This window comes from Megalobrama amblycephala, linkage group LG21 (assembly GCF_018812025.1).
Source record: "Megalobrama amblycephala isolate DHTTF-2021 linkage group LG21, ASM1881202v1, whole genome shotgun sequence".
Taxonomy (NCBI): Eukaryota; Metazoa; Chordata; class Actinopteri; order Cypriniformes; family Xenocyprididae; genus Megalobrama; species Megalobrama amblycephala.
Window position 1 is genome coordinate 27,633,295 of NC_063064.1, and position 106,738 is coordinate 27,740,032.

The window sequence follows — 106,738 nt, forward strand, 5'->3', positions numbered from 1 at the left end:
TCTTTATGACGAAGAAGGGGAGTGGCAAGGCGATGAACACCCTCTATCTCTTGGGTAATGGTCTTGAGGTCAAGCAGCTGAATGACTTCCTGGTCTTGCTTAGAACGAGTAACGTCTTTACCCTCACTGTTAGGAACTGTATCTAACTGCCACAACCTCTGAACATGATGGAGGAGCTCATCTTGAACAGGAACCAAAGAGGTAAGCAGACACTGACGAGGAGTAGAAGGACAACCCATGGAAGGAACAGGGCCTTGAAGTGTCCATCCCAAGCGGGTATGAACAGCTACTGGCGCTCCTGGGCCGCCCCATCGAACAGGCTCAGTAGGGGTTATAAGGTGGGGCTGATCGGAACCAATAAGGAGCAATGGTTGGACATCAGCAAGGGCACGGATGGGAAGGCCTCTCAAGTGTCTGTACTTCCGCCTTAACTGATCCACAGGATAGGACTGGCGTGACAGGTTAAGGCGATCAGCAGTAAAAGCATGACTGATCTGATAACTAATCTGTGGTCGATAGATGGGAGAAATCTGGAAAGATATGGAACGACCACGAATGACCTGAACATCGTCTCTGACGGTCCGTAACGGAAGATCTTCTGAAACACCCTGAATGCCCAGGGCTTCAACGGCAGTGGAAAGCAGGATTGTTCGCTCCGATCCATCATCCAAGAGGGCAAAGGTATCCAAGGTACGATCTTCATAACGCAGGTGTACTGGAACCACCTTAAGCATAACACGGCCGCTAATGGAAGGCTTATCCAAGAAGAGTCTATCTGAGGAGAAGCTCGTGAGGCAGCTCTTTTCCACAGTGGTGGAGTCTTCGATAGAGGAAGGACTGACGTTCACATCGTGAAGGGAGCGAAGATGTAAGCCACGGCAAAGACTGCAGGGCTTCTTCAGGTCACATCGGGCTGCATGATGGGATCTGGCACAACGCCAACAGCGATCATGATTACGGATCCAGGTCTTAACTTGATCAGGAGTAAGCTGAGCAAAATGAAGCACACTGACTCAGGTAATGCTCAGAGGCATCACAGAAAGGACAATAGCGCTTTGCTCTAGCAGGCTTTACTGGCTGAACGGAACCCCTACGAGGCATGGTAGATTCAGCTTGGGAAGGGGATGAGGATGGGGCTGAGGATGTTCCAACTCCATGCAGGATAGTAATGGATCTCCTGCCAGCATGTGAGCTCTTGGACATCAATTCTGTGTCGTAACTATGGCACCAGGTCTCGTAACGAAGCCAATTAGAGAAATCAACTAGGTTAGGGGTAGAACCAGGCTGACGAAACATGTGGCGACGAAACTCTGCTCTCTGCTCCGGGGGAAGCTTGCTTAGAAGGCGTACGACATGGGAACCACAACTCAACTCTAGCTTCCCATCATGTCCTAAAGTTCTCAACAGGCCGACTAGGGACTGGACTTGGAGAGCGAACCTCTGAAAGGCTGGGATATCACCTCGTCTAACATCAGGACTATCAAGAACACTAGCTATCTTCCGCAAAGCTAACTGATGTGGCTGACCGTACTTCTCATAAAGTGCTGTCATAGTATCTGTGAAGGGGGTCAGGGAATTTAAGTTAGCATCAGCTATCATCTTAGCTTCCTCAAGCTTAAGGTGATCCACTAGGATCTGGTACTTAAACAGCTCAGTACCATCTGGGGGGAGCAGGTTCTCTAAAGCTATGCGAAGGCGAGCGAATTCACTAGGATCTGGACGAGTAAACTTAGGAATGGTAGGAGGGGGACCACGATACACAACCTCAGAGGAAGGGACTACAGGGCGTACCCTAGGCTCCGCCTGAGGAAGAAAAGCTGGGAAACTAGAATAGGCAGGTGTCGACTGGCGGTGGGTAGGCAAGGGCATGGCACTAAGAGTGAGCAGCTCTCTAAGATCCTGAGGAGTAGGAGGCGGAGGAAACTCATCAGCATCTGGAACTACACTAGGCTGAGCGAGTGGGAGGGAGCACAAAAGGATACTGCTGAGACCCTGAGACCACAGGCCGATAGGAAGTAGCTGCGTCGGACAACTTTAAGTCACCTAACTTTCTAGCTAAAGCTGCATCAGGCTCAGGCCAAGGTGGCGGAGGAAGATCAGGGAAGGTACCACCATCTACTACAGGAGTGGACACACAGGGTTTCTCTGAATGATTGGACCACCGTAACGCAGAGGGCTGCACTAGCGAAATAGGTTGACCTCTGGCTTGGTTAAGGTCTGTTATTACCACGCTTGCTTGTACAGCTTATTTTTAACCATTTCTCTTTTTTCTGTGCTCCTAATATGTAAAGCTGCTTTGAAACAATTACAAATTGTAAAAAGCGCTATATAAATAAATTTGACTTGACTTGACTTGTTCTAAGGGACTGTGCTGCTAGAACTAACTGTCTAACTTCTGCATGAACTGCTCTCAACTCTTTCAGGTCTGCTTGAAAGGCTGCACGCTCGTGGCGCAAGTGCTGCAGCTCACTGAGGTGTGGAGAAGCAACTGAATCAGCCGCTGAGGGCGAGGAAGGGACTGGCTGAGGGCACACAGCAGGCTGAGTAGGCTGACGACTGAATGACAGGATCTGTGAACCATCTGGATGAGCTCGGTCGCCACTAGGGGGGGTAACACATGGCTGAAGAGACAGGGTCCAGGCTGGAACAGTAGTCTCCATGGTGCGGGAAACATCAGGCTCTGAGACAGGTCTGCCTCCGGGAAACTGCACCTCATAATGTTGAAGGTAGGCTGAAGGACGAATCAGGCGCTTTGGACGAGCTCCGCCAACAATCTCCTCATCAGAGTCCATCATATCAGAGAGGAACACTCACTCCGGCTCGAAGGACCACAATGTTGGAGAGACTTTTGACTGTCAGGATCTGATTTGTTATTATATGAGTGAACCTCTCTGGGTGCCGGTCAGAGCACAATAGATATAAGGACGAGGAGACAGGTGCTCAGGTTTAGCAGATGTATTGATAAAGATATAAGCCGCAGAGGTACAGGTAGGTATCAGTTACAGGCAGTAGAGGCATTAGTCTGGAACATAAGAAATACAATAAAGGATAATGAAAATCTACAAATAGTTTAACTAATATACAATAGTAAACATCCATTGGTACATAAAAGGCAGTCAAAGGATATTAAATCCTCATTAATAACATTTCTCCATGAAACATACAATCCAATAGGGAAAATTTACATGGTAAGCCATAAGCGATCATCTCACATAGTAAACATAACTCCATATATGGATATAATCGTGGATATAATTAGTGTGATCGCTCGTCTGGTATAAACAGCTCACAATATCAAATCACGTCACAAACTTATCATTGTAAACCAAAGCAGTGTTATACATATACAAACAGAAGAAATAAATCACATATGGAACAGCGTCATTAAGTTAGACTAACAGAAACAATGGCTACGGGCATGTCTCAACATGCGCGTGTGACGCAGTTATAAATAACTCAATAACGATCTCAATAGATACAAAATTAAGGCAAACAGGCTTACTTGCAGGTCAATGACTAACACCTTGAGGTAATTCTGCAGCAAATATCACCAATAAACAGCAATATGTGTCCTTTCAGCGATCGGCTATACAGAGCATAACAGTTCAGCAGACAACAGCAGATTAACTCGCGCACTACTCTGCTGGAAGATGAAGTGCGATGTCAAAATAAAAGCCCTCTTGTAAAGGAGCCTTTACAACAATTTCTTCTAAAAAGAAAGCGAATATTTTATTTCTGTTTTAAGTTTTAGAGCGTTTGTTTGGTAAAATTAATAATTTTCTTTGTTTGTTTCACTGTATATTTGCATTTAATAATTTGATTACAGTGTAGTTTATAAAGAAAACAGCCCATAACAAATAGATCCATTTTATTTAATCAGGAGAACAGTGTAGATAATCTATTTTCTTGGTGGATAGTTGACACACATTTTTGGAGGCACCGCCATCAGAGATTGTAATTTCTATAAGACATAACTTTCCAGAGATAACCCAGCTAACTCACCATCAATTGCTGAAACTCAGGTCTTAATTTACAGTAGTGTTACATTATGTATAAATAGCAACCCTTTGATTTGTGCCTTTCTAAGTATTGATTGTAATTATTTCTGTAAAGTATGTATTTTTTGAGGTCATGTCTGATAATAAAATAAAAACGGCAACTAACTTCTACAGAATGTGAAGTATTTACAAGCTATATATATATAATATATTTTCAAAAAAAAAAAAAAACATGCCTCAATATTGACTTTTGAGGAGTTCAAGAGATTCTGATTACAAATAAAGGGGAGTAGTCTATACCCTGGGGCATGTGTCAAAAAGTGATTTATGGCCCCTTTGATTGATGACTTGACAGGTGTGACCTTTTGTCCTTCCGTTTCCGGACTGTGTCAACACAACCTTTGACCCCGATGTCATTGACCTATGACCTCCGGATATTAGGATGAATGTAATGTTGTTTGTGTTTGTCCATCTGGATGTTGACCCGTGAGCTCCGGGAGTGAATGATCGTTTGACCCGGTTGTTTGAACAGATATTTCGGGGGTGTCGCATTCCGTCACAGGGGCTTTTGTATGTGGACATCCTCTTCGTCTCAATGAGAAAAAATAATATTTTACCAATAGGGTCAATGCAATATACGCGCTCTCTCTCTCTCTCTCTCTCTCTCTCTCTCTCTCTCTCTCTCTCTTTCTCTCTTTCTCGTCACACACGTAATACAGATCTATTTAAAATAAATGAAAATATATTTATATAATATATTAAACTGAATAATGAACAACATTGGAACAATCCAATCCCTCTCCCACTCTCTCTCGGTCTTTCCAAGTGAGCAGCTCACACCCAGCCAGGCAGTGACAACAATGGGCCAAGCTGCATTCTATGGGACACTTAGTCTGTTACCTTTTCCAGAGAAAATGTTCAAAATGTTTAAATATGTTCTTAAAAATCTTTAAAGTTTTAATAAATCTTCCTATAAGGGTGATGCTTAAAATAAATCTCTGTATGTTTAAAAATGAGCTAGGAATATTGAGTGATTTGATTTAAAATGATTCCAGATATAAAGTCTCTATGTGTTGGACATACCCTATTAGGGATGAACATTAGGGATGAGATTTACACACATTACACTGAATAATAATAATCAAACATCTTACTAAATAATATAGTTTTAGCTAGATGAAAATATAAAAAATATCTTACACATCTTACTAAATAATAATATAGTTTTAGCTGGATGAAAATAATAATATCTTACATTTCCAGGGATCAGGAAATGTAATTCCTTTAAACATCATGAAGTTTTAATACTTATAATCCGTCTCTCTCTCTCTCTCTCTCTCTCTCTCTCTCTCTTTCTCTCGCTCTCTCACACACACACACACACACACACACACACACACACACACACACACACACATCATGGTGTAAAAACCTTTTCACAGAACAGGATAACACATCGTTCCAATAGACCACCTCATATTAATCCCAATACAATTAGTGACTATTTAAGAATGCCCAAAATGTTTATGGCTTTTTAGAACAATAATCCCAATACAATGGTTGTCTGTTTAAGAATGCCCAAAATGTTTATGGTTTGTTACCACAAACATCACAATACAATGGTTGTCTGTTTAAGGATGCCGAAAATGTTTATGGTTTGTTACCACAAACATCCCAATACAACAGGCATTCTCTCTCTCTCTCGCTCTCTCACACACACACTCACACACACACACACACACACACACACACACACACACACACTCTTTTCAAAAGCTAAAAACTTTCTCTTCTTTGAATGAAGATGGTAATAAATAAAAGTATAACGATGTTAATAATAACAAACAGTTATCACTGTAAAGCTTCTTCGACACAATCTGCATTGTAAAAAGCAGTATATACAGTAAATAAAGGCGACTTGACTAAATTTAGTGACACCAATTATTATAGTTTTATAATAAAATAAAATTAAATGAAAATTCAAATAAATGAAAATAAAAATCTTACAGCTTTCAGTGAGCAGGGAAAAGTGTTCCTTCTTGATGTACTTAACACTAAATGGTTTTCTCATTGTCTCTCCAAGTGACTTGCAACAAAGCATGATAGTGTCAGTGACAGAGGGGGAGAGCAATGGTTAGTGGGGGGTGGATGAAACAATATTTTGTTCAAGCTAACTTTTATTTTCAAAGCGTAAATATAGAAGTTTAAATTACATCTTTTAAAATTAAACAACTGTTCAAATTAAATCATTTTAGTTTTTTAAATTACATTTTTAAAAGTCTTAATAAATCAAACATTTGACATTTTATTATCAGGGTATGAGTAAAAATATATGGGTCTCGCAAACCATCTCTCACATTGTGTAACATTTTCAATAATTCAATATGAAAATCACCCAGCATTTTCAGAGAGAAACAATTATTTCATTCAGACCCTGTGATGCCTCAGGTTAGTTCTATAAAAGTAACTTGTCTCTATTTTAATATAAAATTATTCTAAATATAAATAATATCAAATATGTTGCTAAAAATTAATAAATAATAATTAATAATTAACAATTAAACAATTGAAATATAGGCTAAATTAATAAATAAAATAAAAAAATAAATAAAAAAAAACTTACATTTTCAGAGTGCCAAAGTAGGTCCTTTTGCAATGAAAATAAATGAGTAAAAATAAAACAAAAAGCATTAATAAAATAAAATAATTCATAAAACACCCCCAGATCCTCCCAGGAACAAACTCCAGTGTGAATGAGAGATGGGAGGGTGGAGTCAGGCAGATGAGTCTCTGTCACAGTGTGTGTTAAGAGCGCTAACTCCATTCCTGAGTGAATGTTTTGCACTTAATTCAAAGTAGTCTTTTTAAATTAAAATATTGTTTAAATTAAATCTTTAAAGATTTAATAAATAATCAAATATTGTTCTTAAAAGTCTACAGTATCGGGATAACATCCGATGCCAATGGTAGAAATTATTTGCTTAAATTTAACCTAAAGTATACTTTTTATTAAACAACATCTGTACATAGTCATCTTAGATCTTATTTCTCAAAGATTCAATCAGAAGGGTTAGGGTTAAGTTTTTGAGGAAACAGCTTGTTAAAAACAGAGTGTTAACTAGAAATATTTAATTTGAATTGAATTAAAAAATACAAACATGAACGTCCCTGTACAAATGAGGACTCAACTTTGCTCTTATTTAGCTTAAGTTGCATCTTTAAGAAGATCACTATGCATTTTCAGAGAGGGATCCTCAACAATCATTAATGATGGCCTCAGGATATAGGCTGATGAGGTGATTTACAGATCAGTCACTTCTCTGTGCTGAGCCTGTATGTTACCACCTCTTGAGCATCCTTTGAGGGGAGATGACACTAGCAGGACACATGCCCCTTGACCCCCAACAATTTTGCATGGGTGTTAAACACCCTACAAGTAGTCATTTATTTCAACTGTGTTATTTACAAAACAGCATTTTTCAATGGAGTGAATCTACACATCTGAGGTCTTTCAGAGACATGACTTCAGGATCAGTGGGTCTCTTGAGAATATTTAATTGTGCTTAAAAACCAAAGATCAGGCCAAATCCCCTACATGACAATGTCCACATCAGACTCTGTACTTGAAAATATCTTTGCTGTTAAATATGTTTAAAAACCTCACATGTAAACTTATATTTTTTAAGCCTCTTCGATCTATATTATTTACTTTTCTTATTTCTATAAAGTTTCAATTCCTAGTAAATATCCAGTAAAAAGATTATAAAACAAAACAATAATGTTGACAAATATTTTTACTGCGATGTTTTTAACAAATAGGGATTACAAACAGTTCCTCACACAATGAAACCATTAAGGATAGCCAGAGGCTCATAACAAAGACACATTACTATGTAAGATATGTACGATAGTTTTACCAATAGTTTAAAAAAAAAAAGATAATATTGTTTTAAAGTTTAAATAAAAAGTTAAAAGCAAGCGTATCTTCATGTGTTCTGACACAATTTTTACTTTATAAAATTTGCGGTTGTTATTTCTAGGCTCATGATACTTTTTATTGGCCTGATAAATATAAAGTTAATCCATGATGAAACAAGAGAATCACACTACCAAATACGTTTGATACAATATTTTAAGAAAAAGGGGTGATTTTAAAATACAACTAAACCAGATTATTTTTTTCTTTTGACATGCATTTAGGCAAAAATGATTTTCCCCAGTGGTGTTGGAACAGGACTTATTTTTTAAAGTTTCAGACATGATAATCATGCGATACAAGCATTCGGATGAAGCTTCATATTAAACAAAAAAAGAATATGGCATTTTCACTTGTATTCAGCACGTATTTTTCAACATGTATTATTCAATATCTGCACACCATTTTCTGAAAAGGTTTTAGTAATGCTTTAGATCAGAATCTAGATTTTAGCAACCAACATGACATTAAATAGTTGTACCAGTGTACAAGGGTGTCTAAACTGTTTATAACAATTTGAATATTGAATATAGTTTACTGAATATAGCTTACTATTGAATATAGCTTACTGACATTGCCTATGCCCCTACAGATAAAAGCCAAAGACACAATGCAAAGACACAAATCAATGAGAATATTTTATACAGAAATGATATTTTCAGAAATTCAAAGGGCTCGGTTACAAAGAAAATAAATTGATAGATCTTGTAGCGCAATTATCCATCTCTTCTATGGGGGTTTGCGTGAAGCATTGACACGAAAAGTAAATCTGGCTGTTTGCGCTTGAAACGATTACGACTGAGACATATCTAACCATTGCACTGAAAGCTATGATTTCATCCAGTTTGAGATGGGTAAACAAAGTTACACACTGTAGTAAAAGTTATAGATACATCTCAAACAACATCTTTGTACAATTTTGTACAAATTGAGTGAACACAATAAATTAGCACATCTAAATTCAAGAGGCCTAGTAACTAAGAAAGCAGCGACATCATGTAAGAAAAGTGTCATACTGCATGCAGAAGTCCACTCTTGATTTATTGTGATAGGCATTTTTACCCCCTTCACTGGTCTTAGTCACATTATAAAGACTAACAAGATCGCTGATAGCATTTTATTCATCGGTCTGTATATGTTTTTAGCCGAATACTCCTCTCGGGCTGCTGTCAGTGTAAGTTTTTGCAATTCGTCACATGTGTGATGAACACAGGCCATTCATTTAAGCATCTTTTAGATGTATGACTGAACCTTTGACAAAACCAATTCTGTTTAAAGTGTTTAACGAATCATTTCTTTCAACACCCCAGCCTAACATTAAAGAATACGTGCAAATATTATAGTATAGATTTTTGTTAGAGTCTATGCCACGCTGTTGAAATGCAAGCTCATTTGAGAACTATAGCATTGCATACCCTTGTAAAGAAGAAATTCAAACAATCATTATACAGGTATTATATAATTTACCATGTGTGTACGACATATAAGATACAATTAGCTAATGTAAACATAATACAGAAAAGCTCTCTTCTGATCTATTGCAAAAGATTGTAAATGCCATTTTTTCCCACTCTCAGTCTATCACCCTGCTTCCAATTTTGGTTAATTTATCATTTGTTAATTTTGTTCAAATGCAGTCTTCATCTAAAACTGTTCTCTGAGTTTGGTCAAAAATGAACTTTCACTGTTTCACTCAAACCACCCTTGTTCACATTACTTAAAAAACTCATGTAACTACATGAACGTAATTTAACTGCGTTGTTTCTACTAAAATTGAGTATTGTCAGCTTTACTTAGTAAGTGTTTGTTCAGTCAACTTAACATTGCTGTGTGAAACGCACACATTATTGTTGACATAATTAACTGTGCAGTGGATTCGTAGTTCCCAAACAAAGCCTAACAACATACACACATGACTCTAACTCTTTCACAAACCAGACTGACCCCAGGTATGGATATCTCAAATACCCAACTCGCAATAGTTAGATATCTTGACTTTATCCGCATGTTTAGGGGCGCTACCGTTCTTGTCCTCATAAATTTTATGCTTCTTTCCCATTTTATTCACTTTTTTTTTTTAAATACAGTGTTTTAACATGTACATTCTTTTTGTCTGTAATTGTAATTTTAAACGTATTTGTTTTCCATTACCGTTTTACCCATTACTGTTTCACCCATTCCATCTTGTCCGAAAATCAGTGTTTTCTACACATTTAGGTGTAATGCGATGTTGAAATTGCACTCTCGCTGTTCTCTGCATCTCTTTTTTCGTACCATTTAATTGATTTAATAAAAAGGTGGTGTAACCACACTCTTACTCATTTTATGTAGTCTACTGTATTATATTTTACCGTATAGAATGCGGAGCAAAGATCTTTGAAACATTGTAGCCTGTAAAACATTTTAATGACTTTAAACGCCATATATAGACGTTTTACCCTCCAGGGGTTAGACACAGAGGGTGTTCACATTCTCTCTAGTTAAAACCTACAGGCCCTACCTACTGAATAAGCTTTAGGAAACAGTCTGCAAATCTAGAATGGTTACTCCACAAGTTCCTGAAACTTCTGTTGAAAGTTATATTAAAACGGCAAAAAATCTTCCTTACGCTCGGCAGAAAAAACACAGGATTCGTTTGACCAAGTTTTGTCATGAAGATGAAAATTTTGTGAAACAGGAATATCTGTTGGAACAAGACGATTCATGACCAACACCTCATTAAGTTGATGAAACCCCGTGAGGGATATGAAATGGACTTTTGGTCTAAAAGCAGCAACGTTTCGGACGATGAGTGGGACAGAGACTGCGCACTCCAGAGGACGACCCCTTCGAATGCTGCAAACAGTCTATATTTTCAGTGGAGCGACGTACCTGCGTTACATACCATCTTTTTAACAATAGACAAGTTGTTTAATTTGCGCTGAATTCATTTCAAGCGCTGCTAAATGTTTAATCAGTCATGGTGATGATATGTATTAAAATGGTAACGTGATATAGCAAAACCTGAACTGTGCAATGATATTGTAATGTATCATGTCCTTGCTTCTGTTTTGTGTAATTGTTTTTGTTTAATATACTGATTGGATCCAATTTCCCTCGCCTCTAAGAATCTCTATGTTACAGACATTATGGTTTATACTAATTGTAGAATTTGTTTAAAGTAAATTTTTGAACAACATTAAAATAAGACCCTTATTGAATATACAGTATGTGCATTACGCTTACATTTTTACTTGAGATCATTTAATACGATGGTGTCAATAAAAGTCTTTAATACACTGTAAAAAATGACCGTGATTTTAACAGTAAAAGACTATAAAAATGCTGCGGTGAAAAACTGTCAATTGGTCCGTACTATATACAGTGAATAACTGTAATAGATCTAACAGTACATTTAATGTAATTTTACGGTAAAATACCGTTAAATTCACAGTTTTTGGATGTGAAAAATAACAATTCATTGTAAAATTTACAGTGAAAAACCGTAAATTGACATTCCCACAATTCCCTGCGTGACACTTCACATTTGATATATTTTCGTTGGAATAACTCTGTTTCTTCTTAGTTTTTCTCATTTTTTTCTAATCAGTTATGTACATTAGGGTTTTACGTTACATCTAATGTTGTTAAATTAATGTTTATTGCATTTAAAATTTCATGCATGTTACCATGATGGTGTTTAGTGTGTGTGTGAATGACACTGTGTGCACCTTCTATATGTTAGTGTTGTCCTTCACAGCTTGTGGAAAACCTGCTTGTGATGAACTTTGATTCATCATGTGACTCTAATCACCACTGTGTTTGGTGATTGTCAGTGTATTATAAAGGTACAAAACAGATATTAGTACTTCATCAGGTTGGTAAATTAACATTATATCAGTTAATGAAATACGTTATTTTACCGTAAATTTAACAGATTTTTTTAACGTATTTTTTATGGTAAAATGAAATGTCTGCACAAAAAGAATCTGCATGTTATGAATCTTATTGTGAACCATTCATAAGTGCTTGTTTTTTATTTTGTTTGTTTTTGACCTTGTGACTTTTTAATCAAAATATCTGGATTGAGTGAAATGAGTGAGTAAACTTCTCTCTGGTGATATATGCAGGACTTTTACATATTGCTATTTCTGTTGCACATTGTGTCGTTAATTATATATCATTATTTATGACTTCCTGACGATAACCCCTGTACAACCCGCACACATGGGGCAAGGGCGGCCCCAATTGGCTGTCCAGATAAAAACCGTGCTGAGCTTCACGTATAGCAAGCATCCTGGGTTTCCTAACCGATCTGTGTGAGGGAGCTGGTGCCACAACCTATCGACAACTGTACCATAGCAGACTGCTGTTCTACTGCAACATCTCTTTGATTAAGGAGCATTGTCTGGTTGTTACATGGACCGCCAAAAATCAACTTTCCTGATTGTCTGAGCCTGAGACTTCTTTGACTCACATTTTGGGGGGATCAGACCCAAAAACCCAAACTTCAAACCATTAATAAACTGTGTAAACTGTTGGACAATCGTGTTTTAAGGACTCGCCCACGGGATATTGAAGAAAGTTTATATCAAAGACAAAGTTTATACCGTGCACCAAGTTGAGTTCTAAAAATCCATCTTCATTGCAGAGGATTTCTGAAATGTCTACACAAAATCTGAGGGAGAATGACCCGCCTTTGAGTTCTGATGAGGCCGTGCACCAACACCCCACGTGCCAGTGTGCCATGGGCAATGAGTGCCCTCTAAAAGGGATCTTGGACTGTATGTTTAAAGATTATTTCAGAGGACCGATGGTTGACCTGATGCACAGGATCATCGAAGACGTGTGCAATCAGGCTAACGATGATGATGATGATGATGATGATGATGATGATGATGATTGTACGGAGGAAACCAAACGTGTAACAAATCTCAAAAAAGAGATGGATGTCGTAAGAGACCTATCAAGTTCATGGAATTCTGATGTGACAAGCATGTGTGTTTACACCAAAGAACCAATCTGTGTAATAATAAGAAAAGTTCTGGATGTGATGTCTGAATGTACCGAAGAGTTAGGAGTTACTGACATCGTATGTATGTGTACAATTGTAACAGATGTTTGTGTCTCACTGCGTTCAAACAATGCTGATGATACCACCATCGGCGAAATTGTCAAAATGCTGGTCAATCATGTCCTAGACCGAAACATGATAGCATGCAGAGATTTTCTTTTATTAGACCACCTGTAATTTCATGATGACTGTTTTACTTATGTATGCATTTCTTCAATGTATGTTCAACAACTTTGAAATAAAAGTTTGAATCACTTGTTGTTATTTACGACCATGTCTGAGCTCATTAAAAATGGTAATACAAAGTCTCTAACCCCTGGAGGGTAAAACGTCTATATATGGCGTTTAAAGTCATTAAAATGTTTTACAGGCTACAATGTTTCAAAGATCTTTGCTCCGCATTCTATACGGTAAAATATAATACAGTAGACTACATAAAATGAGTAAGAGTGTGGTTACACCACCTTTTTATTAAATCAATTAAATGGTACGAAAAAAGAGATGCAGAGAACAGCGAGAGTGCAATTTCAACATCGCATTACACCTAAATGTGTAGAAAACACTGATTTTCGGACAAGATGGAATGGGTGAAACAGTAATGGGTAAAACGGTAATGGAAAACAAATACGTTTAAAATTACAATTACAGACAAAAAGAATGTACATGTTAAAACACTGTATTTAAAAAAAAAAGTGAATAAAATGGGAAAGAAGCATAAAATTTATGAGGACAAGAACGGTAGCGCCCCTAAACATGCGGATAAAGTCAAGATATCTAACTATTGCGAGTTGGGTATTTGAGATATCCATACCTGGGGTCAGTCTGGTTTGTGAAAGAGTTAGAGTCATGTGTGTATGTTGTTAGGCTTTGTTTGGGAACTACGAATCCACTGCACAGTTAATTATGTCAACAATAATGTGTGCGTTTCACACAGCAATGTTAAGTTGACTGAACAAACACTTACTAAGTAAAGCTGACAATACTCAATTTTAGTAGAAACAACGCAGTTAAATTACGTTCATGTAGTTACATGAGTTTTTTAAGTAATGTGAACAAGGGTGGTTTGAGTGAAACAGTGAAAGTTCATTTTTGACCAAACTCAGAGAACAGTTTTAGATGAAGACTGCATTTGAACAAAATTAACAAATGATAAATTAACCAAAATTGGAAGCAGGGTGATAGACTGAGAGTGGGAAAAAATGGCATTTACAATCTTTTGCAATAGATCAGAAGAGAGCTTTTCTGTATTATGTTTACATTAGCTAATTGTATCTTATATGTCGTACACACATGGTAAATTATATAATACCTGTATAATGATTGTTTGAATTTCTTCTTTACAAGGGTATGCAATGCTATAGTTCTCAAATGAGCTTGCATTTCAACAGCGTGGCATAGACTCTAACAAAAATCTATACTATAATATTTGCACGTATTCTTTAATGTTAGGCTGGGGTGTTGAAAGAAATGATTCGTTAAACACTTTAAACAGAATTGGTTTTGTCAAAGGTTCAGTCATACATCTAAAAGATGCTTAAATGAATGGCCTGTGTTCATCACACATGTGACGAATTGCAAAAACTTACACTGACAGCAGCCCGAGAGGAGTATTCGGCTAAAAACATATACAGACCGATGAATAAAATGCTATCAGCGATCTTGTTAGTCTTTATAATGTGACTAAGACCAGTGAAGGGGGTAAAAATGCCTATCACAATAAATCAAGAGTGGACTTCTGCATGCAGTATGACACTTTTCTTACATGATGTCGCTGCTTTCTTAGTTACTAGGCCTCTTGAATTTAGATGTGCTAATTTATTGTGTTCACTCAATTTGTACAAAATTGTACAAAGATGTTGTTTGAGATGTATCTATAACTTTTACTACAGTGTGTAACTTTGTTTACCCATCTCAAACTGGATGAAATCATAGCTTTCAGTGCAATGGTTAGATATGTCTCAGTCGTAATCGTTTCAAGCGCAAACAGCCAGATTTACTTTTCGTGTCAATGCTTCACGCAAACCCCCATAGAAGAGATGGATAATTGCGCTACAAGATCTATCAATTTATTTTCTTTGTAACCGAGCCCTTTGAATTTCTGAAAATATCATTTCTGTATAAAATATTCTCATTGATTTGTGTCTTTGCATTGTGTCTTTGGCTTTTATCTGTAGGGGCATAGGCAATGTCAGTAAGCTATATTCAATAGTAAGCTATATTCAGTAAACTATATTCAATATTCAAATTGTTATAAACAGTTTAGACACCCTTGTACACTGGTACAACTATTTAATGTCATGTTGGTTGCTAAAATCTAGATTCTGATCTAAAGCATTACTAAAACCTTTTCAGAAAATGGTGTGCAGATATTGAATAATACATGTTGAAAAATACGTGCTGAATACAAGTGAAAATGCCATATTCTTTTTTTGTTTAATATGAAGCTTCATCCGAATGCTTGTATCGCATGATTATCATGTCTGAAACTTTAAAAAATAAGTCCTGTTCCAACACCACTGGGGAAAATCATTTTTGCCTAAATGCATGTCAAAAGAAAAAAATAATCTGGTTTAGTTGTATTTTAAAATCACCCCTTTTTCTTAAAATATTGTATCAAACGTATTTGGTAGTGTGATTCTCTTGTTTCATCATGGATTAACTTTATATTTATCAGGCCAATAAAAAGTATCATGAGCCTAGAAATAACAACCGCAAATTTTATAAAGTAAAAATTGTGTCAGAACACATGAAGATACGCTTGCTTTTAACTTTTTATTTAAACTTTAAAACAATATTATCTTTTTTTTTTTAAACTATTGGTAAAACTATCGTACATATCTTACATAGTAATGTGTCTTTGTTATGAGCCTCTGGCTATCCTTAATGGTTTCATTGTGTGAGGAACTGTTTGTAATCCCTATTTGTTAAAAACATCGCAGTAAAAATATTTGTCAACATTATTGTTTTGTTTTATAATCTTTTTACTGGATATTTACTAGGAATTGAAACTTTATAGAAATAAGAAAAGTAAATAATATAGATCGAAGAGGCTTAAAAAATATAAGTTTACATGTGAGGTTTTTAAACATATTTAACAGCAAAGATATTTTCAAGTACAGAGTCTGATGTGGACATTGTCATGTAGGGGATTTGGCCTGATCTTTGGTTTTTAAGCACAATTAAATATTCTCAAGAGACCCACTGATCCTGAAGTCATGTCTCTGAAAGACCTCAGATGTGTAGATTCACTCCATTGAAAAATGCTGTTTTGTAAATAACACAGTTGAAATAAATGACTACTTGTAGGGTGTTTAACACCCATGCAAAATTGTTGGGGGTCAAGGGGCATGTGTCCTGCTAGTGTCATCTCCCCTCAAAGGATGCTCAAGAGGTGGTAACATACAGGCTCAGCACAGAGAAGTGACTGATCTGTAAATCACCTCATCAGCCTATATCCTGAGGCCATCATTAATGATTGTTGAGGATCCCTCTCTGAAAATGCATAGTGATCTTCTTAAAGATGCAACTTAAGCTAAATAAGAGCAAAGTTGAGTCCTCATTTGTACAGGGACGTTCATGTTTGTATTTTTTAATTCAATTCAAATTAAATATTTCTAGTTAACACTCTGTTTTTAACAAGCTGTTTCCTCAAAAACTTAACCCTAACCCTTCTGATTGAATCTTTGAGAAATAAGATCTAAGATGACTATGTACAGATGTTGTTTAATAAAAAGTATACTTTAGGTTAAATTTAAGCAAATAATTTCTACCATTGGCATCGGATGTTATCCCGATACTGTAGACTTTTAAGAACAATATTTGATTATTTATTAAATCTTTAAAGATTTAATTTAAACAATATTTTAATTTAAAAAGACTACTTTGAATTAAGTGCAAAACATTCACTCAGGAATGGAGTTAGCGCTCTTAACACACACTGTGACAGAGACTCATCTGCCTGACTCCACCCTCCCATCTCTCATTCACACTGGAGTTTGTTCCTGGGAGGATCTGGGGGTGTTTTATGAATTATTTTATTTTATTAATGCTTTTTGTTTTATTTTTACTCATTTATTTTCATTGCAAAAGGACCTACTTTGGCACTCTGAAAATGTAAGTTTTTTTTTATTTATTTTTTTATTTTATTTATTAATTTAGCCTATATTTCAATTGTTTAATTGTTAATTATTAATTATTATTTATTAATTTTTAGCAACATATTTGATATTATTTATATTTAGAATAATTTTATATTAAAATAGAGACAAGTTACTTTTATAGAACTAACCTGAGGCATCACAGGGTCTGAATGAAATAATTGTTTCTCTCTGAAAATGCTGGGTGATTTTCATATTGAATTATTGAAAATGTTACACAATGTGAGAGATGGTTTGCGAGACCCATATATTTTTACTCATACCCTGATAATAAAATGTCAAATGTTTGATTTATTAAGACTTTTAAAAATGTAATTTAAAAAACTAAAATGATTTAATTTGAACAGTTGTTTAATTTTAAAAGATGTAATTTAAACTTCTATATTTACGCTTTGAAAATAAAAGTTAGCTTGAACAAAATATTGTTTCATCCACCCCCCACTAACCATTGCTCTCCCCCTCTGTCACTGACACTATCATGCTTTGTTGCAAGTCACTTGGAGAGACAATGAGAAAACCATTTAGTGTTAAGTACATCAAGAAGGAACACTTTTCCCTGCTCACTGAAAGCTGTAAGATTTTTATTTTCATTTATTTGAATTTTCATTTAATTTTATTTTATTATAAAACTATAATAATTGGTGTCACTAAATTTAGTCAAGTCGCCTTTATTTACTGTATATAGTGCTTTTTACAATGCAGATTGTGTCGAAGAAGCTTTACAGTGATAACTGTTTGTTATTATTAACATCGTTATACTTTTATTTATTACCATCTTCATTCAAAGAAGAGAAAGTTTTTCGCTTTTGAAAAGAGTGTGTGTGTGTGTGTGTGTGTGTGTGTGTGTGTGTGTGAGTGTGTGTGTGAGAGAGCGAGAGAGAGAGAGAATGCCTGTTGTATTGGGATGTTTGTGGTAACAAACCATAAACATTTTCGGCATCCTTAAACAGACAACCATTGTATTGTGATGTTTGTGGTAACAAACCATAAACATTTTGGGCATTCTTAAACAGACAACCATTGTATTGGGATTATTGTTCTAAAAAGCCATAAACATTTTGGGCATTCTTAAATAGTCACTAATTGTATTGGGATTAATATGAGGTGGTCTATTGGAACGATGTGTTATCCTGTTCTGTGAAAAGGTTTTTACACCATGATGTGTGTGTGTGTGTGTGTGTGTGTGTGTGTGTGTGTGTGTGTGTGAGAGAGCGAGAGAAAGAGAGAGAGAGAGAGAGAGAGAGAGAGAGAGACGGATTATAAGTATTAAAACTTCATGATGTTTAAAGGAATTACATTTCCTGATCCCTGGAAATGTAAGATATTATTATTTTCATCCAGCTAAAACTATATTATTATTTAGTAAGATGTGTAAGATATTTTTTATATTTTCATCTAGCTAAAACTATATTATTTAGTAAGATGTTTGATTATTATTATTCAGTGTAATGTGTGTAAATCTCATCCCTAATGTTCATCCCTAATAGGGTATGTCCAACACATAGAGACTTTATATCTGGAATCATTTTAAATCAAATCACTCAATATTCCTAGCTCATTTTTAAACATACAGAGATTTATTTTAAGCATCACCCTTATAGGAAGATTTATTAAAACTTTAAAGATTTTTAAGAACATATTTAAACATTTTGAACATTTTCTCTGGAAAAGGTAACAGACTAAGTGTCCCATAGAATGCAGCTTGGCCCATTGTTGTCACTGCCTGGCTGGGTGTGAGCTGCTCACTTGGAAAGACCGAGAGAGAGTGGGAGAGGGATTGGATTGTTCCAATGTTGTTCATTATTCAGTTTAATATATTATATAAATATATTTTCATTTATTTTAAATAGATCTGTATTACGTGTGTGACGAGAAAGAGAGAAAGAGAGAGAGAGAGAGAGAGAGAGAGAGAGAGAGAGAGAGAGAGAGCGCGTATATTGCATTGACCCTATTGGTAAAATATTATTTTTTCTCATTGAGACGAAGAGGATGTCCACATACAAAAGCCCCTGTGACGGAATGCGACACCCCCGAAATATCTGTTCAAACAACCGGGTCAAACGATCATTCACTCCCGGAGCTCACGGGTCAACATCCAGATGGACAAACACAAACAACATTACATTCATCCTAATATCCGGAGGTCATAGGTCAATGACATCGGGGTCAAAGGTTGTGTTGACACAGTCCGGAAACGGAAGGACAAAAGGTCACACCTGTCAAGTCATCAATCAAAGGGGCCATAAATCACTTTTTGACACATGCCCCAGGGTATAGACTACTAAGGGGGTTGTTCCTGTTTCCTGAATCCGGTGAACAATAACCAATCGCATGATGTGGTCAGGAGTTTAAAGGAGTGTGTGTTTCGAGGTCTGTTTTCTGAGCAGGACATGATGGATCGAGCAGCTCTCAGACTGATTCTCTTGAGCGTCTTTCTCATCTCAGCCAGTTCACAACCTGTTAAGAAGGTGAGGGTCAAATCTCAGATTAAGATGAAGATGATGTGTCAAAATTCTACAACCAGATTCATTATTTGTATTTGAGATGAAGATCCAGACAAACTAGATCTGTTTCATACATGTTGAATATACATTGTTGAAAAGTTTGAGAAATTAATACTTTTCATCATTAAATTGATCAAACGTGACAGTCATTTATAATGTTACAAAAGATTTCTGTTTCATATAAAAGCTGTTGTTTTAAACTTTATTTATCAGTGAATCCTAAAAAAAAGTATCACGGTTTCCACTAAATTAATATTAGTGTTTATAACACTAACAAATGTTTCTTTAGCAGAAAATCAGCATATTAGAATGATTTCTGAAGGATGGAACTGAAGACTGGAGTAATGATGTGGAAAATTCAGCTTTGCATCACAGGAATAAACTACATTCTAAAATGTAATATCTTATTTTAAACTGTAAAAATATTTCACAAAATTACTGATTTAAGGGGTTTATTTAGATCAAATAAAAGCAGCATTGGTGAGCCTAAGAAACTTCTTTCAGAAATTAAAGATCGTACTGAAATTTGAACAGCAGTGTATCATTTAAAATGCAGTTTGAGTAAAGAGAACTATCTATTGCTCAATAGTTTACACTGAGATGTAGTCAGCAATGTATTTGTTGTTTAGGCCTTTTCTTCATGCCATTTTCGTGCAGTAAATATTTGAACAATCCCACAGAAAAAGGAGTAAATGTGCACCATCCAATTTGACTGAACTGTTTGATGTCTCAACAGAAACAAGATGTGGATATATACAGCTTCTACATTAACTCCACGGTCACCAGTCGCTACGCCACAACGGTCATCACAAGCCGTGTGGCGAACACACTGAATGAATCTCAAGAGATCCAGTTTGAGGTCAAGATACCCAAGACTGCCTTCATCAGCAAATTCAGAATGTAGGGAACATGAGTTGTGTTATATAAGTAGAGATAAAGTGGTAAAGAAGCCATTTATATGTTGGTCTCAGGTCATGTCCATTATAATCCTGCTAGACAACAACAAAATAAAGATTTATTAATTATTTTATGAAGTACTGTATGTATGAAATACACATATTAAGAGGATATCATTGTCATTTTCTCCATAGGACCATAGAGGGGAAGACATATGATGGTGTGGTGAAGGAAAAACAGGAAGCTCAGCAGCAGTACAGTGAAGCAGTATCTCGAGGACAAAGTGCTGGACTGATCAAGTACTGGACATTAAAAAAATAGGTCCATAAAATGTGTTTTTATATCATGTTTAGTAATATTCTGTGATTCATTTCTATTTCAGATCTGTTGGAAGGACTTTAGAAGACTTTAAAACTTCAGTGTCGGTGGCTGCTTTTAGTAAAGTGACCTTTGAGTTGACCTACGAAGAACTGCTAAAGCGCCGCCTCGGCAAATATGAGTTACTCATCAATGCCCAACCGATGCAGCCGGTGGCAGATTTCAAGGTAGAAGAAGAAACAAAGAGGGAAATAGATCATCAATTTAGATGAATAGAAAGATCATGTTTCCTTTACTCACATTAGATGGATGTACACATCCAAGAGAAACCAGGAATTTCCTTCTTGGAGGTGAAAGGAGATTTGAGCACCGGTGATCTGGCCAATGCCATCAAAACCACCAGAGCAGACAAAGACGTAAGAGCTTAAAATGAGGGTAAAACCCTTAGCTTAGATGTTCTCATTATGCTACTACACTTCAAACAAAGTGACCAGATGACCAAACTGATCATTTCAGGCATGGGTGACCTTCTACCCCACTCGAGATCAACAGACCAAGTGTAAAAGCTGTGGAGAAAATGGGCTGAATGGTGACCTGCTTATAACATACGATGTTGAGAGATTAAATCCTAAAGGAGAAGTCATGGTACATTTATCAATAATGTGCTTTATGAGAGTAATAAATATGGAAAATGATTTTGAAAGACTGGCTATGTAAAAGGACATGAATGATATGCAGAATGTTCTTTTGTTTTCTCTCAGGTATCAAATGGCTATTTTGTCCACTACTTTGCACCCTCTGATGTTCCACGTATTCCCAAAAATGTGGTGTTTATCATTGACCGGAGCGGTTCTATGCACGGCAGAAAAATAGATCAGGTAAATGTCAACGTTTCAGCCAAATCAACCAAAAGGATAAGAAGCTATGAAAATTTTGATGGTAAAACCACTGAAGTACATTTTTTTTGAAGGATCTTGCATCATTCTGCATTTATATGTTTAAAGAACAGGGATTTCAGTATTGAAATCACTGTGGATTTGCTTAGTTTAAATTAGTAAATTAATATATCCGTTAATTAATATACAGTCATAATGGAGAAAGAATAACTTTCAGGTTTTCTGACAGAAGTGTTTTTCTTTAGACTCGTTTGGCACTGCTAAAGATTTTAAGTGATCTTGATGAGGATGACCACTTTGGATTGATCACCTTTGATCATTTAGTTCTTACATGGAAGCATGAACTCCTGAAAGCTACCAAGCAAAACCTGAAGAAAGCAAAATCCTTTGTGAAGGATATCAGAGCGAGAGGAAGTGAGTTCCCAATCAGGGCTCAACTCTAAGGATTTTTTCTACTGGTCTGGTCGGGCCAGTGGTTAAAATTTTTACTTGCCCCGCCTAAATTTTCACTTGGCCCTTAACAAAAAATGAATAAAGTAAAAAAATAGAAAATGGGCCTATAAAATAAGCGTTCACACTGGCCCCGGTCCATTGGGCAGTCCTTATTGTCGAGCCCTGCTAATGCTAAATAGGGAGTAAGAAAGTTGTTCCTCAAAGTGACACAACTGTGTTTGTTCTTCTTTTAGACACAAACATAAACGCTGCAGTTCTAGCAGGAATGGACATGATCAATCGACATCCACAAGAGGGAACCACCTCCATCCTGATCCTGCTGACTGATGGAGATCCCACTTCAGGCACAGATTCACACTGACAAACACGAGCTAATGGTGTTTTATCGTAGCACTAGTTCACTCAGTCTAATTAGAAGACCTGTTAATAAAAGGTTTTAGACCTAATTAAAATGCCTGCAGGACCAGAAGATTATAATCATGAATTATTTGGTTCTCGTTTTTGTCAGTAAGAAAAGAATAAGAAATATGAAATCGTCCAATGCATCCATTGTTTTCTGATCACTCAAAAAATGTCATAATTATGATTTTCAAGCATGTAATGTCAATAGTCTAACTTATTTTTCTCTCTAACAGGTGAAACTAACATAGAGAGGATAATGGCCAATGTGAAAAAGGCCATTGGGCTGAAGTTTCCCCTCTATTGTCTTGGTTTTGGACATGATGTTAACTTTGACTTCCTGACAAAGATGTCACTGGAAAATGGTGGAGTCGCTCGCAGGATTTATGAAGATTCGGACGCTGATCTACAGCTGCAGGTGGACTACAGAGAATCAGCTGTGAATTCATCCTCAGTTCTTATCTGTTCTGTGTTTGAATGCATTTAAACCCTTTATTTTGGTTTGTTATATTGTAGGGCTTCTATGATGAAGTTGCCGTCCCTCTCCTCGCTGATATTCAACTTAAATACACAGGAGGGACAAACCTTACCAAGATCATCTTTAACCTGTACTTCAACGGCTCTGAGATTGTGGTTTCAGGACAAATCACAGACAACAGAGTGGAGAGTTTCAGCACTGAAGTCATTGCAGTATCAGTAAGATCATCATGGAGCTTTACAAATTGTATCAAATTGATAGGGAATGAGTGGGCTGGGTTTTTTTTCTCAGCAGTCTCAACTGAGGTTATGATATTGGATATTGGGATCATTGATGGTCAATTGTTTAAAAGTTTGCAATAATGGTCACTTTATTTTCAGAGAAAGTTTTTGGTGAAAGTGGTAATGACAACATTCCTGAAGAAAATGTTCATTAGTATTATTATTTCTGAGCAGAAAGGCAGTAGTGTGACGTATCAGGACACTGTAATGATAAAAGACCCCAGTGATGTCCCACCTGAGAATGAAGATTTCATGCAGAGACTGTGGGCCTACCTTACAGTGAAGCAACTTCTGGAAAGGCAGTAAGTTTATGGAGTGATATGACATTTTGCGTTTTAAATTGGACATTGAGGACATCTTTCTGTCTCAGGGTGCTTCTTAAAGGACAAGAGAAAGAGGATGAAGAGAAAGAAGCTCTCAAACTCTCTCTTAAATACCAGTTTGTCACCCCCCTCACCTCTATGGTCGTCACTAAGCCACAGGAAGATGAAGTGGAAGTTGCCGACAAACCCAAAGAGGGAAAAGAGGATCCCAGACCTAAAGGTGAGAACTGAGTTGTTTTAGTGTCTTACAAACCTTGTAAATGAAAGTGTGCAAATATTTGACCTTTGACAAAATAGCAAGGTCCATTTATGCAGTAAAATAAACACAGTGACAGTGACGGCAACAATATGAAAAGTTACAGAATGTATTAATCAAGTTTTGCATCAACTGCATCGTAGGTTAACCAAAAGATCTAATAAAATGCATGAAACTACTTTATTTGTGCGTCAGTTTAGTTTGTGTATCCTATATGTATCTGATTGTGTATCTGAACTTTAACAGATTCAGTGACTGTATTCATGCTTTTATTTTTATCTATAAACAAGGGGGTTAAAATGTCATAATCACTTATGAAATAGTTTTAATTTATTACTGTACAGTTTATTTCATTACTAAGTATATTATCAACATAACAGTTTGAGTAAATTTGGATTGACGTGAATTTCAGTATGTCTCCTTTTGTCAATATTGAGTGCAGAATCTTAAATATTCCTTCTTCATTTCATCGTCATATCATTACTTTGTTTTAGAATGTTCAAAATTCTAAACTTTTTTTTCCCCCCCAGGTTTAAATAAAAGAAAATCACAGTTTTGGTCTTGGACTTGCTGCCCACTGTATACTGTGAATAACACTTGTGTTTTTTTTTTGTGTTTTTTTTTGTTTTTTATCAGGAAGGAGTTTCCAGCCTTCATCTTCTGCATGTAGGTATAAAATGTTGAACTAACAGTTCATTTACTCAAACTATTGCAGAGAATTTAAAGTTGTGATGAAATGGAAGTACTGATAGATATTTTCTTCTGTATTGTGTTACACATCTGAGTGAAACTGCTATAGTACATTCACTTTAAATTCATCCAGGTTCAATTACCAAACATACAATCTTAATTTAATTTAAGTCAAACAATGGCAACACCATTCGAGACATCCTATAATCGTTCGCAATTTAGCATCTTTAGTCATGATCTTGTCATCATGTTCAGAAACTTTGATGGCAATTGCATGCACTCCCTAAGAGGAGTAGTTAAAATTTCAGTGCTTGATTTGTCAAATAAATCCACATTCAAACCAACAGGAAGTCAGCTATTTTGGTCGAAGCTAATGACTATAAATTAGAAAGTTGTCCGGCTTAATGAGAACAATATGTGTAGTGAGTTTGGTGACCCATAACACCCCCCCCCCCCTTTGCTCATGTCTACTGGATGACAATCCTGATGTGTGTCAAGTTTCATGCAATTTGAAGCATGCTAAGAGTCTCAAAATCATCCAAAACACATTGAAGTTTGATCTGTTGCTATGGCAACAGTGTTTAAAATATCAAAAATATTTTTACAGGTCTACATTCGCCATGTTTTGACATTATTCTAATGAAGTTTGTAGCAAATCAGATAAAAATAAGAGGGATCTCAAAGCATTTTTAAAGTGACACACTTCCTGCTGCTGGTTGGTGGCGCTATAACTTAGACTCACAATAGTCACTTCCATGTGATGAAGTTTCATCAAAATCAATCAATGTATGCAGAGGTTATAACACACTTCATGTTTCCCTTATCTTGCTATAAATTTGTTGCCTCGACACGGCCAAACTGTTTGAGATATCAAAAGTCCGCTCGCAATTTAGCATCCTCAATGTCTTCATGCTGACCGAGTTTGGTGGTGATCGGATGAATCGGCTAGGAGGAGTATATCAAATTCCAGAGCATGCGTTTTTCAAATAACCCATAATAGCTGACTTCCTGTTGAGCTGGTGTATAACATAGAGCACGAAAGTTGTTAGGCCTGATGAGGTCTATATGTGTACAGAGTTTCATACTAATCCAAGCATTTTTTATATATCGATGAAGTTTTCGGACCCCATTTAAGGGGCCGCTGTCGAGCCCCCCTGCCATGCCCAGGTCCCAACCTCTTTGTTTTTGAGCATGTTAAGGCCCCCAAAAAGCCCTGGATGTTTGAAAAAAATAATAATAATTTTTTAAAAATCCCTAGAAAAACAATAGGGCCCTGCGCCTTAGTGGCTTGGGCCCTAAATATGTTTAAATTGTTGTATTATGTTTTATATATAGCCTATATACAAACAATCATCTTGGGAGCAGCTTCAGTCTAGCAGCATGGTTTATTAAGCTGTTGTCACTTTAAAGGGATAGTTCACCCAAAAATGAATATTTGATGTTTATCTGCTTACCCCCAGGGCATCCAAAATGTAGGTGACTTTGTTTCTTCAATAGAACACAAATGATGATTTTTAGCTCCAACCGTTGTGGTCTGTCAGTCGTATAATGCATGTCAATGGGAACACCATCTATAAGTGTAAAAAAAACATGCACAGACAAATCCAAATTAAACCCTGTGGCTCGTGACGACACATTGATGTCCTAAGACACGAAACAATTGGTTTGTTCGAGAAACCGAACAGTATTTATATAATTTTTTACCCCTAATACACCACTATGTCCAACTGCCTTGAGCGCACACACGGCATCCGGTGCGTGAGGTGTGTACGCGCTCTGGCATAGTTTCAAATAAATCTCTCAAAGATTTTTTATACGACTGACAGACTGCAAAGGTTTGAGTTAAAAATCATCATTTGTGTTCTACTTAAGAAACAAAGTCACCTACATCTTGGATGCCCTGGGGGTAAGCAGATAAACATCAAATTTTCATTTTTAGGTGAACTATTCCTTTAAGGCTGAATGCACGAATCCAATACACTGACACATCCTATATTCTCCTAACTGTTTACATTCACTTAAGACACAGCCAACTGTGTTTATGTCAATAATCACCAAAACTGACATTTTGACAGTTTTGTGTGCATTTGTCTGTTCAGGTGCTAAAAGACATGAAAAAGAGCTCAATTCAGTACTCTGGCCCTGTCTGAGAGGTGGCTTTCTGTGTGCACACAGAAAACCGGACTGTATTAAGCTGTCTTTAGTGTTGTCACACTTTTTCAGATTTATCCATATGTCTGCTCTTCTCTTTCTCCCAGATGTTTATATTTTTGACCATTTTATGAAACGGTGCATTCCAATCAACCAATCAGATTTGAGGGACAAGTTTGCCATTTAGGTCAAGTTTAGGCTTACAACCTGGTAACTTAGGTGCTTCCACAACAGTGTTATTCAACTACCTTTTTCCTCTGATTTTAGGTATAAGTTATGGGTAGGTTTAGGGGTTGGGAAAAGGTTAGGACTAAATTTTCGGATCGGAATGTTGTTCCAGGATCAACAAAATGTGTTGATCCAGGAACATGTCTTACTTGGACTAAAAACCCACGGACTAAAAAAATCTCTTCCCAAATCGCCCCATCACCCCCAACATTTTCGTCAATGAAAGAATGTTAAGGAAAATTATGATAAAAATTATTTTTACAAATGTAATATGTGATGTTCTCTAAGATTATGAATTAATCTATGAGAACAAAATTGTTCTTTGTTGCATGTATTAAATGTGTTCTTTGTATTATTTACACAGCTGATGGACAGAACTATGACGATATGTTTTATTATCCCAAAGGTCAGTAAGAAATAAAGGGTATCACTCATGATTTTTATCTGCTGCTTTACTAATTTCAGATTTTTCCATGAAATCAAAGCAAATTCTGCACAGCTGTTGGAAAATAGTTTCTCTGTGTGTTTTGATGGAATTCAGAACCATCTTGTAGTGTAATAAAGACAGACTCCAGAGCATCATTCATTTGTTCAATTATATTTTTGCTGATGTACGCATGATGATGACCTATGTGTTCATCATCACACAGATTTGAAAATATAAATTAATGTGTTATGTGTATGCCAGGTTAAAGAGATGCGTTTTTAGTCTAGATTTAAACTGACGGAGTGTGTCTGCTTCCCGAACAATGCTAGGAAGATTGCTCCAGAGTTTAGGTGCCAAATAGGAGAAGGATCTACTGCCTGCGGTTGATTTTGATATTCTAGGTATTATCAGCTGACCTGAATTCTGAGATCGCAATAAACGTGAAGGACTATAATGCTTTAAGAGCTCGCTCAGGTACTGGGGATCTAAATCATTTAATCATTTAGTGCTTTGTAAGTAATTAGCAAGATTTTAAAATCTATACAATGTTTAACAGGAAGCCAATGCAGTGTTGACAGAACAGGGCTAATATGGTCATACTTCCTAGTTCTAGTATGAACTCTAGCTGCTGCATTTTGTATGAGCTGTAGTTTATTTATCAAGCGAGCAGAACAAGCAGAACAGGTCATGAACTAGCTGTTCTGCATTTTTCATTGAGAGCATATGTCGTAGTTGAGATATATTTTTTAAGATGGAAGAATGCGGTTTTACAGATGCTAGAAACATGGCCTTCAAATGAAAGATTGATATAAAAGAGCTCACCCAGGTTCCTAACTGATGACAAAGACTTAATAGAGCAGCCAAGTGTTAGACAGTATTCTAGGTTATTACGTGAAGAAGTTTTTGGTCCAAAAATTAGAATCTCTGTTTTTTCTAAATTTAGTAGTAGAAAATTACTGCTCATCCAATTTTTTATATCAGCTATGCATTCCGTTAATTTTGTGAATTGGTAAGTTTTGTCAGGGCACGAAGAAATATTGAGCTGAGTATCATCAGCGGAACAGTGAAAACTAATGCCATGCTTCCTAATGATATCTCCCAAGGGTGGCATGTACAGAGTGAAAAGCAACGCTCCTAGTACTGAGCCTTGCGGTACTCCATATTGAACTTCTGATCGATATGAAATCTCTTCGTTTACTACTACAAACTGATAACGGTCAGATAAGTATGATTTGAACCATGACAGTGCAATTCCACTAATGCCAACGTAATTTTCGAGTCTATTTAAAAGAATATTGTGATCAATAGTGTCAAATGCAGCACTAAGATCCAGTAAAACTAATAGAGAGATACAACCACGATCTGATGATAAGAGCAAATCATTAGTAACTCTAATGAGAGCAGTCTTAGTACTATGGTAAGGTCTAAATTGTGACTGAAAATCCTCACAGATACTTTTTCTTTCTAAAAAGTAACATTGATGGTGATGATACTGCCTTTGCTAGTCTTTTTGACAGAATCAGATCAAGTGATATTTGCCTGTAATTGACTAATTCTCTAGGATCAAGTTGTAGTTTTTTAATAAGAGGTTTAATAATAGCCAGCTTAAAAGTTTGCGGTACGTATCCTAGTGATAAAGATGAATTAACAATATTAAGAAGAGGATCTATGACCTCTGGAAGCATCTCTTTCAATAGCTTAGTCGGTATAGGGTCTAACATACATGTTGTTGATTTTGATGATTTAACAAGTTTAGACAATTCTTCCTCTCCTAAAGCAGTAAATGAATTGAATTTTTTTTCTCAGGGATACTACAATGCACTGTCTGACACAGTACTGTAGTAGACGGTTGCATGGTTATAATTTTCTCTCTAATATTGTCAATCTTGCAAGTAAAGAAGTTAATAAAGTCATTACTGCTGTGCTCTTTGGAAACATCAGAAGTTGAAGCTTTGTTTCTTGTTAATTTAGCCACTAGGGGTGTGACGAGACGGGTATCTCACGAGACGAGACGAGACTCGAGATTGAGTTCACGAGACGAGATGAGACAAGATTTTTACACACTATTTTTAAGAAATTCTCAATGGCGAAATACATGACTAGAAAAAATATTCTGCAGGTGTATTTGAAATGTTTTAACTAATCTTATAATGAATGTCATTCAGTTCTACTTTCTGAGTATGAATTATCATATGCAGTAAAAGACAACAATACTCAAGCACTGTAAAAGGTTTTGCCACTAACTCAACTGACTGACTTCTCTTCTGTCTCTTCAGACCTTGTTGTACATAATTTATGAGCTTCTACAACTTTTGACCTCCTAACTGAACTCCTTTCCACAAACTGATCATAGAAATAAATGATGTTTTATAAACATAGTTCAGGAGGAACAAGTCAAATAAGATACCCAATCATTTCATCATCTTAATCATTACGTCATCTCAACCAGCTGTCAACAATCTGTAATCAACGTATCTACCCAATCGGCATGAGTTCAGGCCTGTATATAATCACAGTCAAACTCACCCAAGGATCCTCGACAGTTTCCAGCATTTGGTCCCGCCCTAAGTTCCTAACATGTCTGAAGTCGCGTCCGATGAAGAATCTTTCATCCTCGAGGAATCTTTGCCACAATCCTCTGGCCTTAAGAACAATTTTTCTCCAATCCAACGGCATTATTTCGGAGGGGCGTCAGCCCAAACAAACGGGTCCCTGCATGCCAAAACGCCGAGGCCTGTCACCACGTCCAAATCATCCGCGATATCCTTCTGTGTATTTCCCTACTCTGGCCCATTCAATCATTACTGTCATAGAAAAATGACAATAAGGCAGCCGAGCACCAAGCTCGAGTCTCGGGCAATCCCGCCTCTTCCCGCGACGGAACGGGCCTTCTTCCAGCGCCAGGCCGCCGCAGCAGGCCTTCAGTAAACCCGGAGCCGCGCCGCAGCGCAGATCCAGTTCCCAGCCGGCTCACACTCTCCACTCCATCGGCTCAACCCCGCAAGAAGCACAGTTTAAATCCTTCTCGTCTTCTTTCCTGAATTTTCAGTCATTCCATCTGGATCAATGTTGATCGGGGGATTGTTTCTGTGACTTGCCGTTATAAATTACTGTGCCGCTTCCTTGCGGTTAAACACGCAAACAGTGGCTCATATATCACGTTCAGTTCGCACGCTGAATCACTATGAAACTCGGAACTTATTGTCATCGCTGTTCTGCGATTTATCAACAAATCGCTTGGAAACTTAAAGTAATAGTATGCATTTCTGTAACTTCAACCCACAGCTTCACTATTGAGACGAGGCACAGACTGGTAGGACAAATTCTTAAAATCGTTCTTTTGCTGATGCATTTAAATAAATTTTACCGTTCCTATTCATCTGTATGTTCATCTATATTTAGAACTAGCAGAAATCTGTAAGTAACGTAATAAACCATAGACAAATAACCAGTGAATAAACTGTTATGTTGTATGTTCCTATGCAGTTTGGTAAAGCATGGAATTTGATTTGAGCAATTTGAGTACCAGGTCTGGATAAGTATTGGGAAATAGAACTAAAAAGTAAACAAATAAATTTAAATTAAAAAAAAATAAAATAAAAAAATCATTCAAGCAGCGTGTTCATGGTAAATTTAATGCTTGTTGAACACAATTGAATAAATCCGAGTTGCACATTTTTATTATGCAAAGCTCTCTTTTTACAAGCTAGTCTCTTTTGATCTTTACTAAATGAAGGTGCACGTGACTCAAACCAGCAACAGTTAAAAGAACAAACGATCATCTAAATCAGTCTGTAGCCTACTTTGCTGTTTGATGATTGTTCAACATCAATCAATTACAGTACAAACTGTAAACGACAGTATGGTATCAAACAATCGTGCCAGAGGTGAATATATGCAGGTTATAAAGCATTTTAGGCTTATTAATAAAAATTAATAATCGACTTCTCAGCCTTGCACAGTTTTGCTGAACTCAAACTGAATTTATGGGCTTTAACCTAAATACAGTTAATTTCTAGGCCTCACCACATAAGGAAAAATAGGATATTTTTTTATTTGTTTCCATCTTCATAGATGGTCCAAACTGTTCTAAACAGGAACTGCTATCTTTGCTCAGCTATCTTCATGATGCGCATAATCCCGCAGGTCGCTTTTTCATCTCCTCTCTCTTGCTTCTTCGATTCATGCACTAGAAGACAGGCGTCAGGCCGCAGTGAGCCTGGGCTGGGCCCCAGATTCCCCACTCTCCTCCTCCCTCCGCCTAGCCACACACCGCAGTTTCCCAGGTGCCACACCACATACAGCTCTCTTCGCCCTCTTGGTGAATGCCTTCCCTCCTAGCGTGAGGATGCCTCCGCTAGCAGAGCAAGCTCCGCTGTTTCAGCCATTTCATCCCACCGTCTCTTACCCTATCCATTGTCTGTGGCCTGTAGATGTTAGCGTGAGGATGCCTCCGCTAATAGCGCAGGCCCGGTCATCAGTCTCAAACTCTCTTTTTGTCTTTGGTCTACAGCTCAACCACGGACCTTAGCGTGAGGCTGCCTCCGCTAGCGGCGCAGGCCCAGATGCCATATTTTACTCCCCAGTTTCCCTCTTTTCTACACTTCTTGTTCCTCCCCAGGCTCCAGGGACTGACCCAAGGGTGAGGTTGCCTCCGCTAGCGGCGCAGGCCCAGAGGCCTTATTGGACTCCCAGCTTCCCTCTTTTCTACACTTCTTGATCCTCCCCAGGCTCCAGGGACTGACCCAAGCGTGAGGTTGCCTCCGCTAGCGGCGCAGGCCCAGAGGCCTTATTGGACTCCCAGCTTCCCTCTTTTCTACACTTCTTGTTCCACCCTAGGTTCCAGGGGCCAGCCCGAGCATGAGGCTGCCTCTGCAAGCGGCCTCGGTCCCAGCCATTCCTCCAGCCTGCCTTTCCTGATTTTCTCTTCTCAACATTACTTTATTTATATCATGTAAACAGCATTAAGAACCTCCAAGCTCCCAGCAGACCACTTTTCCCAGCAGACCACTTTTCCAGTAATTCGTTCCCCATAGGAGTAACAACCACAGCTGCTCAATAAGGCCTTTCCCAGCATCAGATTCAAACACTTGGTCACTGGTCATAAGAAGCTTTTAAGAACTACATCAAACTGTTTCCACATTAAAGAAGCCTAACAAACGCTTATCAGCTAGGTTTTCAGCTCCAGCTCATATTCTCACACATACCCACAAGCCATATCAAACTCAACTAATACCATCATTCCAATAAAATGGGAATGATCTCATTGCCAGTACAGCGATGTCGCCTCGGCTCCCGCAGGAGCTCAATTCTTCTGGCACTTCTCTCCACTGCCACAGCAGTGATGTCCCCTCGGCTCCCGCAGATAATTTCTTCTGGCTAATTTCTCCACTGCCGCAGCAGTGATGTCACCTCGGCTCCCACAGGGGCTCAGTTTCTCTGGCTTTTTCTCTCCACTGCCGCAGCAGTGATGTCACTTCGGCTCCCACAGATCAGTTCTTCTAGCTAATTTCTCCACTGCCGCAGCAGTGATGTTGCCTCGGCTCCCGCAGATCAGTTCTTCTGGCTAATTTCTCCACTGCCGCAGCAGTGATGTCACCCCCGTTCCCGCAGGAGCCCAGCTCTGCCCAAACTCGCCCTCATCCAATGTTGCAAGAAATCTCCCGGTCTTCAAACTAACCCTCTAAACCGATGATTCAAACCACCCAGTCAAATCAGTCAAACTTCAATCTGACACCATGAGTATTGAGCTCCCATAAGAACCTCAGAAACAGTATACATTTTCTATTCTAGTTCAACTATGGCTGGGCTTATCCGTCCGATCGCTGCGAGTATTGAACTCCCGTCGGACACCTAAAGGGGCCCCCTCAGCTGAAGCTACCCTTCTAGTCGCCGCAAGTAACGAACTCCTGTCGGATGCCATTCCTTCTCAATGTTCTGGCTGGTGGGGTTTTACCCATCCGGTCGCTGCGAGTATTGAACTCCCGTCGGATGCTGCAGATGCCCCCAGCCAAAACATCTAAACCTTATCTTAGTTTGCTGGTCGAAGAGGTTCATATTTATTGGTTCGCTGTGAGTATTGAACTCCCATCAGATAGAACCCTCCCGATACGGCAGACAGCTTTCTCCTTGCAAACATCAGCCTTATTTCTATATTTTTGGGGGGTTACAGTTCCCGGCTGATGTCCATAGCCAACATTTTGCATTTTTGGGGGGTACTCTGTGTTCGGGCCGATTACCGAGCTCGGAGCCCTCTCCCCGGACAGCACGCCAAATACGTTTACCAATTAATTTACCTGACTTATTTGTAAGTGTGAACTCGTGAAATGATGTTTTTTAAACGTAGTTCAGGAGGAACAAGTCAAATAAGATACCCAATCATTTCATCATCTTAATCATTACGTCATCTCAACCAGCTGTCAACAATCTGTAATCAACGTATCTACCCAATCGGCATGAGTTCAGGCCTGTATATAATCACAGTCAAACTCACCCCGTCTCCTCACACTCTCAGGATTACTTCATATAATCTAAAAGGAGGGGGGGGGGTACTCTGTGTTCGGGCCGATTACCGAGCTCGGAGCCCTCTCCCCGGACAGCACGGCAAATACGTTTACCAATTAATTTACCTGACTTATTTGTAAGTGTGAACTTGTGAAAACAGTATAAATAAAAATGTTAACACTTTACAATAAGGTCTCATTTATTAACATTAATGTATTAACCAACATCAACTAACAATGAGCAATATCTATGCTACAGTATTTATTAATCTTTGTTTATGTTAGTTAATAAAAATAGTCATTCTTTGTTAGTTCATGATAGTTCACAGTGCATTAACTAATGTTAACTAATGAAACCTTACTGTTTGTGCTTAATAAGATTAAGAGAAAACTGTTATTCATTTTTATGGTAACACTTTGCAAGTTGAAACCATAATCGCACCCTCTCAATATTCAAAGTGCAAATAAGACCAACTTTTTCTTTGATACAGAGCTAAGAGATGGTTACAACTACACTGCCCAGCCTAAAATAGCTTTCATATTGACAGAGATATTTGCATGAATCAGGGAGCCGCTTTCAAAATGCGGGGTATTGAAATCTCGTTTGAATGCGCGCGCGCGTTTACTTTCACTTTCAGCGCTCGCGCGTAATCTTTAAATATGGAGCGGCGGTGACCGTTATCCAACTTAATTAAATGTTTTTTTATTTAAACACAAAGCAAAAGGACAGTGGAGGCGTAATGTAAACGTAGCGGTGGCATATTCTTTCCTAATCATCCTAACACTCTGTCATGGCAACATCAGGAGACTACTTTTCACCTCGACCAGAAATCTCGTCACACTTTAGTCTCGCGAGATCTCGTGACACGAGATCTCGTCACACCCCTATTAGCCACTGTATCAAATAAATACCTAGGTTTGTGCTTATTTTCTTCTAAACGTTTTGAAAAATAGGCAGATCTAGCAGTTTTTAAGGCCTTTCTGTACTCAATCATTCTCTCTCTCCACGAAATGCGAAAAACTTCTAGTTTTGTTTTCTTCCAGCTGTACTCCATTTTTCTGGCTGCTACCTTTAGGGCCCGATGTGTGTAGTGGTTCAACCTTAATATTATAAAGTGACAAGAATATATTTGGTGCGGGCGTGCGGCAAAACAACAAAATAAAGACTTGTTTAGTGATTTCAAAACACTGCTTCAGGAAGCTTCGGAGCATAATGAATCAGTGTATCAAATCATGAGTCAGATCGCGTGTCAAACCGCTGAAATCACTCCAAACAGCTGATTCGACACGCTGATTCATAATGCTATGAAGCTTCCCGAAGCAGTGGCCATCACTAAATAAGACGTTATTTTTTATTTTTATTTTTTTGGCGCACCAAAAGTATTCTTGTTGCTTTATAATAATATTGAACTGTACTCGCATGAACTGATTTAAATATGTTTTTAGTACCTTTATGGAACTTGAGAGAGGAAATGGCATTGCTGGCATCCATTTTTGGGTGAACTAACCCTTTAAGAATTTATTTGAAGAGATGCATTTTGGACTGGCAGCTCTTTTGATTCTCTTTGCTACTGCAGCTGCAGTGAAAGCTTACTGTTCTTACAATGCAAAGCAAAGAGCTCACACTACAGACCATGTTCAGACATCGGAGACTGATTGCATTAACCTGAGAGAACATCAGTGAAACTGATTTAAGTCTTTAAGAAAGCTTTTGACAAATAAATTGCTTACTTTCTGCTAAGAAAAAGCATCACTGTTACTATTGTTCATGCTTAGTAGTGTTGGATATTTGATTAAATCCTTAATAATATAAAACTTCCACACCATTTGTGCTATGGACATGAATGATACCTCATATCATGCAGCTTGAGGAGGAGAGTGTGGAACAATAAAGTGGGAAATGTGCATAAAATGGCGAAGACTTACATTAAAGGACTCATCCATCTAAAAGAACAGATAATCATACTTTCATATGTGGAATTACTCAACTGAATGTTTCAACATATTGTGATAACATAAAATGCAAAAATTATTCTTCTTCTAAAAACTTTTCTTCTCTCCCCATTTCACGCTATATTTCACAAGACAAATCAGTGGCAAACAAGAAGCATTGCAAAAGAATATAAACAAATTCTATAAACAAGAAGTTTACACTGAGTCAATGACACTTTAGACACTTTGTGGCATCTTCATTCTTGGTTGCTTCCTCTTGGTTACATCATTGATCTGATGACACAAAGTTTTATATCAGCTCCATACTCACTGTCTTCTCCCCACAAGCTCTTTAAATGCCTGTATGAATCACATCAAAATTACCAGTATTCTCAAGGGAAACAGAACAAAAATGTATTACTAATTGATTCCAAAAATCATACTATTTCTCATTCTGATTTGTCTGTTGACATCATTGGCTTTCTGATCAGACCCTGTTCTACAGTTCGTAACTGCTCTCATATCTCTAAAATGTTTGACTAGACTGCCAAATCCTCAAAATTAAACATGCTGAGACACTGGATGCTGTTAAAAAAAAAAAAAAAAAAAAAACCTTCAGATCACTAAGGTCATCTGACTCAGGTTTTCTGATTGTGCACCATTAGATAGTGAAACCTAATGTCACTGCTATAACATTGTGAAAACTCTCACAATCTCTGTGTGACCTCACCACCACTAATTCATATCTTTTCAAACCATGATACTCTCATTGCTTGTCTCCTGTTGTGTTTGGGCTTCTGTTTTCTGCTACCCCTGATGTTTGTCTCATGTTTCTGGATCTGGACAATGACCTTGAGTTTGTAATATGGCATTATATTAAATAAATGTATAAGTATTATTTCCTGAAATGCCACTTGTCCAGAATGAACTGTTGTGTAACTGTGCATCCAGTAAATATGATATGAATACTGAAGTGGTTGCATTTTTTAACTGGGTACTGACTGATCAGTATCAATGCAGCCTAAGTAATTATATAAAAGTGTAAAAGCATTTGTACACCTAAATGAAAATGCAGATGAGATAATTTTAACTGAACTATCATTTAAAAAAGCAACAACACATTTTTAGTTCTTAGGTATATGTGGTTATCACATGTTCACTATGTTTTTAAAACAAGATGATTGTTGAAAGTTACAAACATAATTAAAGCTGCAAGCAGCGATGAAAGGGCCCTCGCACCAGGGCTCTAAATATAGCTGCATGCAGCGACGACGGGCCCAAGCCTGGTGGCACCGCCCCCCGGTGGCTTCAGGGCAACTGTGCATGGCGGGTAATGGGCATTTAAAATGGGTAAACATAAAAGGACTATGTCAAAGTTATTTGAATACACCACATTTACTGCAGCAGCTGGTGACTATATGATCACAAACCACAACAGCCACATCCATGAGATTGTTTAAATTTCGATGAATTTCATGTCATAGAATGTCACAGGTCAATTCCAAATAAGTGCAGAATATCATCCTAATCTGCCATGTCTGTCTTCTTGGACAACCTCTATAAAAATTCCAGAGCAAATTATGTAATATTATTTTTTGTATAATATTATATTATAATATAATATAATATTATATTATAATATTATATTATATTAGTCTTAATGCGAATGTCTGTGATTGCTGATGTTGTATTATTCTAACACTTCTCTTCATGTGTTTTTTGACCTTCCTGAACTATCGTTTGTTCACTAATGTTATGCACCAAAAGCATACTTTCATTTCATTTCAATATGTGTGGTATACGACTGAAAAAATCAAATAAAATTAATAAATAGAGCCAAATCACAGAACCTGCGAAGACCATTTTGATATCAGTCTCAGGTAAGAGTAAGATATGTGTTTAGATTTTTCTGCTCACTCATGCAAGTTTATTTTAAACAGCCACTTTTATAAAATCAAGTGAAATTTACGTAAATAATTGTTAATAAATTTGAATTTTATCAATAAATAATTAATTTAACATTAACAATATTTCTATAACACCCATGTCTAGAAAACACACAAACTCCTCTGTAAAAACAAAGCAAGACAAAGATTTAAGTCTCGTATGAATCAGAACATAAAAATGAAATGTGTTGGTAATAATAATTGTAACTCAAATGACATTTGAAAAGTAGTCCTGTCCAAATAGTGATATTATACATGGTTCATGGTATACAATAAAAAAATTTAATTTATAAAATTAATTGAGTTAAATCACAGAACCTGCAAAGATGATTTTAATATCAGTCTCAGGTAATACTAAGGCACATGTCTAGATTTTTCTGCTCACTTGTGCAAGTTTATTGTAAAAAAAAAATGGACATTTTGAATTTTTTAGAAAAGATGCAGAAATAAAATTTTCATAACTTAAGGAACATTAGCCAAACTATCCTAGAACATATTTTTGTTAGCTGGGTGAGCAATTAAATGGTAAATTCTGATTTGTAACTTGCTTTATTAAACCCTCACGGGATAAAATCTCAATAACTGAATAATGTTGAAGGAAAAGCTGAGGCTTCATATGAGGAGATTCAAGGATCTCAAAAACCAACTCTAAAGATAATGGACCAGGAAGTGAAGGCGAGCTGGTAAATGATCAAAAGATATAAACACAGCTGATTTTTTCTTTTATTATATATCTGTTTTAATCTATGAATGTATCTGTAGGGAGGATGTCACAGACTACACACTTCCTTCAACTCCAGTTATCAGATGTTTGCTTGTCCCGTTCCAGGCTGTGATGCAGGGAGACATTTCTGATTTCACTGTCACTCAGCCGTAGAGTTCAAAGTAGACAAATTAAACACTGGGATAGAGCATGTTTCTGTTATAAACACTTGCTGACATTTGTTTTAAGTATTAAAGTATTTTAAGTATATTTTATTGTAACCCTGTGAATATTTGTGCACCTTTATTTTATTTTCATTTTTTTTTTCAATATTGTGTGTACATACATTGGACTTTGTATATTATGTACAGTGTATTCTGCAGTATTTTAAATGCTAGCCAATAAGATATTTCATTGGGTTATTGGTGCGTTCACATGCAAAAAATCGTAATGTATGAGGGGAGGAGCGACAAACGCGAGATTGCGACATGGAAGGGAGAGAGATTGGCGAGTTGTTGACGGAGTGAGATGGGTAAACCTGTAAAGTTTATTTAGCGACAGTATTTGTGTCCTATATCAGATACAGATAACCTATATGCATATAATTTGACAACGGGAAGGTTTTCCGAGTGTTCAAAAACTAAAGCATTAGGTGTGCTCCTCTGTCCATCGAAGCAGCTGCCAAATCTATTGGAACACACTGCTCATTGTTTCTTCTGGAATCGAGGACCCAGAGGAGTCTCAGACAGCATCGCAGTGTTTTTCTGCGGGGATATGCAAACGTGAACTGTTTGTGCCGAAGGAGATCGCAGGCCTTCGTGAGTCGGAGTCAGGTGTGTGACGCAACAGCTATTTCAGTGTTGCACCGTTTTCCCCGTGCATCTGGAGGAGAAGAGGATCAAAGCTTCGCGTAATCGTTTCTTGGCGCGACTTGGAGTGTTTCGCTGTAACACAACTGAGTGAGTACCAGTTCGACACTGCGTCATCTGTTTGAGACTGCTATAAGGGCCCCAACAAAATCCAAGCTCTTGGTTTACGAACAGTTGAGCACGTATAAGCGTGAATGTGTCATTTAAGTTTCAGTTTCAGTTTCAGGTTTACAGCAGCAATGCATAACTGATCTGCAGTTAATTTTGCTCTGTGTCTATCCTATATCATTTATATTATATAAACGAGGGGGTTTCATTTGATTTCTTCTAAAAATTATTCCAAAAATAATTTTCTTTGTTTGTTTCACTGTATATTTGCATTTAATAATTTGATTACAGTGTAGTTTATAAAGAAAACAGCCCATAACAAATAGATCCATTTTATTTAATCAGGAGAACAGTGTAGATAATCTATTTTCTTGGTGTATAGTTGACACATTTTTGGAGGCACCGCCATCAGAGATTGTAATTTCTATAAGACATAACTTTCCAGAGATAACCCAGCTAACTCACCATCAATTGCTGAAACCCAGGTCTTGCTGATTTACAGTAGTGTTACATTATGTATAAATAGCAACCCTTTGATTTGTGCCTTTCTAAGTATTGATTGTAATTATTTCTGTAAAGTATGTATTTTTTGAGGTCATGTCTGATAATAAAATAAAAACAGCAACAAGCTTCTACAGAATGTGAAGTATTTACAAGTTATATATATATATAATATATTTTCTAAAAAAAAAAAAAAAAAAAAAAAAAAAAAACATGCCTCAATATTGACTTTTGAGGAGTTCAAGAGATTCTGATTACAAATAAAGGGGGTTGTTCCTGATTCCTGAATCCGGTGAACAATAACCAATCGCATGATGTGGTCAGGAGTTTAAAGGAGTGTGTGTTTCGAGGTCTGTTTTCTGAGCAGGACATGATGGATCGAGCAGCTCTCAGACTGATTCTCTTGAGCGTCTTTCTCATCTCAGCCAGTTCACAACCTGTTAAGAAGGTGAGGGTCAAATCTCAGATTAAGATGAAGATGATGTGTCAAAATTCTACAAACAGATTCATTATTTGTATTTGAGATGAAGATCCAGACACAACTAGATCTATTGAATACATGTTGAATATACATTGTTGAAAAGTTTGAGAAATTAATACTTTTCATCATTAAATTGATCAAACGTGACAGTCATTTATAATGTTACAAAAGATTTCTGTTTCATATAAAAGCTGTTGTTTTAAACTTTATTTATCAGTGAATCCTAAAAAAAAGTATCACGGTTTCCACTAAATTAATATTAGTGTTTTTAACACTAGTAACAAATGTTTCTTTAGCAGAAAATCAGCATATTAGACTGATTTCCGAAGGATCATGTGACACTGAAGACTGGAGTAATGATGTGGAAAATTCAGCTTTGCATCACAGGAATAAATTATATTCTAAAATGTAATATCTTATTTTAAACTGTAAAAATATTTCACAAAATTACTGATTTAAGGGGTTTATTTAGATCAAATAAAAGCAGCATTGGTGAGCCTAAGAAACTTCTTTCAGAAATTAAAGATCGTACTGAAATTTGAACAGCAGTGTATCATTTAAAATGCAGTTTGAGTAAAGAGAACTATCTATTGCTCAATAGTTTACACTGAGATGTAGTCATCAAAATGTATTTGTTGTTTAGGCCTTTTCTTCATGCCATTTTCGTGCAGTAAATATTTGAACAATCCCACAGAAAAAGGAGTAAATGTGCACCATCCAATGTGACTAAACTGTTTGATGTCTCAACAGAAACAAGATGTGGATTTATACAGCTTCTACATTAACTCCACGGTCACCAGTCGCTACGCCACAACGGTCATCACAAGCCGTGTGGCGAACACACTGAATGAATCTCAAGAGATCCAGTTTGAGGTCAAGATACCCAAGACTGCCTTCATCAGCAAATTCAGAATGTAGGGAACATGAGTTGTGTTATAAAAGTAGAGATAAAGTGGTAAAGAAGCCATTTATATGTTGGTCTCAGGTCATGTCCATTATAATCCTGCTAGACAACAACAAAATAAAGATTTATTAATTATTTTATGAAGTACTGTATGTATGAAATACACATATTAAGAGTGTATCATTGTCATTTTCTCCATAGGACCATAGAGGGGAAGACATATGATGGCGTGGTGAAGGAAAAACAGGAAGCTCAGCAGCAGTACAGTGAAGCAGTATCTCGAGGACAAAGTGCTGGACTGATCAAGTACTGGACATTAAAAAAATAGGTCCATAAAATGTGTTTTAATAGCATGTTTAGTAATATTCTGTGATTCATTTCTATTTCAGATCTGTTGGAAGGACTTTAGAAGACTTTAAAACTTCAGTGTCGGTGGCTGCTTTTAGTAAAGTGACCTTTGAGTTGACCTACGAAGAACTGCTAAAGCGCCGCCTCGGCAAATATGAGTTACTCATCAATGCCCAACCGATGCAGCCGGTGGCAGATTTCAAGGTAGAAGAAGAAACAAAGAGGGAAATAGATCATCAATTTAGATGGATAGAAAGATCATGTTTCCTTTACTCACATTAGATGGATGTACACATCCAAGAGAAACCAGGAATTTCCTTCTTGGAGGTGAAAGGAGATTTGAGCACCGGTGATCTGGCCAATGCCATCAAAACCACCAGAGCAGACAAAGACGTAAGAGCTTAAAATGAGGGTAAAACCCTTAGCTTAGATGTTCTCATTATGCTACTACACTTCAAACAAAGTGACCAGATGACCAAACTGATCATTTCAGGCATGGGTGACCTTCTACCCCACTCGAGATCAACAGACCAAGTGTAAAAGCTGTGGAGAAAATGGGCTGAATGGTGACCTGCTTATAACATATGATGTTGAGAGATTAAATCCTAAAGGAGAAGTCATGGTACATTTTTCAATAACGTGCTTTATGAGAGTAATATATGACAAAGGATTTTGAAAGACTGGCTATGTAAAAAGACATGAATGATATTCAGAATGTTCTTTTGTTTCTCTCAGGTATCAAATGGCTATTTTGTCCACTACTTTGCACCCTCTGATGTTCCACGTATTCCCAAAAATGTGGTGTTTATCATTGACCAGAGCGGTTCTATGCGAGGCAGAAAAATAGATCAGGTAAATGTCAACGTTTCAGCCAAATCAACCAAAAGGATAAGAAGCTATGAAAATTTTGATGGTAAAACCACTGAAGTACATTTTTTTTTTTAAGGATCTTGCATCATTCTGCATTTATATGTTTAAAGAAAAGGGATTTCAGTATTGAAATCACTGTGGATTTGCTTAGTTTAAATTAGTAAATTAATATATCCGTTAATTAATATAAAGTCATAATGGAGAAAGAATAACTTTCAGGTTTTCTGACAGAAGTGTTTTTCTTTAGACTCGTTTGGCACTGCTAAAGATTTTAAGTGATCTTGATGAGGATGACCACTTTGGATTGATCACCTTTGATCATTTAGTTCTTACATGGAAGCATGAACTCCTGAAAGCTACCAAGCAAAACCTGAAGAAAGCAAAATCCTTTGTGAAGGAGATCAGAGAGAGAGGAAGTGAGTTCCCAATCAGGGCTCAACTCTAAGGATTTTTTCTACTGGTCTGGTCGGGCCAGTGGTTAAAATTTTTACTTGCCCCGCCTAAATTTTCACTTGGCCCTTAACAAAAAATGAATAAAGTAAAAAAAAAAGAAAATGGGCGTTCACACTGGCCCCGGGCCATTGGGCAGTCCTTATTGTCGAGCCCTGCTAATGCTAAATGGGGAGTAAGAAAGTTGTTCCTCAAAGTGACACAACTGTGTTTGTTCTTCTTTTAGACACAAACATAAACGCTGCAGTTCTAGCAGGAGTGGACATGATCAATCGACATCCACAAGAGGGAACCACGTCCATCCTGATCCTGCTGACTGATGGAGATCCCACTTCAGGCACAGATTCACACTGACAAACACGAACTAATGGTGTTTTATCGTAGCACTAGTTCACTCAGTCTAATTAGAAGACCTGTTAATAAAAGGTTTTAGATCTAATTAAAATGCCTGCAGGACCAGAAGATTATTATCATGAATTATTTGGTTCTCGTTTTTGTCTGTAAGAAAAGAATAAGAAATATGAAATCGTCCAATGCATCCATTGTTTTCTGATCACTCAAAAAATGTCATAATTATGATTTTCAAGCATGTAATGTCAATAGTCTAACTTATTTTTCTCTCTAACAGGTGAAACTAACATAGAGAGGATAATGGCCAATGTGAAAAAGGCCATTGGGCTGAAGTTTCCTCTCTATTGTCTTGGTTTTGGACATGATGTTAACTTTGACTTCCTGACAAAGATGTCACTGGAAAATGGTGGAGTCGCTCGCAGGATTTATGAAGATTCAGACGCTGATCTACAGCTGCAGGTGGACTACAGAGAATCAGCTGTGAATTCATCCTCAGTTCTTATCTGTTCTGTGTTTGAATGCATTTAAACCCTTTATTTTGGTTTGTTATATTGTAGGGCTTCTATGATGAAGTTGCCGTCCCTCTCCTCACTGATATTCAACTTCAATACACAGGAGGGACAAACCTTACCAAGACCAGCTTTAACCTGTACTTCAACGGCTCTGAGATTGTGGTTTCAGGACAAATCACAGACAACAGAGTGGAGAGTTTCAGCACTGAAGTCATTGCAGTATCAGTAAGATCATCATGGTGCTTTATAAATTGTATCAAATTGATAGGGAATGAGTGGGCTGGGTTTTTTTTCTCAGCAGTCTCAACTGAGGTTATGATATTGGATATTGGGATCATTGATGGTCAATTGTTTAAAAGTTTGCAATAATGGTCACTTTATTTTCAGAGAAAGTTTTTGGTGAAAGTGGTAATGACAACATTCCTGAAGAAAATGTTCATTAGTATTATTATTTCTGAGCAGAAAGGCAGTAGTGTGACGTATCAGGACACTGTAGTGATAAAAGACCCCAGTGATGTCCCACCTGAGAATGAAGATTTCATGCAGAGACTGTGGGCCTACCTTACAGTGAAGCAACTTCTGGAAAGGCAGTAAGTTTATGGAGTGATATGACATTTTGCATTTTAAATTGGACATTGAGGACATCTTTCTGTCTCAGGGTGCTTCTTAAAGGACAAGAGAAAGAGGATGAAGAGAAAGAAGCTCTCAAACTCTCTCTTAAATACCAGTTTGTCACCCCCCTCACCTCTATGGTCGTCACTAAGCCACAGGAAGATGAAGTGGAAGTTGCCGACAAACCCAAAGAGGGAAAAGAGGATCCCAGACCTAAAGGTGAGAACTGAGTTGTTTTAGTGTCTTACAAACCTTGTAAATGAAAGTGTGCAAATATTTGACCTTTGACAAAATAGCAAGGTCCATTTTATGCAGTAAAATAAACACAGTGACGGTGACGGCAACAATATGAAAAGTTACAGAATGTATTAATCAAGTTTTGCATGAACTGCATCGTAGGTTAACCAAAAGATCTAATAAAATGCATGAAACTACTTTATTTGTGCGTCAGTTTAGTTTGTGTATCCTATATGTATCTGATTGTGTATCTGAACTTGAACAGATTCAGTGACTGTATTCATGCATTTATTTTTATCTATAAACAAGGGGGTTAAAATGTCATAATCACTTATGAAATAGTTTTAATTTATTACTGTACAGTTTATTTCATTACTAAGTATATTATCAACATAACAGTTTGAGTAAATTTGGATTGACGTGAATTTCAGTATGTCTCCTTTTGTCAATATTGAGTGCAGAATCTTAAATATTCCTTCTTCATTTCATCGTCATATCATTACTTTGTTTTAGAATGTTCAAAATTCTAAACTTTTTTTTTTCCCCCAGGTTTAAATAAAAGAAAATCACAGTTTTGGTCTTGGACTTGCTGCCCACTGTATACTGTGAATAACACTTGTGTTTTTTTTTTTTTTTTTTTTTTTTTTTTTTTATCAGGAAGGAGTTTCCAACCTTCATCTTCTGCATGTAGGTATAAAATGTTGAACTAACAGTTCATTTACTCAAACTATTGCAGAGAATTTAAAGTTGTGATGAAATGGAAGTACTGATAGATATTTTCTTCTGTATTGTGTTGCACATCTGAGTGAAACTGCTATAGTACATTCACTTTAAATTCATCCAGGTTCAATTACCAAACATACAATCTTAATTTAATTTAAGTCAAACAATGGCAACACCATTCGAGACATCCTATAATCGTTCGCAATTTAGCATCTTTAGTCATGATCTTGTCATCATGTCCAGAAACTTTGATGGCAATTGCATGCACTCCCTAAGAGGAGTAGTTAAAATTTCAGAGCTTGATTTGTCAAATAAATCCACATTCAAACCAACAGGAAGTCAGCTATTTTGGTCAAAGCTAATGACTATAAATTAGAAAGTTGTCCGGCTTAATGAGAACAATATGTGTAGTGAGTTTGGTGACCCATAACAACCCCCCCCCCCCCCCCCCCCTTTGCTCATGTCTACTGGATGACAATCCTGATGTGTGTCAAGTTTCATGCAATATGAAGCATGCTAAGAGTCTCAAAATCATCCAGAACACATTGAAGTTTGATCTGTTGCTATGGCAACAGTGTTTAAAATATCAAAAATATTTTTACAGGTCTACATTCGCCATGTTTTGACATTATTCTAATGAAGTTTGTAGCAAATCAGATAAAAATAAGAGGGATCTCAAAGCATTTTTAAAGTGACACACTTCCTGCTGCTGGTTGGTGGCGCTATAACTTAGACTCACAATAGTCACTTCCATGTGATGAAGTTTCATCAAAATCAATCAATGTATGCAGAGGTTATAACACACTTCATGTTTCCCTTATCTTGCTATAAATTTGTTGCCTCGACACGGCCAAACTGTTTGAGATATCAAAAGTCCGCTCACAGTTTAGCATCCTCAATGTCTTCATGCTGACCGAGTTTGGTGGTGATCGGATGAATCGGCTAGGAGGAGTATATCAAATTCCAGAGCATGCGTTTTTCAAATAACCCATAATAGCTGACTTCCTGTTGAGCTGGTGTATAACATAGAGCAAGAAAGTTGTTAGGCCTGATGAGGTCTATATGTGTACAGAGTTTCATACTAATCCAAGCATTTTTTATATATCGATGAAGTTTTCGGACCCCATTTAAGGGGCCGCTGTCGAGCCCCCCTGCCATGCCCAGGTCCCAACCTCTGCGGCATCGCAGATATATATGTATATGCCAATTTTCAAGAGTTTTTGAGCATGTTAAGGCCCCCAAAAAGCCCTGGATGTTTGAAAAAAAATAATAATAATTTTTTAAAAATCCCTAGAAAAACGCCTTAGTGGCTTGGGCCCTAAATATGTTTAAATTGTTGTATTATGTTTTATATATAGCCTATATACAAACAATCATCTTGGGAGCAGCTTCAGTCTAATTTTTAATAATATTATTTTCTTCAGGGACAGATAAGGCACAGCATACAGGAAATGGACCTTTTAAATCAGTAGCTATTATGTAATGCATATGTGGTAATGTCAGAAGTGTTTGACTGAAACACAAAGTTAAATCTAAAACCTGTGAATGTTAATATTGTCTGTATAATAAGGCAGATTAGAAAATGGTTCATTACACACATACACTTCATAGCCGATTTCTTGTACAGAATATTTGTGTGCATTTTAAGGTCCCTTCATAGTCGTATGCAAAAGACACGACAATAATCATTTTTGTTCACCAGTGTTAATTTTGACAGGAAATCTCGATTTATTTTTAGTGGTCTTTTGACTAAAATGTAATTTAATTTTCGACATATTTTAGTCATCTGAATTGTTTTAGTTTTAATCTAGTTTTAGTCTACTAAATATCATACGATTTTAGTAAACTAAATCTAGAGTACATTTAGTCAACTAAAATCCCCTTCTCATAAAGAAACAAGAACATGGTCTTTTCAATTAATGATATATGCATTCTTTATAATAACTCTCATACAACGTTTTAAATTCTTTCAAGCATACATATTTAATTTTACATGGTTATAAATTAAATATAGAATAATCTTTATTAAATCTATTAAAGTGAATGATTGAGAGTGATTTTCTCTTTTTATTTTGTTGTTTGATAAACATTAATGATGAACAGCAGCATGGTTTATTAAGCTGTTGTCACTTTAAAGGGATAGTTCACCCAAAAATGAATATTTGATGTTTATCTGCTTACCCCCAGGGCATCAAAGATGTAGGTGACTTTGTTTCTTCAGTAGAACACAAATGATGATTTTTAGCTCCAACCGTTGCGGTCTGTCAGTCGTATAATGCATGTCAATGGGAACACCATCTATAAGTGTAAAAAAAACATGCACAGACAAATTCAAATTAAACCCTGTGGCTCGTGACGACACATTTATGTCCTAAGACACGAAACAATTGGTTTGTTCGAGAAACCGAACAGTATTTATATCATTTTTTACCTCTAATACACCACTATGTCCAACCGCCTTGAGGGCACACACGGCATCCGGTGCGTGAGGTGTGTACGCGCTCTGGCATAGTTTCGAATAAATCTCTCAAAGATTTTTTTTTACCATTGCCATGCATTATACAACCAACAGACTGCAAAGGTTTGAGTTAAAAATCATAATTTGTGTTCTACTTAAGAAACAAAGTCACCTACATCTTGGATGCCCTGGGGGTAAGCAGATAAACATCAGATTTTCATTTTTGGGTGAACTATCCCTTTAAGGCTGAATGCACGAATCCAATACACTGACACATCCTATATTCTCCTAACTGTTTACATTCACTTAAGACACAGCCAACTGTGTTTATGTCAGTAATCACCAAAACTGACATTTTGACAGTTTTGTGTGCATTTGTCTGTTCAGGTGCTAAAAGACATGAAAGAGAGCTCAATTCAGTACTCTGGCCCTGTCTGAGAGGTGGCTTTCTGTGTGCACACAGAAAACCGGACTGAATTAAGCTGTCTTTAGCGTTGTCACACTTTTTCAGATTTATCCATATGTCTGCTCTTCTCTTTCTCCCAGATGTTTATATTTTTGACCATTTTATGAAACGGTGCATTCCAATCAACCAATCAGATTTGAGGGACAAGTTTGCCATTTAGGTCAAGTTTAGGCTTACAACCTGGGTTAGGTGCTTCCACAACAGTGTTATTCAACTATCATTTTCCTCTGATTTTAGGTATAAGTTATGGGTAGGTTTAGGGGTTGGGAAAAGGTTAGGACTAAATTTTCGGATCGGAATGTTGTTCCAGGATCAACAAAATGTGTTGATGTCTTACATGGACTAGAAACCAACGGACTAAAAAAATCTCTTCCCAAATCGCCCCATCACCCCCCCCCACCCCCCACCAACATTTTCGTCAAGTTTTTATTCATTGATGAAAATGTCAATAGATTTTTGTCATTTTTGTCATTCAAAACTGCTTTTTATTTATAGTTATATATAGTTATTTTCGTCAATGACAGAATGTTAAGGAAAATTATGATAATAATTATTTTTACGAATTTAATATGTGATGTTCTCTAAGATTATGAATTAATCTATGAGAATAAAATTGTTCTTTGTTGCATGTATTAAATGTGTTCTTTGTATTATTTACACAGCTGATGGACAGAACTATCGCGATCTGTATGAATATTCCGAAGGTCAGTAAGAATTTAAGGGTATCACTCATGATTTTTATCTGCTGCTTAACTTTCAGATTTTTCCATGAAATCAAAGCAAATTCTGCACAGCTGTTGGAAAATTGTTTCTCTGTGTGTTTTGATGGAATTCAGAACCATCTTGTAGTGTAATAAAGACAGACTCCAGAGCATCATTCATTTGTTAATTTATATTTTTGCTGATGTACGCGTGATGATGACCTATGTGTTCATCATCACACAGATTTGAAAATATAAATTAATGTGTTATGTGTATGCCAGGTTAAAGAGATGCGTTTTTAGTCTAGATTTAAACTGACGGAGTGTGTCTGCTTCCCGAACAATGCTAGGAAGATTGCTCCAGAGTTTAGGTGCCAAATAGGAGAAGGATCTACTGCCTGCGGTTGATTTTGATATTCTAGGGATTATCAGCTGACCTGAATTCTGAGATCGCAATAAACGTGAAGGACTATAATGCTTTAAGAGCTCGCTCAGGTACTGGGGATCTAAATAATTTAATCATTTAGTGCTTTGTAAGTAATTAGCAAGATTTTAAAATCTATACGATGTTTAACAGGAAGCCAATGCAGTGTTGACAGAACAGGGCTAATATGGTCATACTTCCTAGTTCTAGTATGAACTCTAGCTGCTGCATTTTGTATGAGCTGTAGTTTATTTATCAAGCGAGCAGAACAACCACCCAGTAGAGCATTATAGTAATCTAGTCTTGAGGTCATGAACTAGCTGTTCTGCATTTTTCATTGAGAGCATATGTCGTAGTTGAGATATATTTTTTAAGATGGAAGAATGCGGTTTTACAGATGCTAGAAACATGGCCTTCAAATGAAAGATTGTTATAAAAGAGCTCACCCAGGTTCCTAACTGATGACAAAGACTTAATAGAGCAGCCAAGTGTTAGACAGTATTCTAGGTTATTACGTGAAGAAGTTTTTGGTCCAAAAATTAGAATCTCTGTTTTTTCTAAATTTAGTAGTAGAAAATTACTGCTCATCCAATTTTTTATATCAGCTATGCATTCCGTTAATTTTGTGAATTGGTAAGTTTTGTCAGGGCGCGAAGAAATATAGACCTGAGTATCATCAGCGGAACAGTGAAAACTAATGCCATGCTTCCTAATGATATCTCCCAAGGGTGGCATGTACAGAGTGAAAAGCAACGCTCCTAGTACTGAGCCTTGCAGTACTCCATATTGAACTTCTGATCGATATGAAATCTCTTCGTTTACTACTACAAACTGATAACGGTCAGATAAGTATGATTTGAACCATGACAGTGCTATTCCACTAATGCCAACATAATTTTCGTGTCTATTTAAAAGAATATTGTGATCAATAGTATCAAATGCAGCACTAAGATCCAGTAAAACTAATAGAGAGATACAACCATGATCTGATGATAAGAGCAAATCATTAGTAACTCTAATGAGAGCAGTCTTAGTACTATGGTAAGGTCTAAATTGTGACTGAAAATCCTCACAGATACTTTTTCTTTCTAAAAAGTAATATTGATGGTGATGATACTGCCTTTGCTAGTCTTTTTGACAGAATCAGATCAAGTGATATTTGCCTGTAATTGACTAATTCTCTAGGATCAAGTTGTAGTTTTTTAATAAGAGGTTTAATAATAGCCAGCTTAAAAGTTTGCGGTACGTATCCTAGTGATAAAGATGAATTAACGATATTAAGAAGAGGATCTATGACCTCTGGAAGCATCTCTTTCAATAGCTTAGTCGGTATAGGGTCTAACATACATGCTGTTGATTTTGATGATTTAACAAGTTTAGACAATTCTTCCTCTCCTAAAGCAGTAAATGAATTGAATTTTTTTTCTCAGGGATACTACAATGCACTGTCTGACACAGTACTGTAGTAGACGGTTGCATGGTTATAATTTTCTCTCTAATATTGTCAATCTTGCAAGTAAAGAAGTTAATAAAGTCATTACTGCTGTGCTCTTTGGAAACATCAGAAGTTGAAGCTTTGTTTCTTGTTAATTTAGCCACTAGGGGTGTGACGAGACGGGTATCTCACGAGACGAGACGAGACTCGAGATTGAGTTCACGAGACGAGATGAGACAAGATTTTTACACACTATTTTTAAGAAATTCTCAATGGCGAAATACATGACTAGAAAAAATATTCTGCAGGTGTATTTGAAATGTTTTAACTAATCTTATAATGAATGTCATTCAGTTCTACTTTCTGAGTATGAATTATCATATGCAGTAAAAGACAACAATACTCAAGCACTGTAAAAGGTTTTGCCACTAACTCAACTGACTGACTTCTCTTCTGTCTCTTCAGACCTTGTTGTACATAATTTATGAGCTTCTACAACTTTTGACCTCCTAACTGAACTCCTTTCCACAAACTGATCATAGAAATAAAACAGTATAAATAAAAATTTTAACACTTTACAATAAGGTCTCATTTATTAACATTAATGTATTAACCAACATCAACTAACAATGAGCAATATCTATGCTACAGTATTTATTAATCTTTGTGTATGTTAGTTAATAAAAATAGTCATTCTTTGTTAGTTCATGATAGTTCACAGTGCATTAACTAATGTTAACTAATGAAACCTTACTGTTTGTGCTTAATAAGATTAAGAGAAAACTGTTATTCATTTTTATGGTAACACTTTGCAAGTTGAAATCATAATCGCACCCTCTCAATATTCAAAGTGCAAATAAGACCAACTTTTTCTTTGATACAGAGCTAAGAGATGGTTACAACTACACTGCCCAGCCTAAAATAGCTTTCATATTGACAGAGATATTTGCATGAATCAGGGAGCCGCTTTCAAAATGCGGGGTATTGAAATCTCGTTTGAATGCACGCGCTGGTTTACTTTCACTTTCAGCGATCGCGCGTACTCTTTAAATATGGAGCGGCGGTGACCGTTATCCAACTTAATTAAATGTTTTTTTTGTTGTTTTTTTTTTTACACAAAGCAAAAGGACAGTGGAGGCGTAATGTAAACGTAGCGGTGGCATATTCTTTCCTAATCATCCTAACACTCTGTCATGGCAACATCAGGAGACTACTTTTCACCTCGACCAGAAATCTCGTCACACTTTAGTCTCGCGAGATCTCGTGACACAAGATCTCGTCACACCCCTATTAGCCACTGTATCAAATAAATACCTAGGTTTGTGCTTATTTTCTTCTAAAAGTTTTGAAAAATAGGCAGATCTAGCAGTTTTTAAGGCCTTTCTGTACTCAATCATTCTCTCTCTCCACGAAATGCGAAAAACTTCTAGTTTTGTTTTCTTCCAGCTGCACTCCATTTTTCTGGCTGCTACCTTTAGGGCCCGATGTGTGTAGTGGTTCAACCTTAATATTATAAAGTGACAAGAATATATTTGGTGCGGGCATGCAGCAAAAAAACAAAATAAAGACTTGTTTAGTGATTTCAAAACACTGCTTCAGGAAGCTTCGGAGCATAATGAATCAGTGTATCAAATCATGAGTCAGATCGCGTGTCAAACCGCTGAAATCACTCCAAACAGCTGATTCGACACGCTGATTCATAATGCTATGAAGCTTCCCGAAGCAGTGTTTTGAAATTGGCCATCACTAAATAAGACGTTTTTTTTTTTTTTTTTTTTTTTTTTTGGCGCACCAAAAGTATTCTTGTTGCTTTATAATAATATTGAACTGTACTCGCATGAACTGATTTATATATGTTTTTAGTACCTTTATGGAACTTGAGAGAGGAAATGGCATTGCTGGCATTCATTTTTGGGTGAACTAACCCTTTAAGAATTTATTTGAAGAGATGCATTTAGGAGCAGTCTTAGGCCTACATAAAATTTCAGTTTGATTCACTGACAATTCACTGATGAAAAAAGTAAGGTTGTGTAAGAATGACATTTAAATTGTTTTTTCACCTTCAGCTGCCAATATGGATGTGACGGGGCAGAGGTTGATGTTCGGCGGTTTTGGACTGGCAGCTCTTTTGATTCTCTTTGCTACTGCAGCTGCAGTGAAAGCTTACTGTTCTTACAATGCAAAGCAAAGAGCTCACACTACAGACCATGTTCAGACATCGGAGACTGATTGCATTAACCTGAGAGAACATCAGTGAAACTGATTTAAGTCTTTAAGAAAGCTTTTGACAAATAAATTGCTTACTTTCTGCTAAGAAAAAGCATCACTGTTACTATTGTTCATGCTTAGTAGTGTTAGATGTTTGATTAATTCCTTAATAATATAAAACTTCCACACCATTTGTGCTATGGACATGAATGATACCTCATATCATGCAGCTTGAGGAGGAGAGTGTGGAACAATAAAGTGGGAAATGTGCATAAAATGGCAAAGACTTACATTAAAGGACTCATCCATCTAAAAGAACAGATAATCATACTTTCATATGTGGGATTACTCAACTGAATGTTTCAACATATTGTGATAACATAAAATGCAAAAATTATTCTTTTTTGAGGACTTTTTTTCTCTCCCCATTTCACGCTATATTTCACAAGACAAATCAGTGGCAAACAAGAAGCATTGCAAAAGAATATAAACAAATTCTAGAGTCAATGACACTTTAGACACTTTGTGACATCTTCATTCTTGGTTGCTTCCTCTTGGTTACATCATTGATCTGATGACACAAAGTTTTATATCAGCTCCATACTCACTGTCTTCTCCCCACAAGCTCTTTAAATGCCTGTATGAATCACATCAAAATTACCAGTATTCTCAAGGGAAACAAAACAAAAATGTACAGTATTACTAATTGATTCCAAAAATCATACTATTTCTCATTCTGATTTGTCTGTTGACATCATTGGCTTTCTGATCAGACCCTGTTCTACAGTTCGTAACTGCTCTCATATCTCTAAAATGTTTGAGTTGACTGCCAAATCCTCAAAATTAAACATGCTGAGACACTGGATGCTGTTAAAAACAAACAAAAAATACCTTCAGATCACTAAGGTCATCTGACTCAGGTTTACTGATTGTACACCATTAGATAGTGAAACCTAATGTCACTGCTGTAACATTGTGAAAACTCACAATCTCTGTGTGACCTCACCACCACTAATTCATATCTTTTCAAACCATGATACTCTCATTGCTTGTCTCCTGTTGTGTTTGGGCTTCTGTTTTATGCTACCCCTGATGTTTGCCTCATGTTTCTGGATCTGGACAGTGACCTTGAGTTTGTAATATGGCATTATATTAAATGAATGTATAAGTATTATTTCCTGAAATGCCACTTGTCCAGAATGAACTGCTGAGTAACTGTGCATCCAGTAAATATGATATGAATACTGAAGTGGTCGCATTTTTTAACTGGGTACTGACTGATCAGTATCAATGCAGCCTAAGTAATTATATAAAAGTGTAAAAGCATTTGTACACCTAAATAAAAATGCAGATGAGATAATTTTAACTGAACTATCATTTAAAAAAAGCAACAACACATTTTTTAGTTCTTATGTATATGTGGTTATCACATGTACACTAAGTTTTTAAAACAAAATGATTGTTGAAAGTTACAAACATAATTAAAGCTGCAAGCAGCGATGAAAGGGCCCTCGCACCAGGGCTCACTGCCACCCATTGGCTTTAGGAAATCAGTGAACAGTGGGTGACATGCAAGTAAGTGAGAAAATACAGGAGAATTATGGCAAAGTCATTTCAAAGTGGCACACTTCCTGCTGCCAACAGGTGGCGCTTTAACCATGATTGAATATTGCCATGTAGATGCGTTCAGGTCAGGACTATTATCAATAGACTTTGTCAGGCCGCTACAGACACGCCCTTGAGCGAAAACTCTAGATCTTAGCAATTTAACATCACAAAGGCCTTTAGATTAGACTGACCAAATATGACCTTGATCTGATTAAAGGAGTTTGTTAAAATACAACTTCTGAAAATGGCAAAAATTGCACAAATTTTCCAAAGTTAATTCAAAATATCTGACTTCCTGTTGTTTTTCAGATTTTGCTCCAAGAGACTTTTTTGTAGGTATGGGACTGTTTGATGTGTGTACTGAATTTCATACTTGTTTGTCAAACGTAGCATCAGGGGCACTTCGTTGAAATTTTGTAGGTGGCGTTATCGAGCCATTTTGCCACACCTAATTCTGAAACCCATATCAGACGTAAATTTTCACCACTTCTGACGCATGTGCAAAAGTTTCATGGGTTTTCAAGCATGTTTAGGCCCTCAAAAATGTGATTTCTCTTTCATGGCGAAACATCAGATTTTGTCAGGCCGCCACCGATACGACCTTCAACTAAAAGTTGAGATCATCGCAATTTAACATCACTAAGGCCTTAAGATTAGACTGACAACATATGGTGTTTATCTGGTTTAATCTCTATGAGGAGTTAATCACAGTGTGAAAAAAGTCATTTCCTGTTACCCACAGGTGGCGCTATGACTGTAACTGAATATTGGGTAACACTTTACTTGAAGGGGTGTGCATAAGACTGACATGACACCTTCATAATCATGACATGACACGTGTCATGAATATGAAGGAGGTTTTATGAATCTTTATGACAACTGTCATTAAGTGTCATTCGCTTAATTATGTCATTTTTAATGCAAAGATGACATTGTTTGAGATGTCCGAGTTATGACAACTTGACATAAACCAATACATCATAACCTGTCAGTGTCTTTGTCATGACAACTTGACATAATTTAGCTTTATGGGTTAACATTGCATTAAACTGTCATGTAGTTGGTTTTGACATGAGGCCATTATAATAGTGTCATAAATATGTATCTTGAGCTCAAGTACAGTGGTACAAATTGAACTTGTCATTAAAATGTCATTAAGTGACAAAACTCTGACAAATAATTTTATAACAGCATCATGACTATTTTTCATTTCATGTTTTTTTTTTGTTTTTGTTTTTTTTTTTTTAAGTTTCCTCCAACAGAAGGTCAGATAATAGACAATTTCAAATTTCGTAAAAAAGATGACACTGTTATAAAATAATGGTAACACTTTATTTTAGGGTCTTTTACTAGTTAGTTACTAGTTTTACTATTAGCATTCATATGGCTAAAATATTGGCTGTTTATTAGTACTTATAAAGCACATATTAATGCCTTATTCTGCATGATCTTATTCTACATTCTTAATCCTACCCAATACCTAAACCTAACAATTAACTATAATAAGCAGTAAATTAAGAGTTTATTGAGAGAAAAGTCATAGTTAATCGTTTATATATGTGTTCCCTATACTGAAGTGTTACCAAAATAATGTAATGTAATGTTAACCCATAAAGCTAAGTAGTTTTTTAAGTTTGATAATCAATCTGCTATGTCATGTTTATGACAGGTTATGATGTTTTGCTAATGTCAAGTTGTCATGACAAAGACACTGACAGGTTATGATGTTTTGGTTTATGTCAAGTTGTCGTAACAAAGACATCTTAAACAAAGTCATCTTTGCATTAAAAATGACATAATTGAGCGAATGACACTTAATGACAATTGTCATAAACATGCATAAAACCTCCTTCATATTCATGACATGTGTCATGTCAAGATTATGAAGGTGTCATGTCAGTCTTATGCACACCCCTTCAAGTAAAGTGTTACCGAATATTGCCATGTAGATGTGTTCAGGCCAGGACTCTAATAGAACATGTGAAGTTTGGTGCAGATTGGACATTGTATGTCCGAGTTACAACAACTTTGTGTTCAATGGCGAAACATCAGAATTTGTCAGTCCGCCATGAACGCGCCTTTAAATGAAAAGTCAAGATCTTCGCAATTTAACATCACAAAGGCGTTTAGATTAGACTGACAAAATATGATGTTGATCTGATTAAAGTTCTAGGAGGAGTTTGTTAGTAGAAGTACAACATCTGAAAACAGCAAAAACTGACCAAATTTTGCAAAGAAAATTCTAAATATCTCAGTTCCTGTTGGGTTTTGCACCCAGGGGCTTTTTTGTAGGTATTGGACTGTTACATCTGTCTACTGAATTTCATACTTGAATGTGAAACGTAGCAAGTTCAACTAATATTTGAAACCCATATCAGATGTAAATTTTCGGCATTTCTGGCACGTGTGCAAAGTTTCATGAGTTTTCGAGCACGTTTAGGCCCTCAAAAATGTGATTCATTTCGGAGAAGGAGAAGAATTGGCCGAGAAATTACAATAGGGTCCTCACACCATTGGTGCTTGGGCCCTAAATATAGCTGCATGCAGCGACGACGAGCCCAAGCCTGGTGGCACCGCCCCCCCGGTGGCTTCAGGGCAACTGTGCATGGCGGGTAATGGGCATTTAAAATGGGTAAACATAAAAGGACTATGTCAAAGTTATTTGAATACACCACATTTACTGCAGCAGCTGGTGACTATATGATCACAAACCACAACAGCCACATCCATGAGATTGTTTAAATTTCGATGAATTTCATGTCATAGAATGTCACAGGTCAATTCCAAATAAGTGCAGAATATCATCCTAATCTGCCATGTCTGTCTTCTTGGACAACCTCTATAAAAATTCCAGAGAAAATTATGTAATATTATTTGTTCAAACTCCACAGTGCTCAGAGAAATCTAATCCAGTCTTAATGCGAATGTCTGTGATTGCTAATGTTGTATTATTCTAACACTTCTCTTCATGTGTTTTTTGACCTTCTTGAACTATCGTTTGTTCACCAATGTTATGCACCAAAAGCATGCTTTCATTTTATTTCAATATGTGTGGTATACGACTGAAAAAATAAAATAAAATTAATAAATAGAGCCAAATCACAGAACCTGCAAAGACGATTTTGATATCAGTCTCAGGTAAGAGTAAGGTAAGATATGTGTTTAGATTTTTCTGCTCACTCATGCAAGTTTATTTTAAACAGCCACTTTTATAAAATCAAGTGAAATTTACTTAAATAGTGATTGTTAATAAATTTGAATTATATCAATAAATAATTAATTTAAAGACACGGGTTGTACATGATGTTTGCAAACACAGCACATGACTTTCTATAACACCCATGTCTAGAAAACACACAAACTCCTCTGTAAAAACAAAGCAAGACAAAGATTTAAGTCTCGTATGAATCAGAACATAAAAATTAAAGGTGTTGGTAATAATAATTGTAACTCAAATGACATTTGAAAAGTAGTCCTGTCCAAATAGTGATATTATACATGGTTCATGGTATACAATAAAAAAATTTAATTTATAAAATTTAAGTTAAATCACAGAACCTGCAAAGATGATTTTAATATCAGTCTCAGGTAATAGTAAGGCACATGTCTAGATTTTTCTGCTCACTTGTGCAAGATTATTGTAAAAAAAAAAAAAAAAAAAAAAAAAAAATGGACATTTTGAATTTTTTAGAAAACATGCAGAAATAAAATGTTCATAACTTAAGGAACATTAGCAAAACTATCCTAGAACATATTTTTGTTAGCTGGGTGAGCAATTAAATGGTAAATTCTGATTTGTAACTTGCTTTATTAAACACTCATGGGATAAAATCTCAATCACTGAATAATGTTGAAGGAAAAGCTGAGGCTTCATATGAGGAGATTCAAGGATCTCAAACACCAACTCTAAAGATAATGGACCAGGAAGTGAAGGCGAGCTGGTAAGTGATCAAAAGATACAAACACAGCTGATTTTTTTCTTTTATTATATATCTGTTTTAATCTATGAATGTATCTGTAGGGAGGATGTCACAGACTACACACTTCCTTCAACTCCAGTTATCAGATGTTTGCTTGTCCCGTTCCAGGCTGTGATGCAGGGAGTCATTTCTGATTTCACTGTCACTCAGCTGTAGAGTTCAAAGTGGACAAATTATAAACTGGGATAGAGCATGTTTCTGTGTAAAACACTTGCTGACGTTTGTTTTAAGTATTTTTTTTTTTCAGTCATTGACAATAGACTGTCTGTCTATGTATCTATCTATAAACTTTATGCATAGCAACCCTTTGGTGCCTTTCTAAGTATTAATTGTAATTATTTCTGTAAAGTATGTATTTTTTGAGGTCATGCCTGATAATAAAATAAAAACAGCAGCAAAAAAAACTCTACAGAATCTGAAGTATTTACACGTTATATAGATAAAATATTTTCTAAAAAAAAAAAAAAAAAACATGCCTCAGTATTGACTTTTGAGTTGTTCAAGAAACTCTGATTACAATAAAGGGGGTGGTTCCTGAATCCAGTCAATAATAGCCAATCGCATGATGTGGTCAGGAGTTTAAAGCAGTGTGTGTTTCGAGGTCTGTTTTCTGAGCAGGACATGATGGATCGAGCAGCTCTCAGACTGATTCTCTTGAGCGTCTTTCTCATCTCAGCCAGTTCACAACCTGTTAAGAAGGTGAGGGACAAATCTCAGATTAAGATGAAGATGTGTCAAAATTATAAAATTAATTATTTGTATATGAGATGAAGATCCAGACAAACTAGATCTGTTTCATACATGTTGAATATACAGTATCCAAAAGTTTTTTAATACTTAAATTGATCAAACATGATAGTCTAGACATTTGTAATGTTACAAAAGATTTCTATTTCATATAAAAGCTTTATTCATCAAAGAATCCTAAAAAAAAAGTATCAAGGTTTCCACTAAATTAATATTAGTGTTTTTAACACTAATAACAAATGTTTCTTTAGCAGAAAATCAGCATATTAGACTGATTTCTGAAGGATCATGTGACACTGAAGACTGGAGTAATGATGCTGAAAATTCAGCTTTGCATCACAGGAATAAATTATATTCTAAAATGTAATATCTTGTTTTAAACTGCAGAAATATTTCACAAAATTACTGATTTAAGAGGTTTATTTAGATCAAATAAATGCAGCATTGGTGAGCCTAAGAAACTTCTTTCAGAAATTAAAGATCGTACTGATTTTTGAACAGCAGTGTATCATTTAAAATGCAGTTTGAGTAAAGAGATCTATCTATTGCTCAGTAGTTTACACTGAGACATAGTCATCAAAATATATTTGTTTTTTAGTCCAAAGGCCTTTTCTTCATGCTATTTTCGTGCAGTAAATATTTGAACAATCCCACAGAAAAAGGAGGAGTAAATGTGCACCATCCAATGTGACTGAACTGTTTGATGTCTCAACAGAAACAAGATGTGGATATATACAGCTTCTACATTAACTCCACGGTCACCAGTCGCTACGCCACAACGGTCATCACAAGCCGTGTGGCGAACACACTGAATGAATCTCAAGAGATCCAGTTTGAGGTCAAGATACCCAAGACTGCCTTCATCAGCAAATTCAGAATGTAGGGAACATGAGTTGTGTTATATAAGTAGAGATAAAGTGGTAAAGAAGCCATTTATACTGTATGTTGGTCTCAGGTCATGTCCATTATAATGCAGCTTAACAACAACAAAATAAAGGCTCGGTTTCACAGACAGGGCTTAGTCTGGATTAGGCATAGTTCAATTAGGATATTTAAGTAACTTTTATAAATGTACACTAGAAAAAAACATTACTGGTATGCATCTTGAGACAAAACAATGGCACTGACATATTTTAAGATCTGTCAGTACAAGTTGCTTTCAGTTAAAACAGCTCTAACATGCATTTTAGTCTAGGACTAGCTTAAACCTTGTCTGTGAAACCGGGGAAAGATTTATGAATTATTTTATGAAATGCTGTATGTATAAAATACACATATTAAGAGGATGTCATTGTCATTTTCTCCATAGGACCATAGAGGGGAAGACATATGATGGTGTGGTGAAGGAAAAACAGGAAGCTCAGCAGCAGTACAGTGAAGCAGTATCTCGAGGACAAAGTGCTGGACTGATCAAGTACTGGACATTAAAAAAATAGGTCCATAAAATGTGTTTTTATGTCATGTTTAGTAATATTCTGTGATTAATTTCTATTTCAGATCTGTTGGAAGGACTTTAGAAGACTTTAAAACTTCAGTGACGGTGGCTGCTTTTAGTAAAGTGACCTTTGAGTTGACCTACGAAGAACTGCTAAAGCGCCGCCTCGGCAAATATGAGTTACTCATCAATGCCCAACCGATGCAGCCGGTGGCAGATTTCAAGGTAGAAGAAGAAACAAAGAGGGAAATAGATCAATTTAGATGGATAGAAAGATTATGTTTCTTTTACTCACATTAGATGGATGTACACATCCAAGAGAAACCAGGAATTTCCTTCTTGGAGGTGAAAGGAGATTTGAGCACCGGTGATCTGGCCAATGCCATCAAAACCACCAGAGCAGACAAAGACGTAAGAGCTTAAAATGAGGGTAAAACCCTTAGCTTAGATGTTCTCATTATGCTACTACACTTCAAACAAAGTGACCAGATGACCAAACTGATCATTTCAGGCATGGGTGACCTTCTACCCCACTCGAGATCAACAGACCAAGTGTCAAAGCTGTGGAGAAAATGGGCTGAATGGTGACCTGCTTATAACATACGATGTTGAGAGATTAAATCCTAAAGGAGAAGTCATGGTACATTTATCAATAACGTGCTTTATGAGAGTAATAAATATGACAAATGATTTTGAAAGACTGGCTATGTAAAAAGACATGAATGATATTCAGAATGTTCTTTTGTTTCTCTCAGGTATCAAATGGCTATTTTGTTCACTACTTTGCACCCTCTGATGTTCCACGTATTCCCAAAAATGTGGTGTTTATCATTGACCAGAGCGGTTCTATGTACGGCAGAAAAATAGATCAGGTAAATGTCAACGTTTCAGCCAAATCAACCAAAAGGATAAGAAGCTATAAATAATTTTGATGGTAAAACCACTGAAGGACATTTTTTGATGGATCTTGCATCATTCTGCATTTATATGTTTAAAGAACAGGGATTTCAGCATTCAAATGACTGTGGATTTGCTTAATTTAAATTAGTAAAAAAAATCTGGTAAATTAGTATACAGTCATAATGGAGAAAGAATAACTTTCAGGTTTTCTGACAGAAGTGTTTTTCTTTAGACTCGTTTGGCACTGCTAAAAATTTTAAGTGATCTTGATGAGGATGACCACTTTGGATTGATCACCTTCGACAGTGAAATTGACACATGGAAGCGTGAACTCCTGAAAGCTACCAAGCAAAATCTGGAGAATGCAAAATCTTTTGTGAAGGAGATCAGAGAAGGAGGAAGTGAGTTCCTAACGCTAAAATGAGGAGTAAGAAAGTTTTTCCTCAAAGTGACACAACTGTGTTTGTTCTTCTTTTAGACACAAACATAAACGCTGCAGTTCTAGCAGGAGTGGACATGATCAATCGACATCCACGAGAGGGAACCGCCTCCATCCTGATCCTGCTGACTGATGGAGATCCCACTTCAGGCACAGATTCACACTGACAAACACGAGCTAATGGTGTTTTATCGTAGCACTAGTTCACTCAGTCTAATTAGAAGACCTGTTAATAAAAGGTTTTAGACCTAATTAAAATGCCTGCAGGACCAGAAGATTATTATCATGAATTATTTGGTTCTTGTGTTTGTCAGTAAAAGAAAAGAATAAGAAATATGAAATCGTCCAATACATCCATGCTTTTTGATTATTAAAAAAATTTCATAATTATGATTTTCAAGCATGTACTGTCGGTAGTCTAACTTATTTTTTCTCTCTAACAGGTGAAACTAACATAGAGAGGATAATGGCCAATGTGAAAAAGGCCATTGGGCTGAAGTTTCCCCTGTATTGTCTTGGTTTTGGACATGATGTTAACTTTGACTTCCTGACAAAGATGTCACTGGAAAATGGTGGAGTCGCTCGCAGGATTTATGAAGATTCGGACGCTGATCTACAGCTGCAGGTGGACTACAGAGAATCAGCTGTGAATTCATCCTCAGTTCTTATCTGTTCTGTGTTTGAATGCATTTAAAGCCTTTATTTTGGTTTGTTATATTGTAGGGCTTCTATGATGAAGTTGCCGTCCCTCTCCTCACTGATATTCAACTTCAATACACAGGAGGGACAAACCTTACCAAGACCAGCTTTAACCTGTACTTCAACGGCTCTGAGATTGTGGTTTCAGGACAAATCACAGACAACAGTGTGGAGAGTTTCAGCACTGAAGTCATTGCAGTATCGGTAAGATCATCATGGAGCTTTACAAATTGTATCAAATTGATAGGGATTGAGTGGGCTGTTTTTATCTCGGCAGGTCATTATATTGGATATAAGGATCATTTTCAATTTAAGAGTTTGGAATAATGGTCACTTTGTTTTCAGATTAAGTTATTGGTGAACATTCCTGATGAAAATGTTCATTAGTATTATTATTTCCAAACAGAAAGGCAATAATGTGACGTATCAGGACACTGTAATGATAAAAGACCCCAGTGATGTCCCACCTGAGAATGAAGATTTCATGCAGAGACTGTGGGCCTACCTTACAGTGAAGCAACTTCTGGAAAGGCAGTAAGTTTATGGAGTGATATGACATTCTGCATTTTAAGTTGGACATTGAGGACATCTTTCTGTCTCAGGGTGCTTCTTAAAGGACAAGAGAAAGAGGATGAAGAGAAAGAAGCTCTCAAACTCTCTCTTAAATACCAGTTTGTCACCCCCCTCACCTCTATGGTCGTCACTAAGCCACAGGAAGATGAAGTGGAAGTTGCCGACAAACCCAAAGAGGGAAAAGAGGATCCCAGACCTCCAGGTGAGAACTGAGTTGTTTTACAAACCTTGTAAATGAAAGTGTGCAAATATTTGACCTTTGACAAAAGAGTAAGGTCCATTTTTTGCAGCAAAATAAACACAGTGACGGTGATGGCAGATATATGAAAAGTTATGTATGAATGTATTATTCAACCTTTGCATCAACTACATCATAGGTTAACCAAAACATCTGATAAAATACATGATACTACTTTATTTGTGCACCCTGTATGTATCTGATTCTGTATCTGAACTTGAATAGATTCAGCGACTGTATTCACGTATTTATTTTTATTTACACAAGGGGGTTGAAATGACATAGTCACTTGTAAAATAGTTTTAATTAATTACTGTAAAATATATTATCGGTATAACAGTTTCAATTAACATGAACTTCAGTATGTCTCTTTTGTCAAAAATGAATCTCAAATATTGTTCTTCATTTTCTGTCATAACATTGCTTTGTTTTAGAATTCTAAAATTCTATCTCCCCCCCCCCCATTTTTCTCTTTCTTTTTTAATCAGTAATGGGTTTCCGTCCTTCATCCCCTACATGTAAGTATAAAACTAACAGTTCATTTACTCAAACTATTGCAGAGAATTTAAAGTTGTGATGAAATTGAAGTACAAACAGATATTTTCTTCTGTATTGTGAAGCACATCTGAGTGAAACTGCTCATCAAAAAATGAATAGGATTTTGGGAGGAAATGCACCTTTTTACCATCTAGGCTACACAAACTTTATTTGAAGTCGTGCATTCACCACCAGAGAGAAGTCTGTCGATTTCACAGGAAGATTCAGCTATGATATTTTGATTAAAAACTAAAGTCAAAAAACTAAGGTCAAATAAAGAAAAGAAACATATACATGAATAGATGATTCACAATAAGTTTTATAACAAGCATTTAGAAAATAGATGAATTTTAATTTTAAGCCAAATTCAGTACACTGCATCTGCCTTTAAATTTTTCCCACTTGTTTTATATCCCAGCACCAAGATTGCATTACCATTTAGGTCACCGTCAGCCCAGTCGGCCCCGTCTTTCCAGGAAGCGTGCTCGGATTAGTGGACCTGTTCTGCTCAGTCAAAATGTTCTGTTTGCTGCTCATCCAGGGTTTAGTGGTATGCCTTTTTTTCTTCTGAAGGTTGACAAAGACTCCTATAGCCTACTTTCTCAAGAATATGTTGATCGCATGCTTTGTTTTTGTTTTTACAAATAATTACTGCAAATTTGCTTTATTAAAAGCAAAATCAAGTGTAAATCCACATAAAAAAAATGTGTAGAGAATTAAATGCAAATAAATGAAATAATGCTTTAGTTGGGATTTAGAAATGAAGGAATAGTTCACCCTATCATTTTCTCACCCTTGTCACGATCACAGTCTGTTCCTGTTCACTCCGGACTCCATTTCCCATAATCCTCCCTGTCAGTCACATGCACTCACTCCACCAATCACCTGTTGCCACATACAGCCATGCTCACTCCACACTAATCACCACACCCAGCTGCCACACATTACCTGGACTATAAAAGACTCATACACACACCACCTCACCGCGAAGTCTTGTTTCCCCAGTGTACATTTCCGAGCGATTATATCTTGTCTGCCTTTCTGTTACCGTTGCTGCCTGTTCCTGTTCCTGTTTCTTGACCCGTTGCTGCCTGTCCTGACCCTTGCCTGGTATACCGTTCTGTGTATGATATCCGCCTGCCTCGATCTACTGCCTGTACCCTGACTACGATTCTGCCTGTTCCTTACTGTTCCTGTTTGTTCCTGTTTTGACCCTGCCTGTACGACCACGCTCACTTCAAATAAAACGCTGCATTTGGATCTTACTCTGAGTCCTGCCTTCGTTACAGAAGACTTCGCCCCACCAAGATCCAGCAGCTACCGTGAGTGTTTCCGTCACATTCAGCATCAGCATGGACCCAGCTATATGTCTCATCCACCTTCGTCAAGGTAATAGTACCCTGGAGGACCATATTCAGAAGTTTCTGGATATTGCCCATTATGCAGACTGGCCTGACTGTGCTCTTATTGACTTTTTTTGTGATGGCATCAACCAACCTCTCCAGAGTAGATTAAGACGAGAGGGACCGCGTTCATCACTCTGCGGTTTTATGGACTATGCTCTGTTGTCAGTTAGCTCTCCGTTTACTGTGGGTGTCGCGGAGGAATGCGACACCATGGTGAAGCCCGTAATGGCCGCCGCGCCAGGTAACACGCACAAAATGGCGGCTACCATCACAACAGCAACAGTTCATGTCTCCACTGATCGCCCAGAGCAACGTCACGCCTTCGCTGATCGCCCAGAGCAACGTCACGTCTTCGCTGATCACCCAGAGCAACGTCACGCCTTCGCTGATCGCCCAGAGCAACGTCACGCCTTCGCTGATCGCCCAGAGCAACGTCACGCCTTCGCTGATCGCCCAGAGCAACGTCACGCCTTCGCTGATCGCCCAGAGCAACGTCACGCCTTCGCTGATCGCCCAGAGCAACGTCACGCCTTCGCTGATCACCCAGAGCAACGTCACGTCGCCGCTGATCGCTCAGAGCAAAGTCACATCGCTGCTGATCACCCAGAGTCACGTCACGTCTCTAGATCAGTCCGGGAGCGGAGAGGGTTGCGTTCGAGTATGGCTGATCCCCCACTGACTACGGTCCGAGCAGCTGGCATCCCCAAGTCCTCGCCGGCCGCTTCGCTCTCAAGCCCGCCGGCCGCTACGCTCTCAAGTTCATCAGTTTCAACGCTCTCAAGTCCGTCAGTTTCAACGCTCTCAAGTCCGTCAGTTTCAACGCTCTCAAGTCCGTCAGTTTCAACGCTCTCAAGTCCGTCAGTTTCAACGCTCTCAAGTTCACCGGTTGCTATGGACTCAAGCGCTCTGGACGCGATGGACAAAATGGCTGCTTTGCCAGTGCCCACGGGCAAGATGGCCGCCCCTGCGGTGCTGAAGGTTGTAGGGGGCGTTCCAGCCACTGAGTCCGCTCCAGAGACCGCTCCAGCTGGTGAACCATCGCCTCACTCTCAGAGGAGGAGGAGGAGGAGGAAGAAGAAGACGTCCTCCTCTCCTCAAGACGCAGACGCCCTTCAAGAGGCCGCTGTGGGCCTGGAGACCACTCCAGAGGTCTCTCCTGCTCCGCCCAAGCGTCATGCTCTACCAGCACCGCCTAAGCGTCTTGCCCTGCTGGCGCCTACTGAGCTCCTCGCTCTGCCGGTGCCACCTGTGCTTCTTGCCCTGCCGGCGCCACCTGTGCTTCTTGCCCTGCCGGCGCCACCTGTGCTTCTCGCCCTGCCGGCGCCACCTGGGCTCCTCGCCTTGCCGGCGCCACCTGAGCTCCTCGCCCTGCCGGCTTCACCCACACGCCTGGCCCTGCCGGCGCCACCCGAACTCCTTGCCCACGAACCTGCGAAGAGCCCCGCTGAGATCCCCAAGAACTTTTTGGGGGGGGCAGTGTACCTGAGGGTGGGGAGCTTGTGGGTGGGGACCCTGCTCAACCATGGCCTTTAAGGGCCCCTGAACTACTATGGCCATTCATGGACTGTAGGCCACTAGGGCCATGTATGGACTCTGACCTGCCGTGGCTGCCCAAGACGCCTGACCTGCCGTGGCTGGCCAAGCCACCTGACCTGCCGTGGCCGTCCGAGCCGCCTGACCTGCCGTGGCCGTCCGAGCCGCCTGACCTGCCGTGGCCGTCCGAGCCGCCTGACCTGCCGTGGCCGTCCAAGCCGCCTGACCTGCCGTGGCCGTCCAAGCCACCTGACCTGCCGTGGCTGTCCGAACCACCCGACCTGCCGTGGTTGCCTGAACCACCCGACCAGCCGTGGTTGCCTGAACCACCCGACCTGCCGTGGCCGCCCAGGCCACCTGACCTGCCGTGGCCGGCCGAGCCACCTGACCCACCGTGGCTGCCTGAGTCCCTGGGGCTGCATTGGAGATCCCGTTCCCGGCTGCTGTTAGATCTCCAATGCACCCACCCCCCCCTCCCTAGCTGTTCCTTTACGTCGCGAGGACGCGCCTTCCGGGAGGGGGGCGTTATGTCACGATCACAGTCTGTTCCTGTTCACTCCGGACTCCATTTCCCATAATCCTCCCTGTCAGTCACATGCACTCACTCCACCAATCACCTGTTGCCACATACAGCCATGCTCACTCCACACTAATCACCACACCCAGCTGCCACACATTACCTGGACTATAAAAGACTCATACACACACCACCTCACCGCGAAGTCGCGGAGTCCTGCCTTCGTTACAACCCTAATGTTCCAGTATGCCCATCTTTCTTTTTTTGTGGACCACAAAAGGAGAATAATAAAAAAAATGTCCCTCACGGTCATCAATATAATGGCAATGAATTGCATCCAGCTTCAAGCTTCATAAAAAAGATGCAAAAACATCTTAGTACAATCCCATACAACACTTATTGTATATTTCAAGTTTTCTGTGGGTTTGGTAAAAACAAACGGAAATATAATGTATCATTTAATGAAAATCCTGACTTTGGCTGTTGGTCTTCTGTGTTCATCTGTGCATCTGTGAGACTCTATTAGCTCTTCAGTTCACTCCGACTCGCCCAGAAAAACACACAAGTTGTGAGAAATCAAGATTAATAAAAATGCAACATGAAACGCAATCTATGTACCTTCTTCTATGAGGTGAATATATCCGTTGTTCGCCACAACGAGAAGTTATCGCATTCACATATCATTTAACTGTCATTCTGACTGTCATCTGACAACCGGAGTTCCTGTCCAGAGATTCAACTCAGTGAAGAAACACATATACTTTTCTAGCCATTGTTTATAAATTATGTTCTCCTTTTGTGGTTTTGAAAAAGTCAGAAGAGTATACTGCATTAAAACAACACCAGGGTAAGTGAATGATGACTAGTTTCATTTTCACTGTCCCTTCAGTATTAAAAGCAACATTTGGAAATGATGAAAGAAAATAATTTAAATGTAGCATATGTTTTGTAATTATTATGAAATGTTTTATTAGTAGTTGTTTTATTTGATAAATATTTGATAAAATTATTTGGTACAATTTAATTACTTTTATTTAATTATTTCAAAATGCATTGTTACATTAAATGTCATTATTTACTGTGCTGTGGTCAGTAACTTATTGATAAACTGACTTAGCATGAAAAGATGTGTCTGCTTTTTAATGACTACCCCCTCCCCCATTTTTTTATTTTTTAGATTTAAGTGACATGCTGTGCGCTTATGGTATATATGAATAAACTAACTTTGATTTAAGGAATAAAACTTTGAAGTAAGTCTAATTTGATCAATTGCACCTTCTCTTGCCCTCAGATGAAACACCAGCAATTACACAGATAAGTCAAAAACCAGTTCTCTCTACGATGTCAGGTAGATACATCTCTCAAACTTACATCTCTCAAACTTACAAACCTACTATATTATGTTGGACAATTTTATATAATAATTATGATACAGCATTTGGTTGTGTTCTCTCTTAGTTCCAATAGTTCGTAGCAATCGGTTCCTGCTGTCTGCTGCTGGTCAGTCTAAGCCTCTTTGTTTTGACATTCCTCTTCCTCACAAACTCAAACTGCTACAGGATTCTGCTTCAGGTAACTATTACACATTTAAGGCCTGTTCACACCAAGAATGATAACTTGTAAAGATAATGATAAAGATATAGTTCTAAAAAATCATTCTAAATATAAAAGTATAGCACTGTCGACGGCACAGCTATAACGATAACAATATAGAGAAACTATATCATTGGGTTTACTTTCAGAACGATTTTTTTCCAGCTGTTGAACGATAAAACACGGACAGCCAATCAGAATCCATTCTAATTTAAGGGCTTGCACATTTAAAATGGCAGATGACATTGTGGAGAATTAAACGTCGAGATCCAGAAAAAGCCACCGGCCACCGCTGTTTGACAATTCAAACCCCCTTTTCAAGGCTACTTTAAAAAAAATGGATATACAGCAGGTAAAATAAGTATTGAACACGCCACCCATGCAATCCACACATGCAAAGAAATCAAACCATAGATATCCATAAATAAAATTTCGAGAATAAACTCATTAAATTACGAGAAAAAAGTCATTACATTGGCTGACAGCCAATCAGAATCCATTCTAATTTAAGGGCTTGCACCCTTAATGCAATCCACACATGCAAAGAAACCAAACCATAGATATCCATAAATTAAATTATGTGTAATAATGTTAAATGACACAGGGGAAAAGTATTGAACACATGAAGAAAGGTCCAAAAAGGCATGGGATGTCAGGTTTCCGGTGATAAAGGACCCAAAAGCAGAGATGTGCTCAATAAACTTTATTAATTTAGCTCAAATAACTGACAATGAGCGCAAAGCTCAGGGCCAGAATCAACTCAATCACAGTCCAGGCAATCTTCAAAAACCAGATAATCAGTCCTCGAAGCGGCTATATTAAAGAAAACAGCCGAGAAATCAGAGAGAAAATAACAAACAGCTGCGATATAGCACAAGTGGCCACACAGACTGCAGAACGCGATCAGCTGAGAGCGACCGCCACGTGCAGAAAAAAAACAAAAACAAAAGTTATGCAAGAAGAGACAAGGGACAGATCCCGAGTCCTGACATGGAAAGCCAAGATAATCAGTAATTAGAAAGCAATCATGCCCCTTCTCAGTGCAAATTAATATTAGCTGTTCAGTCCCAACTGATGACCTGTAAAAAGCTGTGTCATTAGCAAGGTGTCACACAAGAAACATTTCATGATGGGTAAAAGCAAAGAGCTCTCTCAAGACCTTCGCAGCCTTATTGTTGCAAAAAATACTGATGGCATTGGTTACAGAAGGATTTCAAAACTTCTGAATGTTTCAGTGAGCAGTGTTAGAGCCGTAATCCGGAAGTGGAAAGAACATCATTTCACCATAAACCAGCCATGACCAGGTGCTCCTCGCAAGATTTCTGACAGAGGAGTGAAAATAATTATCTGAAGAGTTGTCTAAGAGCCAAGGACCAGCTTCAGAAAGACCTGGAATTAGCAGGTACAATTGTTTCAAAGAAAATAATAAGTAATGCACTCAACCGCCATGGCCTGTATGCATGCTCGCCACACTAGACTCCATTGCTGAAGAAAAAGCATGTTGAAGCTCGTTTAAAGTTTGCTGCACAACATTTGGACAAGCCTGTGAAATACTGGGAGAAAATAGTCTGGTCAGATGAGACCAAAATTGAACGCTTTGGATTCCATAATACACACCATGTTTGGAGGAGAAATGGCACTGCACATCACCCCAAAAACACCGTACCAACAGTGAAGTTTGGAGGTGGGAACATCATGGTACATGGTGGGGCTGTTTTTCAGCATACAGTACTGGCAAACTTCATGTATTGAAGGATGAATGGAAAAATGTACAGAGACATTCTTGATTAAAATCTGCTGCCATCTACCAGGATTATGAAGATGAACGAGGGTGGACATTTCAGCAAGACAATGATCCCAAACACACAGCCAAGGAAACTCTCGGAGAAAGAAAATAAAGCTGCTAGAACCACCTGACTTGAATCCAATTGAAAATCTATGGAAAGAACTAAAGATCAGAGTTCATAGAAGAGGCCCAGGGAACCTTCAAGATTTGAAGAAGAATGGGCCAAAATCACTGCAATGCCTGCAACTAGTTTCTCCATACAGGAGGTGTCTTGAAGCTGTCATTACCAACGAAGGCTTTTGTACAATGTATTAAATTCATTTCAGTAAGCGTGTTCAATACTTTTTCCCTGTGTCATTTAACATTATTACACATAACTTAATTTATGGACATCTATGGTTTGATTTCTTGAAAATTTGATGTCAATAGCACCTTTAGAAATGTATTTACTGAGAAAAATGGTGATGTGATACTTATTTTACCCGCTGTATAGAAAAGAATTGGACATTCCCTCAGGATAAATGGTAAGATGTGATCATTATGCTAACGGTGCAAAATTAGCAAACGGTGTAAAATTAAATATCTAACCCTAGTTTCGACAACATTGTCTTGCTTACTTTGAAGTTGCAGCGAAAAAGACTAGATTAGATCGATTACACTAGCTATTCATTCAAAACATAGCATGCTGAGGACATCTGCTGGTTAAAGCTGTGTAAATGCAACAAGAACAGCAAAAACAGGTACACAATTTGAAACCACAGCGCATGACCTCAGAACAAACAGACCGTTATCGTTCGTTGGTGTGGATGCAAATATAGTTATCGTTATAGTTATCGTTATAGTTATCGTTCTTGGTGTGAAAGGGCCTTTACTCTACATGTCCATCCTTTTGAATGTCTTTTTTAAATGAATGTTTTGTACACTTATATGTGACTTTCTGTGTGTCTTAGAGTTCTCTATGAATGGAGAATCCATGACTAGACGAAAGGGATTCAGTCAAATTGCATTTCATTACAAAACAAACCATCGCCTAACAATAAACACAAGGTCTATCAGTTACCACGATGGCCAGAATGATGTTGAGTTTTTGTGGGGCCAGGAACCCACTCAACACAGTACAGAGGGGTATATAGTGCTCAAACTATATGTGTTTTACTACATTTGTGTATGTTATAGCCACATTCTGTGAATTAGAATTCATTTATCCGTTTCTCTGTTTCAACAGCGTGTCTCTGATTCTACGAAATGGCAATGAAATGGACGTTACAATGGGAAACATGCGCATTGTTATTCTTCTTCACAAGAAAAATGGTGACGTGTTTCTGTGGCCTGCTGTTCGGCAACAGCCAAAAGATGTCATTTTGATGGGTATTTTAGGTAAGAGTGCTTCACTGATTAAACATTTAATCACGTATTAACACAACTGTCCCAGCTAACAGGGAATGCTCTCAGAGCTTTAAGTGTTTTTACAAGGTGTTCAATTGTATATGAACAAACGTTCTCCCAGTAACATTAGCAGAATGTTTGTTTAAAATGATTTAGTCTTTAATATGTTCTGACATTAGCATGAAAATGTTATTTATATATCTAGTTCAGTCAAGAAACTCTAGAGGGTGCAATCTGCAAGCAATCACATCATTACCAAGCACAAGCTGATTGGCCTCTGCTGATCCTGCAGCCAACGAGATTGCTTGCTCAACATTTAAATAGTCTAAATCAGTGTTCACTGTAATCTGGTCCTCTGAACTCCTCCACCTCCTCCAGCTCCACCTACCTAGATCTGCTACTGGATTTATGTATGTCTATTTATGCAGCAGCAACATATCTTACATGCTCACAGCACTGTGTCTGTGTATCTGTTAGCAGTAGCAAGTCCATAGTTGTTCTGCAGCAGCAGCAGCGTAGCAGAGAACATATTTCTGTTAGCTGGGTGAGCAATTAAATGGTAAATTCTGATTTTTAACTTGCTTTATTAAACCATCACGGGATAAAATCTAAATAACTGAATAATGTTGAAGGAAAAGCTGAGGCTTCATATGAGCAGATTCAAGGATCACAAACACCAACTCTAAAGATAATGGACCAGGAAGTGAAGGTGAGCTGGTAAGTAATCAAAAGATATAAACACAGCTGATTTTTCTTTTATTATATATCTGTTTTAATCTATGAATGTATCTGTAGGGAGGATGTCACAGACTACACACTTCCTTCAACTCCAGTTATCAGATGTTGGCTTGTCCCGTTCCAGGCTGTGATGCAGGGAGACATTTCTGATTTCACTGTCACTCAGCTGTAGAGTTCAAAGTGGACAAATTATAAACTGGGATAGAGCATGTTTCTGTGTAAAACACTTGCTGATGTTTGTTTTAAGTATGTTTTCAGTCATTGACAATAGACTGTCTGTCTATGTTCTATCTATAAATTTTATTGTAACCCTGTGAATATTTGTACACCTTTATTTTATTTTCATTTTTTTATTTCAATATTGTGTGTACATACATTGGACTTTGTATATTATGTACAGTGTATCCTGAAGTATTTAAAATGCTAGCCAATAAGATATTTCATTGGGTTATTGGTGTGTTCACATGCAAACAATCGTAATGGATGGGGGGAGGAGCGACGAACGCGAGATTGCAAAATGGAAGGGAGAGAGATTGGCGAGCTGTTGACGGAGTGAGATGGGTAAATCTGTAAAGTTTATTTAGCGACAGTATTTGTGTCCTATATCAGATACAGATAACTTATATGTATATATTTTGACAACGGGAAGGTTTTCCGTGTGTTCAAAAACTAAAGGCATTAGGTCTGCTCCATGGGTGTACGGGACACCCCCGCAGCCCCCGCGGTTCGTGGGGGCCCCCACCCTATGATGGGCCCCGTCGCAGATTCACTAGGTATCTGGCCGCTCAGCGGTGACTCAGAGCTATTGCAGGGGGACGTAACGTCTCTGTTCCCTCCTTCAGGGAACGAGGGTTACAATAGTAACCCAGACGTTCCCATTCAGTCAGTCACATTCAACGTTACGTCAATACTGACGTATGGGGTCCAGTGGAAAGCGCCATAGCTACTGAACCACGTTACGAGTGTTAGGGAGGCAGATGCTGGCAAGCCGCAGCGTGCCCAATGCAAGTGCGGCCCATACTCGTAACCCTCCAGCGCCCAGAGTAAGCCCAGGAATGTCTTCCATACCAGCGGGATGGAGAGGACAGGGCGATACAATGGAGTAGATCAAAGCTGCTGTTTCTTACCCACGGGGAAGAGTGCTTTGGGACTCAATTCCCACGTTTTTCTTTCCTGGCAAGGCAAGAAACGTACCGACGAATCAGATTTGTTTATTTCAGTGACGCAAACAGCGTCACTCTAGTGCGGCGAAAGTCCCTTCAATTTCGAGCAGAGCAGAGCATGCCTGCGTCTCAATGTGCATACTATCCATCCTAAATAGTATGTGACATTAGTAATATTCAATACTATTTAGGGCGGATAGGGTGGATAGCATGCATATTGGGATGCAGGGCATGTCTCTTAAAGCAGCTTCTTTTTAGCCTTTTTAAATAAAAACACTCCAGCGAATCGACAATATTCGATCACAATAATGCATTAGAAGTGTACATTTAAATATTGGATGATGTTTTGAGAGAAACAGAGACTGCTCGCGTCTCTAATGAAGCTTGTGCTCGTCCATTCTCACTTCAATGTGTTCAAAATACATGGCGAATCTCATTCAAGCGAGCACAAAAGCATTAAAGAACTTCTTTGGTTTGTTTAACATCTGTAAAGAGGCTCGTTGTGTCGCCCGCGCCGCTGCTGATCACAGCACGAGCAGATGAGCGTGAGAGAGACACGAGACAGTTTCGATTCCGTCCTCAGTTTGTCAAGATTCATTACATCTTTGTTTATGCCATCTAGAATCTCAGCACTGATCGGGTGACTGTATGTTTTAAAGGGGTGGTTCAGTGTTTTTGTCTAGGCTTGATTGTGTTTTGGGGGCACAGTTTAACATGTCTTAATGCTTCGTTTTTTTTAAAACGCTGTATTTTTCATATATTTTACCTTTATTCTACACCTCTGTTTCCACCGTCATATGAACGGCTCGTTTGACTTCCTGGTTCTATGAAGCCACTCCCTCCGAAATACGCAGTGTGCTCCGATTGGTTAGCAGGTTGGTAGCTGGCCCAGTGTATTGTGATTCGCTGAAGCGTCTGGAAACGCCTTCCTCTGATCATAATCCCCTCAGTTATTAAGACAGAAATGTCAACAACCATGGAAAACTCAAATAATTAAAATGTAAACGTAAGTCTAAAGTAGGGTGACCACCCGTCCTGCTCGCGTTCGGTGTAAACAGCTCTTCCACTTCAATTATGCTGCACCACATGGCCTCGCCCACTTTGTTGCATGTTCCTGGGGACAATGTTTATGTTAATAGCAAGGGTTTATGATGTCACCAACCCGGGAAGAAGCTTGTTGTAGTCCAAACCGGTCTTTTTTGTAGGCATTAAACTGCCATAACTTTAAAAGACAATATCTCCGTTTGCATTGAACTTTCAGCACTGTAACTTTGCAGATACTGTTTGTGCTCAAGCAGCAACATTACACACTAACTAAAGTTAAAAAAGTTAAATCGCATGCAACCACCCCTTTAAACAGTTTATTGAACAGCTTGATGGCCTGTTACGATGTCACACGCACACACACAAACACACACACAATTGGTAATAACACCACGTATTCTCAAATTCTTACTGCAACAACGACACAAGTCATTAACGTCGCTTTCTCTAGCGCTAGCCATGTTAAACTACTCTCCGTGCTTGCCAAAAAACTATTGTGCTTGCCCGGGGCCGTTTATTTACTTTTCGCCGTTGACTCTCTTGTCGCTTTGCTAACGTCATATCCGCCCTTCTCTGATTGGTTTACTCCTCTTCCTGTTTGCTCGGATTTGCTCTGCCTTAGAAATCGAATTGATTCAATGGCCGACCAGACTCATCCGCTGGTACAGTGGTGAGGCTGGATTTTCCAGGCAAACGTTTTTCAGCTATGACCAAAACGCCAGGAAAGCGTTCCCCGAGGAGGGGAACCACACCCTGCCCGAAGGGAGGTAATGTGTGGAAAACACATATGGACTGGCCAGAGAACAGTAACGCATATGGAAGATCTCTGAAGTAGGTCCTACCTTCCGGGAGGAGCACACTAACAGTCAGAGACAGGGCAGAGCGAAGCCGCCCAGGGAAAGACACGGGTTTACCAACAGGGAAACCATACCGTGGACAAACACATATGGGATTCCCCGCGGGGAATCACAGCATATGGGCATCTAGCCCAGTACAAGGGCATATCAATTGGGCAAACACACGAGTACTGGACCTCCTCCGGGGGCAGCGCTTGCAAGTTCACCACCTGGTCCCGGAAGGGAGTGGTGGGAACTTTGGGCACATATCCAGGCCGGGGTCTCAGGATAACATGAATAACAGGATACCATCCGGCCAGAATTCCAGGCACAAATCGCTGACTGAAAATGCCTGCAGGTCCCCAACCCTCTTGAAGGAGGCGAGCGCGGCCAGGAGCACTGTCTTCAGAGACAGATGTTTCAGCTCAGCTGACTCAAGGGGCTCGAAGGGAGCTCCCCGCAGGCCCGTGAGGGCAACAGAGAGGTCCCAAGAGGGAAGAGGCGAGGCCTAGGGGGATTTAACCTCCTGGCGCCTCTAGGGAACCTGATGACCAGGTCGTGCTTTCCTAGTGACTTGCCATCGACCACATCGAGATGTGCTGCGATGGCGGCCACATAGACCTTCAGGGTTGAGGGGGACAGCCTCCACTCCAAACCCTCTTGAAGGAAAGCACGGCACTGATCGGGCATTTTCGGGGGTCTTCGCGGTGAGAAGAACACCACTCAGCGAACAGACTCCACTTCATGGCATAAGCGTGCCTTGTAGAGGGGGCTCTAGCCGAAGTGATGGTGTCAACTACCGTGGACGGTAGGCCACTTAAGTCTGCTGCGTCCCATCCAGGAACCACACGTGGAGGTTCCACAGGTCGGGATGCGGGTGCCATATGGTGCCCTGCCCCTGAGAAAGGAGGTCCTTCCTCAGGGGGATGCGCCAGGGATGGGCTGTCACGAGGAACATGAGTTCTGGGAACCAGGTCCAGTTGGGCCAGTATGGCGCAACTAGCAAGACCTGCTCCTCGTCCTCCCTGACCTTGTACAGTGTCTGTGCGAGAAGGCTCACTGGGGGAAACGCATACTTGCGTAGGCCCCGGGGCCAGCTGTGTGCCAGTGCATCCGTGCCGAGAGTCCCCTCAGTCAGGGAATAAAACAACTGGCAGTGGGCAGATTCCTGAGAGGCAAACAAGTCCACCTGTGCCTCCCCGAATCGGCTCCAGATCAGCTGGACCGCCTGGGAGTGGAGTCTCCATTCCCCTGGGAGTGTGAGCTGTTGTGAGAGCATGTCGGCCGCACGATTGAGCTCGCCCGGGATGTAGGAGGCGCGCAGCGACCTGAGTCGGCGCTGACTCCACAGGAGGAGATGGCGGGCGAGTTGCGACATGCGACGGGAATGTAGACCACCCTGGTGGTTGATGTACACTAACGTTGATGTGTTGCCCGTCCGGACCAGCACATGCTTGCCTTGCAGCAACGGTCGAAACCGGCGCAGAGCAAGGAGTACTGCTAGCAACTCGAGGCAGTTGATGTGCCAGTGGCGATGGGGTCCTGTCCAGGAGCCCAATGCCAACTGACCACTGCATATGGCACCCCAGCCGGTGGTAGAGGCATCTGTTGTGATAACATGCCTGGACACTTGTACTAGGGGCACCCCGGCCCATAGAAAAGCAAGGTCCGACCACGGGCTGAATGTGCGGCGACAACTCGGTGTGTTGACCACACGGAGGGAGCCACGGTGCCATGCCCACCTCGGGACTCGGCCGTGAAGCCAGTGCTGAAGCGGTCTCATATGAAGCAATCCGAGCGGTGTGACCACGGCTGCGGATGCCATATGCCCCAGCAGCCTCTGAAATTGTTTCAGTGTTTTCCACGAGAACGAATTCATGCAGTTCAGCACTGACTGTGCACGCTCGTTGGTGAGACGTGCTGTCATGTTGACCGAGTCCAACTCCACACTGAGAAAAATGATGCTCTGCACAGGGCAAAGCTTGCTCTTTTCCCAGCTGACCCGAAGCCCCAACTGGCTGAGGTGACTGAGCACCAGGTCCCTGTGTTCGCACAACTGCTCTCACGACTGGGCCAGAATGAGCCAGTCGTCGAGGTAGTTGAGAATGCGAATGCCCACTTCCCTGATCGGGGCAAGGTGGGCGACTTGGGTAAAGACGCGAGGAGACAGGGACAGCCCGAAGGGTAGGACCTTGTATTGATATGCTTGCCCCTCGAATGCAAACCGTAGAAACGGTCTGTGTTGAGGGAGGATCGAGACATGAAAGTACTTCGTCCTTCAGGTCGATCACTGCAAACCAATCCTGGGCGCGAACGCACGTGAGGATGCGTTTCAGTATGAGCATCTTGAACGGGAGCTTGTGAAGGGTCCGATTCAAGACACACAGATCGTAGATTGATCGTAACCCCCCGCCTTTCTTGAGTACTATGAAGTAAGGGCTGTGAAACTCAGACTTCATCTCGGCTGGAGGGACAGGGTCTATTGCGTCCTTCGCCAAAAGAACCGCAGGACAGGGGCGTTTTGACCTGTCACCGAAGTGAACAGAACGCCGCTAAACCTGGGGGGACGCCTGGCAAACTGAATCGCGTTGCCGAGTCTGACTGTCCGAATGAGCCAACGGGATGGGTTGGGAAGGCGTAGCCTCGGCCCCAAGCACCGTACGAGTGGAACCATCCAGGCAGCAGAAGTACCCACAGGGGGGCAGCATGGAGCACTGTGGCCCAACTCGGGAGGCAGTGTGTCCCGAAGTCGAGGCCGTGAGTGGGGTCCACTCACGTGGCTCAAAGTGGGCAGGGTGGCGTGGGAAGGCAGTGCGTCCCCGGGGCGCCAAGGAAGGAGTGGCTGAGAGAGATGGAGCGGAGCGGAGCTCGCCCTCAGCACAGACCTTCTTATATGACCCAGAGGATTTGGAAATTTCTCTTTTGTTGAAAATGTGGGTACATGGCCAGTGGCGGAACAGAAAGAAAAGGAAACACAGGATTCTCCCCTGGGCCCTCTCCCGGGGGAAGGAGCGGTGCGTTCACCGTCTCCTGCAGAGCAGTCTCCAAAACCACCGGGTCTCCTGTCTCAGGGCTGCTTCTTGCCCTTTTTCTTCTTAGAAGAAGGCTTGGCAGTCTGGGCGGGGGGCGTGGCCTTCCTGTGGGAAGCTCGGGGAGGATGGGACGAGTCCAATCTCCCAGAAGCCTGAGCCGCAGGAGGACGCCCTCGGTGAGGAGCAGACGGAGGTGTGGCCCGTGGCGGATTGGTGGCATCATCACGGGGCAGGATGTGTTTTATGGCCTCCATCTGCTTTTGCACTGCCGAGGACTGCTGAGCAAAGTCCTCGACAGTGTCGCTGAAGAGGCCGGCCTGGGAGATGAGGGCGTCGAGAAAGTGTACTTTGTCGGCGTCCTTCATCTCAGCCAGGTCCAACCAAAGATGCCGTTCCTGGACCACCAGGGTGGACATCGTCTGACCCAGGGCGCGCGCCGTGACTTTCATCGCCCGGAGGGCGAGGTCAGTCGCCGTGCACAGCTCTTGCAAAAGCCCTGGCTCAGAACTACCCTCTTGCAGCTCGTGCAGATGGCCATGGTGTGCAGGGCAGAGGCCGCCTGTCCAGCGGCGGAGTAAGCCTTGGCAGCGAGAGCGGCCGTGGTCTTACCTGCCTTGGAGGGGAGACGCGGACAGTTCCGCCAGGAACCCCCGAAAATGTCCGCCAGGAATATCCACGTACCCCTTGGCGGCCCCGCCATCGAGGGTAGTGAGAGTGGAGGAGGCAGAAGAACGGCTTCTGGCAGTGTGAGGTGCCATCCACGTCTTCTGGAGCTCCTCATGCACCTCCTCATGGCTGAGCGCCACGCCCCGACCCCAGAAACCAATCATCCAACCGCGAGCGCTCGGCACACGATGGAGGGTTCCACACGAGACCGATGCCCGCGGCGGACCGGGCAAGCATGGCTGTCAACTTGGAGTTATCCAGCCCACTCCCTGATGCAGCAATCGACATCTGGTCCTCCTCCAGAGCGCCGAAAGTGACGCGGGAAACCACCGTAGAGGGCCCCGCGGCAGCAGCCGGCAACTCGACAACACATGGCGTTGCGGAGGAGTGGGAGGTTCGTGGGGGTGGACCCAACGAAGTGGCTCCCACTGCAATCCTCAGATCTCCCAGAGTACTAACTGGACCAGCGGCTGTGCTGGGGTAGTAACAGAGGGGATTCTAGCCTCGGTGTTAAAGAAGGAGAGTCGCGATCTCAACGCCAACATGGACTAGCCCTCGCAGTGACTGGCCAATTCCCATTGGCTTGTTTTGTACCCTTTGGAGGTGATTGGGCTCCCAAGCGAGACCTCATTATGTCAGTATCGACGTAACGTCGAACGTGACTGATTGAATGGGAACAAAACTTCACTAAAATTTGTAGCGCACCCAATAATAACAATAAACTCTGCTTTAATATGAAACAAAGTCTTTCTCAAGTTTTAAATTATGTCGAAAACAATTTTAAAAGATAATTGCAATTTTTAATCTCACGACTTTTCTCAGAATTTAGAGATATAATGTCCAATTCTGAGGGGCAAAAGACTGATTTTGTTTTCAGAATTGCAAGTTTATATCTCACAATAACTTTATGCACACATTTGCGACTTTATTTCATGCAGTTCTGAGGGGGATAGTGTCAGAATTGAGAGATAAATTTGCAGTTAGCCTACCTTTTTTATTGTTCAGTGACGGAAAACAATTTCTTCCATAGTGCCTCAGGCTCAGCTCAGACATAGCGTGGATCAAGCGTGAACTAATAATCTCTTCCTCTTTACTACTAATTTTCAGTTTCAGTGTTATTTCACAGATAAATGAGTAGTTCTGCAGTAAATTGTACTAACTGACCTACAGGATCTGATGGATATCTGGGCTTATTACTAATAACTACAGTTACTAATTATTTTTATGGGTATAAAATAATAATTAGCAGGATAAAACTAATGATAGCCTACTCTAATTAATTCTAGAGCACTGTCTACAGCAGTCGATTTCCTGTAACATTAGTTTCACCCTTTTATTAAAATGGCAGGACCGTTTCATTTTAGAGTTGTTTCTAGTAACATATTATATTGAGTTTATCTACTGAATTTGCTATTTCAAAAATATTATTGCTCTAGAAACAGAATAGCCCATTATTTTATAGGTAGAATTTTAAATTGTGTATAATTTATATAGCCTATTTAAAATACATCAATGATGACGCAGTCGTCTGGGCGGAAATTTGATACCGCGACTCCGCCTCCGGGCTCCACTGACGATTCTTTCTGTGCATGTCCAGGCTCCAAACTTTTTTTTTTTTTTTTTGACGTTTTTGCGTAACGTCTCAGCGCCCATTCGGCGTCCGTTTTGGCTTCAGTTCAATCATATAATTGTCTTATAAATGTTTTATCCAAATGCTCGAATCTTGACAAAAAACTGTATTTTTTTAGGCTGGATTAAGCTTATGCATATGCGCAGACCTAAATGCGCATTCTTCTGCCATGTTTCTGAGGCGCGCGTCTGACTGTTTCTATAGAACTTCTAATTCTAATTCGATTGGCTCTTATTTAGAAGGCGGGACTTATTCCGCCATATTGCGCGTTACAGTGCGTTCACACCGCCGCCAAAATAGATTCAAAATCTATAAATGTTGTGTTACCTTGTAAAGATTATCTTGATAGACAAAACGTGTAAGTGTCATAACCGTTTGTTAAACACAGAGATTATTTTCTGCGATTTTCCAAAAGTCTATGGGAAAAATGCATAGGCTTTCAATCGAGGGAACCCATGCACCACTTTTTGTAGGCCAACCCGGAAGTTAGCGGCGCATGGGTTCCCTCGTCAGATATAAAAAGATAACAGTAGGCTATAAACAGACTATAGCACACCATGACGCAGATCAACGTCGTCACCACCAAGCTTCCTCAAACTTTATTTAGAAAACAACTTCATTTAAAAACATGCTCGCTGATTATGATCTGTGCTGTTATGAATACTTATCCAATTTTTCATGAGAAATGCTGTCCAAATGTCCCATTTTCAATGATGACGTCTAAAGTCCCCGCCAAAGGAAGTAGTCCCTTTTAGCAATTTGTTAGCAACTACCAATTTTAAAACACAGTAAAAGTTTAAAAAATCACAAGGCAATCATACTGTCCCACTTTTTGAAACCACATTTCCTAAAGTGTGACACTAGGAAATTTGATAAAAATATAAAATATATAGTTTACACATACAATGTTATAGTATTTTTTGATGGACATACATTTCATAAGCACATTAGGCCAAAAGATATGATGATTTTTTTGTTTTAAATTAATTTATACTCCTTAATGTCATGTTTGTCAAAACTCTATGTCATTGACCTTTGGGTGGCTTTCACACAAGGTCCTTGCTTTTTGATGATTGCTACAGTCTCATATATGACCGGACATTTGAGAGGCTATGTGATTTTGATCACATGGCACCACAGCTTCAGATAACCTATAGTTTCACTGACATTCATGTATTTATGCGGGACCTACAAACACTAAACCTTAGGTGTCCCACATTAGGCAGTGTCCCACTTTAGGGCAATTCACCCTAAGTATTGTGGTATTTCACTATGTTTCTGACTGACACGCCCCCAACTCGTACAGATCGGAGTTTAAAGAAAATTACGAGCTCCCACTGGGATTTACGACGTTGTGGTGGCGTTCATGTCGGTTCTGCTCGTAAATACGATCTTTCCGACATGACTTGAACGCACCATTTGTCAGTGTTGTTTATTTAAAAACACCCAATTATATAATTATATAAGTTTAAATAAGGTTTGAATCCGAGTAATCACTTATCAATGTTATATAGCCTATCGTTATATTGTCCAGCCCTAAAACTTGTATAGTTTTTGTCAGTGTTTATTTAAAAACACCAAATTATGCAGAATATACACTGTAAAAAAAAATCCCAGTAAAATTTACGGTAAAAAAACGGCAGCTGTGGTTGCCAGAACTTTACCGTAAAAAATACAGTAGCAACGTAAAAAAAAAAATCTGTTAAATTTACAGTAAAATAACGTATTTCATTAACTGATATAATGTTAATTTACCAACCTAATGAAGTACTAATATCATAATGTTTTGTACCTTTATAATACACTGACAGTCACCAAGCACAGTGGTGATAAGAGTCACATGATGAATCAAAGTTCATCACAAGCAGCTTTTCCACAATCTGAGGAGGACAATACTAATATATAGAAGGTGCACACAGTGTCATTCACACACACACACACTAAACACCATCATGGTAACATGCATGAAATTTTAAAAATGCAATAAACATTAATTTAACAACATTAGATGTAACATAAAACCCTAATGTACATAACTGATTAGAAAAAAATGAGAAAAACTAAGAAGAAACAGAGTTATTTTAACGAAAATATATCAAATGTGAAGTGTCACGCAGGGAATTGTGGGAATGTCAATTTACGGTTTTTCACTGTAAATTTTACTATGAATTGTTATTTTTCACTTCCAAAAACTGTGAATTTAATGGTATTTTACCATAAAATTACATTAAATGTACCGTTAGATCTATTACAGTTATTCACCGTATATAGTACGGAAACTTTCTGTAAACCAACTGACAGTTTTTCACCGCAGCATTTTTACAGTCTTTTACTGTTAAAATCACGGTCATTTTTTACAGTGTAAGATAGTAATTTAATTGATCAGTTGTCAACACAATATATAACAATACAATATATACGGTATGATTTTACCTCAAAATCCAACAATTCGACACAAAATTATAACTTTAACATGTTTCTCTGCTGGAGTCCAGCTGTTTCTGTGAATTGCAGTGATCCGTTGGCTTCTTTTTTTCTGTAGCTTTTGGCAGCCTCAAATCTGTACAGTCAATCACAAATCTCTTTCCCGTTTTGGAAGTGTTTTGTGTATTTTCGGCATTCACGCTGAAAACTAATGCTGCCGCTCAGTCTTTGTGCCACTCAGTGGACGTAACCGCAGCCATGACGGTTGACGGTGACGTCACGTGCATACCCTCTATACGAGTGACACGTCTTGTGTTATTCTGTAGTCTTTGGTTCAATACAATGGAAGGAAGCGGCGTCGCGTCTTCCATCTTTTTTTTTTTTTTTTACAGGGTACACCACTGGTCTGCTCTGTCCATCGAAGCAGCGGCCATATATTGGAACACATTGCTCATTGTTTCTTCTGGAGTCTCGGTCTGCATAGCGGGGTAAAGTTAGTTCGGAGTGTTTTCCTGCGGGATATGCGAACGTGAACTGTTTGTGCCGAAGGAGATCGCAGGCTTTCGTGAGTCGGACTCGGGTGTGTGCCGCATCAGTTATTTCAGTGTTAGACCGTTTTCCCCGTGCATCTGGAGGAGAAGAGGATCAAAGCTTCGCGTAATCGTTTCTTGGCTGGACTTGGAGTGTTTCTGTAACACAACTGAGTGAGTAGCTGACCAGTTTGACAGTGCACTTTAAAAAAAAGCGTCATCTGTTTGAGACTGCTATAGGCCTATTTAATGTTTGTAAACATTCGGGATGCGCGCGCATCATGGTTGCAGAAAACCCGGGAGTGATAACCAGTACGACTAGAGAGTTACGACGAAGCGGTTCAAAGTAGGTAAGATTTAGAAACATTATAGAATATTTTGATTTGTTATTTTTTTTAAATGTTGTCGGCATATCACAGCAGCTTCACCCAGCGATAAGCACTGTTATTTAAAAAAAAATTAACATTACCGAGTGGGATACAGCTTACGGATCCGTTTGCCATAGCACCTTGTCAGTGGTTAAATGACGAAACGAAATGGCCAAGCATCCAGTGGCCAGAGATGTATATTTAACTGATTGACACCTCAAGTGTATAGCCTATACTCAGGAGAAGCTAAAAGCGTATATGTCTCTTGACGCATACAACTTTGTTTTTTGTTTTGTTTTTGTTTAAGTCACGAATTAAAAGAATAAAAAGTTAATTTCGAGTTTATATCTCACAATTCTGACTTTTATTTCTCGCAAATCTGAGTTTATATCTCACATTTATTACAAAGAAAAACAGAATTGTGAGATATACTCGTTATTCTGTCTTTTCTGAATTGCATTTTATCCCGCAATTCTGACTTTTTTCCCCTCAGAATTGTGAAATAAACTCACAATTGCGAGAAATAAAGTCCGAACTGGGAGTAATAAACACGCAAATGCAAGAAAAAAGTCAGAATTGTGAAATTAAAATTGTATAGACTGATTTTTCTCTTATTCTGTGGATTTTGCACATTTTCCTCCAATTGCTGCCGCTATTTTTCTGCAACCACTATGCGCGCGCAGCTGCAAGTGACGTCATTGTGACGTCTGCTCCAAAGTGGTCTATAAGGGCCCCAACAAAATCCAAGCGCTTGGTTTACGAACAGTTGAGCACGTATATGTGTGAATGTAACGTTATAATTTAAGTTACAGTTTGAATTCATAGGTTTACAGCTGCAATTTATAACTGATCTGCAGTTTATTTTGCTCTGTGTCTATCCCATATAATTTACATTATATAAACGAGGGGGTTTCATTTGATTTCTTCTAAAAAGAAAGCAAATATTTTATTTCTGTTTTAAGTTTTAGAGCATTTGTTTGGTAAAATAAATACTTTTCTTTGTTACTACTCTGTTTCACTGTATATTTGCATTTAATCATTTGATTACAGTGTAGTTTATAAAGAAAACAGCCCATAACAAATAGAGAGATTCATTTTATTTAATCAGGAGAACAGTGTAGATAATCTATTTTCTTGATGGATAGTTTACACACATTTTTGGAGGCACCGCCATCAGAGATTATCATTTCTATAAGACATAACTTTCCAGAGATAACCCAGCTAACTCACCATCAATTGCTGAAACCCAGGTCTTGCTGATTTACAGTAGTGTTACATTATGTATAGGTAGCAACCCTTTGACTTGTGCCTTTCTAAGTATTGATTGTAATTATTTCTGTAAAGTATGTATTATTTTGAGGTCATGTCTGATAATAAAATAAAAACAGCAACAAACTTCTACAGAATGTGAAGTATTTACAAGTTATATATTTTCTAAAAAAAAAAAAAGCATGCCTCAATATTGACTTTTGAGGGGTTCAAAAGATTCTGATTACAAATAAAGGGGGTTGTTCCTGATTCCTGATTCCGGTGAATAATAGCCAATCACATGATGTGGTCAGGAGTTTAAAGCAGTGTGTGTTTCGAGGTCTGTTTTCTGAGCAGGTCATGATGGATCGAGCAGCTCTCAGACTGATTCTCTTGAGCGTCTTTCTCATCTCAGCCAGTTCACATCCTGTTAAGAAGGTGAGGGACAAATCTCAGATTAAGATGATGATGTGTCAAAATTCTAAAAACAGATTACAGTATTTCACAATTGCTAAAACACTAAACCCCATTCTCTGAACCCAATGCTCAGTGGCCTAAACCCATTTGTCGAATCAGTCACTTTGTAGGCAAAACCTTAAACAAGTTCAGGTAGTTAAGACACTGTTTGCAAATCTCTAAACACATTCTTACTCACTAAAACACATTTTGCACTGTGTTGCAAAATGGTAAATACATGTGGCAAAAGTTAAACATAACTACAACACAGTTGTCATCCTTTAAACACAATGACTCAAAATTATTCACACTTATTTCTAATGATGTGATCAAATATTTGAACAATCCCACAGAAAAAGGAGTAAATGTGCACCATCCAATGTGACTGAACTGTTTGATGTCTCAACAGAAACAAGATGTGGATATATACAGCTTCTACATTAACTCCACGGTCGCCAGTCGCTACGCCACAACGGTCATCACAAGCCGTGTGGCGAACACACTGAATGAATCTCAAGAGATCCAGTTTGAGGTCAAGATACCCAAGACTGCCTTCATCAGCAAATTCAGAATGTAGGGAACATGAGTTGTGTTATATAAGTAGAGATAAAGTGGTAAAGAAGCCATTTATATGTTGGTCTCAGGTCATGTCCATTATAATCCTGCTAGACAACAACAAAATAAAGATTTATTAATTATTTTATGCATGATGTTTGAGATATACATATTAAGAGGACATCATTGTCATTTTCTCCATAGGACCATAGAAGGGAAGACATATGATGGTGTTGTGAAGGAAAAGCAGGAAGCTCAGCAGCAGTACAGTGAAGCAGTATCTCGAGGACAAAGTGCTGGACTGATCAAGTACTGGACATTAAAAAAATAGGTCCATAAAATGTGTTTTTATATCATGTTTAGTAATATTCAGTGATTCATTTCTATTTCAGATCTGTTGGAAGGACTTTAGAAGATTTTAGAACTTCAGTGACGGTGGCTGCTTTTAGTAAAGTGACCTTTGAGTTGACCTACGAAGAACTGCTAAAGCGTCGCCTCGGCAAATATGAGTTACTCATCAATGCCCAACCGATGCAACCGGTGGCAGATTTCAAGGTAAAAGAAGAAACAAAGAGGGAAATAGATCATCAATTTAGAAAGATCATGTTTCTTTTACTCACATTAGATGGATGTGCACATCCAAGAGAAACCAGGAATTTCCTTCTTGGAGGTGAAAGGAGATTTGAGCACCGGTGATCTGGCCAATGCCATCAAAACCACCAGAGCAGACAAAGACGTAAGAGCTTAAAATGAGGGTAAAACCCTTAGCTTAGATGTTCTCATTATGCTACTACACTTCAAACAAAGTGACCAGATGACCAAACTGATCATTTCAGGCATGGGTGACCTTCTACCCCACTCGAGATCAACAGACCAAGTGTAAAAGCTGTGGAGAAAATGGGCTGAATGGTGACCTGCTTATAACATACGATGTTGAGAGACGAAATCCCAAAGGAGAAGTCATGGTACATTTATCAATAACGTGCTTTACGAGAGTAAAATAAATATGACAAAGGATTTTGAAAGACTGTCTATGTAAAAAGACATGAATGATATTCAGAATGTTCTTTTGTTTTCTCTCAGGTATCAAATGGCTATTTTGTCCACTACTTTGCACCCTCTGATGTTCCACGTATTCCCAAAAATGTGGTGTTTATCATTGACCGGAGCGGTTCTATGCACGGCAGAAAAATAGATCAGGTAAATGTCAACGTTTCAGCCAAAAGTATAAGAAGCTATGAAAATTTTGATGGTAAAACCACTGAAGGACATTTTTTTGAAGGATCTTGCATCATTCTGCATTTATATGTTAAAAGAACAGGGATTTTGGTATTGAAATCACTGTGGATTTGCTTAGTTTAAATTATTTTTAAAAAAGCCCACATCTGGTAAATTAGTATATAGTCATAATGGAGAAAGAATAACTTTCAGGTTTTCTGACAGAAGTGTTTTTCTTTAGACTCGTTTGGCACTGCTAAGGATTTTAAGTGATCTTGATGAGGATGACCACTTTGGATTGATCACCTTCGATCATTCAGTTGACACGTGGAAGCGTGAACTCCTGAAAGCTACAAAACAAAACCTGGAGAATGCAAAATCTTTTGTGAAGGAGATCAGAGATGGAGGAGGTGAGTTCTAATGCTAAAATGGGGAGTAAGAAAGTTGTTCCTCAAAGTGACACAACTGTGTTTGTTCTTCCTTCAGCCACAGACATAAACGCTGCAGTTCTAGCAGGAGTGGACATGATCATTCGACATCCACGAGAGGGAACCGCCTCCATCCTGATCCTGCTGACTGATGGAGATCCCACTTCAGGCACAGATTCACACTGACAAACACGAGCTAATGGTGTTTTATTGTAGCACTAGTTCACTCAGTCTAATTAGAAGACCTGTTAATAAAAGGTTTTAGACCTAATTAAAATGCCTGCAGGACCAGAAGATTATTATCATGAATTATTTGGTTCTTGTCTTTGTCAGTAAGAGAAAAGAATAAGAAATATGAAATCCTCTAATGCACCCATTGCTTTCTGATTACTCATAAAATGTCATAATTCTGATTTTCAAGCATGTAATGTAGGTAGTCTAACTTATTTTTCTCTCTAACAGGTGAAACTAACATAGAGAGGATAATGGCCAATGTGAAAAAGGCCATTGGGCTGAAGTTTCCCCTCTATTGTCTTGGTTTTGGACATGATGTTAACTTTGACTTCCTGACAAAGATGTCACTGGAAAATGTTGGAGTTGCTCGCAGGATTTATGAAGATTCGGACGCTGATCTACAGCTGCAGGTGGACTACAGAGAATCAGCTGTGAATTCATCCTCAGTTCTTATCTGTTCTGTGTTTGAATGCATTTAAACCCTTTATTTTGGTTTGTTATATTGTAGGGCTTCTATGATGAAGTTGCCGTCCCTCTCCTCACTGATATTCAACTTCAATACACAGGAGGGACAAACCTTACCAAGACCAGCTTTAACCTGTACTTCAACGGCTCTGAGATTGTGGTTTCAGGACAAATCACAGACAACAGTGTGGAGAGTTTCAGCACTGAAGTCATTGCAGTATCGGTAAGATCATAATGGTGCTTTACAACCATGTCTTCTGTTTATTAAATTGATAGGGATTGAGTTGGCTGTTTTTTTTTTTTCTCTGAAAGTCTCAACTGAGGTCATTATACAGGGCTTAAAGTTTTCTGGCACCGTGCCGGATCTCTGGCGCGCGGCATTTGGCTGCAAAAAAAATATAGTCCTACATTTGTCTCAAATTACTATCGCGCTTCATGTCATTCATACAATTTGCACTAATTAATTTATCATATCGTACAATGTTTTAATTATTTAAGTAGACATCTAATAGTAGAAAGTGTGTATGATGATGTAGTGTTTTAGTTGATAGCAGCCTACTTTTGACAAAGCTAATTTCTGAGATACGCAAGAGAAACGCGGCTATTTGATTTACGAATGCGCTGCTCATTTCATAGTTTTTGCCCATTTGTGTTTCATATGGTCTATCATCTTGCAAGGTTTAAAACATTTAAATACATATCAAATAGTATAAAACGTGTATGATGCAGTATTTTATTGATGTATTAGAATAATTTTTACAAAGCTCTGATTTCTGAGAGACAAACAGCACGGCTATTTGATTTGCGCTGAGCTCATTCACTTCACATTAGCCTATTAAGTAATAATTTTAGAGATTTATGTTATTTTGTGCTATCCCTCGGCTTACCTGTTATTCATGAAACACAATGAGTGACCGACTACTTTCCCATACACTGGAGTGAGACCATGGACGTCTGTCGAGCTGTCGCGATCTTTCTTGGCGCTCTGTGGAGTGAAATCAACGACCACTGTCAACACTCCCGTTTTTGCTGGGAGTCTCCCGTATTTCACACCCATCTTCCCATAATTTGTATGGCCCAAACCTCATTATAAGAAGAATAATCAAATATATTATTCCAAGGTTGTCCAGTTGCCAGATTTTGTATGAAACGCATTCTACTTGCACAATTGACACATCATATAAATTCAAACATATTTGTGACCTCAACCCGGCAACCCAGTTGCGCTGTTGATATCTGCGCATCAAGGCGAGAAGTTGAATCAAGGAACGAAAATCATTTTAAAATAATGTTTTTATATTTAGCTTACAAATCAATTAATTTGAACCTTTTAATAATATAATGTTACCAACTGTTGTTCCTGTTTACAGCATTAGTTGAGAGAGATATTTTTTTCTTTGAGGAAATTAGGCCCCAAATAATAAAATCAAAATCAAATTGAACGCTCCTGAATCAAAATCGAATCCAATTGTGAAATTGCACCGCGATTCATCTCATATCTAATGACGCATACGCATCTATAATATGGTTTGTAGAAAATAAATATAACAGACAGACAATGTATGTTTCTGTCTATGGATACTTATTCTGGCTTTCCCTTAAACTTTGTTCAGTGCGAATGCCGCATGTTTTATATGAGCAGTCATTTACTTCGTCATCAACGGGTTTTGAAAGTTCACGAGCGCAGGTGAGACCTGAACAGCACACCTTGCTATCTGCGTTTAAACTAAACTCATTTAAGCCTTGCCATTTTAAACACCCGAGTGCAAGACGCGAAAGAGAACTTACGTGCGCGCTTTGAGAAGATTTGTGCACTCATCCGAAGCGCGTGTACAGCGCGCAAATATTGAGGTCTCTTTCAAGTCTTGTGCTTGAACAGACAAATTCACACAAAATTATGTCAACATGCCCATCTTAGCAAATATTCTAGTAAGCATAGTCGGTTATGTCTTAAGTGAACTTATACACTGGAGAAAGAACGCATGTGTCTTAAAGAGACTGCTGTTTGAATGTATTTTTAATGTTAATCAAACAACAAAAGACAAGGAAATCACTTGTTGCTTATGACTGAATAGTAACTTAATAATTAATAATGATTGATCTATATTTAATTTATACAGTGAAGATTACATGCAGTGTTGTTTCACATTTTATTAGCTACTTTATTCAATTTCTGTACCTGAAAACTGGATTTTTCCTGAACATAGCACCCCTAGTGTATATGTATATATGTATAATTTTGTTTTTTACTTGAATCAAATGTGCACCAAAACGCAGGCACAGGATTTTCTTTTGCTTTAACCCTTGCATTATATTAGATATTGGGATCATTGATGGTCAATTGTTTAAAGGTTTGGAATAATGGTCACTTTATTTTCAGATAAAGTTTTTGGTGAAAGTTGTAATGACAACATTCCTGATGAAAATGTTCATTAGTATTATTATTTCTGAGCAGAAAGGCAGTAATGTGACGTATCAGGACACTGTAATGATAAAAGACCCCAGTGATGTCCCACCTGAGAATGAAGATTTCATGCAGAGACTGTGGGCCTACCTTACAGTGAAGCAACTTCTGGAAAGGCAGTAAGTTTATGGAGTGATACGACATTCTGCATTTTAAGTTGGACATTGAGGACATCTTTCTGTCTCAGGGTGCTTCTTAAAGGACAAGAGAAAGAGGATGAAGAGAAAGAAGCTCTCAAACTCTCTCTGAAATACCAGTTTGTCACCCCCCTCACCTCTATGGTCGTCACTAAGCCACAGGAAGATGAAGTGGAAGTTTCCGACAAACCCAAAGAGGGAAAAGAGGATCCCAGACCTCCAGGTGAGAACTGAGTTGTTTTACAAACTTTGTAAATGAAAGTGTGCAAATATTTGACCTTTGACAAAAGAGTAAGGTCCATTTTATGCAGTAAAATAAACACAGTCACAGTGACGGCAGCTATATGAAAAGTTACAGTATGAATGAATGTATGCCCTCCGGCTGCAGGTATGAATTGAAAACAATAGATCAGAGTATTCAGCACTCATATGATGACAACAGCGTGTTTTGGGTAAAAATGTAATAAATATTACTCCTTTGTATAGAAAATTGATATAAACGTATGCGAATCCATAAATATTTCTAACAATGCGCATGCCTTTAAGCCTTGAGGGATGTTATTTTGTCGAGCTTTTTCATGACGATCTCACAAGAGTTTTTTTCTCAATGGCTGAGGCTGACGCTCATATTTCAATGAACTATAAGATATTGAGAGTAAAATAGAGATTAAAAATTGAAGCTGGAGTCTTAGATCTTTTTAATGATGTATAGTTTGTCATATACATTACATCTAACAGTAAATTTGAGCTAATTTAAACAAGGCTTCGGTGCGTCGGCGCACTCACACAGGTTAACAGGTTAATCAAGTTTTGCATCAACTGCATCGTAGGTTAACCAAAAGATCTAATAAAATACTTAAAAACTACTTTATTTGTGCGTCAATTTAGTTTGTGTATCCTATATGTATCTGATTGTGTATCTGAACTTGAATAGATTCAGCGACTGTATTCATGCATTTATTTTTTATACACAAGGAGGTTGAAATGTCATAATCACTTGTGAAATAGTTTTAATTAATTACTGTACAGTTTATTTAATTACAAAATATATTATTAACATAGCAGTTTGAGTAAATTTGGATTGACTTGAATGTCAGTATGTCTCCTTTTGTCAAAATTGGGTGTAGAATCTTAAACGTTACTTTGATTTAGAATGTTCAAAATTGTATACTTTGACACTGTATATACTGTGAATAACACTTTTCTGTTTCTTTTTTTTTATCAGTAATGGGTTTCCATCCTTCATCTCCTGCATGTAGGTATAAAATGTTGAACACTTCATTTACTCAAACTATTGCAGAGAATTGCAAGTTGTGATGAAATGGAAGTACTGATAGATATTTTCTTCTGTATTGTGATGCACATCTGAGTGAAACTGCAATAGTACATTCACTTTAAATTCATCCAGGTTCAATTACCAAACATACAATCTTAATTTAATTTAAGTCAAACAATGGCAACACCATTCGAGACATCCTATAATCGTTCGCAATTTAGCATCTTTAGTCATGATCTTGTCATCATGTTCAGAAACTTTAGTAGCAATTGCATGAATTCCCTAAGAGGAGTAGTTAAAATTTCAGAGCTTGATTTGTCAAATAAATCCACATTCAAACCAACAGGAAGTCAGATATTTTGGTCGAAGCTAATGACTGTAAATTAGAAAGTTGTCCGGCTTAATGAGAACAATATGTGTAGTAAGTTTGGTAACTCACTACACATATTTGGTGACCCCCCACTTCCTGCCCGTTTCTAAGGCTTTGCCCATGTCTACTGGATGACAATCCTGACGTGTGTCAAGTTTCATGCAATTTGAAGCATGCAAAGAGTCTCAAAATCATCTATCTGTTGCTATGGCAACATTGTTTAAAATATAAAAAATCTTTTTACGGGTCTACATTTGCCATGTTTTGACATTATTCTAATGAAGTTTGTAGCAAATCAGATAAAAATAAGAGGGATTTCAAAGCATTTTGAAAGTGCCACACTTCCTGCTGCTGGTTGGTGGCTCTATAACTTAGACTCACAATAGTCACATCCATGTGATGAAGTTTCATCAAAATCAGTCGATGTATGCAGAGGTTATAACACACTTCCTGTTTCCCTTATCTTGCCATAAATTTGTTGCCTCACCACAGCCAAACTGTTTGAGAGATCAAATGTCCGCTCGCAATTTAGCATCCTCAATGTCTTCATGCTGACCGATTTTGGTGGTGATCGGATGAATCGCCTAGGAGTATATCAAATTCCAGAGCATGTGTTTTTCAAATAACCCATAATTGCTGACTTCCTGTTGAGCTGGCGTAGAACATAGAGCACGAAAGTTGTTTGGCCTGATGAGGTCTATATGTGTACAGAGTTTCATACTAATGCATCCAAGCATGTTTGATATACCGACGAAGTTTTCTGACCCCCATTGAAGGGGCCGCTGTCGAGCCCCCCTACCATGCCCAAGTCGTGTATGTATGCGCCAATTTTCAAGAGTTTTTAGCACGTTTAGGCCCCCAAAAAGCCCTGGATGTTTGTAAAAAAAAAAAAAAAAACATTTTCCCCAACATTTTCATCTAGTTCTTATTCGTTGATGGAAAATTTCAATAGATTTTTGTCATTCAGAACTGCTTTTTATTTATAGTTATCTCATTTTCGTCAGTAAAAGAATGTTAAGGAAAATTATGATAAAAATTATTTTTACGAATTTAATCTGTGATGTTCACGGAGATTATGAATGAATCAATGAGAAGCAAATTGTTCTTTGTTGCATGTATTAAATGTGTTCTCTGTATAATTTACACAGCTGATGAAGAGGACCTGTTTGAATATTCCGAAGGTCAGTAAGAAATAAAGGGTATCACTCATGATTTTTAACTGCTGCTTTACTAATTTCAGATTTTTCCATGAAATCAAAGCAAATTCTGCACAGCTGTTGGAAAATTGTTTCTCTGTGTGTTTTGATGGAATTCAGAACCATCTTGTAGTGTAATAAAGACAGACTCCAGAGCATAATTCATTTGTTAAATTATATTTTTGCTGCCTCATTATGAATGTTTGCACTGTGATAAAATAAATGAGGATTTATGAATCTAAGGCCCTGTATACACCTGTTATAAAGATGCATTTTGGTTTGAGTCACAACATATTGTTCTTAGATGTTATTTTGTTTTTATGGTCTAATTTAAAAAATGTTATGAATACACTGTATTACTGTATTTTGTGCTGCTTATAAATTAATTTCTTAAAGGGTTAGTTCACCCAAAAATGAAAATTAAGTCATTAATTACTCACCCTCATGTCGTTCCACACCCGTAAGTCCTTCGTTCATCTTCAGAACACAAATTAAGATATTGTTGATGAAATCTGATGGCTCAGTGAGGCATGCATTGCCAGCACGATTCAGGTAGCTATCATAAGTCCGATAGGATCGCAACATTCAAAGTATTTATTCCAGTTCAATCCAGTTGAGGATTGTATTCATCACGCCGGTATGGACGGTTTGTGGAGCTGTGCCACTGGTTGTCGTGTCGATGAGGCCTTCACAATGGGTGAACTAGTTGACTTAATCTCTCCTGATACTTCAGGGCTGTGTTGTGGTCGTGTCAAGGCGTAGGTCCTCGGTCTCACCTGGATATGGCTCGGATCCGTTTGACTACAGTAAACCTCGGGTAAACAGAAAGACTAATAATAGCGTAGATGCCATTCTTCTTCTGATGTAACGAGTACATCTGGTGTTATAGGAAGTGTTCCCGGTTCCGGCTAACTTAATTTATGCAGCCTAATAATCCTTTAATGGATTTGAAAATATAGAGTTTGGTGCCAAATAGGAGAAGGATCTACTGCCTCCGGTTGATTTTGATATTCTAGGTATTATCAGCTGACCTGAATTCTGAGATCGCAATAGATGTGAAGGACTATAATGCTTTAAGAGCTCGCTCAGATACTGGGGAGCTATACCATGTAGTGCTTTGTAAGTAATTCGCAAGATTTTAAAATCTATACGATGTTTAACAGGAAGCCAATGCAGTGTTGACAGAACGGGGCTAATAAGGTCATACTTCCTAGTTCTAGTAAGAACTCTAGCTGCTGCATTTTGTACGAGCTGTAGTTTATTTATCAGGCGAGCAGAACAACCACCCAGTAGAGCATTACAGTAATCTAGCCTTGAGATCATGAACGCATAAACGAACTGTTCTCTATTTGTCATTGAGAGCATATGTCGTAGTTTAGATATATTTTTAAGAAGGAAGAATGCAGTTTTACAGATGCTAGAAACATGGCCTTCAAATGAAAGATTGGTATCAAAGAACGCACCCAGGTTCCTAACTGATGACGAAGACTTAATAGAGCAGCCATCAAGTGTTAGACAGTATTCTAGATTATTACATGAAGTTTTTGATCCAAAAATTAGAATCTCTGTTTTTTTCAGAATTTAGTAGTAGAAAATTACTGGTCATCCAATTTTTTATATCAGCTATGCATTCCGTTAATTTTGTGAATTGGCAAGTTTCGTCAGGGTGCGAAGAAATATAGAGCTGAGTATCATCAGCGGAACAGTGAAAACTAATGCCATGCTTCCTAATGATATCTCCCAAGGGTGGCATGTACAGAGTGAAAAGCAACGGTCCTAGTACTGAGCCTTGCGGTACTCCATATTGAACTTCTGATCGATATGACATCTCTTCGTTTACTACTACAAACTGATAACGGTCAGATAAGTATGATTTGAACCATGACAGTGCTATTCCACTAATGCCAACGTAATTTTCGAGTCTATTTAAAAGAATATTGTGATCAATAGTGTCAAATGCAGCACTAAGATCCAGTAAAACTAATAGAGAGATACAACCATGATCTGATGATAAGAGCAAATTGTTAGTAACTCTAATGAGAGCAGTCTCAGTACTATGGTAAGGTCTAAATTGTGACTGGAAATCCTCACAGATACGATTTCTTTCTAAAAAGGAACATAGTTGTGTTGAAACTGCCTTTTCTAGTATTTTTGACAGAAAAGTGAGATTTGAGATCGTTTTGAGAGGTTTAATAATAGCCAGTTTTCGGTACGTATCCTAGTGATAAAGATGAATTAACAATATTAAGAAGAGGATCTATGACCTCTGGAAGCATCTCTTTCAATAGCTTAGTCGGTATAGGGTCTAACATACATGTTGTTGATTTTGATGATTTAACAAGTTTAGACAATTCTTCCTCTTCTAAAGCAGTAAATGAATTAAATTTTTCATCAGGGATACTACAGTGCACTGCCTTATGCGATACTGTAGTAGATGGTTGTATGGTTATAATTTTCTCTCAATCTTGGAAGCAAAGAAGTTCATAAAGTCATTACTGCTGTGCTCTTTGGAAACATCAGAGGTTGAGGTTTTATTTCTTGTTAATTTAGCCACTGTATCAAATAAATACCTAGGTTTGTGCTTATTTTCTTCTAAAAGTTTTGAAAAATAGGCAGAACTAGCAGTTCTTAAGGCCTTTCTGTACTCAATCATTCTCTCTCTCCACGAAATGCGAAAAACTTCTAGTTTTGTTTTCTTCCAGCTGCGCTCCATTTTTCTGGCTGCTACCTTTAGGGCCCGATGTGAGTACAGTGGTTCAACCTTAATATTATAAAGCGACAAGAATATTTTTGGTGCGGCAAAAAATCAAAATAACGACTTATTTAGTGATGGCCGATTTCAAAACACTGCTTCATGAAGCTTCGGAACATAATGAATCAGCATATCGAATCATGATTCAGATCACGTCAAACCGCCAAACTGCTGAAATCACATGACATTGGTACTCCAAACAGCTGATTCGACACGCAGATTCATAATGCTATGAAGCTTCCTGAAGCAGTGTTTTGAAATCGGACATCACTAAATAAGACGTTATTTTGTTTTGTTTTTTGACGTACCAAAAATATTCTCGTTGCTTTATAATAATATTGAACTGTACTCGCTTGAACTGATTTAAATATGTTTTTAGTACATTAATGGATCTTGAGAGAGGAAATGGCATTGCTGGCTTTGGAGGCCTCGCTGAGTAATCGGATTTCAACAAAAATATCTCAATTTGCGTTCCGAACTTTAACAAAGGTCTTACGGGTGTAGGACGGCATGAGGGTGAGTAATAAATGACAGAATTTTCATTTTTGGGTGAACTAACCCTTTAAGAATGTTTTTGAAGAGATGCATTTAGGAGCAGTCTTAGGCCTACATAAAATTTCAGTTTGATTCACTGACAATTCACTGATGAAAAAAGTAAGGTTGTGTAGGCTGGAATTTCTCCTATGGTGAGAATGAAATATGTTGATCCAGGAATATGTCTTACTTGGCAAAATCACAGTGACCGTATGCCAACATATGTCCTGCCGGGTAGATCAGCACGTTCAAATGTGCACATCTGCTGCATCCCAATTCAGAGGCTGCATCCTTCAAAGGATGTGGACTTCAAAGGCCACAAAGGTCAGAACAAGCGTTGTTAAATTGATCTAGTGTAAGGAGAATTTTTCTTGTCGCCTAGCAACTGTGGCCCTGTTTACACCTGGTATTAAGATGCATTTGGTCGATCAGATCACGTCAGATCACATCAAGTGGACAACGCTAAATACAGGTGTAAACGGGGTCTAAAACTTTTTGAGCTTGTCCACTATCAACCACTTCCAGTAGTCAAAAACGCATTTGAACGGACTGCTTTTTTAGTGTAGATGCTTATGTGGTCATGCGTTTGAACAGCTATAAAAGACCGTCTTTCTGCCTACTGACTTAATGTGTAAACATTGTGGGAAGCGCGCTAGCCAGATGAGATTTAAACTTTGTCAGCCTAAGACTCAAGTTTAGTTTGAAGATGAAAATTACGCTTTAACCCACGGACTAAAAAAAACTCTTCCCAAATCGCCCCCAAAACATTTTCATCTAGTTTTTATTCATTGATGAAAATTTCAATAGATTTTTGTCATTCAGAACTGCTTTTTATTTATAGTTATCTCGTTTTCGTCAGTGAAAGAATATTATGAAAGAAAATTATGATAAAAATTATTTTTACGAATTTAATCTGTGATGTTCATGGAGATTATGAATGAGTCGATGAGAACAAAATTGTTCTTTGTTGCATGTATTAAATGTGTTCTCTGTATTATTTACACAGCTGATGAAGAGTACGTTGACGATCTGTTTGCACATCCCAAAGGTCAGTAAGAAATAAAGAGTATCACTCATGATTTTTAACTGCTGCTTTACTAATTTCAGATTTTTCCATGAAATCAAAGCAAATTTTGCACAGCTGTTGGAAAATTGTTTCTCTGTGTGTTTTGATGGAATTCAGAACCATCTTGTAGTGTAATAAAGACAGACTCCAGAGCATCATTCATTTGTTAAATTATATTTTTGCTGCCTCATTATGAATGTTTGCACTGTGATAAAATAAATGAGGATTTATGAATCTAAGGCCCTGTATACACCTGTTATAAAGATGCATTTTGGTTCCTCTGGAAGTGGTCGAAAGTGGACAAGCACAAAAGTTTCAGACCCCTTTTACACCTGTATTTAGTGTTGTCCACTTGTGATCCGATCGACCAAAATGCATCTTAATACCAGTAAACGGCCTAAAATGGTTACTGGAAAATAATAGCCAATTACTCAACTGTCTCAAATGAAAAACAAAAAGAGAAAACCTGCTTTATAAATAGAAATATGTGCCGTCCTGGGACCAGAGTCACAACATATTGTTCTTAGTTGTTATTTTGTTTTTATGGTCTAATTTAAAAAATGTTATGAATACACTGTATTACTGTATTTTGTGCTTCTTATAAATTAATTTCTTAAAAGGTTGTTCACCCAAAAATAAAAATTAAGTCATTAATTACTCACCCTCATGCCGTTCCACACCCGTAAGTCCTTCGTTCATCTTCAAAACACAAATTAAGATATTGTTGATGAAATCTGATGGCTCAGTGAGGCATGCATTGCCAGGACGATTCAGGTAGCTATCATAAGTCTGATAGGATCGCAACATTCAAAGTATTAATTCCAGTTCAATCCAGTTGAGGATCGTATTCATCACGCCGGTATGGACGGTTTGTGGAGCTGTGCCACTGGTTGTCGTGTCGATGAGGCCTTCACAATGGGTGAACTAGTTGACTCAATCTCTGCTGATACTTCAGGGCTGTGTTGTGGTCGTGTCAAGGTGCAGGTCCTCAGTCTCACCTGGATACGGCTCGGATCCGTTTGACTACAGTAAACCTCGGGTAAACAGAAAGACTAATATTAGCGTAGATGCCATTCTTCTTCTGATGTAACGAGTACATCTAGTGTTATAGGAAGTGTTCCCGGTTCCGGCTAACTTAATTTATGCAGCCTAATAATCCTTTAATGGATTTGAAAATATAAATTGATAATGTGTTATGTGTATGCCAGGTTAAAGAGATGCGTTTTTAGTCTAGATTTAAACTGACAGAGTGTGTCTGCTTCCTGAACAATGCTAGGAAGATTATTCCAGAGTTTAGGTGCCAAATAGGAGAAATATCTACTGCCTCCGGTTGATTTTGATATTTTAGGTATTATCAGCTGACCTGAATTCTGAGATCGCAATAGATGTGAAGGACTATAATGCTTTAAGAGCTCGCTCAGATACTGGGGAGCTATACCATTTAGTGCTTTGTAAGTAATTAGCAAGATTTTAAAATCTTTACGATGTTTAACAGGAAGCCAATGCAGTGTTGACAGAACGGGGCTAATAAGGTCATACTTCCTAGTTCTAGTAAGAACTCTAGCTGCTGCATTTTGTACGAGCTGTAGTTTATTTATCAAGCGAGCAGAACAACCGCACAGTAGAGCATTACAATAATCTAGCCTTGAGGTCATGAACGCATAAACGAACTGTTCTCTATTTGTCATTGAGAGCATATGTCGTAGTTTAGATATATTTTTAAGATGGAAGAATGCAGTTTTACAGATGCTAGAAACATGGCCTTCAAATGAAAGATTGGTATCAAAGAGCGCACCCAGGTTCCTAACTGATGACGAAGACTTAATACCCACAGACTAAAAAAATTTCTTCCCAAATCCCCCCGCCCCCCCAACATTTTCGTCTAGTTTTTATTCGTTGATGAAAATTTCAATAGATCTTAGTCATTTTTGTCATTCAGAAACTGCTTTTTATTTATAGTTATCTCATTTTCGTCAGTGAAAGTATGTTAAGGAAAATTATGATAAAAATAATTTTTACGAATTTAATCTGTGATGTTCACTGAGATTATGAATGAAATGATGAGAAAAAAATTGTTCTTTGTTGCATGTATTAAATGTGTTCTCTGTATTATTTACACAGCTGAGGAAGAGAATGATGACAATCTGTTTGCACATCCCAAATGTCAGTAAGAAATAAAGGGTATCACTCATGATTTTTAACTGCTGCTTTACTAATTTCAGATTTTTCCATGAAATCAAAGCAAATTCTGCACAGCTGTTGGAAAATTGTTTCTCTGTGTGTTTTGATGGAAGTCAGAACCATCTTGTAGTGTAATAAAGACAGACTCCAGAGCATCATTCATTTGTTAAATTATATTTTTGCTGCCTCATTATGAATGTTTGCACTGTGATAAAATAAATGAGGATTTATGAATCTAAGGCCCTGTATACACCTGTTATAAAGATGCATTTTGGTTCCTCTGGAAGTGGTCAAGTGGACAAGCACAAAAGTTTCAGACCCCTTTTACACCTGTATTTAGTGTTGTCCACTTGTGATCCGATCGACCAAAATGCATCTTAATACCAGTAAACGGCCTAAAATGGTTACTGGAAAATAATAGCCTATTACTCAACTGTCTCAAATGAAAAACAAAAAGAGAAAACCTGCTTTATAAATAGAAATATGTGCCGTCCTGGGACCAGAGTCACAACATATTGTTCTTAGATGTTATTTTGTTTTTTTATGGTCTAATTTAAAAAATGTTATGAATACACTGTATTACTGTATTTTGTGCTTCTTATAAGTTAATTTCTTAAAGGGTTAGTTCACCCAAAAATAAAAATTAAGTCATTAATTACTCGCCCTCATGTCGTTCCACACCCGTAAGTCCTTTGTTCATCTTCAGAACACAAATTAAGATATTGTTGATGAAATCTGATGGCTCAGTGAGGCATGCATTGCCAGGACGATTCAGGTAGCTATCATAAGTCTGATAGGATCGCAACATTCAAAGTATTAATTCCAGTTCAATCCAGTTGAGGATCGTATTCATCACGCCGGTATGGACGGTTTGTGGAGCTGTGCCACTGGTTGTCGTGTCGATGAGGCCTTCACAATGGGTGAACTAGTTGACTCAATCTCTCCTGATACTTCAGGGCTGTGTTGTGGTCGTGTCAAGGCGTAGGTCCTCAGTCTCACCTGGATACGGCTCGGATCCGTTTGACTACAGTAAACCTCGGGTAAACAGAAAGACTAATATTAGCGTAGATGCCGTTCTTCTTCTGATGTAACGAGTACATCTGGTGTTATAGGAAGTGTTCCCGGTTCCGGCTAACTTAATTTATGCAGCCTAATAATCCTTTAATGGATTTGAAAATATAGAGTTTGGTGCCAAATAGAAGGATCTACTGCCTGCAGTTGATTTTGATATTCTAGGTATTATCAGCTGAATTCTGAGATCGCAATAGATGTGAAGGACTATAATGCTTTAAGAGCTCGCTCAGGTACTGGGGAGCTATACCATGTAGTGCTTTGTATGTAATTAGCTAGATTTTATAATCTATACGATGTTTAACAGGAAGCCAATGCAGTGTTGACAGAACGGGGCTAATATGGTCATACTTCCTAGTTCTAGTAAGAACTCTAGCTGCTGCATTTTGTATGAGCTGTAGTTTATTTATCAAGCGAGCGGACATAATTGACCATTACAATAATCTAGCCTTGAGATCATGAACGCATGAACTAACTGTTCTCTATTTGTCATTGAGAGCATATGTTGTAGTTTAGATATATTTTTAAGATGGAAGAATGCAGTTTTACAGATGCTAGAAACATGGCCTTCAAATGAAAGATTGGTATCAAAGAACGCACCCAGGTTCCTAACTGATGACGAAGACTTAATAGAGCAGCCATCAAGTGTTAGACAGTATTCTAGATTATTACGTGAAGTTTTTGATCCAAAAATTAGAATCTCTGTTGTTTTCTGAATTTAGTAGTAGAAAATTACTGGTCATCCAATTTTTTATATCAGCTATGCATTCCGTTAATTTTGTGAATTGGCAAGTTTCGTCGGCGCGAAGAAATATAGAGCTGAGTATCATCAGCGGAACAGTGAAAACTAATTCCATGCTTCCTAATGATATCTCCCAAGGGTGGCATGTACAGAGTGAAAAGCAACGGTCCTAGTACTGAGCCTTGCGGTACTCCATATTGAACTTCTGATCGATATGACATCTCTTCGTTTACTACTACAAACTGATAACGGTCAGATAAGTATGATTTGAACCATGACAGTGCTATTCCACTAATGCCAACGTAATTTTCGAGTCTATTTAAAAGAATATTGTGATCAATAGTGTCAAATGCAGCATTAAGATCCAGTAAAACTAATAGAGAGATACAACCATGATCTGATGATAAGAGCAAATCGTTAGTAACTCTAATGAGAGCAGTCTTAGTACTATGGTAAGGTCTAAATTGTGACTGGAAATCCTCACAGATACTTTTTCTTTCTAAAAAGGAACATAGTTGTGTTGAAACTGCCTTTTCTAGTATTTTTGACAGAAAAGTGAGATTTGAGATCGTTTTGAGAGGTTTAATAATAGCTTAATAATAGTTTAATAATTTAATAAAGTTTTCGGTACGTATCCTAGTGATAAAGATGAATTAACAATATTAAGAAGAGGATCTATGACCTCTGGAAGCATCTCTTTCAATAGCTTAGTCGGTATAGGGTCTAACATACATGTTGTTGATTTTGATGATTTAACAAGTTTAGACAATTCTTCCTCTTCTAAAGCAGTAAATGAATTAAATTTTTCATCAGGGATACTACAGTGCACTGCCTGATGCGATACTGTAGTAGACGGTTGTATGGTTATAATTTTCTCTCAATCTTGGAAGCAAAGAAGTTCATAAAGTCATTACTGCTGTGCTCTTTGGAAACATCAGAGGTTGAAGTTTTATTTCTTGTTAATTTAGCCACTGTATCAAATAAATACCTAGGGTTGTGCTCATTTTCTTCTAAAAGTTTTGAAAAATAGGCAGAACTAGCAGTTTGTAAGGCCTTTCTGTACTCAATCATTCTCTCTCTCCACGAAATGCGAAAAACTTCTAGTTTTGTTTTTTTCCAGCTGCGCTCCATTTTTCTGGCTGCTACCTTTAGGGCCCGATGTGAGTAGTGGTTCAACCTTAATATTATAAAGCGACAAGAATATTTTTGGTGCAGCAAAAAAACAAAATAACGACTTAAGTTATGGCCGATTTTAAAACACTGCTTCATGAAGCTTCGGAGCATAATGAATCAGCGTATCGAATCATGATTCAGATCACATGTCATGATTCAACCACATGACTTTGGCACTCCAAACAGCTGATTCGACACGCTGATTCATAAGACTAAATAAGGGTTTTTTGGCCTGCCAAAAATATTCTTGTTGCTTTATAATAATATTGAACTGTACTCGCTTGATCTGATTTAAATATGTTTTTAGTACCTTTATGGATCTTCAGAGAGGAAATGGCATTGCTGGCTTTGGAGGCCTCACGGAGTCATCGTATTTCAACAAAAATATCTCAATTTGCGTTCCGAAGTTTAACGAAGGTCTTACGGGTGTAGAACGGCATAAGGGTGAGTAATAAATGACAGAATTTTCATTTTTGGGTGAACTAACCCTTTAAGAATGTTTTTGAAGAGATGCATTTAGGAGCAGTCTTAGGCCTACATAAAATTTCAGTTTGATTCACTGACAATTCACTGATGAAAAAAGTAAGGTTGTGTAGGCTGGAATATCTCCAATGGTGAGAATGACATTTAAATTGTTTTTTCATCTTCAGCTGCCGGCTTTGTGGATGTGACGGGGCAGAGGTTGATGTTCGGCGGTTTTGGACTGGCAGCTCTTTTGATTCTCTTTGCTACTGCAGCTGCAGTGAAAGCTTACTGTTCTTACAATGCAAAGCAAAGAGCTCACACTACAGACCATGTTCAGACATCGGAGACTGATTGCATTAACCTGAGAAAACGGCAATGAAACTGTCAAAAGCTTTCTTAAAGACTTAAATCAAATAAATTGCTTTGATTAAAGCCATAATAATATAAAACTTCCACACCATTTGTGCTATGGACATGAATGATACCTCATATCATGCAGCTTGAGGAGGAGAGTGTGGAACAATAAAGTGGGAAATGTGCATAAAATGGCAAAGACTTACATTAAAGGACTCATCCATCTAAAAGAACAGATAATCATACTTTCATATGTGGAATTACTCAACTGAATGTTTCAACATATTGTGATAACATAAAATGCAAAAATTATTCTTTTTTGAGGACTTTTTTTCTCTCCCCATTTCACGCTATATTTTCCAAGACAAATCAGTGGCAAACAAGAAGCATTGCAAAAGAATATAAACAAATTCTATAAACAAGAAGTTTACACTGTCAATGACACTTTAGACACTTTGTGGCATCTTCATTCTTGGTTGCTTCCTCTTGGTTACATCATTGATCTGATGACACAAAGTTTTATATCAGCTCCATACTCACTGTCTTCTCCCCACTAGCTCTTTAAATGCCTGTATGAATCACATCAAAATTACCAGTATTCTCAAGGGAAACAGAACAAAAATGTATTACTAATTGATTCCAAAAATCATACTATTTCTCATTCTGATTTGTCTGTTGACATCATTGGCTTTCTGATCAGACCCTGTTCTACAGTTCGTAACTGTTCTCATATCTTTAAAATGTTTGACTAGACTGTGCCAGATCCTCAAAATTAAACATGCTGAGACACTGGATGCTGTTAAAAACAAACAAAAAAACCTTCAGATCACTAAGGTCATCTGACTCAGGTTTACTGATTGTGCACCATTAGATAGTGAAACCTAATGTCACTGCTATAACATTGTGAAAACTCTCACAATCTCTGTGTGACCTCACCACCACTAATTCATATCTTTTCAAACAATGATGCTTTCATTGCTTGTCTCCTGTTGTGTTTTGGCTTCTGTTTTATGCTACCCCTGATGTTTGCCTCATGTTTCTGGATCTGGACAATGACCTTGAGTTTGTAATATGGCATTATATTAAATAAATGTATAAGTATTATTTCCTGAAATGCCACTTGTCCAGAATGAACTGTTGTGTAACTGTGCATCCAGTGAATATGATATGAATACTGAAGTGGTCGCATTTTTTAACTGGGTACTGACTGATCAGTATCAATGCAGCCTAAGTAATTATATAAAAGTGTAAAAGCATTTGTACACCTAAATGAAAATGCAGATGAGATAATTTTAACTGAACTATCATTTAAAAAAGC

General features: G+C 38.3%; 3 protein-coding genes across 6 annotated transcripts; all 3 read left to right on the forward strand.

Annotated features, from left to right (window-relative positions):
- The first annotated feature begins 19,511 nt into the window (after nt 1–19,511).
- LOC125256857 (inter-alpha-trypsin inhibitor heavy chain H3-like) lies at nt 19,512–23,816 on the forward strand. Its single transcript, XM_048173120.1, has 12 exons — nt 19,512–19,652; nt 20,425–20,588; nt 20,780–20,884; nt 20,968–21,130; nt 21,209–21,319; nt 21,420–21,548; nt 21,665–21,781; nt 22,045–22,213; nt 22,486–22,596; nt 22,888–23,069; nt 23,168–23,347; nt 23,585–23,816. The coding sequence occupies exons 1-12, from the start codon at nt 19,575–19,577 to the stop codon at nt 23,714–23,716; spliced, it is 1,641 nt and encodes a 546-aa protein (XP_048029077.1). The 5' UTR covers nt 19,512–19,574; the 3' UTR covers nt 23,717–23,816.
- Nucleotides 23,817–39,075: 15,259 nt separating this feature from the next.
- LOC125256850 (inter-alpha-trypsin inhibitor heavy chain H3-like) lies at nt 39,076–73,660 on the forward strand. 4 transcript variants are annotated; one of them, XM_048173109.1, is made up of 22 exons: nt 39,076–39,528; nt 40,415–40,495; nt 41,279–41,442; nt 41,634–41,738; nt 41,822–41,984; nt 42,063–42,173; nt 42,274–42,402; nt 42,516–42,632; nt 42,898–43,066; nt 43,327–43,437; nt 43,729–43,910; nt 44,009–44,188; nt 63,442–63,569; nt 63,638–63,810; nt 64,335–64,364; nt 64,802–64,933; nt 69,131–69,187; nt 69,298–69,411; nt 72,169–72,343; nt 72,444–72,595; nt 73,237–73,321; nt 73,400–73,660. In XM_048173109.1, exons 2-22 carry the CDS (start codon nt 40,418–40,420, stop codon nt 73,512–73,514), a joined length of 2,670 nt encoding a protein of 889 aa, XP_048029066.1. In that variant the 5' UTR covers nt 39,076–39,528; nt 40,415–40,417; the 3' UTR covers nt 73,515–73,660. The 4 variants fall into 4 exon arrangements, with proteins under 4 accessions (XP_048029066.1, XP_048029064.1, XP_048029063.1 ...); XM_048173107.1 differs by lacking the exons at nt 43,327–43,437; nt 43,729–43,910; nt 44,009–44,188 and adding exons at nt 62,376–62,486; nt 62,780–62,961; nt 63,060–63,239 and having other exon boundaries at nt 39,080–39,528; XM_048173106.1 differs by lacking the exons at nt 42,898–43,066; nt 43,327–43,437; nt 43,729–43,910; nt 44,009–44,188 and adding exons at nt 62,130–62,298; nt 62,376–62,486; nt 62,780–62,961; nt 63,060–63,239 and having other exon boundaries at nt 39,080–39,528.
- A 10,850-nt stretch (nt 73,661–84,510) lies between these two features.
- Nucleotides 84,511–106,534, forward strand: LOC125256855 (inter-alpha-trypsin inhibitor heavy chain H3-like). Its single transcript, XM_048173116.1, has 19 exons — nt 84,511–84,841; nt 86,641–86,721; nt 87,149–87,312; nt 87,499–87,603; nt 87,687–87,849; nt 87,920–88,030; nt 88,131–88,259; nt 88,378–88,494; nt 88,754–88,922; nt 88,999–89,109; nt 89,403–89,584; nt 89,683–89,862; nt 92,095–92,222; nt 92,291–92,463; nt 93,466–93,495; nt 95,035–95,067; nt 99,375–99,416; nt 101,556–101,597; nt 105,252–106,534. The coding sequence occupies exons 2-19, from the start codon at nt 86,644–86,646 to the stop codon at nt 105,443–105,445; spliced, it is 2,151 nt and encodes a 716-aa protein (XP_048029073.1). The 5' UTR covers nt 84,511–84,841; nt 86,641–86,643; the 3' UTR covers nt 105,446–106,534.
- The last annotated feature ends 204 nt before the right edge of the window (nt 106,535–106,738 follow it).

What these genes read in the sequence shown, in the direction of transcription:
- LOC125256857 (XM_048173120.1), top strand. Translation starts at nt 19,575, where the DNA reads ATGATGGATCGAGCAGCTCTCAGACTGATTCTCTTGAGCGTCTTTCTC. An exon ending in CAAAGTGCTGGACTGATCAA is followed by an intron (nt 20,885 to 20,967) that starts GTACTGGACATT and finishes TTTCTATTTCAG; the next exon opens with ATCTGTTGGAAGGACTTTAG. An exon ending in ACGCTGATCTACAGCTGCAG is followed by an intron (nt 23,070 to 23,167) that starts GTGGACTACAGA and finishes GTTATATTGTAG; the next exon opens with GGCTTCTATGATGAAGTTGC.
- LOC125256850 (XM_048173109.1), top strand. Translation starts at nt 40,418, where the DNA reads ATGATGGATCGAGCAGCTCTCAGACTGATTCTCTTGAGCGTCTTTCTC. An exon ending in TGCTCATCCAGGGTTTAGTG is followed by an intron (nt 64,934 to 69,130) that starts GTATGCCTTTTT and finishes TCTTGCCCTCAG; the next exon opens with ATGAAACACCAGCAATTACA. An exon ending in CAGGAAGTGAAGGTGAGCTG is followed by an intron (nt 73,322 to 73,399) that starts GTAAGTAATCAA and finishes ATGTATCTGTAG; the next exon opens with GGAGGATGTCACAGACTACA.
- LOC125256855 (XM_048173116.1), top strand. Translation starts at nt 86,644, where the DNA reads ATGATGGATCGAGCAGCTCTCAGACTGATTCTCTTGAGCGTCTTTCTC. An exon ending in TTCATCAGCAAATTCAGAAT is followed by an intron (nt 87,313 to 87,498) that starts GTAGGGAACATG and finishes TTTTCTCCATAG; the next exon opens with GACCATAGAAGGGAAGACAT. An exon ending in CCACCAGAGCAGACAAAGAC is followed by an intron (nt 88,031 to 88,130) that starts GTAAGAGCTTAA and finishes TGATCATTTCAG; the next exon opens with GCATGGGTGACCTTCTACCC.